The sequence below is a fragment of the Homalodisca vitripennis genome, chromosome 2 (assembly GCF_021130785.1).
Source record: "Homalodisca vitripennis isolate AUS2020 chromosome 2, UT_GWSS_2.1, whole genome shotgun sequence".
NCBI classification, from domain to species: domain Eukaryota; kingdom Metazoa; phylum Arthropoda; class Insecta; order Hemiptera; family Cicadellidae; genus Homalodisca; species Homalodisca vitripennis.
The window spans coordinates 4,768,351-4,874,779 of NC_060208.1; the positions used below are offsets into that span (position 1 = coordinate 4,768,351).

The window sequence follows — 106,429 nt, forward strand, 5'->3', positions numbered from 1 at the left end:
AGCCTGCCCTTCAGGCTAATTTTGTGTAAGTATTAAAACAACAAATCTAAACATTTTGAAATAATAGACAACAGTGGTCATCTGTATTAGGGAATAAGATTGTTCTCACATTATCACGTATTACTACTATATGAACAGTTACTAAAGAACATAACTTGTATTATTTTACTAAACAAGCTATTTGAATTTTACTTGGTCGGTATTATTAGAACATTCGGTTGAAGCTTCCACGGTATTTGAATTTGAGATCATTCCCATTCAAAGATCCCTCATTAGAGCTATATTCTCTTAATATTGGAAGCGTTAATAAATTTAATATTATTTTTAATAGGTTATTAGATTTGATTTATCGTGCTTTTGTGAGATAAATTAATCTTTGTAGGTAAGGGATGTAGGTACTCCAGGCAGTGCAAAATGTTTACCCTATCACTCAATTTCTAAAAAGAGATATATGCATTAACATTGCGTTATGCTTTGTATTGCTAAATCTATAACCAATGATAATGTTTTTACTATCTTTCCGTGTAATAATTTTGTCGGCATTTTCAATGAAAATGATAACTACCACTGCTACTACTCGCATCCATGTTTGTTTCGTATTTGACGACTACATTTACTACTAACAATCAGGGTTAGAGATGGAAAATACAGTTTGTGTCAATAATATTAGCAAAATAACGTGGTTAGTTGGTATTACGTTCCTGTTACCGTGGTAAAATGTTACCAACCGACTCACGCTCTTTGTAAGCATCACATTCTGTTACTGAACTAGCGTTATTGTTTCAAGTAAACTGAGTCAGACTAAATCTACGTATGAAAATTTAACTAAGTCAGTAAAATGTAATTTTATACTACTAAAATATGCTAATTATAAACTGGTTATTTAAAATTTTCACTATACAATACAAATATTGTTTAGTATACAAAAACTTAACTAACTCATAACAATGTAATATTTAGATTAGTAGACGGACTACTTTGAAATAGACTACTTTTAATTAATCATAAATGAGAACGAACAATTAAATGAGAAATGCGTTGGGTTTGTTTTCATCTTTCAGGAACAATTCTCCGTTTCTATTTTGATAAATATATTTTATTTATTATTCTGTATTTCGATCTGATATTTTATTCCCTGCCCCGCCCGCACCATCCAGCTCACTCCTCTACGTTTTTGGTTTCTCAGTAATGTAATACCAGAAATGGTCCGTTCCTAACATCGTTGCCTGCACGATAATAGCTTCGGCTGTTACTCAGTAACTATGTACAATTCGATATTCCAATTCACAAATGGTTTTGAACCTGGTTTCGTCAGTTAGATGAATTTAGATAAGCCAGAAAGACGTTATGAGAACGCCAAATCATTCAGCCCACCCGTTACTAAAATAACAGGGTGTTACTGGTTATCCTGGTAATATGAGTTAAATATTTATATTTTTTATTTTAGTTAAATATTTTTATATTTTTTTCAGTTTTTCATTTACCACTATCAGTCATTAAGGTTAATGTTTTTTTACTCTTGTTATTCATTTAAAGTTTATCTTTCATTGTTGTTAATAATTTTATAGTTTATTTGCACTGTTATTATTTGTCTGTTTGTTTCTCCATATGGTATCACATCTTTTACAGTAGTGTATTTAAGTTAATACTATCAGTAATTTATTATATACTATCACTAATTTTTAATATAATTTATACTTTCATATTACATTAATTATACGTTAATTATGCCTAGATCTGATTTAGAGTCCAGTTGCATGTTTGGTTTGGCCCTTTTCTTTAAGTATGATTTAATCATCTATCATAAGTTAATAAATGTAAATTGGTTCTTGACCGTTGAAAGGAAATAAATAAATATGTTTATCACTGTATAACGATGTTACCGACAATAATATGTAATAATCGCCTATCTCTAATCAGGGTTAGTTATGAGAGTCACTCCGGAAGGACAGATCGGCTTGTGATAAAACTAGTGATCATAAAACTAGTTTCTTAAAAAACGAATGTTTTGGTACCTTTGAGAATCAATCAAGAATCAAGAATCAAGAGATTTATTTGCCATTAAATACAAAAAAACAGTACAATAGGCATCGTCAATCAAGCCCCAATAATGAAATAAAAACTCTTAACTAGTCCCGAATGATAATATCACACATGTCACTACAATTCAAGTACTCTTCAACAGTATAGAAGGCTTTGATCTTAAGCCACTTGCTAACCATAATACTAAATTTCTTAGGTGGTAGAGATTTTACAGAATTTGGCAACTTGTTGAATAATAATAGTTGATGATATTTATAGCTCTTATAATACTTATTGAGTCTAATGCTAGGTTTAAACAAATTTTTCTTTTTGCCTTGTGTTGTAACTATTGAACTAAGGAATTTTCTTTAAAATCATCTATATTATTTTTTACATAGAATAGGTTACAGTAAATATATGCACTAGCTAGAGTCATAATGTTAAGATTTGGGAAAACCTTTCTGCATGACTCCATTGAAAACAATCCAGTAATTGCTTTTATCGCTTTTTTTTGCCATACAAAGGCTTTTTTGGCAGAGGCTGAATTTCCCCAGAGTCTAATTCCATAAATTAGATGAGTATGGAACAATCCAAAATAGCACATAATTAGTACTTCTGAACTTACACAAGTTTTTAATTTTCTCAAGAGATAGGGTCACTCTTGCCAATTTTTTACATAAATTACTGACATGTTCCTCCCAACAGAGCTTACTGTCTAGATATATGCCGAGCAGCTTTACCGGCTTAAACATACATATCATCTAAGTTAATGTGATGTTTCAAAGAGAATATGATGTGTTCTGTTTTATTTTCATTTATAAAACAATTTGTTAGAGAAATACCATGTTTTTGCCTGTATGAGAGCTTCATTCAGTTTTGCTTGTACATTTGGAATATTTACATCATTTTGGATCAACGTGGTGTCATCAGCATACAGTATAGAGAAAGCTGACACATTATAACTAAAGTCATTCACAAAACACCAAAAAAAGAAAAGGACCAAGGACAGAGCCCTGCGGAACACCTGCATTAAACATCAAGATATTCTGAGCACTCATTTTTAACAGCAACCATTTGTTTCCTATTCTTAAGATAAACTTTCTATTACTGACAGTTCTTCATTTACAACACCATTAATGTTTAAGTTTTTGACATAACATAACATGAGAAACATTGTCAAAAGCCTTACTTAGGTCTAATAGGCTGTAGTACCAACCACCAGCTTGTCCTCAAAGCTGTTTAAAATATAGTCTACAATTTTCTCAACTGCATCCACGGTTGTATGTTTAGGCCTAAAGCAAATTGAAAAGGATACAACAAATTTGTTGGTAACAAAGTATTCATACAGCTGTGCCACCAGGCAAGACTCGATTACCTTACTTAAAATTGGGGACAATTGTGATCGGCCGATAATTTTCAGGACAGTTCATATCTCCCTTCTTAAACATAGGTGTAACTTTAGGACATCTTTAGGCAGTCTGGGAAAATTATCCTACAGTAACAACTAAATTTACCAGATAAGTAAGTGGTAAACAAATATAACATTAATTATATTTTTAAGCAAAAAATTGGACAAACCATACACATCCTCACTATGTGAACCACTCATTTTATTGACAACACACTTTACCATTCCTTCATCCACCAACTTCCATTTAAATACATTTATCCGCATTAGGCCTAGTTAGAATTTGATAGCAAGTCAGAGTACACTGAGTACATGAGTCATTTACATCAATGACCTCATCCTGTTTATCATTACTGTCAATAGACAAATTAACAAAGTAAGAGTTCAATTGGCCAGGTGAGATTGGTATACTGCGTTTTGTTGAGCAATTAAGATTTACATTCTCTTTTAGCAACAAAACCATGCAGCTTTTGCATTGGTTATTGGAATTACTGATATATCTATTGTTGGCAGCTACTTTAGCCTTCATGATTTCCTGCTTATAGAGTTTTTTTAAAACTATTGTAAAGTATGTGATCATCTTGGTTCCGTGAGTAATCCTCCATTTATCATATAGAGCAAGAAGTTGCATTCGCCTATCTAGTAATTCTGGCGTAAACCAGTTTATCACATCGCATTTCTTAGATCTAGGTATCACAGATATCTTTGGGCAACTAATATTAAAATGCATGGTTAAAATTATTTAAAAAAACTATTTACAGCAATATTTACATCTTTGTGATACACACAATTCCAGTCAGAATCACTTAAACATTCAAACTAGATTACCTAACCTATATTGTGACATGAGACGTTTTTGGCCAACTTTCATGTCATTGGGCTTAGGTCTAATAGTACTGCCATCCCGACTATGGCTATGTTCATTGGCCAGATATAGGCTAACCCAAATACCTGCTGCGTGATCAGATATTACTCCTTGGTTCAACAAAAACTATATCTAGGTTTTCTGCAGCTAAATTAGTAGCTATATTGTCAAGGCAAGACTTAAACCTTAGTTGGTACATTATTTGTACAGTACAAATTAAAGGACCTTAAAAGATTTTAAAAAATCAAGAGTTTCAGAGTCACTAGCTTTCAATATATCAACATTAATAAAAATCACCAGCCAGTATTACATGTTTAAAATTTTTTGGACCCTTAGTAACATAAGCAAGTAAACATTCTAGGTTAAAAATAAACAGTCCAAAATTTGATTATGTATCAGTTGGTACCTACCAAGATACTCCCTGAATCCATCAAATCACTCTTGCTATGTTTTACACCGAATCCTTGCTTACTAGTTACTACTCTTTAACAGCTGATTGCTCCCTATCCCTACCGCTAGTTGCATCACAATGGAAATGGACTATGGAGTTGGCGCGTATTTGGCGAGGCGACGGTGAAGTGGGTTATGTTTGTTTACTTGAGAGTTGATAATGTTTCTGTTAGCCTAATAATATTGAGATTAGTGATAATTTGAATATAGAGTGATATTATTTTAAAGTTAAAGGATATTTTTTATTGTAACAGTGGTTTTACGTGAAAGTCAAGGCGTCAATTATTGACATTGAGGTTATGTAAGTAAACAAGCACAATGTACTGTATCTAAACCTAATGTAATATTTAGTTTCAGCGTTTTCAAATAATCAGTGGTCTGTATTATGTTAATGAAACTTAAAATACTATTTTACTAGGCTATATTATTAACGCTAGAATAACCTGCTAAAAGGATTTGGATAGACTACCAACCTATTCTTAGCCTACTCAAGTTCTAATTTATCATGTATGTGAAGGTCACTTAACAAAATCATGCTCAACATAGTAGAATGTCAAGAGGTGAAAAACATTTAAGTGGCGAGTTAAAAGTGGTTATAATTCATAAGAAGTATGTTAGGTCTATACTGAAAAATACAGTTAGAGCACGATAAGTAGACCTGGGTTTTTATACAGATATTGATGAAACATATTACTAGGCTTAAATTATAACCATCGGCTGCAGTATACGTGGCCAACAACACAATTGAGTTACAATTGAATCATCCATAGGCTATACATAACCATCTAAAATTATAGAAAACAAAACGTCGGAACAAATTATGTTATTAGGTTTACGTTTACGTAATTAGGTATTTCATATACAATATAACCTAGACGTGCCAAATAGTTTCAGGCATTCCAGACATGTTTAGCGGTACGAATAGGCTGGTAAATGTTTGAGTTCCGCTCTGGATTCCAGGCAACCACAATATTTCCATGTGGCAATCTGTACTTAATTTTTTGTATTGATATATTCAAATCATTACTAATTTATACTAATTAACAACTAATAACTCATATATAGCCTTGAATTGAATTGGCTAAAAACTTAAATAAGTAGACAAGCACTGTTAGAACGGAACACATGGAACTGGGACTAGTTCCAGTCGGAACAGTTCCCGTTCCAGAACGGCCTGGCACACTAGCCTACTTATTACCGGTATCACTAGCCTATTTACTACATAAATGAAATAAGCACAGCTGGCAATGACGCACTAGTCTACTCCGTACTTACAGTAAGTGAAATAAATAGAGCTGGCAATGACGCACTAGTCTACTCCGTACTTAAGTGAAATAAAAATACCTGGCAATGACGCACTTGTCTACTCCATACGTAAATGAAATAAAAACACCTGGAAATGACGCACGTCTACTCTGTATGTAAATGAAATAAAAACAGCTGGCAGTGATTAATTATGAATATCTATAGGGAAAATAGTGTATTCAATAATACAGTAGAGTCCCGTTAATCCGGACTAATTGGGACCGAGCCCTATTCGGATTATGTGATTGTTCGGATTAGCCAGAATTACAGAAAAATACGGTTTTAAACTTGAGAATGGGTCTATTTTGTTATAGAATTATCAACATTGTTTATTAAAACATGTTTTCTGACTGTTGCATTGTATTTCTTGACAAATAAACGTGTTTGCGAATACTAAGCACATTTACCGTATTTACTGTGACAGTTCTATTGTTAAGCAATGTGAGCGTACTGGATATTGTACGGGTCCACGCGTTCAATAGTTGTACGAATCTATGCGTCATCCAATAGACTCTCTTTAATGCGACAGAAGACAATAACTGAATTTATGTCTTTTAACAATTAATATTGTACTCAATAATAATATCAGTACTGTACGTCCAATTTTTGTTTGATTTCACTTCTTAATACAGTAATTTAGCTCATACTTAACCTATAAGTTACAATTTGGTACTGTATTTAACTTCATTATTTATGTACTGTACCGTACACAATTTGTCTTAATAAAATACTGTATGTCTATTTAATTAAAGTTTTCTTTGTTTATGTACGAAATGATGCACCCATTTTTGTTTATGTATGAAATTAGTTCCTATAACTGTTCATTATCGTTATAAATAATTCCTCCTGGACCCGTTCGGATTACACGTGTTCGGATTAGCGGGACTCCACTGTACTGATACTTGTTGATTTGATTGTGTTGGTGGCCACTTATTATACTGCAACCTAACCATGTATATAAGCAACTGGTACTACTTAATTAATTTGGAAAATAAGTAACATAACAATTCAAACACTTTTTAAGATAATAAAAATTATATTTTACTTTTTAATTTAAGTGATTTTGTTGAATTCAAAATAATAGTCAACTTTAGAAAACTTCTTAAAATTACTTTAAAAGATGATAAAACTTGTTTTTCTTGGCTTCAAGATGTTGGTGGTTCTCAAATCCCCATTATGTGAATAACCGTAGTCTCAGACGTATCGAAGACATATTTTGGGTTAAGTGAATGTGGGTTTGTGCATTTGACCATCAACCGTAGTAACAACTTTTATAACTCTGCAACTGTTGTTAATACTCAGATAGTCGAAAGCTTGTGGAGTGCTGTAAAACTAAGTTTAAAAAGTGGCATACCAACCGTCATAGTTGCAGATCATCTCTGTGAGTATTTGTACAGAAGAGAGATATAAGTAGGTTTCTGGAGAGAATGCTTTCAACCAATTCTTGAAAATGGTTAATCATTACTACTCAGAAGAAAACATACAAATAGTTCCATAACTTTCCTATTTCCTGTTCTAAATTTTTGTTTTGTTGTCTTATCATTTCTTTATTATTCATTATATTGTCAACGTGTATGTTAAGCTAATTATTTTAATTTCAAATGCGATTGTTATTATGACTGTAGATTCGTAGATATCGATTGATAATCTCGTATTTATTATGTGTATATTATTCATCGATGATTATAAATACTAATTGATATAAAAAACCTGTCTGCTTATCGTACTTTGCTCAAAAATACTCTAGACTAATGAAGTTGTAGGCCTAAACATAACGTGTACAGGTGGAACATGGTAATTCTCTGCTATTAGCTACCAACATAGCACACTAACTAATATATATTATTTATTTATTTATTATTATTTCAACGGCATCCGCCAATATACAATAATTTCACAACATTTTCATGCAACTTAAATATAACATCAACAAAATAAATAACAACTAATTAAATTACAGAAAGTAGTGATTTATGCAGTGGAATAATAAAATAAGTATTAAGATTTGTGAAATAATGTTATAATAGTGAAAAATCACAAACATCATCTCCAAACTGATATTAAGGGGAAAAAAACTCTATCACTCATTACTGTTGCAGTCTCTTTTTAAGGTGTGCGATGCTGTCATAAAACATATCACCATCGGAAGGAATGCTGTTTCCACGCCTATGAAGTCGAGCAATAGGACCGTGGTAGCTGTAATTGTTTGAGTGGTGGCAGGTTGAAAACATATTCCTGGATCTGGTTCCAGCAGGCACCAAGAGGGATATCCTACTCAGAAGCTCTAGTGAATCGATCGCCCCGTTGATAAGCTTGTGCAGGAAAATAATATCAAACATTCTCCTTCTGCACTCCAGCGTAGGCAGAAGAAATTCCTGCTCAAGTGCGGGGACAGAGACCTCCCGATAGGCTGCACCTCTCCGGACTCCTTGAAGTCTGCAAAATTTGTTTTGAATACTCTGTAGTTTGTGAATATGAGATGCGTAATGAGGGGACCAAACAAGAGTACAATATTCCAGATTAGGGCCGAACTAAAGCCTTGTACAAGAGCAGTAGTGTCTCGTCACCGAACGTCCCCTCTAGACATTCGAAAAATGAATCCTAGCATTTTGTTTGCCTTCAAAGATACCGCATCAATGTGTGCATCGGGTGACAAATTTGTAGTCAAACTTACTCCAAGGTCGTTTATCGAGGTCACTCGCTTGATGTCGCCGGGATACAGTGTAATTGAAAGCAACAGGATTCTTCAGACGACAGAAGGTGATTGTAAGACATTTGGTTGAGTTATTGACCATCTTATTATCATTGCACCACTCAGCAATTAGGTTCAGATCACGTTGAAGATTGAGACAGTCATCACGAGAGTAGATTTCTTTGAATATCTTGAGGTCATCTGCGAAGAGGAGATATTCCGATGATAGGTGGCTGATGATGTCGTTGACAAACAAGTTGAAAAGAATAGGGCCAAGCTTGGACCCTGTGGGACACCTGAGGTGGGAGGAAATTCTTCAGACAAATGGTTTCCAAGTTTGACCCTCAGCGAGCGTCCACTTAAATAGCTCTTGAACCATTCTAGAGAGAGTCCGCAGAAACCATATCCTTCGAGCTTGGAAATCAGAAGTGAGTGACTAATCTTGTCAAATGCCTTGGAAAGGTCTAAATAAATTGCTGTCCACTTGATGTCTTCGATTAAACGCAGAAAGAATATAGTCTGTGTAGATGACAAGGTTGGTCTGGGTGGAACGACCCTTGCAAAAACCCATGTTGTTGGGGGACAATGATACTCTTTATGTCATTAGATATCAATTCCAGCACTAAACCTTCCACAACCTTAGCCAAAGCAGGCTGGATGACGATTGGCCTGAAGCTGGTGACATCAGTAGCATTTGGTGTTTTAGGAATCGGCACAACATAACTGGACTTGAGTGCTGTCGGAAAGATGCCGTCCATAAATAGTCTGTTAAGTAAATTGGTGAGAGGCTTTGAAAGCTGAAACGCTACATTTCTTGAGAACTATAGGTGGGATGAGATCAGGACCACTTACCTTTGTTGACATCAAGTGACTCCAGCTCCTTCCGTACTCTTTCCTCACTTACATGGAAGCGATTTACATTGAAGTTGCTAGCAAAATGAAAGTCTAAAGTTGTGTCATTCCTGGGATTGAAAGTTGAGGCGAAAGAAGCCAGCAAAAAGATTGCACATGACATGAGGGTCATCAGTAACTGTGTGATTAAAAGTCAGACGAGTTGGGATAGACTGCGATTTCTGCATTTGCTTCATATAACTCCAAAAAGATTTTATATTGGAGGGTATAGAATACTCAATATGCCCAATTAATGAGTATTATGATACCCAATCATAATACTCAATATTATGATATATTAATAATATATTAGACCTATTTTTAACCCATTGTGAACCACTAACAAAAAGCTCATCTCGTCATGCAGTAGCTTGGCTTAGCGGTGATGAGCTACCTCCTAACAGCTCTACTATTGTCATGTAGACTGCATGAGCGTCATGCATTACTATTCTGTGTAATGTTTTAACAATGGTTTTTCTCAAACCTATTTATAAAAATTGTACAGATTACAGTAGTATGTAGAGTTTGAAGAATCGGCTGCAGTATAATAAACTTTGGTATATCCAGTGGCCGCTATGTTTTTAACTGTTTTTCTTGCCAGGAACCTGAAAAAACTACATTATTAAGAAGAACCTAAGCTTTATTTAACTTAAAGTGAAAATTACATACATGTCATTATGACAACGGGTTGTGAATTTTAGACACCCGGTATATAGTTTCTAGTAAAGGGATGGAACTTTGAATTTTGTTATTTTTAAATACTTTAGGTCGTTTCAAAATATAAGATCTATATTTAGTAATTAAGTTATTAATTATGAATCGAATAGATAAACATAAATGAATATTTTATTAAGAATTATATTTTTTCTAAAAAGAATAACTGATATTTGGATTTTGCATTTTCTATTAATATAAATTAGGCCTAATGAACATTCATTTAATTAATTACAGATTTTTTGTAAAAATAATTAAATAGGCCTTACTACAAATTAATCTATGTTTGTTCTCAACTGACTTTACAGTACAGAGGCATAAACGAATAAATCATCAACACTTTCATAATATTGAGATATGTAGTTTATTGTAAAATGATTTGATAAATACCACCGTTATGTGTAAGTAAACTTAGTATAATAAGTAAAATATAAATTTTCTAATGCTAAAAATATAAATATACATGATGTAACTTATACAATATACATAAAGTTCGAAAACAGGTTTTGTTCAAAACTACTTTGAAATTACTTTTGGAAAATAATAATTTGGAAAACAAATTCATTCTATTGATCAGTGGTTCTTAACCTGGGTGATGGGCACACCCTGAGGAGGCATAGAATATTTTCAAGGGAGGGACAGTGTATTAGAATAATAGGAAAGTGGTGGGGGAACACGGTTTGTTAGTGATCCTCGTAAAAATCACTTATTAATTTGTTTATTGAGTGATTGTTGATGCTTGTTGGTTTATTAGTCTAGTATATTGCAGTTTGTTGGATCAGCAAACATAAAAGTGGGACAAACAATTTGTGTGTTCTTGTTTGTAATAGGCCTAAAAAATGGCCAGATCTGCAAAAGAAACGACTGTATATTTATGATGGTATTAAATGTGGATTCATATCTATTTACAAAACACTGTTATTATTGACCTCAGTGCGTTCTTTGCAGTGTTGTGAGTTATGATGACACACAGCCTAGACTCTAGTTTGAGACCCTATTGATTGTACAGGAAGTTTTTGAATTTAAAATGAGAAAGCTGTTGAGGATACATCTCCCGATGCAATTTATCAATGAATATAAAGACCTTGTATTACAGCACTTGGTCTAACTTAAAAATTAAATTGGACAATATTTAACAGAGTGCTGGTAATTTAGTTTAACATAAGATCTATTTAAAATCTATGTGGTTGTACTTCCTGACCATATTCAGGAACAGCCAATCAACATAAAATGTAATTCTCAGGCAAAGATGGAATTTAAAAACACAGGTGTTTAATTTTTTGGTAGAGATATCAGAATCAGATTTTATTCACCATTAAATAATATCTCTATTACAATAGGTTTTGTCATTGGTACATAAAGGTACTAAAACTAGGTTAAAATATTTAAACAATCAGAATTTTAAAATTCATCAGTAGAGTAAAAGGCTTTAGAAATAAGCCATTTAGAAATAGCAATTTTAAACTTATTAATAGGCTGATTCCTAACTAACATTGGTAACTTGTTAAACATCTTAAACTGTTGGTAGCTAAAGCTCTTATGGCTTTTATCAAGTCTTATTCTAGGCAAAACAAAGTTAGACTTATACCTAGTGTCATATTCATGTATTGAACTCTGACTGTTAAATTTATTTATATTTTCTCTAGTATGAATTAAATTGTTATAAATATACAGAGAAGCAAGGGTCATAATATTCAAGTTTGTGAAACTGATAAGATAGGAATCACTATAACCAAGTCCAGCTATAATTCTTACTGCTGTTTTCTGCCATAGAAAGACTTTTTGCAGCACTTGAATTACCCCATAGTCTTATTCCATAATTTAAATAAGTATTAAAAAGGCCAAATATGTCATTATCTAGACTTACAGTAGATTTTAATTTATGCAACAGGTAGTTTATTTTTACTAATTTCTTACAAATATTATTAACATGTACATCCCACTTTAATGTGGTGTTAATGTGTATACCTAAAAGTTTGACATGTTTGGAAAAGTCACTATCAACTGACAGGTTATTATTTAAAGAAAAAAAAATGTTTTCTGTTTTGCTTTCATTAATAACTAAACTTAAAGTTTTTGACAGTTCAATTGCATTACATAGACAATTTACGTTACCTTAACGTTATCTGCATTGTTACCCGAACAGAGTAACGTTGTGTTATAATACAGAAAAGATAGGTACATTAAAACTAAAATCATTCACAAAGACTAGAAATAGGAAAGGTCCAAGGCTTTCTTAAATCTAATAAACTAGATCCAACAGTTTTTTTATCTTCTAACTCACTTAAAATATACTCAACAAGTTTCCAGAGCAAGAGAGGTGGAATGCTTAGGCCTAAAACCATACTGTGTCTGTACATTAGATTATTGGTAATAAAATAATCATACAATTGAGTCATTAAACATGATTCTATTATTTTACTAAACACAGGAATAATGGCAATGGGGCAATAATTTTCCACAAGACGGATATCCCCCTTCTTAAAAATAGGTGTTATCTTAGCAAATTTTAAACAAGTTGGAGACTGACCCTGGAATATAACTAGATTAATTAAAAATGCAAGTGGTTCTATAATTGATTCAATGATGTTCTTAACTAAATAATTTGAAAGCCCATAGACATCCTCACTACAAGAATTACAAAGTTTAACAACAATATTTTTAACCGTTTTATTTTTTACCATTTTCCACTTAAAACTATGAGAAACCTTTGCAAATAGACATATTATGCACTAAATCCATAAAATGTACCTTATTATTTACATTAGTTTGATTATAGGAATTCATATTAACAGGTACATTGACAAAATAATTATTTAACTTAGTCGGGGAAATAGGTATTTTACATTTTTCATTGACTAGGTTCCCATTATTTTCTGTGTTGTGAACAATTTTCCTGGCAGCTTTGCATTTATTATGCGAGTTCTTAATAAATATATTGTTTGCAGCTAATTTAGCATCATGTATTGATTGGTAATACAATTTTCTAAACTTCATAAAAACTACTTTGTCCGTGATGGAGGAGGTTGATTTCTACTTATCATACAACACTAACATATAATAACGCATTAATTTTAATTCCTCTGTGTACCAATTAGTCGACATCTTAGATTTAGCATTATTTTTACAAGTAACAATAGGACAATACATATTAAAATAATTAGACAAAACATGAACGAACACTGAAAAGGCAGTATATACATCAGTTAAACTATATATACAGTTCCAATCAATAAAACTAAGGCTTTGGCTTAAATCACTAATACTGTCATTGTTTATCAGACGTTTATCAAGAGAAGACCTATCATTATATTTTTATTTGTAAAAACATTATCCTGGCATGCCTGATAACATGTAGGTTTTGTATTTGCAGGGTACAGACCCAAAAACCTAAGAATATTCAAGAAATAATTAACTTCTGGATTTTTCAATTGAAGTCACCTGAAAGCCCAAAGTATTTAAAAGGCCTAGATAAGAGATGGATAAGTAATTTTTCTAAGCAGTCAATAAAATTATAAAAATCTGTGTTGGGTGTCTGATACACACTTAAGACAATAAAACTATAATCTAATAATATTACTGCTCATGCCTCACAAATATAATCTACACAGTAACTATTAATATTTAATAAATTCAAAAGAAATGCCAGTTCTGACTAAAACTGAAGTATCGCCATGTACCCAAGGAGGCTGTCGGCAGTAGCTGACACCAACGATAAATCCCTCCGGAACATACAATGATACTTCATCAATTGCAAGCCAATGTTCCGTAAGACATATAACATGGGTTTGACTGTCCCAGTAGATCAACTTTATTTCTTAAAGATTGAATATTTATTGAGAAAACTGTAAGTGGGCCTAGGCCTAGTCCTTTATTATGTTCACTATAATTAGGTTTATGGGTAGCTACAGTATCATTTATGAGACTCCTATGAGTTGAGGGTTGGAGTTTAAAACTTCCTTGTGGGAGTTTAAGTTTCTCTTGGTAACAAATTTAGACACAAACACTGTACTGGGCCAAAAGTCAGGTGAAAAAATATCTTTAAAACAACTTGCAGGTACACCTACCTTGAAGCAGGCATGTAGCTCTGGGCACTTTGCATTTAGATTTTCCACTATGTAATTACCATTAATTTTCATGTTTAGGTAAGACTTTAGTTCTTCACAGGTAGTATTAGGACTCAATCGTGATACAAATAAAAATAAAACTTTGTTTTCAGCAATACTAAGGTTATGAGTCTCGGTTGATTTACCAGTAAGGAATTTAGGCCTAAATGTTTTAGATGGATAGGTCTCTTGTTATCATTATTATTATGACTCTTTCAATAAACCATTTCTTCAATTCTGCTGCTTCTCAAGTATAGGGTTTAAGATGTGAATTAATGGTATTAAATTTACATTTTAAAACTGTTTGTGTATAATATACATTTGTTTAAGTATAATAAGCATAATTCATACAATATTTAAAATTAAATGATGATTTAAATATTACAGTTTTATATTAGGCTTAAATTTATATTTATTTTGGTTAATTTGTTAACAACGTAAATAGTTTTGTTTTTAAAAGTACCTACTTGACAAATGTTAAAATCTCTGTTTAAATATCTTAGGTTAAAATTTAAGTTTTAAAAAATTACAAGAAATAGTGACAATCATGTGACTTTATAAGTCTTATTTTTATACAAAATAAATATATAAAGATGGGATGGATAATAAGAGATTTTTAAGTGCAAAAAGAGTGTAAAAAGTAATTTTGAGGCCTTTGTCCCGATTTTTCTAGAGTAAGTTAGCGACACCGGGTGTTGTACTCTCAGTGCAGCTCAGGTTTAATTCTAGTTTTAAAGTAAGCACTTAGACCTGAAAGTAAGAGAAAACAAGGTTCAACATGTGATAGACTGCTCTTTATTCATGATGTTTGATAAAACTATAGCCATCATACAATCATAAGAGGAATTCATTAATTTTGATCTTAAAACTAGCCATCGAACCAAAGGTGGAAGTATTAAGTAGTAAACTTTAGTTCAGCGGTTGTACGTAAACTTATCGATTTGGAACTATTGCTGGTAGTCACGATGATTATGTTACGTTTATAAATGCTAACAATCAACACATTTTCAAACTTAAATTTCAGTGAAGGTTTTCCTGGTAGAAAACAAAACTGCCCAGCTTGGTCTGCTGGTAATGACGTAGTTTACTTACTTTAACAAATAAATTTAAAACGTTCATGTAGGCAACATGACTTAATTATTTTTTGACTGCTATAAGTGAAGTGAAGTAACTGTAATGACAGTTCCCAATTTTTGTTTGACTACATTTCATATAAAAATTAAAATAGCGAACTACTTAACATATTGTCATTAAATTTATTATGTATTAACAGAAATACTAGTATTTAATTAATTTCAGTTACACCTGATGTTTACTAGTCTTCTACGTGTTATAAAATACAAGTAAAGTGAAGTAAGAAATAACTAAATTAGGAGTCACATATTTTAGCTAAGCTATGTTTTAAATAAAACTAGATTAAATTATATTTATACTGACTTTTGTTATTTAAATAAATGTTGGCCAAGTTTATTTTAGGCTTAAAAGACATGAATTGTACAGTAGAATAGCTAAAACATATCAGTACCATAACTAACAAGATGAAATTTCTTTTCTTATTCAGACATTAAAACATTCCTGTAACCACGTAGCTATTCTGAAGAGACATAATAGGCATACTGTACTTGTCAACATCAAATCCATTTCGTTGTATAAATGTTTGTTATAAATTTTAAAAGATTCATTGTCTATAATCAAACAATAAAAATAAAGCAAAGTAGTGTTTTGTCTGTCCTGATCCAAATAGTAAAGATAGTGTTCCCCTAACAGAAATGTCTCCTTTATAGAAAGTACCTATTGTTTGTTGTTTATAGTTTTTTGTGAGTTTATGGTTTGGTATGTTCCTTAGTAAATTTAAAATGTACGAGTACAGGGTGATTGGAAGGCTCTGTGGTGTGTTCAAAGGTGATTTTAGATCTAATTATTTAGAAGAAATCATGCTTAAGATATTGATTTTGTTTCATAACAAAATGTAATGGATTAAATAAAAAATATTAAAATCTTATGTTTGTTTTAATTTATTGACCAACAGTTAAAATATTTATACGTTATAACTTTTTAGGTCTGATGATGTGAATTAATGTTACATAGCCCAGAACTAGACATAACCAGATTATAATATATTGCTATGCTGTCAGACAACTGTGTGTTTTCATGGGCTAAGGAGAACAACATTAATGTTACATAGCCCAGAACTAGACATAACCAGATTATAATATATTGCTATGCTGTCAGACAACAGTGTGTTTTCATGGGCTAAGGAGAACAACATTAATGTTACATAGCCCAGAACTAGACATAACCAGATTATAATATATTGCTATGCTGTCAGACAACAGTGTGTTTTCATGGGCTAAGGAGAACAACATTAATGTTACATAGCCCAGAACTAGACATAACCAGATTATAATATATTGCTATGCTGTCAGACAACAGTGTGTTTTCATGGGCTAATGAGAACAACATTAATGTTACATAGCCCAGAACTAGACATAACCAGATTATAATATATTGCTATGCTGTCAGACAACAGTGTGTTTTCATGGGCTAAGGAGAACAACATTAATGTTACATAGCCCAGAACTAGACATAACCAGATTATAATATATTGCTATGCTGTCAGACAACTGTGTGTTTTCATGGGCTAAGGAGAACAACATTAATGTTACATAGCCCAGAACTAGACATAACCAGATTATAATATATTGCTATGCTGTCAGACAACAGTGTGTTTTCATGGGCTAAGGAGAACAACATTAATGTTACATAGCCCAGAACTAGACATAACCAGATTATAATATATTGCTATGCTGTCAGACAACAGTGTGTTTTCATGGGCTAAGGAGAACAACATTAATGTTACATAGCCCAGAACTAGACATAACCAGATTATAATATATTGCTATGCTGTCAGACAACAGTGTGTTTTCATGGGCTAATGAGAACAACATTAATGTTACATAGCCCAGAACTAGACATAACCAGATTATAATATATTGCTATGCTGTCAGACAACAGTGTGTTTTCATGGGCTAATGAGAACAACATTAATGTTACATAGCCCAGAACTAGACATAACCAGATTATAATATATTGCTATGCTGTCAGACAACAGTGTGTTTTCATGGGCTAAGGAGAACAACATTAATGTTACATAGCCCAGAACTAGACATAACCAGATTATAATATATTGCTATGCTGTCAGACAACAGTGTGTTTTCATGGGCTAAGGAGAACAACATTAATGTTACATAGCCCAGAACTAGACATAACCAGATTATAATATATTGCTATGCTGTCAGACAACTGTGTGTTTTCATGGGCTAAGGAGAACAACATTAATGTTACATAGCCCAGAACTAGACATAACCAGATTATAATATAATTTGCTATGCTGTCAGACAACAGTGTGTTTTTCATGGGCTAAGGAGAACAACATTAATGTTACATAGCCCAGAACTAGACATAACAGATTATAATATATTGCTATGCTGTCAGACAACAGTGTGTTTTCATGGGCTAAGGAGAACAACATTAATGGTTACATAGCCCAGAACTAGACATAACCAGATTATAATATATTGCTATGCTGTCAGACAACAGTGTGTTTTTCATGGGCTAAGGAGAACAACATTAATGTTACATAGCCCAGAACTAGACATAACCAGATTATAATATATTGCTATGCTGTCAGACAACAGTGTGTTTTCATGGGCTAAGGAGAACAACATTAATGTTACATAGCCCAGAACTAGACATAACCAGATTATAATATATTGCTATGCTGTCAGACAACTTGTGTGTTTTCATGGGCTAAGGAGAACAACATTAATGTTACATAGCCCAGAACTAGACATAACCAGATTATAATATATTGCTATGCTGTCAGACAACAGTGTGTTTTTCATGGGCTAAGGAGAACAACATTAATGTTACATAGCCCAGAACTAGACATAACCAGATTATAATATATTGCTATGCTGTCAGACAACAGTGTGTTTTCATGGGCTAATGAGAACAACATTAATGTTTACATAGCCCAGAACTAGACATAAACCAGATTATAATATATTGCTATGCTGTCAGACAACAGTGTGTTTTTCATGGCTAATGAGAACAACATTAATGTTACATAGCCCAGAACTAAACATAACCAGATTATAATATATTGCTATGCTGTCAGACAACTGTGTGTTTTCATGGGCTAATGAGAACAACATTAATGTTACATAGCCCAGACTAGACATAACCAGATTATAATATATTGCTATGCTGTCAGACAACAGTGTGTTTTCATGGGCTAATGAGAACAACATTAATGTTACATAGCCCAGAACTAAACATAACCAGATTATAATATATTGCTATGCTGTCAGACAACTGTGTGTTTTCATGGGCTAAATGAGAACAAACATTAATGTTACATAGCCCAGAACTAGACATAACCAGATTATAATATATTGCTATGCTGTCAGACAACAGTGTGTTTTCATGGGCTAAGGAGAACAACATTAATGTTTACATAGCCCAGAACTAGACATAACCAGATTATAATATATTGCTATGCTGTCAGACAACAGTGTGTTTTTTCATGGGCTAAGGAGAACAACATTAATGTTACATAGCCCAGAACTAGACATAACCAGATTATAATATATTGCTATGCTGTCAGACAACAGTGTGTTTTTAATGGGCTAAGGAGAACAACATTAATGTTACATAGCCCAGAACTAGACATAACCAGATTATAATATATTGCTATGCTGTCAGACAACAGTGTGTTTTCATGGGCTTAAGGAGAACAACATTAATGTTACATAGCCCAGAACTAGACATAACCAGATTATAATATATTGCTATGCTGTCAGACAACTGTGTTTTCATGGGCTAAGGAGAAACAACATTAATGTTACATAGCCCAGGAACTAGACATAACCAGATTATAATATATTGCTATGCTGTCAGACAACAGTGTGTTTTCATGGCTAAGGAGAACAACATTAATGTTACATAGCCCAGAACTAGACATAACCAGATTATAATATATTGCTATGCTGTCAGACAACAGTGTGTTTTCATGGGCTAAGGAGAACAACATTAATGTTACATAGCCCAGAACTAGACATAAACCAGATTATAATATATTGCTATGCTGTCAGACAACAGTGTGTTTTTCATGGGCTAAGGAGAACAAACATTAATGTTACATAGCCCAGAACTAGACATAACCAGATTATAATATATTGCTATGCTGTTCAGACAACAGTGTGTTTTCATGGGCTAAGGAGAACAACATTAATGTTACTGTCAGAACCAGATTATAATATATTGCTATGCTGTCAGACAACAGTGTGATTTTCATGGGCTAAGGAGAACAACATTAATGTTACATAGCCCAGAACTAGACATAACCAGATTATAATATATTGCTATGCTGTCAGACAACAGTGTGTTTTCATGGGCTAAGGAGAACAACCTGTTGTACATTCTGAAGTACTTTACATGCTTCTTATATTTGTTTGACTGTAGAATAAGTTAATTAACCTGAGTATGGTAGTATTTTTATCAAAATATCAGTTTAAATTATTTAATTTGATAAAGGATAACATATTCATAAACATACCTTAAAATAAAATTATAATTTTGACACTAGGCTATAACTGAACTCCTACACTGTGTTTAAAAATTTGCAATCTGATATTTTTCTCAGGTAAATAACTAGCCTATAACTACAATAATTAAGATTAAAATTAAAATAAACAAATCATACTAGAGCGTTGTGTATGAATCAGAAATTTAGTATTACTGATTTCTTGTATAACTGAACAATGGAAAATGTCTCCAAAATCCTGTTCTTTGTTTAAAGTTTGTTATTAATTGTTAGAAAGAACTTGATTACGGACATTTTCTATTGTTATATGTTAACAAAATATGATGAGACAAATGCATTTTTATTTATTTACAATTTATTTTTGTAACATGTAATGCAAATGTGTGCAATCATGGTATCCTGTTACCTTCATTGTCATTCTTGCATCAAAAACAAACTTTAAACCTAGAGCAAATATCAATTTATTGCATAAGTTAATGAATTTAAAATAAATTGGTTTTGCTACTATATTTGAAGAAATCACACATCTATAGTGACACAGAACTGTTAAGAAAATATTTGCCTGAATAGAATTCTCACAGATGTTTTGTCCTCAGCGAATGGTGAGGGGCCTGGACAGTTTGTTTGCAGTTGTGGTCGGACATACAAGTACAAACGGTCGCTGAGTCTGCATCAGAAGACAGATTGTGGAATTGAACCTCAATATGCGTGTTTGTTCTGCACATACAAGGCCAAACAGAAAGTTCACCTGCGCAGACACCTGGTAACCAAACATGCGGAAGCTTGCTTAGTGCAGAATTGACTTGCTGGGTCGTACTATGTACCGTTATTTGAAACTTTGTTTTGTGTTGTATCAAATAAATTCATAATTTGTTTTTTAAGTTTTAAAATAAATAAAATACTATTAATCTGTATTTATGTGTCAAGAGTAAGATTTCCTTTGTTTTCTATCTCACTATCACAAAATAAAACTTTTTTAGGCACATGTACTTGTGTTACATTATTTTTATCTTTCTTGTCCTAATATTCAATATTTTAGTTTTTTTGTGATCCTTATGTAAAAAATATGAAATAACACATAGTATCCAGTAATAGCAACCTTAATGTGCCTGTCATTTTTAAAGGGTTGTCCAAATTTTGTTTCTTATACATGATTGTTCTTGTTTCATGTAGGTCTTTTAGACATATCAACTTAATGTATTATCTTGAGGTATGCGTACATTTAAGATTTCCAATTGACTTTACTAATTACTTCCTACTTGAGGAGATATAAAAGTGTTGTAAGCAGCATAATCCTCCTCTACCACACAATAGATTTTCATTGTTTTCTAATACAAGAAATTGTATTAAATTGTGGTGATAAAAAAGTATATTTAGATACATGTATCAAATGTCTAATAAAGTATTGACAAATAACTAAGATCGGTTAAAGCTAGAGTTGCATTGTATTAGAACTATGAAAATATACGTTTGAACAAGTTGTAAATCTAGATTATAATTTAAATGTAAATAAGATTGAATGCATTGCTATAGACGTTTGTATTTAGCTAAATTCAGTAATGGTAATGTTATTTGGACAGTACAGTTCCTAGTTTGCGGATTTCTATAAAGTGTTTTGTACAATTTATAAACTAAGTTCTTACTCATTAGTTTTCTTTCCATTTCTGTTGTTTAACATTTTCATTACTCTCTAATCTGAAGAGTTCTTATAATCCTCTCATTTTCATCAACCCCAATTTTTCCAATTGACCTGTTAGAGATTAGCTCAGATCAAAGCATTTACAAATATATGTTTATAAGAGAAAGAAATCTTTGATCTGATGAATATATTGTAATCAAGGTCTGGTTAGCCTAAAGACACTAATGACATTGTTCTGTTAGCATTTTGGTCAGGCAGGGAGACGACTCAAGCGGACGCTGAAGTGTTCATGTGCTCTCGGTGTGGAAGACGCTACAAACACAAACGTTCACTGACCTTTCACCAGCGGAATGAGTGTGGACTCGAGCCTCGGCATGGATGTCAATTCTGCAACTATAAAGCAAAGCAAAAGAGTACTTTACAGACACATATTCAATTAAAACATAATGGAATTGTTGACAAGTTTTATTAAAGCATTTTCAAGAAAAGAGTGTTTTATTTTACCCTTACCATATTGTCACTCCACACTTAAACTGCATTCACATTCTTAGTCTTCCTATATTCTTTTATCCACATATCCTTCTTTCCCATAAATTCTCGTTATAAACTCATACATATAAATAATTATTTGTAGGTAATGGGACATCGTTATTTATTACAGACATTGATTATATTTTAATGATTGATGTTTGGTTACAGTATCCATCTGATATATTTTTATTACAAACCTTAGTGCCAATTTTTTTATAAATTATCTATAAGAGAAAAGAAACCATATGATAACTATAGTAAAGCAAATGTGTATAAATAAGTCATTTTGGTAAGGATTACAATATAGCAAATAAGTTGCCTAATCTAAATAAATAATAGGGTGAAGCTTTACTCAGTCTACGGTAAGTGAACATAATTTATGTTCATCGTATAGTTACAGTTATGACTAAGTGTTTTTTTAGTTAATGTTATCACATATGTAAGTTGCAAATGAAAATGTTTTCTGTCATCAGGGAACAAGAACCCGGCTGATGGTGATTTCCATGGTTTCAAGCCTGGCGACACGTTTCGAGTACCATTCGAGTCAGCTTCCTGCACGATCATAGAACCAGATGAATACATTGTGGACAACAGTTATCCGGAGACGAACCCACTCACCATCGAAGATGAAGTTGCGATGCCTTCCCCTGGGGGAAGTTTTTGCCTGGGAGAAGAGGTGTTGGATGGCTCTCTGAATATTGATGTTGTAGAGAGAGGAGAGATTTTGCGTCATGATATAAGGAGTCTAATTCATCCTATAAATGAAATAAAGTGTGCTGCCAAAAGTCCAAAAGGAGAAAGAAGACCTCTTTTACGAAGTGACTTGAAATTAAACAAGTCAGTCAATCGCAAATCTGATGAAAGTTCAGGGTGGATATCTCCTGCAGATTTAGATACGTCAAAGAGCCAGGAGACGGAAGGTAGCCAGGAAGTCCAGTTGGGAGAGAGTGCCAATGGGTCGGAAGAGGGTTGTTCCTTCCTTAAAATTGAATCCACTAAGAGCCTGTGTAAAACCCCATTGAAGCCCCCAATAAAGAAAAAGAAAGCAGAATTGAATGTGGAAAATCCATCGAACATTCTTAATTTCAAAAGAAAGATAAGATGTGATGGCGGTCCTGGAAATTTTAAGTGTAACGTTTGTAATAGATCTTACAAGTATAAACGAGGACTGAGACAGCATCAGAAGTTGGAATGTAATAAACCTCCCCAGTTCCCTTGTCCCTACTGTCCAAGACGATTCCGTTACAGACCGTGTATACGGGACCATGTACTGAATCAGCACATGGAAGCTTTTCCAGTCTGGTATAAAAAAACACTTCTCCATTTCTAAGTAAACTGATCTCACTTAAAATAGAGTTACACAGTACACGTATTAGTGACTTCTACTTATACGTGTTTTGTTGTACAATAATCTATTAACATATTGTTTGAAGTCATCGTAATTTTAAAAACATTAAATTATTACTGTGTACTGTTTTTGTGAAATCTGCAAATAGAACCCTTATGTAATGTTTGTTTTATCGGTTTTGTCCTTTCCTCAAGTATAAAACTAGCGCAGCACATATTTGTGCACCATTTAGAACCGGCTGTTAAATGTCAAAGTGTTACTTTTATTGTATAAATTATTCATCGAAATTGAGGTAAAGTTAAGAAGGTCATCTCTAAGTGTTATCAATTTCAACGTAAATCAGATTAATTTTCTTAAGCTTGACAATTATTGTGCAAATATATACACAGACTCTCCCGATATGTGGTTTTGATGGAATTTCAACAGAAACTGTAAAATTTTGATATTTTATTAAATAGTTGTAATCCACACTCACAGGCATCCTGTACAAGTTGTGTTAACAAATTCAAAGCAAGGGACAAAGGTACAGGGCTACTGTTTGTGCTCTACATTTCTATGAAATGTACTAGTATTTCTTGTGTTGTTCTTGATTGTAGTGAATTAAATTACAGATTAGTGTTTTAACAAATGGCTAGTAATAATCTATTGTTTTTGTAACTTAATTGAATTATGTGCTTTTGAAGCTTCTTTCTATTTTGCAAATAACTTGTTAACATTTATCAATTAATTTAAGTTTATCATCTACAATAGTTAGTTCTCTTTTTAGAAGTGTTAAGAAAATCATTTTATAAGGAATAAATTAGTTAAGTTAATCATTGTATTCATGGTGGGATTCCCCAAACCTTCATATTTTCTATTTTAATTTTGTAATATTATTTGAGATTGGATTCTTGCAATGTTTTTTAATATTTCAATAACTTACTGCTATCAAAAATTGAATTGGGGTTTCCTTCAGATTTTTTGTAGTAAGTAAAAACGTTAGTTTTACTATATTTCTTTTTTTGTGTGTGAGAAATATTTGTACTGCTAGTTCCATTGTTCTATTAATCTTTGAAATAAACTAATAGAGAAAAAAGAACAAAATAAAATAAGTTTCTTCATTTTTTCTTCCTTGTTTTCAAAATAACAGTTTTAGTGGTTCATCCATCAATAATTTATTTAGTTTTATCTATTATTTGGTAAGTGTTAATAATTTTCAAGTAGTCAATGTCAAAGAATGTATTTTTGTACATAGAAAAATTAGTATGTCAACGTTAAACCTAGAGCTAAATATGAGTATTATTGGATTTTTAAATTTAGAAACTAATGAATATGAAAATAAAATTAAGTGTTTGTTTTTATTCAACAGTAGGATTGAACATGATCTTATTTACATTTATTCTTGTATTAAATGCCACAAATAAAACACGAGTTTTACAAACAAAATAACTAAGTTAGAGTGTTCTTACTTTTACCGAATCAAAGGTTAGACCTTTTCACTGTATCTGACATGAAAACACTGGTTTGAAAAATTGGAATATTTTGTGTCCACTGAGCCATTTGTCAATGACATAGAGTGATATATCAGGTACTATCCAGTATAGTGTTTAAAATTGACGTCAGTATAAATACAATCTCATTGTCTGCAATTTGGTAACACAGATTAATTTCAATATTACAAACCCATAATCTCTCTCTACCTTTGATAAATTGCTTATATTATTAGTGGACAAGATATACTGTTTGTATCATACGAAATAGGTCTAACTTTTGAGAAAGGGCCTGGCAAATTAATTGATATCTAAATTAAATGTATTTTACCTAAACAAATATACAGTTGTATTGATAATAAAATGAAAGCAACCACATGACATTGCATTACATTATTATTATTTCAACAAGAAAATAACTATACAAACACATACTGTGATTGAACACTAAGTATACAAATATTACGTAGGTTAAAAGTGTATTGAAATTTATTATTAACATTATCGTTTGAAACTAACAAAACCGATTTAGATTCAGAAATTCTTTATCCACAGAATGTACAATGAATAGAGTCATATAAACAACATTATAGTTAATAGAAAATTATCTAATATTAACTTATAAAATATTCTATATATTGTGGTAATAAATAGTTGTAACATACATGTAGAGATGCACATGCACATAAATATATATGCATATATAATAATATTTAATACTATCTATTTGGTACATAATTCCAATTGTAAATTTGTATTGGTTTATGAAATAATGATGGAAAAACATCTGTCAAAATCATTACTCAAATGTCTAATTTGTGTTACAGGTGCATGTGACGAAGACACCCTTTCTGCTTTCGAAACTGAGGAGAAGTTCAACCCTATGTTCGCCTCTGCGTTTTGTATGGCGCGGGTCAAGTCATCAGATGTTTATTTCTCGGATTTAGGTAATTCTCCAAAGCTGGATGAGGAATGGTCTATTGATCGTGAAGGATCGATCAGAATCTACAATGCTTTTGAGGATCACTCTTACAGCACTAAGGAGTCGTCGGTCAGCCACGTCCAGCAGTCGAGTGTCTTCCATCCATTGGATATTCTCAGCCTGGAAGTCGGTGGTAACGTGTCATCTAGGAGACGTAGAGGGCGCCCTAGAGGTTCCAGAAACAAACGAAGTAGAATCGGAATAACCAGAGAGCATTTTGAGCTCAATACAAAAGGGAAAGAATCCCAAAACCTGGGATATAAATGTATGCGGCTCCCTGAGAACCTCCTGCAAACAAGAGATGTGTTTAGAAGTCCCCAAAAAAGAAGAGGCAGACCTCCACTTTATCGCTCGTCGTTAACCTACCGCAGCTCATTTCAACCCAGGCCTGCGGGTTCCCAGAAAAAAATTGGCTCGATAAACAACCCTATAAAGGTACCATCGTGTGAATCCAGTGACAACTTGATAAAAATTCAGTCCGATCAACTGGAGAGGTTTCAAACTAAAGACGAGTCCGACTCAAATTCCAAGCAGAGTGGCATAGTGATTTCTGCCCAGAAGAATTTGTCCGAGGTGTCCATAAGTAAAACTGTAGAGAATGTTCGAGTTAAAGGTGAACAGATAAAAACCCCTGAACGGATGAGGGTAGGTTCTGTGAAAAGAATACACATGAAAAAGGTGAATTACAAGACGGGTATTCACACACCCGGGAACTTCAAGTGTGATCAGTGTTCCCGGCAGTACAAGTACCTGCGAGGTCTCAGACTACACCAGAGATATTCATGTGGCAAGGAGCCAACATTTCAGTGTCCAACTTGTCATTCTATGTTTCCGTACAAGCAGAATTTAAAGAATCATATTTTAAATATACATCCCGAAATGTATGATGAGTGGTATAGTAAAAACTACAAGCATTAGTTAATCTAAAATATTTTCTTGTTGAGAAATTTTCACTTTCCCACTGACATTTTTTTATTACAATTTAGACAAATACTCTTTGTGAAAATGTTCAATCTACAACTTGATTCCACCACCATTCAATTATCAACAGTATCGAGAGAACTGAAAAAGTTGTAACAAATTCTATTAGATGTCACAATACGTTAGTGTGTGCCAGATACATTGCTGTGCTCCCTCATACGAGATATACTGTGTGCACACATCATTGGTTGTTCTTCGGTGCACTTATTAAACATTTAACAAAGACTAAAATACACTTGGTTTTACATTTACTTGGTGTTTTTAAAATTTTTTTACATAAAAAACAACCAATACCTAATAATTATTACAAATTCAACGTTTTTCACACAGCACAAGTTTTACCGTGTCAGAAGTTAAAAAAAAACTGCTATTCTTATGAGAATAAAATAAGGCTGGTTAGGATATATACATGTGATAATATTTTGCTTATTACAAAAAGGGTTAATAAAATCTGTGAATAGTTTCTCTTGTCAAGTGAATGATATTAGTGTAATTTGAACATTGTATGGTCAACAAATGATTTAAGTATTCATAGGATGAATGTAGATTATAGGTAAAACCTCACATTATTGTAAACTTTTATAGTCTGCACATGTTTAATATGCCTCTACAATATTTGCATATTTTCACTTGTTATATTTTAAATAGATTATTGTTATCTATTGTGAGTTTTATTTTATTTTGTTTACTGTTTTCAAATCATTATTGTAATGTTAAAGTAAATATCATTATTTTATATTTATACTTGTGAATTTTAGAGTATTTAAAAACAAATAAAAGATTTCCTGAATTCAAACCGAGGATATCTTATGCTGCTTTTAATTGTATATAAATATATTTGTGAAAGTAGTCTTTCATATTGTTTATTATTCTCCATAACTATTTCTGATTACGCTGTGTTATAGTTGAGTAAACATTAGATGGTATTTACTAACTCATTAACGGTTTACAGCATACATTCTATGCCATCTACCACTGTGTCACATGTTTTACAAATAAATAACAGTAGCTATAAACACATTTCCAAAGTTTACTATACAGTTGGATCATATTTTGCGGACATTAGAAAATTGTTGTTTTATGATCCATTGTTTTTAATCAATATGGGCTTGTATAAATGTATCGCTACTTCACCGAAAATAGAATCATGACCTAGGTGGATCACATTGTAAAGAAAATGTTAAGATGGAAGCATTTAGAATTTTTTCTCTTAATTAAAAAGACCTCTTGCCTATTAGCCTTTGGTCGTACATTAAGTATTTCACATAAAAACTCTGTATCGTGTCTAAATTTCCAATAGAGTAACAAAATATGTATGTAATGTATCTACCAGGTATATAAAATGTGCTATTTGATATGCCACTAGTACTATTGTGTTGTCTAATAATGGGTTTGCTGTGTTGTACAGGAAGTGAACAGGAAGAGTGTGTACCTGTGTTTGTGTCAGCAGTCTGCTCACTACGACCTACTGATCTGTACTTCTCAGAGCTGGGCAGTGCTACCAGTTTAACAGATACCGGGACAGAGTTGTGTCTCGGAAAGGAAACAGAGCTGTACACAAGAGTTGATCGCTCTCTGTCCAAGCGACATCGTCATAGCAGGTCCGAGCAAAGTCGTTACGGCACGAGAAGGAAACAGGTAAACTTAGGATCATGTCGTAAAAAAAGCTGCAATTCAGAAGAAAAACGTGATTCCAAATTATTGAGTTTGACGTCAGTTATTAATCAGAATGAAAAGAAAAGGAATGCGCTTCAGGGGGTGAATAAAAACACATCACTTTCTACAGAAGAAAAGAATTATCTGAGTTTTCATGGCCGTAGAAGAAAATTGCTACATTGGTCAGGAGACTCTTTCAATGTGAAACAGTTTTGCAAACAAGAGAATGAAAGTTTGAAAGAGTCAACTGGAATCAAAAACAAACTCGATGGAGAGAATAATGTAATAATTAAAGAAAATGTTGAGGAAATTAAATTGAAATATTTACACAGTATTGACGCCAGGAAGCAGTCAGAAAACCATGATAAGATGGTAAAACATACAGGAGAGATTAAAGAAGGTTTTGTTGTTAAAACTGAACCTAAAAGTCCAGAAAATGTAACGTTTTCTAAGCGGGTTCCTACCTGTCACGAACCTGGTTGTTTCAAGTGCAAAAATTGTGGACGTCAGTATAAGTACAATAGAGGACTTAAATTTCATCAAAAATCCTGTCGAACTGGTGTCTAGTGTCCTTGTTGTTCCAAGTGGCTTTCTACTGCATTCTCTCTCAAAAGACATATGCAAGTCTTCCACTAATTATCTGTATGGATCAGCTTCCCCAAAGAAATTAAAGAGAAGTTGATGCTCTAAAATAATACTAATTTTGATATATAAAAGATATTTATATTCATAGGAACCTTGTTAATTTTATTTTACAAGGTCTTCTTTGATTAGAAGTTAAGTAATATTTAGTCTTATAATTTATTATGATGGAAATTAGTTCTCATTATCGAACAGTCCAACAGGTCAAAGTTTTTCCTACTTCCTTTAATCATACAGCTGTGAATGTCTTTAATTTTTTTTTTCAAAGCTGTAACCAAAGGGATGTAACTTGATTATGTTTGGTATCGTTAGACTGTAGTTGAAATTCTCTACATTAATGTTGGGCGTATGTTCTTCACATCCTTGTTTTCCAGAGTATATTGCATTAAATTTTATACTACAATGTTTTTGTACTACACTTGAGGCTTTTGTCAAGAAATTTGAATATCAGTAAATATCATAAGAACCTAAAATTGATGTTTTGGTATGTTTGCATAGATAAACAAGTCCATAGCGATAAATTGATTATATCATTATATTATGTGAGACTGCAGTATTTTGTTACAATTATATATTTTTTTAATATGTAATGTTATTTTATAAATTAATGTAACATTTTTGCGTATTGGATGTTTGCTTTTGTTTGTTTGCAATTATCAGTTGACACCTAGGTGTAAATGTAAGTCTATAATTATTTCAAAATGTATATAAGTGACTGTTGGTGCTAAATGTATTTCTCTGGTATCCTGGTTATTACGATAAAATAGTTCAGATTATTTCTTGTAACAACATATTGTATTTTTAAACTTTAACTTTTTATCTGCCCTAGAAATAAAAATGGTTTTGATATGACATGATATCAAAATTAGTTGAATATTTTATACTATATAATACTATTTTATGTACTGTTTAATTTTAGCTACTAAATTTGTAACCCTGTTATGCATTTTAAATATTCTCAAGAGGGATATAATAAAAATTGTTTGGTCTTTATTATTAACAAACTTTGAAATACAGTTTGTTGCAATGTTTATTGTTATGTTTTAACTACCTTTACAAGTTTGCTTATCATCTAAAGCATTATTATTTATTAAGTAATGTTTTCGATGTCACTGTCATCAGAAAAAAAATTTAATAGATTACTGTAGCTGATAGCTTCCTTCCATGCATCTCGCTGAAACAAATATTTAGAACGTAAAAAACCAGTGAATTATCACATTTTAGACTCTCCCTCGATAAGGTGATTGATTTCTATGATAAATCCAAGATATAGTGCAACATGTTCATGTTTAATATTTTTGGACTTCCTTCTTTCATGTGAAGTAAATGGATCAAGTTATTGTATTTATAAACAAAATTAGAGCAATGTAATGGGTAAAAATGATTGTTATCACACAAACTGACAACTAATTATTTTTAATCTTCAAGTAAGTAAATAATACTGTATTTTCATAACTCAATAATATGTTGAAGTGCGTTCATATCATAAAATGTGTTGATGGGGTTTCTGTGTTCGTACCATTGGTGTACAGCTTTGTCCGTTTCCATGTGCTCAGTTGTACCGAGTAAAGGTGGGAATTGTTTTCAAAGGAAGCATTTCTATTGTTTTGAATGTTAAAAGCAAAAAATGCTGTGATGAAGCAAGTCTAGTCTGTACCCATCCGCTCAGCAACAATAATTATGTACTTTTTGGTTTTCCCCTTTTTTAATTGAGACTACTTTAGGAATTGAATACACTAATGGTCCCAACTTTTCCCCAGGTAACGGTGATCAATTTGGTTAAATTTTTAAAATAAATGTATAGAAAATCAAATCATCAAAATATTTAAAAAAATTAATTTTGAATATTTTGTACCAAAAGAAGAGTATTTTAAATGTTGGTGGAAAGTATAAACAGTTATTTTACCAAACTATCCAAAAGAATTTAAGTGATCGCCTGAAGGTTACAATTTTTACACTATCTTGATACTGCAGTGAATTCCTGTATAGTGAAAATAAGATATCATGGACAGTTTCTGTCATAATCCACTTGAGTATCTTCCACCAGTACTCCTCCGGAGTGCAGTATGAACAACCGTCTCTGTCTGATTCTCTTGTTGTTACAGCAGACCAGCCACAACCTGGGGCTACACCTGCCAGCTTCCCCTGTCCGGACTGTGGGCGCAACTACAAGTACAAGAAGACATTGAGACAGCACAGGTTCTATGAGTGCAACAAAGAGCCTCGTTTCCAGTGTGAATTTTGCGATTACCGGTCCAAGCTCAAGGGAAACCTCAAGATTCACGTGGCGGTTAAACATAAAGCACCACCATCAAATATTTTTTATGATGTTATAGGATGATTTGAATTAGTTGACTTTAACACGTTCATAAATTATCATACTTTTTAAAATTATGATGTAATTTCGACCAAAAATGCTCTTAATTTTAGTTTTTAATAAATATGTTCTAAAAGGATTAATAGTGTCCGTAACCATATTTTCAAGGTCTAAAATGCAGCTGGATAATATTCAGAAAGTATTAACAAAATTGTGTTGCCCACCTGTGGGGCACGATGCTCATTTCTAATAGACAGCATTACCCACCGACGGGTCAATTGTTCAGTTGTTTTCAAATCCATCCATCCATAAAATTTATTCAAAAACAATTGAATGGATTTGAAAACAATTGAAAAACTGACCCATCGGTGGGTAACGCTGTCTATTAGAAATGTGCATCGTGCCCCACAGGGTGCGTACCCCTGTGGTTCATCAAGTGTTTTACTGAGAATTGAACTACTGTACTTCCATGATTAAACGCATTTTATTTGATACAGTTATTAGGTTTTTCTGTTAAGTTAACACTTCATGTACAGTATATATGTAGTTTACTGTTGCAAGGAACATGTTTTTAAATTTCAAAACAAAGTAAATGGAAGTGTTAACAAACAATATTATACAGGCTAAATTCATTTTTGATGCAGCATTAAAATGTGGCTGAACAATGTCATATTTAAATTTAAAACCTCAACCGTGTTATATTTGTAATCAAAAAACATTAATACATAACATTGGCACAACATTGGGGGTATCTTCATTCCCCTGGCCGTCAGGTTCATCATATAAATCATTCTATAAATTAATTAAAACCTCAACCGTGTTATGTTTGTAATCAAAAAACATTAATACATAACATTGGCACAACATTGGGGGTATCTTCATTCCCCTGGCCGTCAGGTTCATCATATAAATCATTCTATAAATTAATTAAAACCTCAACCGTGTTATGTTTGTAATCAAAAAACATTAATACATAACATTGGCACAACATTGGGGGTATCTTCATTCCCCTGGCCGTCAGGTTCATCATATAAATCATTCTATAAATTAATTAAAACCTCAACCGTGTTATGTTTGTAATCAAAAAACATTAATACATAACATTGGCACAACATTGGGGGTATCTTCATTCCCCTGGCCGTCAGGTTCATCATATAAATCATTCTATAAATTAATTAAAACCTCAACCGTGTTATGTTTGTAATCAAAAAACATTAATACATAACATTGGCACAACATTGGGGGTATCTTCATTCCCCTGGCCGTCAGGTTCATCATATAAATCACTCTATAAATTAATTAAAACCTCAACCGTGTTATGTTTGTAATCAAAAAACATTAATACATAACATTGGCACAACATTGGGGGTATCTTCATTCCCCTGGCCGTCAGGTTCATCATATAAATCATTCTATAAATTAATTAAAACCTCAACCGTGTTATGTTTGTAATCAAAAAACATTAATACATAACATTGGCACAACATTGGGGGTATCTTCATTCCCCTGGCCGTCAGGTTCATCATATAAATCATTCTATAAATTAATTAAAACCTCAACCGTGTTATGTTTGTAATCAAAAAACATTAATACATAACATTGGCACAACATTGGGGGTATCTTCATTCCCCTGGCCGTCAGGTTCATCATATAAATCATTCTATAAATTAATTAAAACCTCAACCGTGTTATGTTTGTAATCAAAAAACATTAATACATAACATTGGCACAACATTGGGGGTATCTTCATTCCCCTGGCCGTCAGGTTCATCATATAAATCACTCTATAAATTAATTAAAACCTCAACCGTGTTATGTTTGTAATCAAAAAACATTAATACATAACATTGGCACAACATTGGGGGTATCTTCATTCCCCTGGCCGTCAGGTTCATCATATAAATCATTCTATAAATTAATTAAAACCTCAACCGTGTTATGTTTGTAATCAAAAAACATTAATACATAACATTGGCACAACATTGGGGGTATCTTCATTCCCCTGGCCGTCAGGTTCATCATATAAATCATTCTATAAATTAATTAAAACCTCAACCGTGTTATGTTTGTAATCAAAAAACATTAATACATAACATTGGCACAACATTGGGGGTATCTTCATTCCCCTGGCCGTCAGGTTCATCATATAAATCATTCTATAAATTAATTAAAACCTCAACCGTGTTATGTTTGTAATCAAAAAACATTAATACATAACATTGGCACAACATTGGGGGTATCTTCATTCCCCTGGCCGTCAGGTTCATCATATAAATCATTCTATAAATTAATTAAAACCTCAACCGTGTTATGTTTGTAATCAAAAAACATTAATACATAACATTGGCACAACATTGGGGGTATCTTCATTCCCCTGGCCGTCAGGTTCATCATATAAATCATTCTATAAATTAATTAAAACCTCAACCGTGTTATGTTTGTAATCAAAAAACATTAATACATAACATTGGCACAACATTGGGGGTATCTTCATTCCCCTGGCCGTCAGGTTCATCATATAAATCACTCTATAAATTAATTAAAACCTCAACCGTGTTATGTTTGTAATCAAAAAACATTAATACATAACATTGGCACAACATTGGGGGTATCTTCATTCCCCTGGCCGTCAGGTTCATCATATAAATCATTCTATAAATTAATTAAAACCTCAACCGTGTTATGTTTGTAATCAAAAAACATTAATACATAACATTGGCACAACATTGGGGGTATCTTCATTCCCCTGGCCGTCAGGTTCATCATATAAATCATTCTATAAATTAATTAAAACCTCAACCGTGTTATGTTTGTAATCAAAAAACATTAATACATAACATTGGCACAACATTGGGGGTATCTTCATTCCCCTGGCCGTCAGGTTCATCATATAAATCACTCTATAAATTAATTAAAACCTCAACCGTGTTATGTTTGTAATCAAAAAACATTAATACATAACATTGGCACAACATTGGGGGTATCTTCATTCCCCTGGCCGTCAGGTTCATCATATAAATCATTCTATAAATTAATTAAAACCTCAACCGTGTTATGTTTGTAATCAAAAAACATTAATACATAACATTGGCACAACATTGGGGGTATCTTCATTCCCCTGGCCGTCAGGTTCATCATATAAATCATTCTATAAATTAATTAAAACCTCAACCGTGTTATGTTTGTAATCAAAAAACATTAATACATAACATTGGCACAACATTGGGGGTATCTTCATTCCCCTGGCCGTCAGGTTCATCATATAAATCATTCTATAAATTAATTAAAACCTCAACCGTGTTATGTTTGTAATCAAAAAACATTAATACATAACATTGGCACAACATTGGGGGTATCTTCATTCCCCTGGCCGTCAGGTTCATCATATAAATCACTCTATAAATTAATTAAAACCTCAACCGTGTTATGTTTGTAATCAAAAAACATTAATACATAACATTGGCACAACATTGGGGGTATCTTCATTCCCCTGGCCGTCAGGTTCATCATATAAATCATTCTATAAATTAATTAAAACCTCAACCGTGTTATGTTTGTAATCAAAAAACATTAATACATAACATTGGCACAACATTGGGGGTATCTTCATTCCCCTGGCCGTCAGGTTCATCATATAAATCACTCTATAAATTAATTAAAACCTCAACCGTGTTATGTTTGTAATCAAAAAACATTAATACATAACATTGGCACAACATTGGGGGTATCTTCATTCCCCTGGCCGTCAGGTTCATCATATAAATCATTCTATAAATTAATTAAAACCTCAACCGTGTTATGTTTGTAATCAAAAAACATTAATACATAACATTGGCACAACATTGGGGGTATCTTCATTCCCCTGGCCGTCAGGTTCATCATATAAATCATTCTATAAATTAATTAAAACCTCAACCGTGTTATGTTTGTAATCAAAAAACATTAATACATAACATTGGCACAACATTGGGGGTATCTTCATTCCCCTGGCCGTCAGGTTCATCATATAAATCATTCTATAAATTAACCCAATGATGTTACATCTAATCAATCCCACCACTAATTTCTCAATTTTGTTTTTTACTATGCTGCTAGTATTAAAAAATAATTTTAGTGAATTTCTCAAACATACTTGGATTTTCAGTCCCGAAATAGAATGAATTATTTGTGGAAGGAGCTTATCATAAAGAAATTTGCTTTATTTAGGTATATGAGAAAGCAGAGATAGGTGCTATAATTGCGATGTGTTGGGGCTAGTCAAAATCACTTGCCGAACAATTTTGCATTCTTTATAAATGAAAAATTCAACAACAGTTGTTTTTCTTTATCTATTCCTATGACAAAAGACAATATCTGTATTTTCAGTATTTAAGTTTAGTATTACGTTACAATTTTTACATCAATATGACAACATTTAACATTGTTTTATGCATAGTTTAAAATCCACAAAGAGGTTTATCAAAATAAAATTTGAAACCTTGTATTCTGTTTTAAATGCCAAGCAGTGTATAACAACATGTAAATGCAACCATACATACAGAAATATCTAGCAAAGTATTATTTGTGTAGATAGCTAAATGTTTTCTTAGTTAATATTTCACCATTAAAGACATAGCAATTTTGATGGAATTAATTGACATTTTTGTGGCTTGAAGAGTATTTTTAATGAATGGGAATTATAATTATCTTTGGAAATAACACAAAAAACAGTAATTATTTTATAAACACATATACACAAAGTAACTGACTCTATTATAGTCTTTTAATTAAAATACATATGAATTAAATTCTGTATATTAACACTTGATTAAAATTGTAAATAGAGTATATAATGTTTTAAGACTTGTAATTATACTGTTAATATATTAGGTCTAGTCATTAATATGTATTCTCTTTTATTGTCTTTATTTTATATATTTTCTAAAGCTTGTTATTTAGAATTTAAAAAATACATTTACATTTTAAAAGCTTTCCTGTGTTTTTATTTAATGTTGTGTTGTTTATTTTTATTTATTTTATTGCTTCTTGTTTATCAATTTTGCAGCAGTAATGGAATGGAGCACCGAATAAGTATTTTACACTGGTCATGTGTAACTAACAAATACTATTAATATTTAATTGTATTGTAGATTGTTAAAATAAGGCTTTGCTATGAAATAAATTCAATTAGTCTAAGAATATGTAAGTTATTCTTAAGTTAATTTTCTCAATATTTTCCTAAATTGGTATTTGTCAATCAAGTTACTAACTTGTTCTCCTTTCAGGTCTCACTGACAAAGAGCTGCAGGAGGTATCTGTAGAACTTATTGTAGAGAAGAAGAGGACTCTGTCGTGCTCTCCGGATAACTTTCTTGGATTCGAGCCTGTTGATGTGAAGCCCACAAAGAGATTGACAGAGTTAGCCAGCTCTATTAGAGTTCTGCAGCCCCGCTCAAGCAAGAGCAGGGCCTCCAAGGTGTGGCAGCGACCGGCTCGTTCGTTCGTTGACTGTGCCATCAAGGAAGAACCTGAAGATGATCTTCTAGAGACAAGACGGTCAGGGAGGAAATCCACAGTCGATACATCTCCTACCGAGCAAACAGAGAAGGAAACTCCAAGAAAGGCAAAGGCGCAGGGGCGAAAAACCATAAGATCACTAAGTAATGAAGAACTGGATGAGGAGGTTGTGAACGTTTCTTCTCCAAGCAAGACGAAGCCAAAAAGTATTACAACTTCTAGACGTAAAGGGTTGCAAGGTGAGAAAGACACAATTCATCCGTTGAACAATGCAATAAAAGCTGAAGTAACTGATGAAATTCCGAGGAACGTCAACACGAAAAAAGTAAGGAAATCACTTACAAATGGTAGCGTCAATAGTCGATCTTCTGCTTCTATCTCAGGCAATCGGAAACAAGTGGTTGAAGACATGACCAAAATCAGGAAACGCCGTTTGATAAAAACCAGTAACAAAACTGCCTTTAAATGTGACCAGTGTGGTAAGATTTACAAGTATCTAAGAGGGATGAGGCAACATAAAAAGTTGGAATGTAACATCCCACCTCAATTCCCGTGTCCGTATTGTCCCTCGTCGTTCCGGTATCGTCAGAATATCCGAGAACATGTTCGTAACTTCCACGAACAGGCTTTTCCCAAGTGGTATGCTACTCATTATGTTGCTCCTCTCCTCATGGGCGAGGGATCATCCTAAGTTCATATAAACTTTTCTCATTTGTTATTTTATGTTAATTTAGCTTATGATTTATTTGGAAAAGTTAATCACAATGAGGTTACATTGTGCTTTTAATTACTATTAGTTTGCTTAGCTAATTTGATTTTTACATATGTAAATGCATTGCTTCAATGTTTTTTTAGTTCTTAGTTACTTTTTGTGGTTTTTTTGTTTGAATATATAAAATATTTTTGGTCTAATTTTGACACATTTTTATAAAATGCATAATTACTTGATTTCATTTACTGCGGAACAAAATATTGCAAGTCGCATTACTGTAAAATAATTTTGGTTAATTAATCAGTTTAATTCGTTCGACTATTACAAATTTTCATTATTACTGTTGTATGTAATAATTCCACCGGTGGTACGGTGTTTATGTGATTGTCATAAATATTTCCAACTTTAGTTTTTAGTTATTTTTAATATCTTTTGTAATTTTAATTTTTAATACACACTATTCTATTTTGTAATTGTGTGAAATAAAGTTTAATAAATTATTTATTTTGGTCTGAAGTTTATTGTAATGTTAAAGTTTCTATTTATTAAAAAAAACTAAAGTACTTCAAGTAACTACTAAAGTAATGTGTTTTTACATTTTTTTGTTGCATATTAAAAGACCAACTTTAAATTATCAGTTCGTTATTTTTAACACATGCTTCTTAAATAATTATTTTGATTTGACAAGCTGTGCAAAAAGTTTGTAGTATCTTAGTATCAAAATTCTAAATGAAAGTGCTATAACCGTTTTCCATGACAATTTTTTATCATTCAAAATAGTGCATAAATAATTTAATCATCCAGTTAAGTTAGTGATGTATTTGATTTTTCTATGTTATGCTGAATGGAAGTGGTATGTATTGAACTGTGAAAAACAAATGTGTATTAAGAAATTCAAATGATAAGCATATCTTGTGTTATATTTAGCATTAAGTGATATTGTTTCATCCAGGAGGGACATTTATTACTCAATAAATACATTTGCTTTATTTTATTTACTTTAGGCTGTTTCCCCAGATTCTTTATTTTTACGTACAATTGTTTATTTGCTGATGCGTAAGTTGAACACGGAAATTTTAAATTATACTTTTAGAAATCTTGCATTTTTTGCAATACTAGAAGGATGGTATGCATGGGCATGGTAAATAGAATTATTTTCTATCGGGTAAATTTGGCTATTGTAACAGCCAAATTACTAAGGCCAAGAAAAAAAATAATTGATGCCCTAGAAAGTGTGAATGTCCAGGGTTTTCTTTTTTTAAATAAGGACCTCAAACCCTAAGTTCAAAATGTTCTTTAGTTCATGTAAGTTCCACTAGAGATCGTGTGGAACTCTTTCTTGGTTGTCCAATCTCCCTACTCGATAAAAATCCTGTTTCTTCAATGTGCAATTTTTTCTAAGAAAGTCCCTAAAAGAAGAGGTTTCTGTACTGGCCCAAATTAACACATTTCAAGTACTGGCCCTAATCCTTGATAAGCTATGGAAAACAAGACATAGCAATTCCTTAAGAGATGCAGGACTCCTTATTCAGAACTATTACCTTGTGTTCTAAATAAATGTTTAATTAAAAAATAAATAAATAAAATGTTTGTACAAATAAATAACACAACCAAAAAGAAGATTTCTGATGACTCCATGACTTGAATTCTTGGTGGTATGAACTATAAAAAATGATACTACATATCTGAGTGTTAAAATGATTCTCTACTGACCTAAAAGAAACACTTAAGTTATATCTCATACAAATTATCAACAGGTCTTTTGATAATTAAAATATCTATGTTTTAAAATACACTGCTTTTATTGAATTGTTACGCTTTCTTCTATACATACATTATATATTAAATCGTACTTTGGGTTTCCTCACCAAAAGAAATTTTACAAATGATCTTTATTTTACAAAAACAATCAATTAGGTGTATTGAACATTTAAAGGTGTAAAATAAATCATGCAGAAATGCTTCTAGGTTATTCATAAATTTATATATCCGAAACCATTCTTTAAAATTAGAATCAAACATTACACAACAAGCACTCACTATAGAAACACATTTTCTAGATTGCACTGTATAAAATTATATTAAACCCTTAAGTTATATATGTTTTTTGATAACCTCCTTCAGCCCTGAAGTATTTAGCCCATACAACCAGTTTTAAAACTAAACCTATAAATGGTTGGTCAAATTATGGCTGAGGAGCTGCTGCTGCACCAAGGGTGGTTGTGCTGTCAGACAGCCTAAAGTGATATTATTTTTTATATTTATAACATGTAAATCTTTTATACTTACATTAGTTTGTAAACTTGCATGATGTTTATGTATTAATTCATTTATTAAGATTGTGATGTGACAATCTTTACACCCCGAAATACAGTTTCAGTTAGAGAAAAATAAATAATAATAATTTATTATTCATCTAGGTTCTATTTAAAAAAAATTTGATTTAACGAATTGCAACAGCTATCACAGATTGTACCACTAAATTAAGTAAAATTAAAGAAAGAAAATGTAAAAGTAACTATTTGTTACAAATTAGGCTAAGAATCTGTTTCAGCGTGAGACCTTGTACAGGCTTCTTTACAGAAGAAATACAGGGTTTGGCTTGTAATTAAAAAGAGAATGATTGCTACTCCAATTCCATAATAGCTAATGGACACAATACAATATTAGTACTTCTCTGTAAAACATTGAAAACCAAAGTAACTGAAAATACTAAATAGAAGATTCTAATGTTGAAAATTCAATACTAGTTCATGAGTACAAAAATAATGTCAAGAACCATCTTTTAGGTCAGCTTTTAGTTACATAAGAATGTTGTTAAATCTTAAAGACTTTGGAACTTATTTATAATACATACATCTACACACTTGTTTAAGTTTTTCAAATAATGTAAATAATTATTCAGAAATTATCCTTTATAATTAATGAAAAGAATCCAAATTTTACACTGCACTAACAGTATGTAATTCTTGTTCTCCTTCATCTTTGAATCCCAGATCAAGAACCTTTTAAATCAAATTCTATATACCAGAATCAAATTTTTATTTGTCTTCCAACTCTTAATATGGTGCATTAGATATCATCATGGAGCATTACATAGTTTGCTTAAAACTTGGCATCAAGAACTCGATTACCTGAAATAAATAGTTCAGTCCAGAATTCTTGTTCGGAATTCATATGGAACTGTTTGCCATTAAGCTATCTATCATGGTACTCGCTTAGAAAGTCTATCTTAGCTAGAAACAAGTATTTATCCATTCATCTTAAAATATGAACACTCAATAGTCCAGGAGCTAGAGGCAATTTGCATTGGATAAGTACTCAGTCTGTGAGTTGGATAGAGGAATTTCTCCCTGAAGAAGAGATCAGTCGGCTAGATCAGTTTTGTGGAGGTCGAAATGGAGGGTTACAAAAGAGTTGAAAACATGTAAACGATAATGTTCCCACAATTCATGTAAGGTATGCTGGAGTAAAAGGTTTGTTTAAATTAATCAATAAAAAAATTATAACATAATCAAGAATAGATCACACATTATAATAAATCAGAGGTTAAAAATTATAGACTTGTTCTTGTATATAAAGTATTATACTGAAAATTGAAATATTTAATGCCGAAGTTTAAATAGAATTCTTAAGTTTCACGTTACCATACAGAACAGAACTCATGTGGAGATATGGATAATTTCATATTGAATTGATAACACATTGTAAATTAATTAATTTTCCTTTGTTATAATGTAAGTGTTGTAATGAAGCTAAAAGGTTTTTAGAAACCATAAAGAAATTAATACAACTTCATTAATTAAATGTGGCAGTTATTAAAATGTTAAAAAGAACAACTGTATTGGTGCTATGAAGAATTGCTGAGGTTTTAAAATTCTTAAGTAAAATATATCTTATGTACTTATAAGGTCTTCTGTTTATTGTAAAACTTCAAGTTGGCGGCCGTACAAAGTAACACATCAGTAATATGAGAGAACATTATCATACATTAACATAAGTGACAATACCCAAACTATTCTATATACCCCAAAGAAAGTTCTTAAACCATTTACATGAAATAGTGTGGCTGATGTTTATTTTCATTGTGAAATTAATTTCTTATGTTATTTCACAAAATACGCTATCAAATTAAATAGTTTATAAGAGAATTAAATCATGGCAGACAAGTAGCTCAATGAAGGTATAGCTTTATATAAGATTTTTAATAAACGCTTATGTGTCACTATAGATATCTTGCAGTGTCAAAAAACATGCCAGCCTTTAAAACTCATACAGATAACTTTGTAAAAAATTAGCTTTTGAAACTAATAGTGCATCTTTAATTGTATATTTCAAAATAACATCCCACTTGATATCTATATTTTTACAACTGTGCTATATAGATGTTATCTTTAAAAAGTCATCTGTTATCAGGGGCACACCACGGGGGTGGGGGACAACGGGACCTGTTCCCCACCCCCAAGATCATTTTATTTCAGAAATCTATCACAATTAGTCTATTTTTGAGTAAAAACAACACTTTTTAAACTTTGAAATCAAATATATCAATTCAAACTTTATAACTATTTTAATTTACGAAATACACAACACTATAATTCAATTTACTTAAAACACTAAATATATTACCATCACACACCAAGTAGAAAAGTGAGATTAGGTCTGACTATTTCTTGTTGCTTCTACCTGTACCCGGTACTTTCAGTAACCGAGTGCAAAATTTAGTCGCGAGTCCAGGTACTTAGTACCATAAACGGCGGTAAAGGTGTAAGTATCTGTTGTTGCCAGCTGCGGTAAATTAACAAAACTTGCTTAAATTAATCTGTGCTAAAAATTTTTAATAGTGGTTTCAATATTACATGCTTGACGACGAATACAGAATTTTGAGGACCACTCAGTTAGGAACAAAACTTAAAATGGTATTTTCATAACTTTATTCCCATACTATTCTAAAAACATTACATACTCAATTGCAGTACACTTGCATATATTTTGTGTAAACATTTAATCTTTATCAAATCACAAGTTTCTGAGTTATAAATGTTCCATGTTGCAGATTGGTTGAAGAGTGCCACAAACCGGTATTTTTCTCGTTGCAATCAATTTTGTTATATCCAATGTTAACGTTAGTAAAAAGTTTTATATGTAAAACCGCGGAAATGAACAAGCTGATAATATAACGCCTGTTATTGTAGCTCTATTAGTTTGTGGTCCAAAAATAGACAGACATCAAGATTTGGTTTTAGTCTTGATTTATGATTATAACAAAACTATTATGTTAATGTTATGATTAAATTCTGTTTTATTGCAGGGGAATTTGACATCATAAAAAAAAGATTTTTCATTTTCTATTTTTTCTTTATTATTATTTATGAATATTTTGATATACAAAACATGTATATTTCAATTTTCTAAGCCACTTAAATACATTTTACATCATTATATGGCACAGTGTTGATTTTTCCATCTTTAATTCTTATACTAATATAACTTTTGAATTGTTGATTTTTTTGTTCCATATTTGATAGATATACTGCTCTTTACTCCCTTTTGCAGTTTATGAATGAAACAAAGACTTTTCAAACAAGATTACTCAAGGAATACATGTATGGAAAGATTCCAAATGATTCTTTAAATTATGTTATATGGTCATGAACAAAACTAGTTTTTGTTGCACTTGAAGTACTCAAAATAGAACTTTGAGATTCTATTAGTAACTTTAAATTCTGGTTACTTAGGGAGGGTAAAGGTGTAGCAAGAACCCTTTGGTGAAGCTGGTGCAAACTGTGTACTAATAAAGCTGAGGAGATGACCCAAACTGCCAGAGTAGCAACAAGAACTTAGAAGAGGAAGCTGGAAGACAGGGAAGAATAATAAGGGCTGGAATTGATTATGTTGTCTGATTAAAGGCAATATTTTCTCTTTTTGGTTTGATTTCCTAAAAACTTAAAAATTTTAACTTTAGGTACAGTTTTGTTTTAAAAGTGCCAAATGTTCACTACATAGCTTTCAACCTACTTCATATGGTATACCTGAATTTACTCAATAATAACCATGAAAAAATATTCAAGGTTTTTTAATGTTATTTTTATTCATTATATTATAAAATTCTGAAGGTACGGTATATAAACTTAATTGTAGGTATAACAGTTAGTTAAAGAGGCATAACAACATGTCAAAAAGTTTGTTTTTTCTGGCTATAGTAGTTTTTCAGAACTGGTACTGAAATATGACAAATTTAACATTAAGTTAAATAGACAACAGATTCCCCGCAAACTCCATATAAACTGAATTTATTGCAGAATATTTTAATTATCGCAGTATAAGCTTACTGGTGATTGTTAGCAGAGTGATTTTACTGTAAAATTTATATACTCTGACTCTCCACTTTGGCCTCCATTTATTATTTTAAAAGTACTATAAAATAACTATTTTAAGACTTAATATATCAAAAATGTCCTGAGTCCCCCTCTACTGATCTGAAGGGGGTTTCTATACCACCGACTCAACAGACCATATATCTGTTTCTTAAAATAGAAACTAAAATTCGAATGGCAGTGATGATGCCTAGTCAATCTCACATGACTGGATGATACTCGGCACTAAGTTACAAGCTGTCATCCTCTGTGCTGGATCACTTCACAGCAGGGACCAGAATCAACTACAAGGCATTCTATGGCTATAGCTAAGTGAGAGTGTTACCTCAATTGTATTGATAATTATACCAGTTTGGATTATTGAGATAGAGGTGTACAAACAATGCCAAATGCGATGGAACTCAAACTTATATAAACAGTGTGGGCTTTACTTTCCTCAATTCCATCTTGGCTCAAACATATGTAAACAGTGTGGGCTTACTTTCCTCAATTCCATCTTGGCTCAAACTTATGTAAACAGTGTGGGCTTACTTTCCTCAATTCCATCTTGGCTCAAACTTATGTAAACAGAGTGGGCTTACTTTCCTCAATTCCATCTTGGCTCAAACTTATGTAAACAGTGTGGGCTTACTTTCCTCAATTCCATCTTGGCTCAAACGTATGTAAACAGAGTGGGCTTACTTTCCTCAATTCCATCTTGGCTCAAACTTATGTAAACAGAGTGGGCTTACTTTCCTCAATTCCATCTTGGCTCAAACTTATGTAAACAGTGTGGGCTTACTTTCCTCAATTCCATCTTGGCTCAAACTTATGTAAACAGTGTGGGCTTACTTTCCTCAATTCCATCTTGGCTCAAAACTTATGTAAACAGTGTGGGCTTACTTTCCTCAATTCCATCTTGGCTCAAACTTATGTAAACAGAGTGGGCTTACTTTCCTCAATTCCATCTTGGCTCAAACTTATGTAAACAGTGTGGGCTTACTTTCCTCAATTCCATCTTGGCTCAAACTTATGTAAACAGTGTGGGCTTACTTTCCTCAATTCCATCTTGGCTCAAACGTATGTAAACAGTGTGGGCTTACTTTCCTCAATTCCATCTTGGCTCAAACGTATGTAAACAGTGTGGGCTTACTTTCCTCAATTCCATCTTGGCTCGTGGCAGTGATACAGTCAACGTCCAAAGTAGCAGTTTAAAATTGGGTCCAAAAATTTTGAGTACTGCTTAAAATATTTTATATTCACAAACTCATATTCTGCAAGGCCTTACTGGTAACATTAAATTTATTACATTGTTATGATGAACTAACATGTTGCATTCTTGCTTTTGCCTGAATTCCACTACATAAAAGTATGTAGTTGTCAGTATCTGTTTCAGATCAAAGATTTTAGTTCAAAACCAATTTTTCTAAACACTTGAATGCAGGAGGTTTAGATTAAGATGTTTGCACACGCACAGGGTTGAATAATGTGCTCCTAAAGCTACCGATTAATATTGATAGGTTCGTCCTGACAGCTTGAGGGTGCTCGCCCATTAGTATTTCTGTTATTTATGTAGGTTTATATACAATAAAACAAGTGTATGAGGTCCTTAAGGTCAACAATTTCCTAGTGAACATTTTCCGGACCTTGTATTTAAAAGTATTCTAGACCTCCACACCGTGTCTTCCCCTCTATAGTAATTTTCTATACAGCATGGTGAAAAAAGAAGCTATAAATGCATGTATCTAAACTATTTGTATATTCTTCACAGATGTGTATATGCTATAAAGTATTTCCCCCCAATGTTTGTGCTACATAACCATGTATTACAATAAAAATAATAGGTGAATGAATAAGTTAAAGGGGGTTTGGTACAAAGTTATGAAAATGGTTTTAGGGCATACACACCCTAATTATTAACAATCATTTTTAGTTATTTACTGACACCCAGTACTATCAATAAGATAAAGTAAAAGAGCTCAGATAAAATGGTGAAAATAGTAGGAATTACAAGCTTATCAACTGCTGTAACAACAAACATGTAAAATATTACTGGTGAAGGTTATTATTGGCAATGGATGATTTGTAAGAATAAAAGAATTTTGGGCGTTTACCATTGTTATATGTCATACAATCACCAAGTTCTCTAAGGTAAACCAGCTATTCTAGTAAAAAAATGAAGAAATCATACAAATTGCTTTTGACCCGGGCAGATTTCAACCAATAAAAAAATATATCTAATGATTTTATTCTATTATGTAACAGTTATGGGATTTTAATTCAAATAACAAAAATGTTGACGTCTAAACGCTTAAATCGTAACTAAATTAATGAACAACACAACCAAAACTGAAGACTTGTTTCATGAAACTTATCTGATCAATTTAAACGTACTTTTTCAGCAGCGCTCGATTTCGCTCCATTGGGCATGTTCACTGTTTTTGTTGTACCACTGTTACAAGTAAAGTGATAGCGAAAGTTGACAATGACTTTGACACTGTAATGTGTGAATGTTCGTTAGTGTATAGAATGTAAGTAAGTCACGTGGATCATGAATATCGAACAGTGAAAGCTTAGAATCAGATCAATAATCAGAAGATGGTCGTAACGGGCATAATGTATTGCCGATGCAATAAACAAGATTTGGTCTGGGCAATATAATGTTAACATTAACACAATTCACAGCTAATCATGATTTCTTTCATGCTCGGTGTACTCTAGCCCAGCTATAAGGGCTATCCAGAAAGTAACAGACGTTTTTGAATGGTGCGGCAGTGGGCGAGGCTACAGCCGCCATCTTGGTGTCAAAACACTGGCGTTCAGTACGTAGTCACGCGCGGTCTGTATCTCTTTTACTTTTCTCTCTGCGATTAATTAAAATGTGTGCTGCAATTGAAAATCCCGCCACTTATGAAGTGCGTTCAGTGATAAGGTTGTTGTTGGCAAAAAAACCATAAACCAATTGAAATCTATCGCCAACTTTGTGAAGATTATGGAAATGGAAGATTATGAATACGACAAACATGGTCTCGATCGTATCGTAACTGGTGATGAAACATGGTTGAAGCAAGTTAATTGTAAAAAAATGCAGTTTATGGAATGGAGGCACACACATTCTCCATAAAAAACAAGAAAATGTTTCCAAACTTTGTCAGCGAGAAAGATTATGGCAATTGTTTGTTTGTTTTTTTTTTTTTTTTTTAAGTTTGAGCTCAACAATTTTGTTTTTCTACGGCAATGCACGTTCCAATACAGCTAATCGTACACAATTTTTGGATGATTTTAATTGGGAAGTGTTTGATCATCCGCCTTAGAGCCCAGGGCTGGCAACGAGCGACTACCATCTCTTTCCAGAGACGAATGCCTGGCTCGCAATGTAGCGCTTCGATAGAGACGCTGAACTTCACGCTGGCTTTAATCAGTGGTTAAGTCTCAGGTGGCAGATTTCCACAAAGCTGGAATCGAAATACTTGTATCATGTTATTATAAATGTTTCAATTTGAATGAGGGTTATGTTGAAAAATAGTCTAAGAGTGTAGCTTTTACGTGTAGATATGTAATAAAATGTTCCTATTTCAGTTGGTTAATTTCTTATTTCAAAACGTCTGCTACTTTCTGGATAGCCCTCGTATTTTGAGGTTATACATTTTCAGATACACAAAATGTGTGAATGCTATTCCCGATGACTCTTGACAGCTGTTGCTGGGAACATTTAAGATTCTTGTCACGTGTGCACTTGATTTCAGTCCTGTAAAAATGTGTTGATGGAGAAACTATAAATTTATTCTAGACGCTCAAAATAAATGAAAATTTACAATTATTTAGCAAAACTCACTATTAGACTAATAATTTGGTTATTTTCTCTCTTTACAACTCATTCCTCTTGTTCCCTCCATTACTGCCTTTTAGCATCCCTCAATTTCAGACTCTAGTGATATGTTCATGTCTCAGCTTCCACGACCTACTTAAGTTTGAAACTTAACTGTTCAATGAAGTATATCGTGGATTGTCGAAATACCATATATTATATCACATCTATTCTACTTACTATTTCATTTTGATTGTTTTGTTGATTAAATTTATATGGCTTTAACATTCCTGTACACTTTGTAAATTCCTAGATGTTTGTTTCAAAATAGGTACTCTTATTAATTAATTGCTAGGAAAAATTTGTCTGGGAATGTTTTATTAATAAAGAAAATTATAATTCATAAACTGTACGTTTTCAGATCATTGCATTAAACAGGCCCTTCTAGCATTAGGTATTGATTGGAAGACGCAAATAATAAATATAATAATGGCTTACTTCTGTTAAATAGTGCCATACTCTGGCCTTGAGAGGGATACTCAGGACACGGTGAACCACTAGTGGAGATCTCGTGTGGTAAAATTGATAATCATCAAAGTTGGTCATTATTTTAGATATTGAACCATTAGTAACACTTAATATTTTACCAGTTTGTAATTTTAATTATTTTTAGAACATTTATTATACAATGGACTGACACGACACTGTGACTGATTTCAGAGGACACGCCCAAGGAGGAGGTCGTGCGCAGGAAGAGCAGCAGGTCGCGCACTATGAGCACACACTACGTGAGTGTTGAGTGTCGACATCGCAGCCCGAAGAGTCGTCGGCGGTTGAAGAAACCGACGGAAATCAAACAGGAACCGGCAGAAGAAGTGGTTTTGGGGCCTGTTTCCCCACCAAAGTCAGTAAAACCTCCCCCATCCATTTCGTCCTTCAAAAAGAAATCACCCAAGAATCAGAGCAGACCTAAAATGCGCAAGTCGGTACGGGTCAAGACCGAAAAAGTGGATCCTGTGACTCAATCGTTGTCAGAGCTCCCGTCGATCAGCGATGACCTGGACTATATCCAGCAGAACATCAAGCAAGAAGCGGATGAAGAGGATCGTCCGAGAAAGCGGGGGAAGAAGAGAAACTTCCCGGCTCACGAGGGACACAAGTGTGAGTTCTGCGGAAGGATCTACAAGTACCGCAAGGGGATGTTGCAGCACCAGAGACTCGAGTGTGGTCAGGACCCCCAGTTCCCTTGTCCTTACTGCCCTCTGAAGTTTCCGGTACCGACATCTCATCAGGAACCATGTTTACACAGATCACAACCAGGCATTCAAGCACTGGTACAATGTCTTCTACACCGCCTCTAAACTGCCGAGGTGGCCGGACAAAGATAAACCCAATGTCTGATTACCTTTTGTACAATCTTTGTAAATGGCTGAGTCATTATCAATTTTATTTTGTTATGTCAAATGACAGGTTCATGATGGCATTAGTAACCATTGTGTAATAGTGAACAGCATATGTCTTGGCTTGTATTTAAATTTATACTTGTTTTATTGTAACAAGGTTCATGTATTATTTGTATTTTTGTGAAAATAATATGTAAAAATTGTGGCCATTCCACCAATAAATATAATTTATGAAGCTTAGGCTGTGTTTCAAAGAAACATTTCATAGTTATTCAAGATTGGAATGTATTGTTTAAAGAAAATTATTGACCTCCGAATAATTTTGTAGTCTGTGTAATTCCTCAGTACCGTATAACTTTATTTAATTTATACAAATTCTCACAAGTTCTGAAGTGCTGAATGCAAGAAAATATTCACTGAGTTCTCAGTAGAGTAATGGAATTACGATTTTGTTAAGTAACCATGCTATTGTTTGCCACAGTGAAAATAAAGGTCGTTAAATACCTTCTTTAGCATTAGGGATTCATACAATCTGTTAGGTGTCAGTTTGTTTTACCACTGTGCTGTTAATTGTTGTGTACTAATCAGTTTGGTTGTGTTTTGTAGCTATGCAATATACCTTTTACCATTGTTTTCATGTTATAATTTGTAATATTTATTTTAAATGGCATGTTGGCACATTAATAGTATATAATGCACAGTAATTGTGTGGTATGTTTAATTATCTCAAAGTTTATATTATGATTTGTTTGCACCAATTTAAGCTAGTGAATTCATGGGTGATTTTAAATAAGATAGTATAAAGTTTTTTATCTCTTTGAAGTATTAAGTATGTGCGTTTTCTTTTTCTTTTAGTGTACTTAGATTATCTAACCAGTAAGCAGATAAGTAGCAAATGTTAAATGTATCAATTGGTAGCTGAATGTCCATCAGTAGTAATTCACCCTCAAAATATTATTTTAAATAATATTTTTTTACTATGACATCAATAAATATTGCCCTTAGAACACTGGGTAAATTAGCATAAAGATAATTATAATATTTACATTTAAATTTACAAGCAATGTATAGTGAATATGTTATTATTACTTTACTCCAGTTTGTATTGTATTCTTAATCTCATATATTTTGTTGTTATAAGTATGGGTTTTATCCTTTCCATTGTATGTCTCTTTACCTCAATTTTTGTTTGGTAACTACACTGTCCATACTATACTGAACATTGTATCAATTGTATCTTATAAATTGTTGTGCAATATTGAGTCGATTTTTATTTTCCATTTGGTATGGATTCTGGGTGTTTCAAAGTGCAATGCAAATTTATAAATTGTTGAGATCTGTTTGTATTAAAATGATGTTCAGTCATCAAGATTATCAGCGTGAACCAGGTGAGCAAGAAGCTACCTCTGGATGTTGTGTGTGAGGTTTAGTCGTAGTCAATCAGCTTTTGATTCATTTGTATCACATCAAGTAATTTAATTCTGGATTGACAACATACATCAAATTTGATTGAAGTTTATTGTGGTTAATACAATAGAACATTTTTGAGGAGAGAATAAATTTCATTTTTATTGCGTTCATATTTTTTGAAGGTAATCTCTCAATAGTTGAGTCTCAGAATCCTAATTTCAGAGCTTTAAATAACTCAAATATTAAATTTTGATTGTTGTACACCTAAAAAAGAAAACAAATGTGAAATAAAATTTGATGGAAGGGATATTGTGGTGTGTCACCTTGCTGGCAGTTGGTAGTCAGTTGTTTCTAAAAATAAATTAAATAAAATAAATTGTCGATTTAGGCTCACAACCACATATCAACATCGAATAATGTGAGATTACAGGAAGAAAAATAAAAATGTATTTTACTTCATGCGATGAAGAAAAATAAATTGCAGGATATTCATTGAATGAATAAAAAGGTTTATTCCAACAAGGAAAAGTACTTTCACAGTATTAACAATAAATATTAAAGCACACATTCCTGCAGTGATCTGTTCCATGGAACTGGGCAGCACCTCAGCCAGACTCGCTTTGACTGCGTAGGTGTTAAGATACTGGTCTAGCAACAGTTGGCAGATCGATATCTCGAGCTTTTATCTTTGTTCGTACTTTCCGTAACAAGAGGGTGAAATTGGTGCCGCAAAGTCTTCTAACTTATCCCTCTAACATTTCCAAGCAGGTAAGTACATGTATTTCAATGTGCTTGATTCGGTGATGACCAACTATTACAATTGATAATAAAGTAAATATGTCCCAAACGCGCCTGTCTCTCTTCCTGCTACACCTATTTTTGGAGATCTACAATCCGACTGTTTACCAACTTTTTTGTTGGCACCAGTTTTTCTATCAGCCTTCAATGGCGCGTCATTGTTGGATTCTGGGAAAGGTGCCCGTTTCCCTAGTTAAAACATTTCTCGAAAGTGGGATTTTACCTTAAAGTTCATAACTAATAAACGGGTTATTTAACAATATTACGATTAGGAATTATTATGTTAATACAACTTTTAGTCAAATTTACAAGTTAGCCAACGAGTTTCAACTGGAGATTGTTTTAAAATGTATATCTTTTTTAAGAAACAGAAATGTCAACATTCGTAATACTATCGTAAAGAAGAAAAGGTTTGTTACCTTATGTTACGTTATATATAATCTAATAAAAGTTAACAATTAAACATTTTAGCTGGTCTCATGCGACTCTTAAATAAATAGATTTACAATTTATATTCAGTTGCAGAAAACATGTTAACAAGTGCTCAAAGTCTACTCAAACGAGTCTCACCGCGCGACTGTTTGATCTGATAGTAAATTAATTATGATATTATACAGTTCTCTGAATAGTCCTTGTCATGTATTGTGACATCTAGCGGACTTCACTGGAACTATGTCACGTATCGCGATAGTGTCGCTGTACAGATTCTTAGTTCTCTCTGTATGGTGGTGGTGTCAAGCGGCAGGACGTAGAGTTTACATTAGTGGTGGGAATAACTGAATGAAAATAACTGGTTAGTTCGGTTATTTTATTTTAACCGATTAGTCGGTTATTTTTGCTGCATCCAGTTAAATTAGTCTAGAGACTAATTTTTCTACCGACTAATTTTTCTATAAGTTAACTGATTGTGCAGACTTAGTCTGTACTTGAATTAGTCGGTGATTCTGATCGGTTATTTTAAATTAGTCTTTAGATAAGTTTTTCTACCGACTAATGTTTCTATAAGTTAACTGGTTGTGAAGACTTAGTCTATATTTGAATTAATCGTTGATTCTGATCGGTTATTTTAAATTAGTCTTTAGATAAGTTTTTCTACTGACTAATTTTTCTATAAGTTAACTGGTTGTGAAGACTTAGTATATATTTGAATTAATCGTTGATTCTGATCGGTTATTTTAAATTAGTCTTTAGATTAGTTTTTCTACCGACTAGTTTTTCTATAAGTTAACTGGTTGTAAAGACAGTCTATATTTGAATTAATCGTTGATTCTGATCGGTTATTTTAAATTAGTCTTTAGATTAGTTTTTCTACCGACTAATTTTTCTATAAGTTAACTGGTTGTGAAGACTTAGTCTATATTTGAATTAATCGTTGATTATGATCGGTTATTTTAAATTAGTCTTTAGATTAGTTTTTCTACCGAATAATTTTTCTGTAAGTTAACTGGTTGTGCAGACAGTCTATACTTGAATTGCTCGTTTATTATAATAAGTTATTTTTATTACTGAAATATCGTTCTTTAGCGATTAACTTTCGGTTAACTTTGGTGATTCGTAATTAAAATAAATTATAATTTTGCAATTTGAACGGTAATTATCTTGTAGTGTTATAGATGATATATGATAATATAACATTTTAAAATGTTATGACTATAACGTATGCACAGAAAAAAGTAATAATACAATTACAGAATTTCGTTTTCAATTACGGTTCTGCCAGTGCGGGTTTGCTTGGAATTTTTTGATTGTATATTCAGGTCCGAACTCAGACCGGGTTTTCGTACAATTTCTTCCGGAGCCAGTCACACGTCTATATGAAGGGACTGTGTCTGGTGGGGGGACACGACGGGGCCCGACCGAATATCTTTACCAGGGCTCGCCAAAGCTAAGTACGGCCGTGAGTAAATTGGCCGCGCCGCACCGCTTACCTGTCTCAACAGGAATGGTTCATTCCCCCACCACCCCATCCCTTTGACTCTCCATATCTATCGAAGAATATAAATAATCAGTTCAGTTCGCACCTACTTATCTCCAATAGAAGATCTTCTTTTATCAAACTTTGATGTTTGATTTTTTATAAGACATAAATAAAATAATTGTGTAGGTATTCTGGTTAAGGAGTTTCGTGAATAATAGTGTTTTGTTTAAATACAAAAATGAAATGCGTTATATTGAGAGTAAGTTAAGCAGAGCATTAGGCTAATTGTTTAGGTGTAATTGTTATCTGTAAATAAACTCTGAAATTGTGTACTAAAATGTGGATTGAATTTAAAAGGTAATCGGTTATTCATTCGACTAAAATAACCGATTAACGAGAAAAATAACTGACTGGTTAGTCGGTTATAAAATCCATTCGGTTATCCCATCACTAGTTTACATGTAACAGTGACTCTTGTCATGTATTGTGACATCTAGCGGACTTCACTGGAACTACGTCACGTATCGCGATAGTGTCGCTGTACAGATTCTTAGTTCTCTCTGTATGGTGGTGGTGTCTAGCGGCAGGACCTAGAGTTACATGTAACAGTGACGCGCTTGTACTCCCTACTCCCTAAACAACGATCTGTTTGTATTGTTTGTAGCCCTCCCTCCCTAGTGACGTGACATTCAAATACATTAGTAGGTATTCCAGTGCGCCGCTAACTAGTGAAGGTTACGGTATGCACTGCTATTTCATCGAAAGATTGCATTCATTATTCACAATTAATTTGAATAAGATTCTTAGATTGAACGAGATGCATAACTATTCAGCGATAGTACACTCGTTACACATCTGGACATATTATTTTTTTAAATTAAGAAAGTATTCTTTTTTTACTTGCAGTTATTTTATATGTCAAAGAAACGAGGAAACGGTTTAAATATGTCGATAAAAACTACTTATAAAGGTTATTTGTAGGATAAAATCATTTCTGTTATTACATTAGAATAGCACAATTTATTTATTATAATTCGATAAATTATAGTTAAATTTATTATAGCTCAATAATTTAATTTTTAAATTTAATCAGTAAATCTTTTTTTCACTTTGAAGCATTTATAATGAAAATTCATGTTGACAAATTTATCAGTGAAGTATCCATTAACAGTAAATAGTGAACACTGAACACTGAACGCTGCAACAGATCGTTCTACTACTACCCTCGGGATGAAGGGAACAGGATTTTTCCAGACATACGTCTCGTGATAAATCAAGAATTTATTTTACCAAGATATAAATGAGCCAAATATTCATTAAAGAAGAATACACGGCGTGGCGGCTATTTTTTTAAGATTTTATTTACTAACATACATTCACTCATTTATAGTATTCGGTTAAACACGGGTCAATAAATATTCTGACTTAAAATCGTTAATTAAAGTATTCAATTTATTTCTTCCGAGCAGACGTTTTCAAATTTGTTTATATTATTTCAATTGAATGCCCCATCAGTCTTAGCAAGCTCTTGGTTGCGGCTGTCAAAGTACACTTTGGATGCTCTATGCACTCGTCAACAGTTTAAAAATTAAACCTCTTTGATGGTAATGTAACTATCAATGAAATGTTTCGATTAAGTGGTTTCCAATCCCTGGTGGACCATGTCGTATGTAATATCGAGATAAACACTGGAACAGTTGTGTGAGCTGGACGCTGCGCTAGTGTTGCGCTTGGTAGTTCAGAGATCTGGCCGCAGGATTGCGCTGTGAACAGTGAGACAGGGTTGTTGTTGCTGCTGCTGGTAAGATGCCAGTGCTTGAATTAGTAGCAGCGTCGTTAGTTACTCGCTACACTCAAATAACTGTTTTGGCCAAAATCTTCAAACTGACACAGTTCTCTAATTAGTACCTATATTGAAACGTTTGTTTTTATATGAAATCTGCATGGATCTTTCTCGTTTTTAAATATTATAATATTTAATATTTGCTTAAAAATTTAATTATTTTTCATTACAATATCTAAATACTAGAAAAATGTCATGCATATTTCTTATAAGAAACGTTATATTCATTTTTTTAAGAAGCGTACCAATGTGCTGATGTTCATAAACAATTGGTTGCCTTCCTTATTAAATAAAGTTATTCTTCAAATATATTTAAATAGACAAGATAGTACGTCTTTTAATCTATGTAAATAATAAAATGGAACGAAAGCGTACCCATTTATGTAATCTGTCCCAAGTCATGATACACGAATGTAGTAAGTAGTGTAGTACACTGTTGTCCCAACTAACTGTCTCTCGTGTGTGTGTCTGGCAGGTGAGGAAGACCGAGACCGCAGCGACAACCGGTTGAGCTGTACCAAGTCATGATACACGAATGTACTAAGTAGTGTAGTAAATTGTTGTCCCAACTAACTGTCTCGTGTGTGTGTGTCCAGCAGGTGAGGAAGACCGAGACCGCAGCGAGAACCGGTTGAGCTGTACCAAGTCATGATACACGAATGTAGTAAGTAGTGTAGTACACTGTTGTCCCAACTAACTGTCTCGTGTGTATGTCCGGCAGGTGAGGAAGGCCGAGACCGCAGCGAGAACCGGTTGAGCTGTACCAAGTCATGATACACGAATGTAGTAAGTAGTGTAGTACACTGTTGTCCCAACTAACTGTCTCGTGTGTATGTCCGGCAGGTGAGGAAGACCGAGACCGCAGCGAGAACCGGTTGAGCTGTACCAAGTCATGATACACGAATGTAGTAAGTAGTGTAGTACACTGTTGTCCCAACTAACTGTCTCGTGTGTGTGTCCGGCAGGTGAGGAAGACCGAGACCGCAGCGAGAACCGGTTGAGCTGTACCAAGTCATGATACACGAATGTACTAAGTAGTGTAGTACACTGTTGTCCCAACTAACTGTCTCGTGTGTATGTCCGGCAGGTGAGGAAGACCGAGACCGCAGCGAGAACCGGTTGAGCTGTACCAAGTCATGATACACGAATGTAGTAAGTAGTGTAGTACACTGTTGTCCCAACTAACTGTCTCGTGTGTGTGTCCGGCAGGTGAGGAAGACCGAGACCGCAGCGAGAACCGGTTGAGCTGTACCAAGTCATGATACACGAATGTACTAAGTAGTGTAGTACAATTGTTGTCCCAACTAACTGTCTCGTGTGTGTGTGTCCAGCAGGTGAGGAAGACCGAGACCGCAGCGAGAACCAGTTGAGCTGTACCAAGTCATGATACACGAATGTACTAAGTAGTGTAGTACACTGTTGTCCCAACTAACTGTCTCTCGTGTGTGTGTCCAGCAGGTGAGGAAGACCGAGACCGCAGCGACAACCGGTTGAGCTGTACCAAGTCATGATACACGAATGTACTAAGTAGTGTAGTACACTGTTGTCCCAACTAACTGTCTCTCGTGTGTGTGTCCAGCAGGTGAGGAAGACCGAGACCGCAGCGAGAACCAGTTGAGCTGTACCAAGTCATGATACACGAATGTAGTAAGTAGTGTAGTACACTGTTGTCCCAACTAACTGTCTCGTGTGTTGTGTCCAGCAGGTGAGGAAGACCGAGACCGCAGCGAGAAACCAGTTGAGCTGTACCAAGTCATGATACACGAATGTACTAAGTAGTGTAGTACACTGTTGTCCCAACTAACTGTCTCGTGTGTGTGTCCGGCTGGTGAGGAAGACCGAGACCGCAGCGAGAACCAGTTGAGCTGTACCAAAGTCATGATACACGAATGTAGTAAGTAGTGTAGTAAATTGTTGTCCCAACTAACTGTCTCGTGTGTGTGTGTGTCCAGCAGGTGAGGAAGACCGAGACCGCAGCGAGAACCAGTTGAGCTGTACCAAGTCATGATACACGAATGTACTAAGTAGTGTAGTACACTGTTGTCCCAACTAACTGTCTCGTGTTGTGTCCGGCAGGTGAGGAAGACCGAGACCGCAGCGAGAACCGGTTCAGCTGTACCAAGTGCGGTCGCCGGTACAAGCAGAAAGTGACGTTGGTCCGCCACCTGCGTTACGAGTGCGGTATAACGCCGCAGTTCCCCTGTCCTCTGTGTACGTACAGAGCCAAGCACAGGGCTCACCTGGAGCACCACCTGAGGTACCGACACCCTGCACCTGCACCTGTCTACCGACTGGAACCCAACCTGCAGCACCTGCACATGCTCGCCGACGATGGTTCCAGAGATAAAGCACTCGACACGTGATCGTTAACAGAGACTTGAAAGGTTAACATGTACGCGACTCAGCGTTTCGAGACTGATATCGCTGTCTTCCTCAGGAGTCACATCCTGAAACACGAGTTCTCGTGTGGTTAAATCCTCATACTAAAGGTTAAAGTTGTGCACCCAGTTATTGATTGGAATAAATGTAGTTAATTTTTTAAACAAAGTTCTAGTTTCAACCCTTAGGCATAACGTAGCGATGGTGGGAAGGGTTGATTCTGTGTGGATGTTGAGTTTAACTCCAGTCCTGACCCTGTTACAGACCTGACTCCTGGAACCTGGAGTCATGTTCGTCTGAAGAAACATATAAACTTCGTCTTGTGCTTCTTCGTCGCCTTTTTAGATTTTTTCCGACGATTATGACTCCAAATTCCAGGAGTCACATTTCTGACGCTGCATTAGGTGGGAGGTGAACTGGAACAAAACTTTGAAAAGATATAATATTTCATTCCAGGAGTAGTTTTAAACATTTTAAGTAGGATTTAAAAGAATCTTATACTCAGGCCCAGAGAAACAAAGTTAAAAATGAGGATATTTTTAAAACGATGTTTTCATAGAGGGAATGAATTGTTATTCTTTTTTTATCTTCACGAAGTTACCGTAAAGAGCTACAAATCTAAAGTTAAAAAATTACCCAAACCAAAAAGCTACCACATCGCCTTAAATAACAATAAAATCAAGTGGGTTGTTTAAGAACACCCTGGCAGCTACAATATAGAAAGGTCTCCTACACCGGGTGGGGGAGGAACGAATTTGCCGGAAATTAAAATGACGCGTGGGGCCCAAAGGGTTAAACATTTTGTATTTTATAGTTTCCATTGACAGAATTTGTGTAAAATATTCTTTGTATACTCTAATTTATATGATTGAATTGACGAAATCCTTGGAATACTAATGTACATTAATTATAAATTACATAAGTGTATGCAATTTTCATTTAATTATATTTATATATTAATAGTTAGGAGTAACGTAAGTTTCACATTTGAATGTTCATATTTTAAAACATTATTTACTTTAGGTTTGTATAATGTTAAGAAAGCAATGTACACAAATAAATAATATTTTTGTATACCAATTACTTTGGAGTTTTGCAGTTTGTATTTCCCTAAACAAATTAACACACCTCACTACGGTTTGACTTGATCAAGCTCTACTTTTTATTTAATGATTTAAACAGGGGCAAATTTATACAGTGGTATTTCTGAGATTGTATTACATAGTAAGGCTGTAGAAACAAATTGTAGTGATGGTAACAGATTTTTTATAATAATTATTATTTTATTTCAACCTGTAAATATTTGTTTCCAGAAGTAACATATCTAATGACTGTATATAATGTTTGTTAATTGTTTTACTGCAATAAAGAATTATTATTATTATTATTATTATAAGGACAGATATATGGGGTATTGTAGTGGTAAATATGTTAAATTCCCATACAAACATCAATTTAGAAGTATGCAGATGAATACTGTGAATGCTACAGGCCTGTGTTTGTAGGACGTGTGGTATCAATGTAAGACAAGGGATCGGTACTGTATGTACAGGTATTCCGTATATCTGAACAATCTCATGTACATGTTTATGTACTTGAAGCGTACTGGAATATTTTCCTGTGAAGACACTGTTCAGAAATACGAGTGTTTAGTTACAACGTTAGTTTTTATATATTATTTTTTTAATTTAATTTTCGTACATGATAACTTTTTCATTGTAGTTGAATTGTTTTGGCACGCTTGTTCTTCAAGTTAATAGTCGAACCTGTCAGCTTAGCTGTCTTAAATCAAATTCTCTAAATTTTACTCCTCAAAAGTTCATTATTTAAAAAATAAAATACTGAAGATGGAGAAATATTCTATATTTTATACTTCTCCATTCATTCCAAAATTCCTATAAAAATAATATATCAAAATTAATATCATAACAAGACAATCGTATTTCTGAACAGTATTTCCAGAGGAAAATATTCCGGAGGCATCAAGTACAGAAACATATATATGACATAGATTTGTTCACATATTATAATTTATCATCACTCTTTTTTCTTGAAATATTATGTCCAGAGTGAATGGAAAGAGCATCGCAAATGTAAGTTTAATACATTAGATGCCCTTAAGACAGGTTGCGCGGTACACACGACAAGTACGAGTGCGGCCAGAAGGCTCTGTTCCCGTGTCCGTACATAGGCTGGACGGAGGACACGATAGTGACACGAGATCTGTTGCAGGATCCAGGTTCCTGTGTGCACTCTGCGGGCGGGTCTACAAACACCAGCGTAACCTGCACAGACACGTCAAGTACGAGTGCGGCCAGAAGGCTCTGTTCCCGTGTCCGTACATAGGCTGGACGGAGGACACGATAGTGACACGAGATCTGTTGCAGGATCCAGGTTCCTGTGTGCACTCTGCGGGCGGGTCTACAAACACCAGCGTAACCTGCACAGACACGTCAAGTACGAGTGCGGCAAGAAGGCTCTGTTCCCGTGTCCGTACATAGGCTGGACGGAGGACACGATAGTGACACGAGATCTGTTGCAGGATCCAGGTTCCTGTGTGCACTCTGCGGGCGGGTCTACAAACACCAGCGTAACCTGCACAGACACGTCAAGTACGAGTGCGGCCAGAAGGCTCTGTTCCCGTGTCCGTACATAGGCTGGACGGAGGACACGATAGTGACACGAGATCTGTTGCAGGATCCAGGTTCCTGTGTGCACTCTGCGGGCGGGTCTACAAACACCAGCGTAACCTGCACAGACACGTCAAGTACGAGTGCGGCAAGAAGTCTCTGTTCCCGTGTCCGTACATAGGCTGGACGGAGGACACGATAGTGACACGAGATCTGTTGCAGGATCCAGGTTCCTGTGTGCACTCTGCGGGCGGGTCTACAAACACCAGCGTAACCTGCACAGACACGTCAAGTACGAGTGCGGCAAGAAGGCTCTGTTCCCGTGTCCGTACTGCCCCCACAGAGCCAAACAGAAGGCGCATCTCAATGCTCACATACTGTTCAGACACACTGTCGTTGAGACGGTTTCGACCCCTGTTTCTGTCGGACAGATTTTAGATTATTTTCTCATCTATATATCTCATTATATAACACAATAAAGAATGGCTTTATTTATTTTATCGTGTGGTTATTTTACTTTCAGATTTTGTAGTTCTCCTTTCTTTGTTCAATATAATGTACGTGCCGCAGCCGCACTGTGTTGGCCGAGCGAGTTTAGGAAGAGTTGTTCCGAGTACAAACTACTACGATTTCTATAAATATCTACCTAAGCATTATAAATCTTACTTAAGTTTTAATAATGTCACTTTGGTATTTATGGAGTTAACGAATTAACGGCGCACACAGAAAGTTCTCAGTAACACATTACGAGTTCTGTTGTTCGCGTTCAGATACTATGAATTAAATTATAATAGAAACTTCTTTTCTACATAAAAATGTAGTGTATGTTTTAGAAGTTAAGGTACAGATTAAAACTGCTAATGCATTAGTAATTCTGGTAATATTATACACAGAAGCTGGCGGTTCAGCTCTGCTTGTTTTAACATACCCTAATGTTTTGTGATGAGATTATAAAACAAAACATGGAACAAAGTAAAACACTAGATAACCGATTCTATTGTTTTAGTGTAAAATCCTTGTATAATATCGTATTTTAATTATTCATTTCTAATTAAATGTTTAATTTGATGTAACCAGAGGTAAAATAAATTACTAGAAGTAAATTCTGGGTTTTATACCGCCAATACTTTCATTGGTATGTAGTAATATAATTTGTCCATTTAATTACGGTAAATGAGACAAAAAATTTATAAAGTTTAACCTTAGTTAGAATTCTTTTATCTAGTTGGTCGGGTGAAACTAAAATATATGTATGGTTCAAGACATTGCAATATAAAGAAAGTAATGTTCTAGTAATAGTTGGTGTACCTCAAGGATAGGTTCCTCCTCCACTGATATTTCTACACACCTTTATGTGTGTTGCGCGTAATCGCAATGATTAATCGTTACGATTCCTTCAACTATGTTCCAGGATCCGTCGGAAGGTCGAGACCTTCCCGAGAGACTAACGGGTCTCTGCCCTTCCGCTGTGACAAGTGCGGATGGACGTACATGTACAAGGGCACATTGTCCAGACACCAGCGGTTCGAGTGTGGCAAGTCCGCCCAGTTCTGTTGTCCACACTGCCCTTACAGGGCCAAGCAGAAGACCAACCTCGTGGTCCATCTCAAGCTGAGGCATAAGGAGCTATTAGACCAGTAGATATAGGTACAGTATGCGTTTCATCTTACTTTACTCGTATCACCAGTGAGTTTAAGTATAATTTTCATCTACCTAGTAATCAACCTGTGAATGCTGCAAGAAAATCGACAATACAATAATTTATAGTACTTATTACTTATCTTAATCACATTTGAATTGTTGGTTCTTTGAAACATTTTTCAAATAAAGATTCTATTTACACTCGTTTAGTTCATAAAAAACACTACAGAGCTCTGCCTTATCTTTTGTTCAAATAAATGTAACTTTAACAATCTTAAGTCCTACTGTTAAGTTCTCTGCTCTGGCTTAATATTAAATCACTTAAAATATTAAATCGGCTTAAAAATTGGCAACAACCAAGCCGTGTCCAGTGTAACTAATCGTTACTATATTTGGTTGTTGTAATACTCGTAGCTAACTGATTGTGATTGTGTGACCAGGAGTTGTGATACACCACGGCGGGCTGCGGGCCTCCACGAAGGAAGACTCCGACTTGTGCCTGGAGCGGCGGCTGCGGGCCGGGAGATACACGTGTTCCACGTGCGGGCGGGAGTACAAGTACCGCGACACTCTCGGGAGACATCAACGCATGGAGTGCGGGAAGAGTGCGCAGTTCTCCTGTCACTTCTGTCCTTACATGAGCAAACACAAGGCGAACCTCACTGTCCACGTGTTCAGGAAACACCGCCAACAATGAGATAGTGTATAAAAGGAAAAATGTAGTGCCTACCTAATTGCAAATAAACTTTGTTATAATCTGTTGAATTACATTGAACTTGATGGGATACTCGTACAAAAGTTATATAAAATAAGTTATTGCGTTTTCTTAGCGATGATAAGAGGCTAACAAGATAATAACATACAGGGTGTCAATTAAGTCTGGAACCTCTTTTTTAATTTTTGAACCATAATAAAAAGAAATACCAAAGTTCACACGTGCTTACTGGTGATAGTAACGCACACACATCTGCCCAATTACCGACCGGATAATCCCTTTGGGGGATGGTCCACAAGGAGTCGGAACAAAATTCTTAAATAGCAGCATAGGTCAAATTTGGTATCAAATTAAAGGTCTTACTTAGCAGAGTACAATGCCGCAAACCGGACTTGAAAAGGTGGATTCATTCATTAGTTATAGCTATTTGAATTTTAAAACAATTGAACAATGTAAATTATTAAGTATTACAAGTAAACACCAATTTTTAAGTACCTGTGATCAAAGTAAGTGTTCAAAATGTTCTCCTCCCATCATCTGACAATGTAGTAATCGAAGCCAGGAATCAATAATTATTACCAATAACACAACTACTGTTAGAATGTGAAAGTGGCAGATTGAGTCATACACAGCATCCACAGAAACTTAACGTTTGGGCAGGTATTATAGGAAATCAAATTATGGGCCCATTATTTATCAATGGTATTTTAAATGGTGACTCGTATCTAGCAATGCTCCAAAATGAGATAATTCCTGCAATACAAGCTGCTCTTGGTCGACAATTTCAAAGAATTTATTTCCAACAAGATGGCGCGCCACCACACTTTGCTCTCCTTGTTAGAGAATACTTGGATACAATATTCCTTCACAGATGGATTGGAAGACGTGGTGCAGTAGAGTGGCCTGCTCGTTCCCCTGATTTATCTCCGCTGGATTTTTTTCTTTGGGGATACCTCAAAGATAAAGTTTATCGTACTAAGCCTCGAGATTTGGCGCACCTAAGAAATCTCATAGTCCAAGAAGCTCAAGATATTCCTCGTGACTACCTTCAAAATGCAGTGGATGGCTTTTACAACCGCCTAGGACATTGCCAGACGATGGTAGGGGAACATTTTGAACACTTACTTTGATCACAGGTACTTAAAAATTGGTGTTTACTTGTAATACTTAATAATTTACGTTGTACAATTGTTTTAAAATTCAAATAGCTATAACTACTGAATGAATCCACCTTTTGAAGTCCGGTTTGCGGCATTGTACTCTGCTAAGTAAGACCTTTAATTTGATACCAAACTTGACCTATGCTGCTATTTAAGAATTTTGTCCGACTCCTTGTGGACCGTTCCCCAAAGGGATTATCTGGTCGGTAATTGGGCAGATATGTGCGTTACTATCACCAGTAAGCACGTGTGAACTTTGGTATTTTTTTATATTGTGGTTTAAAAATTAAAAAAGAGGTTCCAGACTTAATTGACACCCTGTATAACATATTCACTGGATAGTATTAATCCAAAATAATCCATTAACCACATTTGAATACACTTTTAAGCAGTTGTCGTGTAATAAATGCAACTTTATCTTATCAACTAAGAGTTTTAATTAAGTGATACATTTACGAAGACTGTAACCTCATTTTACACCATGGCTCTTAGAAAAAGAATTTTCCGTGTAAAACATGTTTTGAAAAATTGAAATTTTAATCGTAATAATATTATAAATGTATTAACTCAGTCATACATATTAATTTATTTTATTAAAATGTTAAAATCCTATTATTATAACTGTTATTACGTACACAGTCAAATAAACGTACATGAAGCACAACAAAATGATATTTTGAATTAACTATGGTTATAGCAATGTTAATTAGTGGACAAGAATTTGTGATACAATATGATGTACGAGTATATTGTATAGGTCTTGTATACCTAAGGTGCTGTACAGTAAATAATAAAAGCTATATTTTGTGTACTTGATACCGATAATAAACATTTGTTTGTACATACGAGTATTTATTTTCACCCTGGTTTTACTCATCGTGTGAATAGTTTGGAACAGTCCGGTACTTGTGAGGACTGATGTAGGGAACTGACACGAGGACTGATGTAGGGAACTGACACGAGGACTGATGTAGGGAACTGACACGAGGACTGATGTAGGGAACTGACACGAGGACTGATGTAGGGAACTGACACGAGGACTGATGTAGGGAACTGACACGAGGACTGATGTAGGGAACTGACACGAGGACTGATGTAGGGAACTGACACGAGGACTGATGTAGGGAACTGACACGAGGACTGATGTAGGGAACTGACACGAGGACTGATGTAGGGAACTGACACGAGGACTGATGTAGGGAACTGACACGAGGACTGATGTAGGGAACTGACACGAGGACTGATGTAGGGAACTGACACGAGGACTGATGTAGGGAACTGACACGAGGACTGATGTAGGGAACTGACACGAGGACTGATGATAACAATAACGGGTCCTCGTGATGATGGTCAATGATTTATTTACGTTCTCTTAAATACTCTGATAATCACTTGTCAGTCTTAAAAGTGTTTGACATGCAATTTATTGTGAATGTTGTGTTTGGCTCAAATTCCCCTTCCTGTTAGTGTAACCAAGGACTGCTGTCACAGACTTGACTCCTAGAATCTGGAGTCATGTTCGTCTGAAGAGATCCAAAAAATGTGTAGGTGTCTCTGATGTCCAAACAATGTAAAGGGTTCGTTTTGAGCTTCTTCTTCGCATACTTTGATCGGATCTCTTCAGATGACAGGACTCCAGATTCCATGAGTCAAGTCTGTGACAGCGTAAGATTCCAGACGCTGCACTAAGAAGAAGTGAACTGGAACTAAACTCAACATTCACATTAAATAAACCCTTCCCACTATAGCTAAGTTGTATTCAAGTCATTTCAATAAACTCTCCATTAAAGATGAATTCGAATGAACTATAAAAAGTACCTACTTATCCAACAATTTTATTGGTGTTATGATCGCGAGGACTGTCGCTCTCGCAGAAAACACCATCAGGCACACACAAATGAATACAACGCGGATGATTTAAAATGAATGAATAAGTGTATCCTATAAGCAATGAACATCTATAATGTATCCGCTTATTGTGTTAAATTATTAATATTCAACAGATGCTGCACAATGAACAATTTGTTAAATATTTATTTCTCGACGTTTCATCTGGTCCATTATTTTATCGATTCTGACTAGAAAAAGTTAGTCTGACTCTAGGACATTTGAAAATCAAGCGATTGCTTCCACATTTATTTCTATAAGCTAGTAGAATAATCGTGGACTCTTTAATTAATTGGTCTGATATAACTGGCATGTTACTTTATTTCTTAACAACGCATAAATTAGTTTATACATTATTAATCATATCACCTTATTATGTAATGTAGTTTAATATTTTGTTGTTTCATATAACTGATAGTCCTGATTCATCGAATTTGATATCATTCCTACATTTAGTAGAACGCTTAGATACCTCCAAATTCTATAACTACTATAAATGCCCACATTTAACAATTGATATTTCATGTTTCCAGAGAAAACACCTTAAAGGATTGTGACTATGAAATTTAAAAGCATTTACCCAATCAGAAAGTCGGCTTATGGGAATGAAGGATGAACGTGATTAGCAGCCTTGTTACTAGTTGAGATCTGAACAAAGGTGAATAGCAGCCTTGTTACTGGCTGAGATCTGAACAAAGGTGATTAGCAGCCTCGTTACTAATTGAGATCTGAACAAACGTGATCAGCAGCCTTGTTACTAGCTGATATCTGAACAAACGTCATTAACAGCCTTGTTACTGGCTGAGATCTGAACAAAGGTAATTAGTAGTCTAGTTACTAACTTAGATCTGAACAAAGGTGATTAGCAGCCTCGTTACTAATTGAGATCTGAACAAACGTGATCAGCAGCCTTGTTACTAGCTGATATCTGAACAAACGTCATTAGCAGCCTTGTTACTAGTTGAGATCTGAACAAACGTCATTAGCAGCCTTGTTACTAATTGAGATCTGAATAAACGTGATTAGCAGCCTCGTTACTAATTGAGGTCTGAACAAACGTGATTAACAGCCTTGTTACTAGCTGAGATCTGAACAAACGTCATTAGCAGCCTTGTTACTAGCTGAGATCTGAACAAACGTGATTAGCAGCCTTGTTACTAGCTGAGATCTGAACAAACGTGATTAGCAGCCTTGTTACTAGCTGAGATCTGAACAAACGTGATTAACAGCCTTGTTACTAGTTGAGATCTGAACAAAGGTGATTAGTAGTCTTGTTACTAGCTGAGATCTGAACAAACGTGATTAGCAGCCTTGTTACTAGCTGAGATCTGAACAAACGTGATTAGCAGCCTTGTTACTAGTTGAGATCTGAACAAACGTGATTAGCAACCTTGTTACTAGTTGAGATCTGAACAAACGTGATTAGCAGCCTTGTTACTAGCTGTGATCAGCACAAACGTGATTAGCAGCTTTGTTACTAGTTGAGATTTGAACAAACGTGATTAGCAGCCGTGTTACTAGTTGAGATCTGAACAAAAGGGATTAATTAATTATCCAATAATATAATGTATCTTGTCCATGTACAAATAAAAAATAACAGAATTATCGTTGTTATGTTTACTAATATTTTTATAGAAAAGGAAATACGAATGTGTATGTATCTATATGTTTATGTGTATGTATCTCTATGTATATGTAAATGTAATAAATAAAAATGTTGTTCCTGATGTCCTTTTTTCAAATGCCATGTTTCACTTGTATTATTTAAATATTACGGAAGTTAGTCTTAATATAGAACACTTTGGGTCAATTTCTATATCACCTATGTAGGAGTATGGAGCAAAGCCTAAAGCTTTGTAAATAAACCAGTTTATTAATCTGAAACGTATACTATTAATACTAAGACAAAAAAACTCTGTTGTTTGTTTCTCCTGGCTAGTTCAAGCGTGCCTACAAATCTATTATGTATTAATAGATTTCGTTGCAATAAATACGTTGGAATTTTAATAAAATTGTTCAAATAGTTGAACATCTATTAACCTTTTTATAACTATACTGGTTTTGTTTGTTATTTGACTTTTAAAATTTTCAGAATTGTTAATATTAGAGATAATAACATTTTTTTACTGTCTCGTATTTATTGTGACCTATGTACCGAACTTGGTTTCTTTAGCTTGACTATCTTTATAATAATTTAACTTGAAATAATAATTTTTTTATAAAAATAGCGGCTAGCTGCTAAACGAGGTATGTCTCTTGACCTATGTTTAAAAGACAATTTTTGTTTGAAATGATGAGTAATTGAATTACAATTGTATTTGGTGTGTACTGAAAATATCGTTCATAACTGGTACCTATAGTGAGTGATTTTGCGGTCCTTGGTCAAGTTTGCGGGCTCGCGTCCTGGAACAGGCCACTTTCGGAACTAGTTTTGATATACTATAATCCTGCAATCCAGAAGGAATACCAATTTTATTTGCGATTATTGTCATTTTTAATTTTGGTTTGATGTACAAAAACTTAAAAATTTATAGATCTAATTTTGTTACGCGTAACATAAATCACTTAGTATATAATCACGCAAATAAAATCGGTATTCCTTCTGCAGGATTTTAGTATACTCGTAACTAGTTCAGAAATTGGCCTGTTCCAGGACGCGAGCCCGCAAACGTGACCAAGGACCGCAAAATCACTCACTATATGTACCAGTTATGAACGATATTTTTCAGTCCACACCAAATATATTCGTAATGCAATTAATCCACAAGTATTACTTTTACAATCAACGCAAGTTTTCTTTTCCACATTTATGACAATTCATTATTTGTTGACAGATAATTACCGTTATAAATAAAAATATATAACTACAGTGATATTAATGTTGATACAATGTGATAATACATGTTATTAACATTGCGCAATAACATTTCTCTTATAATAATAACAATATTGTATAGATCGTGTCTATATTTATACTGCTCACAGAAGTAATAAGAACAGCTGATTCCAAACCCATAACTGCACACTATCCGGGAAACATTGCGAGCTACTTTCGTTTCACGCAACACGTACCAGTATTTTCTATGGCGTGCGATTACAATTTCGTTCAAGCTAATGAAAGCAATGTTGTGTATAATCTCGAACCTACCCATTGTGATACTCAAACACGACATTCTCTTGCAGAAGATCGGTCGCCGATGGCCCAGTTCAGTCCGTGTGACCAGGCGTCCTCGAGGCTACTTTCATTGCGAGCTACATTGCGAGCTACTTTCGTTTCACGCAACACGTACCAGTATTTTCTATGGCGTGCGATTACAATTTCGTTCAAGCTAATGAAAGCAATGTTGTGTATAATCTCGAACCTACCCATTGTGATACTCTAACACGACATTCTCTTGCAGAAGATCGGTCGCCGATGGCCCAGTTCAGTCCGTGTGACCAGGCGTCCTCGAGGCGCCAGCGCGCCGGACTGTACAGCTGCCCCAAGTGTTCTCGCACCTACAAGTACTCGGACAGCGTGGCGCGGCACCTCAAGTTCGAGTGCGGGAAGGAAGCCCAGTTCTACTGTGACCGGTGTCCGTTCAAGACCAAGCGGAAGAGCAACCTGAAGGCTCACACGACCATCAAGCACTTCTTCAATGACTTAGCGGATCCTCTCTGCGTCACCACTTCGCACTCGTGACCTCCACGTGTCGGTCGCTTGTGATCCGTTCAGGTGTTTGCGAATATTAATATTTATGAAATAGGTTGACTGATGATGAGAGGGACTCCCGAACATCTCTTGTGTTCTCTTCTTGTTTGGGTAATGTAATTATACCCACGAAAGTCGTTGACTCGTACTTTCACAGTTTACATTCAGTCTTAGCCTGATTAGGCCAAACGAGATGACACGAAATCCTTTGTTAAACTTTACAATTCACTCACAGTCTTGTTTAACTAAAATAAATGAGTGCTTGAGGTGAGTTTTGATTGAGAGAAATTAAAATATAAATTTTTTATTGTATATTTATATATCGTCCCAGATGGAAGAATAAATGGAAATTCAATCATCATTTAAAATACTTTAGAAACTAGATCTTTTAGGTGTATTATATTCTTGGCCGTTGAGAATGCCTGGATGTATTTTCGGATCAGATATTTGTATTTACACGCGGACTCTACGTGAAGTCACATTGTAGTTATAACCAAACAATAATTCAGCTGTGTCTGTATGCAGGGTCGGTCGCCGGGAGACGATCTACGGCTGCTGGATGTTTCCCCTGTCCCGCCTGCGGCAAGGTGTACAAGTACCGAGACAGCCTGACGCGCCACCAACGTCTGGAGTGCGGCAAGTTGCCGCAGTACCCCTGTCCCTACTGTCCCTACAAGGCGAAGCAGAAGAACAACGTCAAACTACACATCAGATATCAGCACAAAGACGTCATCATTTGAGAATAAACCATTTACATTTGTATTGTCACTGAATCTTATCTGCACCCTTGTCCATCGCGCTTCAACATAGACCAAGGGCTCTTGTGGTGGAACGAAACGCAAACTATAAGTCATATGATGTTAAATCTTGGATGCAGTGTTGTAATAAAGACTATTGTAGATTACGTTAGGTTAGATTAGTGGGTCCAATGGATCACTACCATTGTCTCTGAATCACGATAGTGGCCGGTTAGGTAAATGGTCGCACATGTTATAACCACATTCATCGTTAAAAACATGGTAATCACATTAGCGTCATTACATGCCGTTGATGGCGGTGATGTAGGTTTAGTTGGAGGGTAGACAAACCTGAAGTTTTAGTCGTGGAGGTACAACCACACAACTGTTGTACTAATCGGTATTTGCCGTGGTGTTGTAGAAATGTTTCACCGACTAATCTTTAATTCTTCTTGTAACCTTCTATTGTTCACATGAAGTGTATAATCAGACATATAACAGTTTTACTAGTCTCGTGTTACTGTTGCAGGAGTCTCCTCTGTCCAGGCGGCCCCAACATTCAGGTGCGACGGGTGCTCCCGGTCCTACAACCATCGCAAGTCCCTGAGTCGCCACCAGCGACTGGAATGCGGCAAGGAGGCTCAGTTCTCCTGTCCCTTCTGTCCGTACCGAGCCAAGCAGCCCAACAATGTTAAACTACACATGTACAACCAGCATTCCGACAAAGTGTTGCTGGATCGTTTGGATTAAAACATTCGATGTATTTTATACAACGCTAATCTTTATCGACTGCGCCATTTAAAAATTGTTCTAGTTCTTATATTTCAGGATGACCAAATACTCAAGTATACATTTTGCGAATAATTGGATACAGACATCACATTCGTGCCTTAAGATATTAAGATACACTATTTATGTTGTTAATTCAGATGTAAAAAGTCTTTTATACGTCATTCATCGTTAGTTAATGAGGAATGTACTACGGTCAACTTAATGAAATATACCGACTGAGCGGTTGAATACACCGTTAATTTGTGTTTAAATCACCACAACCATATCAAACACCTCAGTTGTAGAGAGATTAAAGACAATTTTAACGACCTAAATAATATGTAAGCGCTTCTGAATATCAAGTTTAGGACCTGTTTATCATTTATAGTTTATTAAATTCATTGTCAATAATTGACTTCTTAAAACATGATGTTGTTACGTTATCTGGGGATCTGACAGCACAATATTGAGGGAGATAATATAACTAAACTTTCAATTTCTAGAACGTTGTGTACAGGCGATGTGATGAGAATAACTAGACCTCGTGATTATCGTATATTGAGACTTGTTAATCACCAAAGACGTTTCACCACAGGACAGCTGCTGCCCAACAGTTTGACCTGGTACAAGTGTGGGGGATGTACTCGCAGCTACCGTTACCGCAAGACTCTGAACCGTCACATCCGTCTGGAGTGTGGCCAGTTAGGCCAGTTCCACTGTCCCTACTGTCCGTATCGGGGGAAGCAGAAAGTCCATCTGGTCAATCATCTGACCAGCAAGCACAGGCATGTCCCTCAGACCAGCGCCAGCAGCTCGGTAATCGCCAGCAACTGTAGATCATGACATGTGCAATTCATTTTACATTAAATGTTGTACAAACAAATCGATGATGGTCTGTATTTGCAGTTATTGTCCTAGACATTCGTACAAGTCGCATGTAATAATATCATCTGATACTCTCTGCTATAAGCCATATCACAACTTCCTTTCCGTCTGAGATCTTGTAACGCCGTGTGTGCTGTTAGTTACAGGCCAAGTGATGTTCCCCTGTGCCCTGTGCGGGCGCCAATACAAGTACAAGGACTCGCTCCGCCGCCACCTGAGACTGGAGTGTGGCAAAGACCCGCAGTTCCAGTGCAGCGTCTGCGATTATCGAGCCAAACAGAAGTCCACTCTTGTCAGTCACATGGCCACCAAACACTCCAAGGTCTCGTTTCCTGCAGACATCGTCGCCAGACAGACCTGGAAGATCTGAGTACCTGTAACCGACAAAGAGTAAACTATTTATTTTCAGATTTTTGAATTTAACCACCTCTCATCTTAAACTGTTGGCCAGTTAATCGGTTCAGTTGTTATATAGGCATATCGTAAGAAGGCCCTATCAATTTTACCGAGTTCTCTGTTTAATTGAGTGATAGTTATAGCAAGCATGTAAAATTAATTTGTAAGTTTCGTAGTATTTCGTATACAAGGACAGGAATGTGCGTGTGTCACTGTCACACTGTTCAAGCTATTGTATCCAACATGTTTCTTATTTCAGCCATCGGCCAGTTGCTGGCTGCTCACAGTTCTTGGCTGCAGCTTCACAAGTGTCCGACTTGCAGCAGGACGTACAAGTACAAGGAGAATCTGTACCGCCACCTGCGGCAAGAGTGCGGCAAGGAGCCGATGTTCCCCTGCGCCCACTGTCCCTATCGCGCCAAGCAGAAGAGTACTCTCACCAATCACGTACGCAAAATACACACGCGCCGAGAGGAACTTGCACACCAATACACTTGAAATTTAACTTGTATTTTGGTATTGTTCAATTATATTTTCATGTTTTATTACAAGTTTGACTGAATCACTTTCACCTTTGGGTAATTTGTTTTGAACTCAATTAAAAAAGAATGTTACACTGGTAATTTATGGTTCTTACATTATATAGACGTACAGTTAGTTCTGGATCAATTCCTTGTTAAATCTTTTAACCTTGTAAGAAGGCCATTCGTTTTGGTCTCCAAGAGCACTCGTTTGAGGGCTTTCAAAATATTCGTTGTAATTTGGTTTCGATTCGGTTTACATCACGGATCAAAGCCCTTCAATTATTAGTCGGTAAATCATTTTAAAATTTCCTTTCGTACGAATAGTTGACCTTCATTTTTAAATATCTATTTTTTACGCCTCTCAACAGTTTCACTTATTATAATTGTCATTCCATTATTGACTCGAGGATTAATGTAATAGAACCTATGCTAGGACTCGCACAGTAACGGTTTAATTTTGTAACGTAGATTGCTTATATTTGCAGATTTGATACTGGAGTTGGCTGAACACCTGATGGTACCTGTAGGTAAGAGCCACGTGCAGTACTACGAGCAGGATCTGACAAGTGAGGACACGCACGGGCTACCGGTCGACTGCGTGCTCTACACGCTCTCGCAGCGGCAGAAGCCTAAGCTGATGATGAACGGATACCTCTACAGTCAGCACAGTGTAGAGAACGGAGTGATCAGATGGCGCTGTGACGATAGACTCAAATGCTCTTCCTTAATTCACACGAAACTGGACTCGGACGATGTTGTCAAACGTGCCAGACACACTCATCCTCCTAATTGGGCAAAATGTAGCGGTCTTCAGTATGTCCCCAGAAGTAGACTTTTGTTCCAACAGTCTACTGGGCATGGGCGATGAGGTCAAACATGCCAGACACACTCACCTTCCTCTACTGGGCATGGGCGATGAGATCAAACATGCCAGACACACTCCCCTTCCTCTACCGGGCATGGGCGATGAGGTCAAACATGCCAGACACACTCACCTTCCTCTATTGGGCATGGGCGATGAGCTCAAACATGCCAGACACACTCCCCTTCCTCTACTGGGCATGGGCGATGAGCTCAAACATGCCAGACACACTCACCTTCCTCTACTGGGCATGGGCGATGAGGTCAAACATGCCAGACACACTCACCTTCCTCTACTGGGCATGGGCGATGAGGTCAAACATGCCAGACACACTCACCTTCCTCTACTGGGCATGGGCGATGAGGTCAAACATGCCAGACACACTCACCTTCCTCTACTGGGCATGGGCGATGAGCTCAAACATGCCAGACACACTCACCTTCCTCTACTGGGCATGGGCGATGAGGTCAAACATGCCAGACACACTCACCTTCCTCTACTGGGCATGGGCGATGAGATCAAACATGCCAGACACACTCACCTTCCTCTACCGGGCATGGGCGATGAGGTCAAACATGCCAGACACACTCACCTTCCTCTACTGGGCATGGGCGATGAGATCAAACATGCCAGACACACTCCCCTTCCTCTACCGGGCATGGGCGATGAGCTCAAACATGCCAGACACACTCACCTTCCTCTACTGGGCATGGGCGATGAGGTCAAACATGCCAGACACACTCACCTTCCTCTACTGGGCATGGGCGATGAGATCAAACATGCCAGACACACTCCCCTTCCTCTACTGGGCATGGGCGATGAGATCAAACATGCCAGACACACTCCCCTTCCTCTACCGGGCATGGGCGATGAGCTCAAACATGCCAGACACACTCACCTTCCTCTACTGGGCATGGGCGATGAGATCAAACATGCCAGACACACTCCCCTTCCTCTACCGGGCATGGGCGATGAGCTCAAACATGCCAGACACACTCACCTTCCTCTACTGGGCATGGGCGATGGCGATGAGGTCAAACATGCCAGACAAACCACCTTCCTAATTGGGCCAAGTGTATTTGGTAATTAAATTAAACACCCCCATAGCTATTTCGTTACCAATGGTTTGTTTGAATTGCACTACCTCTGTATTTTGTTATTATTTTTAAATACTGCTACATTTGTATGTCAATAAATATGTATTTAAAAATCAAGTGCGTTATTAGTTCACTGTTTACTTGATGTAACTAGCTTTAGTCAATACAGCCTTGATATCCAAAATATAACACATACTATAGAGTTTACATACGTTCTGGTATAACCAATATAACATACTTGCGTTCTAAATTAGATTTAAAATTAACACATTATATAGTGTTCCGAAAATATTGCCATTTGATGCTGACATCAACATATATGTGTTGTTAAAATTAATAAATACTTTAGGAAATTATTTCAAAAAATAAAACAATTTGCTACTAATCACAATTCTAAATATATTGATGCCAAAATGTACAAAACTGTAGAAACTAAGTTCATGTACTCGTATATAGAAAATATAGATTGGTACATGCTCTGAAGTGGAACGCAGTAGACACTCATCCAAAGTATTTTGTTAATGTTTAGTTTATTCTACAATAACTTATTATGAGTCGAATACATAGTAAACGCCCTTTTCTTTCGTAACTTTTGTGTTCTAGTCTTAACTCATATTTTCAAAATTTAATGTAAAATATATAACATAACTACAGCAATTTGGTAAAAAGTAGAATGGGACCGCTATATAATAATAATTCATGTGTCTACAATTTGTATGATTTTTTTACAAAAAGAAAGACTCAAAATTACTTTTCCAAATCTTCCGATATATCTCGATAATTCTGCCTATTTTTGTCTTAAAATATGAGACAGCTTTTTTGCCATTACATTATGGCACTTTTTGTTTCGAAAAACCAATTTCACCAGTGGAAAATTATATTACCCAAACAGATACACGCGAAAGTTTCACGTTTTATATAAGGAGATATGTAGCTTATAACTGTTTTCCCAAAATTCTACCATTTTTGTAAAACTGTAACGTGCGGCAATTATTAATTTCTTACTAACTACGCTTCTACCACCTAAAATGTTCAAATCTATTCTGTTTACAATGTATGTTCATTGTAAAAATTAAAGCGGGGACTTCAAATTTGTGTTTTCCCCTTGCGTTTATATATTTATTCAAACAAATCAAGTTAAATATCGTAGTTATTAGTGCCAATTAATAACTGCCAACAAAATTGTGGCAGATAAAGTCAACGATTAACTCAGATGTATAAAACAAGTCTGCTTAGGATATATAACTGTACAATGAACATTGAAAAAGTAATGTTACAATATTCACGTGCACCTTCCCCTTAGTCTGGCAAGATCAACATTAATGTTTGAAACAATAACAAAATGCTCCATGTGCTAGATGAACGCACGCACCATTGTCTACTGTTTCTCTGCCCAGGCGGTGGCCCAGGTATGCAGGTGATAGAGAACGATGACGGAGGACCCCCGACGTACAAGTGTGTACAGTGCAGCAGAACCTACAAGTACAAGGACAACCTACTGAGCCACCAGCGGTACGAGTGTGGGCAACAACCCCAGTTCCCCTGCAGCCAGTGCCCCTACAAGGCCAAGAGGAAGGCACATCTGAAGGCACACCTGAGGTGTAAACATTCAATGTTGTAGCCTAAAGGTGAACCACACCTTGTTTGGTTTTATTTGTGTTGTGGTTAAATAAAATTAGCTGGCGGAAAAGACGAGTTCGTTTTTATCTTTAACCGTAAGAATGTTCCATTAAATTTTTATTTAAAGAAATCGGTTGGAAATTAACCACCAAAATCCTTCTTTGTGAATGTCAATATGAATTGGTTGGGGAGGGGGGGATGAATGTCCTGCGCACGTATTCCCATCTGCACGGCAAACATACACTTTACATTAAATTTAATTACTTATTTTACATAAGTAATATGTAAGGAAAACTTACAAAATGTTATAGTTAAGTAAAACTTGTCCATGGAACGTAGTGCTTTCTCTACTTGTGTTCCTTAACACATTTTCGTGTTTCCGTTCCTTTTGATGTGTCTTAATTAGCTTATTTATCAGGTATTCTCGGATATACTTATACATATTGAGTGGTGCCATTACATTACATTTACCTGGAGAAGATATCAGATTGCAGATCTCGAAACGTAGTGTTGCTTATTTTTTGTATCACTGAACGATGGCAAATTTCCGGGAGCCTTCACAATCCCTCCATCGACAATAATAAACTTCAAACAAAGTATTACTTTAACTTCCATGATATTCTTAGGGAAGTTTGTGGATACCTCAAAATGAGAAGGGACAGTGCGCTAGGAGATGTGCACACGAGGTGACCGCGTGAACAGCAAACGCCACACGTACGAGTAAATCTGTTCATGAGGTTATGATCGTGTTACTAGAGTGGCAGGATACCTCTGTGTAAGTGTGTTCACTAACGCTCTGACTTGTGTTCCCAGGCGTGGATCAGAGGTTCGGCTGTGACCGGTGTGGCCGCTCCTACAAGCACAAGACTCACCTGCTGACTCACCAGCGGTACGAGTGCGGTGAGGCTCCTCAGTTTCCTTGCCCTCGCTGTCCTTACAGAGCCAAGCGAAAGTCCCATCTGAAGGCGCACCTCGCCTGCAAGCACTTGGACACCGAGTCTATGATCTTTCTCAAACTAAAGTGAATTTACAGTTCTCGACTTTAAAGTGCGACCGTTGAAGCGAGGATTGTGCTGCCGTCCATCAGGAGCGTGGGCTGCTGCAGCTCTGTGCTGAGTGTTATACACAGATATGCATTTAGTAACACAGGTACTACTTGCTCGACTCTTTTTTATCTTCTGTTAGACCTTTACAACTGAAACAGCCATTATATTTTGAGGTCCATCTAAAATTAAAGGTTAATAGTAATTTTCAATAAAACGCTTATTCTATTATTCCTTCTTATCAAATGGTAGCTCATTCCATTTCAGTTGTTATGCAGCCGTTTTACTTCCTCTTAAGCCTCGTCTGCAGCTAACCCACACTGACCAGGGGAACATAAAAGTGATTACGGTTACAACGGATTCGCAATTAATTTAAATTAGGACAGAACTATCGGATGTATAAAACTAATTTGGTTGATGCCTTATACACCCACATTTTTGTGTATTGTGATGATGGTCTGTACTCATCGTTTTGATGTAACTAATCTAAATAGTTTAATTTCATTCCAATAAAACATTGTTACGGTTGAATTGTATTTCTCGTAACTGATCTCTCGGCCATCACAAACAATAACAAACCCAGTGCCCGTACAACAAGAACCTGCTTTCCTCTTACTTTCCGTGGACAGTGTGAAGTAGATCTCGTGTTTGTGGCAACTTATGGCTTCTAGGCACGATGATACTAATACAAGCCTAAGACATTTGAACCTGGGCTTCCTAATACTGTAAAACGTATAAGCTCTTATTCACATGATCTATAGCAACTCTATGGCCAACATTCGTAGTTTAGGTATTTGTGGTCACACAGTAGAAATCTTCATAGCTGTATTGTTTAGTTCCTTTAAAACGATGTTGATATTTATATAAGAATACAAACTTAATGTGTCCTAAATGTGTGTGTGTGTACTATATTCAATGTGAATGTTGAGTTATTACCAGTTCACCTTCCTCTCAGTGTAGTCTCTGAAATATGACGCCGTCAGACTTGACTCCGGGAATCTGGAGTCATGTTCGTCTATGAAACCTCATGTGCCTCACCGTGCTTAGGTGTGGTGTCTAAAAATCGTAGTGCACCCTATCGTGCATCTGAGCAGACAATGAAAATACTTCTTCACCTGTATCACACAATATCTTGTGGTATGGGTGTCTCTGATGTCGAAACCATGTAAGGAGTTACCTTTGAGCTTCTTCATCGCCGACCTTCTTTAGGGTCTCTTCAGACGAACATGACTCCAGATCCCAGACGGTGCACTGAGGGGAAGGTGAAATAGAGCTGAACTCAAGTTTCTAACATGTCGTATTTCACAAACACAATGCAATTGTTATTCCCCATTATTCTCTCTGAAATGTCAAGGCAGTCAATCGCTATCACATGTATTTGTACCAATAATGTATGAGACAGAATATCGGCACACTGATTGACAGGAATCGTGCCTACTTGCAGGAGACCCCGACAAGAGGTTTGTGTGCGGTGACTGCGGCAGGAACTACAAGCGCAAAGATCACCTGGTGCGGCACCAGCGCTACGAGTGCGGCAAGGAGCCTCAGTTCCCCTGCAAGTACTGCGAGTATAGAGCCAAGCGCGCTTCACACTTGCAGCGGCACATGGTTAACAGACACGTGGGGTACATGCTATCAGTCTAGGATAGATAAATATAAATACAAGAAATACTTATATAAACACAAATGTACATAAAACTTTGTTTATCAATTACTGCAGTCTATGTTATTTATGTAAATCTTCCGTCTCATAAAAAATCATATAGTTTCATAATAATAATGAAATATTCAGTGCTCGTAATAAATGTACTATTTGTTTTTTAGAATGATCATTTCTAATTTGTGAAAAGTAAGTTTATAATTAACACGAACACTAACATCAATTCTTGAAAAAATCATATTTTACTTTACACACACGCGCGCGCGCGCGCTGTATACTTTGTATTTCGGATTTGAAACCCCTTTTAATACAGAAGTGAGATTGATATTTGATGTTACGCTTCAATAAATACTTGTATCATAAAATATATATTTTTACAATAAGATCACATTGTATATTAATCTTATAGTTTGTACAGTCATTTGAATTTTTTAGTACTTATACGGTTATATAGAAAATAATCCAGGTATAATATCACGTTGTGAAGCTTTTTTAGTTGGTATTGTCTTTGTTTAAGATTTTAAATTAATGTTTTGTATGCAATTTTAGTAAGAATGTTTTATTTTAAGGCGAGAAGGTTACCCTATGTTACCATTGTCCTAAGACGTCTAAATGGCTTGGTATGATATCAATAAAAAAATATTTCTATTTTGAGATTTGCAAGTTTTGATTATTTTTTTACGTATCACCTTAGTTCAACACTATGTATTAAAACGGTTTATATCCTAACTTTATTAATCGATTGCTAAGATTGGAGAGTAAAAACTTGTTTAAGTCACTTTTACGAATTAAATATAATAATATCGCTTCAGACAGTCGAAATAAAGGTATATTATATATGGGCTGTCATCTGGAAATGTTTAATTTGCACAAGTTTGACAAAACTGTAACTTTCATGTTCCTCCACGTAACTCTTTCACATATTTAGAAACCCTGTCATCTTGAAATCGTCAAAAATCGGTTCAATTTCCAAAACGTTTGAGCGGACGCTATCTTGAAACTTCAAGAGTAATCGATAACTTTTGCTTGGTGCTTGAAATTGTATGAAAATTGTATTCATTTTGTGTCAATATTTCAGTATGCTGTAAAATATCCAAGAGAAAAATATTTTGTACAAATGCGAATGTTTGCCATCTAGGAATCTTTTGTTGTTGAGACTAACTGACAAACATGTTGAAGCAGTGTATAAGTACTGTGTTTGTACCAAGTTCGGTGTAGTGTTCATCACTACTTGTACAAATGCGAATGTTTGCCATCTAGGAATCTTTTGTTGTTGAGACTAACTGACAAACATGTTGAAGCAGTGTATAAGTACTGTGTTTGTACCAAGTTCGGTGTAGTGTTCATCACTACTTGTACAAATGCGAATGTTTGCCATCTAGGAATCTTTTGTTGTTGAGACTAACTGACAAACATGTTGAAGCAGTGTATAAGTACTGTGTTTGTACCAAGTTCGGTGTAGTGTTCATCACTACTTGTACAAATGCGAATGTTTGCCATCTAGGAATCTTTTATTGTTGAGACTAACTCACAAACATGTTGAAGCAGTGTATAAGTACTGTGTTTGTACCAAGTTCGGTGTAGTGTTCATCACTACTTGTACAAATGCGAATGTTTGCCATCTAGGAATCTTTTGTTGTTGAGACTAACTGACAAACATGTTGAAGCAGTGTATAAGTACTGTGTTTGTACCAAGTTCGGTGTAGTGTTCATCACTACTTGTACAAATGCGAATGTTTGCCATCTAGGAATCTTTTGTTGTTGAGACTAACTGACAAACATGTTGAAGCAGTGTATAAGTACTGTGTTTGTACCAAGTTCGGTGTAGTGTTCATCACTACTTGTACAAATGCGAATGTTTGCCATCTAGGAATCTTTTGTTGTTGAGACTAACTGACAAACATGTTGAAGCAGTGTATAAGTACTGTGTTTGTACCAAGTTCGGTGTAGTGTTCATCACTACTTGTACAAATGCGAATGTTTGCCATCTAGGAATCTTTTGTTGTTGAGACTAACTCACAAACATGTTGAAGCAGTGTATAAGTACTGTGTTTGTACCAAGTTCGGTGTAGTGTTCATCACTACTTGTACAAATGCGAATGTTTGCCATCTAGGAATCTTTTGTTGTTGAGACTAACTGACAAACATGTTGAAGCAGTGTATAAGTACTGTGTTTGTACCAAGTTCGGTGTAGTGTTCATCACTACTTGTACAAATGCGAATGTTTGCCATCTAGGAATCTTTTGTTGTTGAGACTAACTCACAAACATGTTGAAGCAGTGTATAAGTACTGTGTTTGTACCAAGTTCGGTGTAGTGTTCATCACTACTTGTACAAATGCGAATGTTTGCCATCTAGGAATCTTTTGTTGTTGAGACTAACTGACAAACATGTTGAAGCAGTGTATAAGTACTGTGTTTGTACCAAGTTCGGTGTAGTGTTCATCACTACTTGTACAAATGCGAATGTTTGCCATCTAGGAATCTTTTGTTGTTGAGACTAACTCACAAACATGTTGAAGCAGTGTATAAGTACTGTGTTTGTACCAAGTTCGGTGTAGTGTTCATCACTACTTGTACAAATGCGAATGTTTGCCATCTAGGAATCTTTTGTTGTTGAGACTAACTCACAAACATGTTGAAGCAGTGTATAAGTACTGTGTTTGTACCAAGTTCGGTGTAGTGTTCATCACTACTTGTACAAATGCGAATGTTTGCCATCTAGGAATCTTTTGTTGTTGAGACTAACTGACAAACATGTTGAAGCAGTGTATAAGTACTGTGTTTGTACCAAGTTCGGTGTAGTGTTCATCACTACTTGTACAAATGCGAATGTTTGCCATCTAGGAATCTTTTGTTGTTGAGACTAACTGACAAACATGTTGAAGCAGTGTATAAGTACTGTGTTTGTACCAAGTTCGGTGTAGTGTTCATCACTACTTGTACAAATGCGAATGTTTGCCATCTAGGAATCTTTTGTTGTTGAGACTAACTGACAAACATGTTGAAGCAGTGTATAAGTACTGTGTTTGTACCAAGTTCGGTGTAGTGTTCATCACTACTTGTACAAATGCGAATGTTTGCCATCTAGGAATCTTTTGTTGTTGAGACTAACTCACAAACATGTTGAAGCAGTGTATAAGTACTGTGTTTGTACCAAGTTCGGTGTAGTGTTCATCACTACTTGTACAAATGCGAATGTTTGCCATCTAGGAATCTTTTGTTGTTGAGACTAACTCACAAACATGTTGAAGCAGTGTATAAGTACTGTGTTTGTACCAAGTTCGGTGTAGTGTTCATCACTACTTGTACAAATGCGAATGTTTGCCATCTAGGAATCTTTTGTTGTTGAGACTAACTCACAAACATGTTGAAGCAGTGTATAAGTACTGTGTTTGTACCAGTTCGGTGTAGTGTTCATCACTACTTGTACAAATGCGAATGTTTGCCATCTAGGAATCTTTTGTTGTTGAGTACATGTTGAAGCAGTGTATAAGTACTGTGTTTGTACCAAGTTCGGTGTAGTGTTCATCACTACTTGTACAAATGCGAATGTTTGTTCATCACTACTTGTACAAATGCGAATGTTTGCCATCTATGAATCGTACTGTGTGTAGTGAGACTAATGACAAACATGTTGAAGCAGTGTATAAGACGTTGGTATGTAGTTCACAGTGTTTGTATCGGTGTAGTGTTCATCACTACTTGTACAAATGCGAATGTTTGCCATCTAGGAATCTTTTGTTGTTGAGACTAACTCACAAACATGTTGAAGCAGTGTATAAGTACTGTGTTTGTACCAAGTTCGGTGTAGTGTTCATCACTACTTGTACAAATGCGAATGTTTGCCATCTAGGAATCTTTTATTGTTGAGACTAACTCACAAACATGTTGAAGCAGTATAAGTGTGTGTATAAGTACTGTGTTTGTACCAAGTTCGGTGTAGTGTTCATCACTACTTGTACAAATGCGAATGTTTGCCATCTAGGAATCTTTTGTTGTTGAGACTAACTCACAAACATGTTGAAGCAGTGTATAAGTACTGTGTTTGTACCAAGTTCGGTGTAGTGTTCATCACTACTTGTACAAATGCGAATGTTTGCCATCTAGGAATCTTTTGTTGTTGAGACTAACTCACAAACATGTTGAAGCAGTGTATAAGTACTGTGTTTGTACCAAGTTCGGTGTAGTGTTCATCACTACTTGTACAAATGCGAATGTTTGCCATCTAGGAATCTTTTGTTGTTGAGACTAACTCACAAACATGTTGAAGCAGTATAAGTGTGTATAAGTACTGTGTTTGTACCAAGTTCGGTGTAGTGTTCATCACTACTTGTACAAATGCGAATGTTTGCCATCTAGGAATCTTTTGTTGTTGAGACTAACTCACAAACATGTTGAAGCAGTGTATAAGTACTGTGTTTGTACCAAGTTCGGTGTAGTGTTCATCACTACTTGTACAAATGCGAATGTTTGCCATCTAGGAATCTTTTGTTGCTGAGACTAACTCACAAACATGTTGAAGCAGTATAAGTGTGTATAAGTACTGTGTTTGTTTGTACCAAGTTCGGTGTAGTGTTCATCACTACTTGTACAAATGCGAATGTTTGCCATCTAGGAATCTTTTGTTGTTGAGACTAACTGACAAACATGTTGAAGCAGTGTATAAGTACTGTGTTTGTACCAAGTTCGGTGTAGTGTTCATCACTACTTGTACAAATGCGAATGTTTGCCATCTAGGAATCTTTTGTTGTTGAGACTAACTGACAAACATGTTGAAGCAGTGTATAAGTACTGTGTTTGTACCAAGTTCGGTGTAGTGTTCATCACTACTTGTACAAATGCGAATGTTTGCCATCTAGGAATCTTTTGTTGTTGAGACTAACTCACAAACATGTTGAAGCAGTATAAGTGTGTATAAGTACTGTGTTTGTACCAAGTTCGGTGTAGTGTTCATCACTACTTGTACAATGTTACTATACGATCACTATCTGAAAATCTTAAGAGATAGCTAAATCCACGTAACAACTAACATTATTGTAATGACTTAATAATTCCAAAAACCTGTTTGTTTTATTCTAAGATACATAATAACTTACATATAATCATTTCGTTTGCAAACTTTAAACGGCAGTTATCTTGAAACCTTCTGAATAGAAAAAGGTGTAAAAATAAAATTTGCTTACAATTACTTAGTAGACTATTTTAAAATCCTTTGTCATTTTGGGTCTATGTAGAGAAATAGTCCAGTTAGAATTTCTGCAATTGCCATATTTAAACCGTTTAGGTTAAGACTGGCTAATGAACCCATCCAACCTATGTGCAAATATTGCTTCTGTGCCATGTTCAGTCCGGATTTATTAAAAACTACGCCAGTTATCCCGTTCACATTGTACTCAAAACTTTGTACAGCTGCTACCTGGAAATCCTACAAACATGTAAGAACAAAATTATATTAAATAAATTTAGGATTAAAATACTCGTTTCCATGCATAATAACCTTTCCTTTGGATGACTGCCATTAAGAGAAACCAAAAAATATTCAGGAATAAAAGTTGTTTATATTGTTTAAAACTGTGTTATTTTTTGTCTATATTTGGTATTAATCTAGTTAACAATTGTCATAAAGCGTTTGGGCGACATCTTCAAACGTTGTATTGGTAAAGTCCGGATAGCGAATTCGTCCAAGATCTGTACAAATACTGCCTCTGTAGACAAGTTTAGCTTGGATCTATGTAAAGCCGTATTTACAAGCTCGCGTTACATTGTATGACGCCATACATACATACATGCATACATACATACATGTATGTAGATGTGTAATAAGCAGATTTGTGTTTATCTAAAAGTGGTATATAATCTCTATAATATATACTGTACAGTATTTGCAGGGCCTGGTGCTGGTGGTGAGTATAGTACCTACGGCGTGGACACTGTGGTTGGTGTGAATAGTGTACTATGTACTAGTATTAGCCACAGTACACCAGAGTTACCACAGTAGTAACGCTTGTAATACCACAGGTGGCGTGCACAGCTGTGACGACTGCGGTCGAGTGTACAAGTACAAGGGGACCCTCACGTTCCACAAGCGGTACGAGTGCGGTAAAGATCCGCAGTTCCAGTGTTTCGTCTGTCCATTCCGCAGCAAACGCAGGAGTAATCTCCACGCCCACATCGCGTGTCGGCATGCAAAGATGTACATGAGTGAATAAATCATTTAGCCTTCTTGTACCAACTGATTGATCCATTTCCGTCATATTGTTTAAAGGTAAATTTGGGATGAGGTGCAGGAAATTGTTGTGCAATGAGGCGTCTTTTAGGTCTCTGATGTGGAATTTCACCCAGGGATCAGCGTTCGATCTCGGTGTGTGCTTGGTCTTTTGCACTCTAGTTAATAATTATCTAAACCTAATAACAGTGTGATAAACTGTTCCTTATTCCATCAAAAAAGAAACTCAATTAAGAGGGTCATTTAAAATGTTATTTTCCAACGTTATTAACCTCTTGTACATTAAAATCATGCATTATAAAGTGTGAACTCCGAAGAAATAAGTTGGTTGTGTGTATAATAGTATCAAATTTCGCTTAGTAATAACACGAAAAATGAGGTCTCTCTTTAGATTCAAAAACGTTTATTTACATAAGTATGTGCGAAATTGATACAGAAGAATATGTGAGAATGAGTAGTAGGATTATTGACATTTGCCACGGTTATATGATATAAACTAGAGCATTACATTTCAAGGATTGGTATCTATTAAAACCCTTTCATTAATTTTAGATTTTTTAATTTGCATATTACCAGTGGATCAGAGTGCTGATAAGGATTAGATAATAGTTTTAATTATTGGGTGAAAAGAATGGATTTTGGTTATGAGAACCGTGAAATAAGATTTTAGAGGCTCGATTAAGAAGGACCACTTCACACTAGGCAGTGAAGACGCCGAACACACTGATTTTAACAAGAGTTCACCAGGTTACACATAATGAGTTTATGAACAGTGCATATTCAAATAAAGTGCAGAAAATAAACAGTTACCTTTGTTTTCACGAGAGGTACCTAACCGTAGTCTGCTGTTGTTGAGGGCCAGGTTGTGATCAGGAAGTGTGGAAATAGGCTGCTGTCTTGTAGGCAGGCGTGAAGACGGAAGATGTCCTTCACGGATTCACTCACGCACAATACGACCGCAAACGAATAGTTCATAACACTGTGGCCAGTCCTGTAGAGCACGGCAGACGCGGGTGTCCGGGAACAGAGACGTTCTGGTAGAGATTGCCAATCCAGAGCACTGACTTTAATGTTAATGTAAATGTACAACAAATAGAGATAAACTAATATTTAAGTGAGAGAGTAACACATGGGGCATAAAGTCACGTGTTGAGTAAGTATGGTCATCAGTGGCTAGAGTGCTATATAAGTGCCCCAGGCGGGACTGAGCGTACACTGAGCAAGCGTGCAGTCGCTTGCAAGGTGGGCAATTGATAAGTCAACCGTTGTGATTGGTTGGTGAGTGTACAGTAAACAGCTGATTCGTGAAACAATGGTTCATTGGTCTGTCACTGTACGTGAATATTTTAATCCAGTAAGTAATGGTATTGTAGGCATTAGGCCGCAGAAAGAGATATAGAATTAATGCAGTATATACAGTTTAGTAAAATAAAGGCAAATATAGAGTATAAATTGCCCAAAAAATATATACATAATTATTGTTCAATAAAAGTAGCCTTTTCATATCAGGCAATAAAAAACAAGTTATTTCACGCTGTAATACTTAACATTGGGCATTATGTGGAAACAAAGAAGTAGTGAAAGTTCCTTCTTCATGCCACCGTTTCCTCTACTTATAATCTCGCGTTCTTAACACTAACAGTTGGATATTGTTAATAGAATTTTCCGCTGTGTCCTTTTTAATCAAAATGCATTTCTTGGTGAATACTATAATTTTTAGTACAATTTCAAACGCAAATGTTAATATTACAACATTCAGAAGATTTTCTGAAGAAGAGCATTGAAAGTCTCCACAAGGGTATATCACATAGAATTGTGGATAATATTCCTTGTCCTAATGCTGAACTTAACCTTTGAGACGTGGCTAAATAATAGACTTAATTTATAAATGTCCAAGAAACGCTGAAGTATCTGTAAGGACTGCTATCAGAGTTTTATTTCCGCTAATGGAATCAGGAATAGCTTCCAATATGATAATAAAGAGGAGGGGGGCTAAACGCTGAAGTAACTGTAAGGACTGCTATCAGAGTTTTATTTCCGCTAATGGAATCAGGAATAGCTTCCAATATGATAATAAAGAGGAGGGGGGGGCTAAACGCTGAAGTAACTGTAAGGACTGCTATCAGAGTTTTATTTCCGCTAATGGAATCAGGAATAGCTTCCAATATGATAATAAAGAGGAGGGGGGCTAAACGCTGAAGTAACTGTAAGGACTGCTATCAGAGTTTTATTTCCGCTAATGGAATCAGGAATAACTTCCAATATGATAATTTAGGGAAGGGGGGAGGCTAAACGCTGAAGTAACTGTAAGGACTGCTATCAGAGTTTTATTTCCGCTAATGGAATCAGGAATAGCTTCCAATATGATAATATGGAATCAGGGGGGAAGGGGGGAGGCTTAAACGCTGAAGTAACTGTAAGGACTGCTATCAGAGTTTTATTTCCGCTAATGGAATCAGGAATAGCTTCCAATATGATAATTTAGGGAAGGGGGGAGGCTAAACGCTGAAGTAACTGTAAGGACCACTATCAGAGTTTTATTTCCGCTAATGGAATCAGGAATAGCTTCCAATATAATAATTTAGGGAGGGGGGGGCTGATATGGAACTTTTGTACTGCGAAATGTCTCAAGAACACAAATGTAGGATGCTCATAATTATTGACCACAGGTTGAACCTTAACCAGTTCGGTCAATTCTCCCAAGACCTTGATAAAACAACTAGCATATAAACACCTGTATTGCAAAATATTGTTTCCGGTGTATTAAGATAACAAATCAAATTGTTTTTCTTTTCTCACGTGTATACTCTTATCGATTGTGCTACAATAGCATTGTATCATATTGTTCAGATATATATTACTCATATTATATTATATTATATATTATAATTTTTAAGCCTCAGTGTATGAATAAAAATATTTCAAGGTAAACTCGCGAACACATTATATCTAACTTTCTAAATAATTTCTTTTACCGGTACAAAAATATGGGATCGTATTCCGATTATTAGGTCTAATAGTGTCACAATCGATTGTATACTGTAAACCCATCGATATGTGTAACAATCGATACTTGTAACAGTCGATCGGTCGGTTATCTTATGTTTGGTGCTCTGTGCAGGTTCTAGGCACTGTGGAGGTGATTACGCTTGTGACGGCTGTGACCGAACGTACAAGAGACTCGACTCGCTCACCCGCCACAAGCGCAACGAGTGCGGCAAAGAGCCTCGATACCACTGTCTCGCCTGTTCCTACAAGACGAAGCACAACTTCAACCTGAGGGCGCACATGGCGCTCAAGCACAGCCAGATCATTTGACTTTGCTTCTCCGTCGGAGTGTGTTAAACGGATCTCTTCACTTTCTTCAAATGTACTTTAGAAAATTGACCATCTCGTTTTCCGCGTTGTTATAGTCAACACTATATTTTCATAATGTTACCAATGTTGTTTTCGATACCAACAAGTGCACTAGATGGTTATGGATAAATAAAGTCTAAGATTTTTAAGTAGTAATTTACTTTAACCCCCCCCCCTCCTCCGCAATTCACTATGTTGTGAGTATAAAAACTTAACATTTGAATACCTCATTAGTCATGTGTTAATGATTGTGGTTCTCTAATTAAGAACCCTCAAGTCGGTACCTTAGCGTCACAAAAAGTAAAGCTCAAGTAAAATCAAATAAGTGGTGGAAAGCTAATGCTCAAGAGAGAGAAACCAACCTTGTAGCTTCCAAAAATATCCTAGTAATTTATAGCAGTCTAGTATACGAGAAGATGGACATCTATGACCAGTGTGATGCGCCTGGCCCTGGCCGCGTCATTCATATCACTAAACTTAAAATTTATAAGCAGTGAATAAACTGTATGTCCTCGTTAAAATAATACGAGATGTTAAAATTTAAACAAAACAGATTGTTTCTCTTAATTAATAATGTTTTACTTAGATTTTAGTATTTCATAGGATTAGGAAATGTACATATAATGTATTATGGTAGAAAGCAGCTGGTGGTAAGAACTCTGTCTGTAACCCCTGTTTATAAATGCTATCATGTGTCAGTTAATCTATTCACTAACCGATCTCTGCTCACGGTCTCACTAGTTGATCATTTCCAGAAGAGCAATTCTCTTGTGACAAGTGCGGTCGGTCTTATAACCGCAAGGACAACCTCTACCGTCACAGGCGCTTCGAGTGTGGCGTGGAACCCTGCTTCCCCTGCGTCCTTTGTCCCTACAAGGGTCGCTACAAGGGTCATCTGCAGCGTCACATGGTCAGCCGCCATCTTGCCGAGCTTCCCGCCAACATCGGCTGTGACGTCATCCGTAGTCACGTGACCGCCCCTGTCACGGACCTCAAGAACTTTGTCGTGTAGTCTCGGTGTGACAACTACTGTGATGTGATGTGATGTACATTCCTGTGGCAAGTCGATCGTCACTCATTATTTTTATATTATATCGAATTTGAGGAAAGGATAAAAGAGTTGAGTTCAAACGTTTGATATTTTATTTTTAATATATGATAGTATTATGTACATACACCCATAATGTAATTTGTATCATTACAAACGGGTTGGTTCTACCAATCTTCTATAAATTAAAGCATTGTATTAATTGATTTCGTTTTGGAAAAATAACATTCATGACAGTTAGCTTGTTAAGTTGGAACTTACTGTAATTTATTGTTGGATACATGGGTAATTAAACTAATTAATTCATCCAACAGACGACTCCTTTTTGATAAGATAGTGCTTTACGTGCTACCCTAATGTATATATAAGTCGAAGTGTTTCTTCCAAGATAAAACAAATGTAAAGTTTAATTTTTGTTTTCTTTTTGTGCCCTTTAATTTTATTTCAGAGGAACTACTACTTAGAAAACATTGTGTTTTTATGCAATCATTGTAGGAAGTGATTAAGAGTAAATCAGTAAACCATTTTGTCATAGAAACAAATAATCTCAGGAACCAGGATTAGACTATTACATTGGAGCCTAAACCTCAGCCGTGAGTATTAATGTGATATACATGACAGTCAAACATTTGAAATTTATATTAGCTTAATGCTTGTAATTTATTTTACGCCCTCCACTAATTTTAAACAGGTTGTAATTCAGTATTATATTTGTATACAATTTAATGTAATTAAAATAATAAATAATAATTATGATGTTTTACACTGGTGTGAAATTATTCCTGTATTGTTCGCATGTATTCATTTGGTGATGGTGACAGTTGATTTTTAAGTAACTCGCCAAACATTAATAACTCAATCTGAACAAATTAACATATTACACTGTGTGCAATCGAAAATGTAAAGGATTTGTTACTGAAGCTGTCAGAAATATTTTATTTGTGATGTAATAAAAAAAGTATAACAATAATCGTAATTATGATTGCTCATTGATTTTGTACAATATTACTATCACGCCATTATATGTGGTCAACATTAGGCAACTACCGTTTATGGAAATACATTCGAGAAATTATATCCTTGTTTTAAAATAAGCGTTTGATTTCAGTAATACTTCATTGGTATATTAGTTTTTGATTTCCTTGAAAGTTATCAACAGTATTTGTATCCCAACAATTTCCAGGGTTCTAGTTATTCCATATTATCTGTCCATTTTTATCGTTGAAATATATTATAACATTTACTAACACATCCGATTTCCTTTATTTCTTTCTCACCTTCGTAATATATTTTAAATCACGTAATCACGGAAAAGGTATTTGTTTCGTACAAGCTTAGATTAGGATGAAACCTGTATATACACCCAGTGGTGCTGGACTTTGGAAGTCTTGTAAATGCAAATAACTAAACTACATATTTTTTACAGATTTTCATTTAAGCCTCTCATCACCATATTAGGTAATGTATTTTTAAAACATATGCAATTCAAATGAATTGACTCAAAATTAAAACTAATAAGAACCTTTAATCTATTCAAAAATACTTTCATGTAACATATCATTGATGCGAAGTTTTTAATTTTCACACAACCCTCAGAGTGTAAGCTTCTGCAGCTAGAATATATCCTAAAATAAAACATGATAATATCCGATGAGAACACACAATGTCCAAAATTTGAACAACGCTAGTCTTGTTGCAGATGAAGGCGAGGAGCAGACAGCCTACAAGTGCGACGCTTGTAACCGCCATTACAAGTACAAGCACAACCTGGTGATGCACAAGCGCCGGGAGTGCGGTAAGGAACCGCAGCACCAGTGCGTGTATTGTCCCTACAAAGCGAAACAAAAGAGCAACCTCAAGTCTCACTATGGGAACAGACACAGGGACCAGATATTTCCATTTTAAAACACTTTCACAAATAATCTGTATGTTAGTAAACATTATTATGATGTATATACTTACACAGTTTACTGTAAGTTCGGTGATGGGAACAAACAATATTTTTTAAACCGACACTTAAGTCACGTTTTTATATTTTTTGGTCCCTTTTTTCCTGTATTATCCTTAAATGAAATGTTAATAGTAGTATAAGACCTTCATAAATCTCAAACATTGTCAACGATATTTTAGAACGTAGTGTGTATGTGAATTAAAACTGAGTAACTTATTGAATATTTCTTTTATTATAATCCTATTTTCTGTCATTAGCAGTTATGAATAATATCAATTTGATCTCACACTTGTCTTCAACAAACAGAAAATATCAGAGAAATATTAGACAAGACCCATAAGTTATGGAATGAACCGCTTCCTAATAAATTATAATCTTCATTTTATTTATGTTCAAGTATTTGTATTTTATTTATAACAATCTGCAGTGATCCCTCCCTGTTTAATGTAAGCGAATGTTTACATTAGAGTTGTAACATTTTGAAAAACCCATGTTGTCGACTCTCTGACTGGCAATAATGTTGATGTTTTGTTTAAACAAATTGTCTGTGAAGATCAAACACGTACAATGAGTCGTGTGTATATTAGGTCATTGCCTAATACACATCTTCCCCACCGTATACGTGCTCTTAGGGGTTAGTCACATTTTATTGTGGCCATGTGAAAATTGTAGTAAAGTATATTCTTCTGATGAGGACACGCTCTCTTGTAATTTGTATCATTTGTGACAATGGTATGCCCTATCACTGTTAGCTACAGTTTATATCCGGTCAGTCTCAGGGAGAAGTTGACAACAAGTCTCGAAGTCTTCTCTCTAGAACACAGGATACTCCTCGTTAGTTTACTTCTTCAAATAAACAGATGAGTGAATTTTTGACAACAAAGTATGAATAATAATGTAAAATTATATGTTATTGTCACATTTTATGTCACCTTTTTGTGGATACATTTGGTAGAATAAAAGTTTTACGAAATTTGGTGTAAACGCAGCTTTGGTCATCCCTTCCTAACCGTTAACTAATACATAACAAAACTATGCAGGCAATACGCTCATTTGACCCGTAATGTGTTTGTTACAAAACCAATATTTTCTGTAATTTCTGATAATATTTTTGAAATTAAACTTATAACTAAGTAGAATCATTGTGAGCGCTTATACTAAGTATGTAGATAATATTTGGGTTCTGCCACTCTTCCTTCACGTTCGTTGACACTTTTATAATGTTAAACCGTGATGAATTTTTCTGAACTTTGACTTTTATGAACCAGGCTTTATTATCACCTTATCCCTATTACCTCACCTTGGGAATTACAGTACAAAACATGCATTGAAGTACGCGTTACATTTAGATTAGTTACACTCCTACAATTTAAATGATGAATTGAAACCCACGTTTATGTCTTATCAGGTGTCTGTTACGGTGGAATGAAACCGTTCACCTGCGACGCTTGCGGTAGAAGCTACAAGTACAAGCGCAACCTCGGCCAGCACAAGCGCCTCGAGTGCGGCAAGGATCCTCAGCTCAGCTGTCAACTGTGCGCTTACAAGACCAAGCACAAAAGCAATCTCAAGGCGCACTTTGCCACCAAACACTCTGCGAACTTGGATGAATGGGCCATTCTCAACTAGTTAACTGCGTTTTAATATTGTGTTTTGTGTCTTGTTTACTTTCAAATGTTGTTTTCCTTCAAAATAAAATCCGTCAAGTGCTGAAAATCCGCGGAATCTCTAATTGAGGAATATTTTGTGTGGAATGCTTGTTCGTTTCTATGGTTTTAGATATAATTAAAGATGATCTTGTTTGGACAAAGCTTTTAACTAGAGATAAAGCCGTGAAAGCAGTTTTCCAACTTTCCAAATAAAGCACTGTTCATTCAATTAAATGTTTTATAATTCGTTACCTAACTATGTTTATTTATTCAACAAATCAACGTATTGTGTGTATGTGTTTTTAATTGAACGTTAATAATTTGTGTGAGCTTGTGTCTAATGAATTGTAAATTTAACGTATTGAGAGCAATGTTACTATTTGTTGTCATTCGTCAGTCTGCTGACAGTAAATTGCATCATAGGAAAAGATTATCAAATTCTCTCGTGATTTTTAATTGATACGGATAGGAACGTTAATAGTTTGTGCGAGCTTGTGTCTAATTAATTGTAAATTTAACGTATTGAGAGCAATGTTACTATTTGTTATCATTCGTCAGTCTGCTGACAGTAAATTGCATCGTAGGAAAAGATTATCAAATTCCCTCGTGATTTTATCGCGTTCTCGTAAATTTATATTACACCGCCACATATAATCTTTAAATATGAAACTTCAACTACTCTTATCGTTTAAGTTACATTACTAGAATAGTTTTCCCAATAATTTACTCTAGTCCTGTCTTATTCAAGCCACCAAAACTAAGTCCTGATCTGGACCTCCCATCGCAGAACATTGTAAATAGTGGACAACAACATAATTCAAACCTTGTTCTTATTTCAATCACTATACTGAAAGATCACAATAATTAATATTGAATATTGCATAAATTTTTTTGAGGCCTCTCTATAACAGGTCTGTTTTAGTCAGACACATCAAAAAAGAGTGCCTTGAAAATTATTAATAGACAACAATTAAAAAACCATAACAACTATATGGATCCCTGGACTCCTCCCTCCCGACGCCACTGAAGTTCTGTCAAATGATTAGTCCACTCCAGCTGACTTAATCCGCTTCATGTTGCAGGTTGCCAGTTCCAGTGTGCAGATTGCGGCAAACAGTACAAATACAAACACAATTTGAGCGGCCACAGAAGACTCGAGTGTGGGAAGGAACCAATGTTCCCTTGTCCCCTCTGTCCGTATAAGGCGAAACAGAAGGGAACTTTTAAGCGGCACTTCGGCGTCCGCCATGGCGATCATCCATTTCCATTTTAAAACTATTGCATTCACTGTTACAACGTGTATAACGGGTTGCAGATATTCATCTGCATGGAAAATAAATATTTATTTGTATACTCATAAGAGTGTTGTATTTTTTCCTGAAGTACTGATCAAATTAATGTATGATAATATTTAAAGAGTGATTCTTTCTTTCTCTATTGGAAAGAATACTGAAAGAAAAGAAAATAAGCAAATATATGTAATTTTAAATAAGCTAAAATTCTGAATAGCTAAATAATCATTTCCATTCTTGAATTAATGATGAAATATCGAAAAAAGTAACCTATTATTTATTGAATGTGTTTAGCTTCATTAAAAGAGTATCCTATTTTATCTGTGAAATAAAATTGTTATCTGTAACATATTAAAAAAATAAGAGGTCAATTTTTACGATATTTCATATTTAATTTCATTATAATTGCTTCATTTGCTCTAAATTTTATTTTTAGTTGTATCATTGGCAAGCAGCATTATAAATGGTGAAAAGGTTTAGATGGGTAAAGAATAAACAGTATATTATATAGTAAAACTATTATTATTAAACATTTACATTTGATAAGCGTGAGCCTTAATTTGTCTTTCCTTAAATTGTTATTCATTAATTTATATTTTAATGTAATAGAAATTTGGGATTAATTTTTCTCAATGATTTAGCACGATTAGCACGGTAATCTAGTAATATAGTCGTTCCTTTATTTTATATTTCAATATTAATTTCATTTCTCTGATATTTCCTATGTTATTTAAAGGTGGTTAGTTTGTAAGTCATAAACTACTCCTAAATTTACCAATAAACCCTCTTTAAAATTAAAACAAAATTTACTTAAAGTTACAAGCAGAAGTAAACGTGTAACACTAAACCCGTGTAATAGTATGTAACAAATTAATTACCATTTATCAATTATGTAGTTTATATCAATTTATGTTTCAGTAATATATACATTATGTAGTTTTATGTATTTATTTCTAGGAAATAACCACACCACTACAATTGCTGCTATTTCACATATAATTCGAAATCTTTCAATAATTATGATTTGTACGATATTGTTTTCAAAAAAATAACTTTCACAAGTTTATCGTTGTCCAGGTAGCGAGTTTCCGTGCGAGAACTGCGGCAAACGCTACAAGTACAAGTACAACCTCAATCAGCACAAGCGCCTCGAGTGCGGCAAAGCGCCTCAGTTCGCCTGTCACTTGTGCGACTATACGGCTCGCTGGAAGGGTAACCTTAAGAGCCATTATGTCCACCGCCACAGTGGCCAACCGTTCCCGTACAACGACAAACGTCGTTCTATCGTACAGTGACCTGCTCTGCTTGTGACGTTAACAGTTTTACATTTATGTACATACATATTCAATATATTTTTATCAAGTTATTTTTGTATTGGTATTTTAGATGAGTAGTGTGATCAAAAATAGAATATTTTTACTCTGGACGAATACAATAAGTTCATAAACATACTTCACACGTGTAGTCTATCACTTAAAAATAAATACATTACTACAAATTCATGTTATGAGAAATTATTAAAAGTTTTTAATAAACATTTGTATTTCTTGCAAGTTGTTTCTTTCTGTTCTTACTGTAAAGCTTTTACAATAAAATGTTTGCTATACTATAGGTGTATTTACTCACCAAAATGTAATATTTAGAATAATCTTATGTATATTTTATGTTTATTATGTTAATAAGGCTTGGTGTCAGAAGACTCAATTGGCTCCCTTACAGCGCAACTGTAATATTACACTAGCTTATATATACTTATATTATACGTATATCATACTAGCGCATGTAATAAGTCAAACGCAAGTAAAAAGTCTGATTAGTATCTCAGGAGTTTTACTATTTGAAAGAGTTTATGTTACGCCGCTGGTACCACCTAATCATCGCTAAAGGAAACTAACTCTGAAGTCATGAATGCATAGAATGTGCAATTGTAATTTAACGCACATAAGCGTTCTATACTGTATAGACTATGAGCTATGTGTTGTGGACAGGGATACAAGTCGTATACTAGAATGATACAAAATTATGTATCGAATGAAAGTTGTAATGTTTAAAAGGATAAAAATATAATTTTTTATTATTATTACAAGGTTCCTTAAATGTTAAGCTTAATTTGAAACTTTGAGGCCATTCGTAGTTTTAATATTATTTGCAATGTATTGACATATTACTGTGGAACTCAATAACTAATGGAAATCAATCGATTTGAAAACATAGGTTCATATTTTGGAGCATTATTTGTTGATGTAAGGTTGTAAGTCATGTACATGAAACCTTTCTACTATTAAAAAATAAAAAAGAGTGTTAAAATCACATTTTATGTAAAAAATATATGTATTAAAATACTATTCTAATATTTAACAAGTTTATTGTGCATGTTTATTAGATGTAGTCTATATTACTTATGTCGGTAACCGTGTCTTGCAGGTGGGCCCCAAGTTCACATCTGTGACGATTGCGGACGCAGGTACAAGTACCGGTACAATCTGAACCAGCACAAGAGAGCCGAGTGTGGTAAAGAGCCACAGTTCTCCTGCATATATTGCCCCTTCCGCACCAAGCAAAAGAGTAACCTTAAGAGCCATTACGGGAACCGACACCGGGACAAACCGTTCCCGTTCTGACTGCAGTGATTCGTTCGTAAATGATGAATAGTTCAACAGGAAACACTCGATTTCCGTACAGTTACAAACTGTTGCAATTCATTTATGTACGGTATAGTGAATACATGATTTACAAATGACTTCTATTCTATTAAACACTTTGTATTAAATGTGGAATTCGTACTTTTATTACCCTATAAACAAAACAACACGACATACTTTTGTGTACGGTACCTAGTTTAAGAAAAATGGTCATAGCTGCATTGTATTTTGTTTTATATGAAGACATTTATCAAAGTTATTTTAACCTTGTCAGTATCGCGTAATAGCTTATATATTTTCACCTTATTGCTAATACAGTGCAAGCTTATTGTATTATATTATAAAAATAAATTCTTAATTGACAATATAAACGTTCGATATAAACTTTCGGAAAGTTTTTATCTTAAACATATTTACCTCTCGTATTTAACTTGTACCTTATATTATTTTCAAATACATTCAATAAAATGCAATAATATTCTGTACAAATATTACGTTTGTAATGTATGAAATGTTAACGAATGTTTTATATCACATATCGCAGGTAATTACTTCCGTTTCAAAATGAGTTTGTCGAAAGAAAATTAGATAAAAACTTAAATTTACTTTTGTTAATCTTGAATATCTTAATTGAGAATAACAGAGAAAATATTTAAGTGCCAAACGAAAGATGACTTTCTTATATAATAATTTAATGCTTACTATTGTCCACGTTTAGTATTCAAACTGTGTTACTAAATGGTTAGTTAAACAAAGTATTTAAATGTAGAACAGATCTGTTGCACTCTTTGTAATTGTTTACGTTTTGAAAATCCGGCTTGTCCAACATCCGGATAAGCCAATGTACTGCAGGTATTTGCCTGGTTCAGCGAGTCTGTATTGGATTAACAAGCTTAAGACTAACAATCCGTTATAATTTTATTATTTTTAATTTTCTCACTTTTTACAAACTTGTTGTTTTTGATTTGCCAGCACTTCTGGAAACGGCCAGAGCCACCACGATTGTCGGAGGACCTCGCTTTGTATGTGACTGCGGCAGAAGCTACAAGTACCGCAGTAACCTCAACCAGCACAAGCGCCTCGAGTGCGGCAAAGCTCCGCAGTTCTCCTGTCCCGTGTGTCCGTATAAAGCAAAACAGAAGAGCAGCCTCAAGAGTCATTTTGTCAATAAGCATTCCGACCTTCCGTTCCCGTTCTAGTAGAATGTGGATTTCGAGAGTAAAACCTGCCAGAACGTGATTGGTCGGATACGTGTGTTTTTGAGTGACGATACTTTATGGTGGTACAATGGACTTTTGTTTGGGATATTTTTTCAAAGTCAAGCCTTTAAGATAAATTCCCTGATTACTCAATTATCAAAATGCAGGCAATGAAATAAAGAAATTCAAGCAGGCTCAAACAAAAATGGCTGAAGATAAAGCCGTGACTTTGTAACGTACATAATTGATCGTAATTAAGATCCTTTTGTTTTTAATGAGTTATGTATATATACTCATATATACATATATTATATATATATATATATACATGTATTATATATATATATATATATACATATATATATATATATATATAAACAACATTTCCTTCAGTTAGCTTTCATACATACTGTAAACAATCACATCTTTATCCGTTTTTTGTTTGGCCGTGAATTTTGCTCCGAATGCCAACCACTCATCGTGGAATGATACACAACTTCTATTTTTACTGTTTCCAAAACATGTGTTTTAATCGACTCTGACTAAAATTGTGGTTAAAAAAGTTTAAAAAAAGTATTCCAACCGAAAACCGATGGCATTAACTTAAGTCCACAATGTAGACATAAAACACTTCCTCCGGTTATTTTTAAGAGAAACTTGTGTGTTTTTATAAATAAATACTAGTTATAAGTGTACTTAACTACATTTTTTTAAATGAATGTTATTTTTCTTACAAAAGCAACTTTAAACTTAAGTTGGATTTGTATTTTGTGAAATTTATCATGAAAGCATTCAAAACCACTGTAACATTTAGGATTTGTTTTAATGCAAATCCTTGCATTTATATTTTAAAACGTCACGTACTTTTAAGTTGGTTATATCAGTGAATATTTAGTTATATTATTCAATAAAAATGTTTATTCTTTTCCCCGATGTCTTCATTCCAGAACCTTCGAGAATAGAACTGTTCTAGTTCACTGTAGTAGACTTTAATCATAAATCACATATTTATAGTCGATATCCCATTTTTACTTAAATACCATGGCAATGTATTCCATTGTTTTGAATGTAGTCATCTCGTAAACTGTTTACCGTACTCCTATTCTAGAGCTAATTTACGTTGTTTAAGCAGATAACCTGAACTTGGCTGGAACTGGTGACAAAATATTAAGTTACAGCTACGTGGAGAACAAATTATGAGGTTAATTTCTGAAACACTAGAGAATGGTGGGATCGTGTTTTACCTTTGTTAACGCGGACACTTGGAAAGCTGGAGTCCAGCAGCCTACCGATATAGCCAAGCTTGGTAAGCTGTGATGTGGACACCACTTGAAACTGTGAAACTCCCTCCACGTCATTATTAATGACGTTTGCAACGAAATTGTCGGTTTAAAGTATGAATTACTCCTTTCAATTCGCCCATTACACTTATCCTCCATTTCATATTCGCCTTAAAATATGTACGTAGTTAGGCAGTGTCGGCGTCTGGAATTGATCAAGACCACATTCCTTGAACAACTTAGGTCCAAAGATTAATTTTTGTGTCCAATTCAACTGAATTGAACTTTTTTTGTTTCTTTTTAAAGCCTCAGCTCTCGGCTATGCTGGCTTGATTAATTCACTGTGGCTGCTTTCCTATATGATAGGACCTGGGATTTGAACTCGTGATCTCTCAGTTTAGAGAGCCGTGACTATATCCACTAGTCACTAGTCACTAGTCTACGGAGGAGACTACTCGAACGTTACAGCATCGAAATCAGCTAAGGACAATCATTATTTCCCAGTGGGCTTTCATCTTTAAAAAGCCAATTCAGTCTGTATTTATCTACAAATGTGTAATGAAGGAACAATGATTTACAGTAGGAAGTGTTGTTTTAAGATTGTTATTTTTTAGGTTAATGATGTTGTAAAGCTGTGTGGTTGAGAATACAGCCAATTAATATAAACTACCTCTCCTCTCGTGTTTTTATTCAGTCTCTTCACTCAACCTCATGGTATTTTTAGACTAAGTTTTGAGATTATGTTACCCAAGAGTAGTGACTCTCATTAATGACTGACGTGGCAGTGACAGGTCCTGCGCTCTACAGTTGTCTGCTGTGCGGACGTTCCTACAAGAGACGTGACAACCTCACGCGACACCAGCGCTACGAGTGTATCACCACCGAACCTCAGTTCCAGTGTCACTTGTGCTCCTACAGGGCGCGCCAGAAGGTACATCTCAAGTCGCACGTCGCCATCAGGCACCGATCTACCATACTGGACAGCCTCAAATAAACTCTTGCAAATCTTGGAAGTTGTCAGTCATTTCAAAACCATATTGATTTTGTTTATTCTACAAGTGTTTGACCCATAATAAAGTGTAGTAGTACCCCTCTGTGTTGTGTTGTATCGAAAATGTTGGAAAATTAATTTTCAATCAGAAGGGCCTCTACCAGCAATTTTGTCAAGCCAAGCAGACATGGAAGATTATTAAACTCGTTTTTGTATATCCTAAATTATTTAAAGTTATCCGAACTAATCTGAATTGATTAAATTATGAAATTCTTGAGAATTCTGCTCTTCAATATTAGTATTGTTATAATGTGATCACCAAGAAAACATTTTGAAATAGTTCGATTATTCTCTGAGTTCTTCCGCAATGTGGACGGATGAAATAAATCTCAACTTGTTGTGAGACTCAGCTTAATAAGTTTTCAAGTGCGTTAGTACACCTTTTGATCTTTGCAAATTACAGTATTTTTACTATTCCAAAGGCTACTATTCCAACATGTACAGTACCGGTATTATAAGTTCACTCGCAGCCTTTACATTCGCTCTTTTAAATCTCCAGAAGAAAAGTGTTCTGTAGCACCATGTAACGAATCGTCAACACGCTCTCCACTACTGGCACTACTCTTGTCTTCCTGTAAGGTGTGAATTCTGTCCACAGGAGCTCTGTTGAGGCCGTTCTGCTGCCCCGACTGCGGACGCTCGTATTCCCGCAAGGATAACCTCACAAGACACAAGAAGCTCGAGTGTGGGAACGATCCTCAGTACCCTTGTCGCCACTGTCCCTACAGGGCGAAGCGGAAGAACCATTTGTTGAATCACATGGTTCTAAGACACCCTGCGACTATCCCTGATCAACAACCACTTCTCTAGTCAGTTTTAGCCGTAAATTTCAAATTATATTTTTTTAATAAACGTTGTTTTTAACACGTCTGTAAATTATTTTCCCTTATTGTATGAGTTTAACCTATTCGATACTTCCCTAGAACAAAAACTTTATAAAATAATTTAAACGTAACCGGTTATAATATGTGTATGTATTTTGAAACGGAAATATGTTTTTGAGGTTTGACAGTCACGATTGGAGAAGGCAAACCCATTTTTCCAGGAGGTTCTAAACTCAATTGGATGGTAATTGGCACATTTACTTATAATCATCTTAAAATACGTGCAACGCACTTCCTAACCGCTTAAAAAGAGAGAAAAACAAGAACATAACTATTATTCTTCTAAACTATTGCCTAATTTAGACAATGTTGTAGGCTTTGAATCTGTATAAGCCAATATTGAGGTTGCCTTGTTGTCACGTTCAGGAAAATCTGTCAAAAAATGTATATTATTGCTATTTTATTTCTTCCATATTTTTAATATTTTTGTTTCATAGTAGATTTTATCTTATTTCCCGATCAAGATTAACACATTAAGGTAGTGTAATTCATGTAATTCTACATTTCCGAAAACTTTACATTCTGTTCACTCAGTGTCATTATTGTTCCCAGTCAATGTTTGATTGTTTATGAACAAAAAATGGAATGACCGCGTTCGAGTTACTCAATATCAGTACTGTTCCCAGGTCTCAAGAGCAACGAGAAAGGCCAGTTTCAATATTTGATGGTGTAGGAACAAATGAAGGACCTAGTTCGTGTTACTCAATATTAGTAATGTTCCCAGGTCTCAAGAGAAAAAGAAAGGCCAGTTTCAATATTTGATGGTGTAGGAACAACTGAAGGACCGCGTTCGAGTTATTCAATATCAGTACTGTTCCCAGGTATCAAGAGCAACGAGAAAGGCCAGTTTCAATATTTGATGGTGTAGGAACAACTGAAGGACCTAGTTCGAGTTACTCAATATCAGTACTGTTCCCAGGTCTCAAGAGCAACGAGAAAGGCCAGTTTCAATATTTGATGGTGTAGGAACAACTGAAGGACCTAGTTCGTGTTACTCAATATTAGTACTGTTCCCAGGTATCAAGAGCAACGAGAAAGGCCAGTTTCAATATTTGATGGTGTAGGAACAACTGAAGGACCTAGTTCGAGTTACTCAATATTGGTACTGTTCCCAGGTATCAAGAGTAATGAGAAAGGCCAGTTTCAATATTTGATGGTGTAGGAACAACTGAAGGACCTAGTTCGTGTTACTTAATATCAGTACTGTTCCCAGGTATCAAGAGTAATGAGAAAGGCCAGTTTCAATATTTTATGGTGTAGGAACAACTGAAGGACCTAGTTCGTGTTACTCAATATTAGTACTGTTCCCAGGTATCAAGAGTAATGAGAAAGACCAGTTTCAATATTTGATGGTGTAGGAACAACTGAAGGACCTAGTTCGTGTTACTCAATATTAGTACTGTTCCCAGGTATCAAGAGCAATGAGAAAGACCAGTTTCAATATTTGATGGTGTAGGAACAACTGAAGGACCTAGTTCGTGTTACTCAATATTAGTACTGTTCCCAGGTATCAAGAGTAATGAGAAAGACCAGTTTCAATATTTGATGGTGTAGGAACAACTGAAGGACCTAGTTCGTGTTACTTAATATCAGTACTGTTCCCAGGTAATCAAGAGTAATGAGAAAGGCCAGTTTCAATATTTGATGGTGTAGGAACAACTGAAGGACCTAGTTCGTGTTACTTAATATCAGTACTCTTCCCAGGTATCAAGAGTAATGAGAAAGACCAGTTTCAATATTTGATGGTGTAGGAAACAACTGAAGGACCTAGTTCGTGTTACTCAATATTAGTACTGTTCCCAGGTCTCAAGAGCAACGAGAAAGGCCAGTTTCAATATTTGATGGTGTAGGAACAACTGAAGGACCTAGTTCGTGTTACTCAATATCAGTACTGTTCCCAGGTATCAAGAGTAATTATAAAGGCCATTTTCAATATTTGCTTGTGTAGGAACAAATGAAAGATCGAGATCTAGTTACTCAATATCAGTACTGTTTCCAGATCTCAAAAAAAGGCCAGTTTCAATATTTGATTTGTGTAGGAAACAACTGAAGGACCTAGCTCGTGTACTCAATCTTAGTACTGTTCCCAGGTATCAAGAGTAATGAGAAAGACCAGTTTCAATATTTTGATTGCTTAGGGAAAAAACTGAAGGACCTAGTTCGTGTTACTCAATGTCAGTACTGTTCCCAGGTATCAAGAGTAATGAGAAAGGCCAGTTTCAATATTTGATGGTTTAGGAACAACTGAAGGACCTAGTTCGTGTTACTTAATATCAGTACTGTTCCCAGGTATCAAGAGTAATGAGAAAGGCCCAGTTTCAATATTCGATGGTGTAGGAACAACTGAAGGAACCTAGTTCGTGTTACTTAATATCAGTACTGTTCCCAGGTATCAAAGAGTAATGAGAAAGACCAGTTTCAATATTTGATGGTGTAGGAACAACTGAAGGACCTAGTTCGCTGTTACTCAATATCAGTACTGTTCCCAGGTATCAAGGAGTAATGAGAAAGACCAGTTTCAATATTTGATGGTGTAGGAACAACTGAAGGACCTAGTTCGTGTTACTCAATATTAGTACTGTTCCCAGGTATCAAGAGTAATGAGAAAGACCAGTTTCAATATTTGATGGTGTAGGAAACAACTGAAGGACCTAGTTCGTGTTACTCAATTATTAGTACTGTTCCCAGGTATCAAGAGTAATGAGAAAGACCATGTTTCAATATTTGATGGTGTAGGAACAACTGAAAGGACCTAGTTCGTGTTACTCAATATTAGTACTGTTCCCAGGTATCAAGAGTAATGGCGAAAGACCAGTTTCAATATTTGGTGGTGTAAGAACAACTGAAGGACCTAGTTCGTGTTACTCAATATTAGTACTGTTCCAGGTATCAAGAGTAATGAGAAAGACCAGTTTCAATATTTGATGGTGTAGGAAACAACTGAAGGACCTAGTTCGTGTTACTCAATATTAGTACTGTTCCCAGGTATCAAGAGTAATGAGAAAGACCAGTTTCAATATTTGATGGTGTAGGAACAACTGAAGGACCTAGTTCGTGTTACTCAATATTAGTACTGTTCCAGGTATCAAGAGTAATGCGAAAGACCAGTTTCAATATTTGGTGGTGTAAGAACAAACTGAAGTACCTAGTTCGTGATACTCAATATTAGTTACTGTTCCCTGGTATCAAGGAGTAATGAGAAAGACCAGTTTCAATATTTGATGGTGTGTAGGAACAACTGAAGGACCTAGTTCGTGTTACTTAATATCAGTACTGTTCCCAGGTATCAAGAGTATAATGAGAAAGGCCAGTTTCAATATTTGATGGTGTAGGAACAACGGAATGGACCTAGTTCGTGTTACTTAATATCAGTACTGTTCCCAGGTATCAAGAGTAATGATGAGAAAAACCAGTTTTCAATATTTGATGGTGTAGGAACAACTGAAGGAGCCTAGTTCGTGTTACTCAATATTAGTACTGTTCCCAGGTCTCAAGAGCAACGAGAAAGGCCAGTTTCAATATTTGATGGTGTAGGAACAACTGAAGGACCTAGTTCGTGTTACTCAATATCAGTACTGTTCCAGGTATCAAGAGTAATTATAAAGGCCATTTTCAATATTTGATTGTGTAGGAACAAATGAAAGATTCGAGATCTAGTTACTCAATATCAGTACTGTTTTCCAGATCTCAAAAAAGGCCAGTTTTCAATATTTGATTGTGTAGGAACAACTGAAGGACCTAGCTCGTGTACTCAATCTTAGTACTGTTCCAGGTCTCAAGAGCAACGAGAAAGGCCAGTTTCAATATTTGATGGTGTAGGAACAACTGAAGGACCTAGTTCGTGTTACTCAATATACAGTACTGTTCCCAGGTATCAAGAGTAATGAGAAAGACCAGTTTCAATATTTTGATTGCTTAGGAAAAAACTGAAGGACCTAGTTCGTGTTACTCAATGTCAGTACTGTTCCCAGGTATCAAGAGTAATGAGAAAGGCCAGTTTCAATATTTGATGGTTTAGGAACAACTGAAGGACCTAGTTCGTGTTACTTAATATCAGTACTGTTACCCAGGTATCAAGAGTAATGAGAAAGGCCAGTTTCAATATTCGATGGTGTAGGAACAACTGAAGGACCTAGTTCGTGTTACTTAATATCAGTACTGTTCCCAGGTATCAAGAGTAATGAGAAAGACCAGTTTCAATATTTGATGGTGTAGGAACAAACTGAAGGACCTAGTTCGTGTTACTCAATATCAGTACTGTTCCCAGGTATCAAGAGTAATGAGAAAGACCAGTTTCAATATTTGATGGTGTAGGAACAACTGAAGGACCTAGTTCGTGTTACTCAATATTAGTACTGTTCCCAGGTATCAAGAGTAATGAGAAGAAGACCAGTTTCAATATTTGATGGTGTAGGAACAACTGAAGGACCTAGTTCGTGTTACTCAATATTAGTACTGTTCCCAGGTATCAAGAGTAATGAGAAAGGACCAGTTTCAATATTTGATGGTGTAGGAACAACTGAAGGACCTAGTTCGTAGTTACTAAATATTAGTACTGTTCCCAGGTATCAAGAGTAATGCGAAAGGACCAGTTTCAATATTTGAGTGGTGTAAGAACAACTGAAGGACCTAGTTCGTGTTACTCAATATTAGTACTGTTCCCAGGTATCAAGAGTAATGAGAAAGACCAGTTTCAATATTTGATGGTGTAGGAACAACTGAAGGACCTAGTTCGTGTTACTTCAATATTAGTACTGTTCCCAGGTATCAAGAGTAATGA

General features: G+C 35.0%; 10 protein-coding genes and 1 long non-coding RNA gene across 11 annotated transcripts; all 11 read left to right on the plus strand.

The window, feature by feature from the left end:
- Window positions 1-4,610: 4,610 nt before the first annotated feature.
- Window positions 4,611-21,050, plus strand: LOC124356112. The gene is made up of 2 exons (XR_006921806.1): window positions 4,611-5,046; window positions 20,658-21,050. It is a non-coding gene; the product is annotated as an uncharacterized LOC124356112 (long non-coding RNA).
- Window positions 21,051-22,050: 1,000 nt separating this feature from the next.
- On the plus strand, window positions 22,051-24,667 carry LOC124353430 (zinc finger protein 425-like). The gene is made up of 2 exons (XM_046803269.1): window positions 22,051-22,105; window positions 22,705-24,667. The coding sequence occupies exons 1-2, from the start codon at window positions 22,051-22,053 to the stop codon at window positions 23,559-23,561; spliced, it is 912 nt and encodes a 303-aa protein (XP_046659225.1). The 3' UTR covers window positions 23,562-24,667.
- Window positions 24,668-25,580: 913 nt separating this feature from the next.
- LOC124356110 lies at window positions 25,581-30,342 on the plus strand. Its single transcript, XM_046807266.1, has 2 exons — window positions 25,581-25,995; window positions 28,420-30,342. The coding sequence occupies exons 1-2, from the start codon at window positions 25,722-25,724 to the stop codon at window positions 29,232-29,234; spliced, it is 1,089 nt and encodes a 362-aa protein (XP_046663222.1). The 5' UTR covers window positions 25,581-25,721; the 3' UTR covers window positions 29,235-30,342.
- A 337-nt stretch (window positions 30,343-30,679) lies between these two features.
- On the plus strand, window positions 30,680-37,813 carry LOC124353431. The gene is made up of 3 exons (XM_046803270.1): window positions 30,680-30,683; window positions 31,322-31,543; window positions 36,891-37,813. The coding sequence occupies exons 1-3, from the start codon at window positions 30,680-30,682 to the stop codon at window positions 37,811-37,813; spliced, it is 1,149 nt and encodes a 382-aa protein (XP_046659226.1).
- On the plus strand, window positions 37,234-50,659 carry LOC124356111. Its single transcript, XM_046807267.1, has 2 exons — window positions 37,234-37,361; window positions 48,719-50,659. The coding sequence occupies exon 2, from the start codon at window positions 48,772-48,774 to the stop codon at window positions 49,357-49,359; it is 588 nt and encodes a 195-aa protein (XP_046663223.1). The 5' UTR covers window positions 37,234-37,361; window positions 48,719-48,771; the 3' UTR covers window positions 49,360-50,659.
- Window positions 50,660-50,752: 93 nt separating this feature from the next.
- LOC124353432 (zinc finger protein 467-like) lies at window positions 50,753-62,722 on the plus strand. The gene is made up of 8 exons (XM_046803271.1): window positions 50,753-50,789; window positions 57,073-57,138; window positions 57,447-57,729; window positions 59,876-60,051; window positions 60,137-60,361; window positions 60,447-60,671; window positions 61,791-62,016; window positions 62,461-62,722. Exons 1-8 carry the CDS (start codon window positions 50,753-50,755, stop codon window positions 62,720-62,722), a joined length of 1,500 nt encoding a protein of 499 aa, XP_046659227.1.
- Window positions 62,723-68,503: 5,781 nt separating this feature from the next.
- LOC124353434 (zinc finger Y-chromosomal protein-like) lies at window positions 68,504-72,813 on the plus strand. Its single transcript, XM_046803273.1, has 4 exons — window positions 68,504-69,497; window positions 69,999-71,822; window positions 72,007-72,233; window positions 72,389-72,813. The coding sequence occupies exons 2-4, from the start codon at window positions 71,507-71,509 to the stop codon at window positions 72,758-72,760; spliced, it is 915 nt and encodes a 304-aa protein (XP_046659229.1). The 5' UTR covers window positions 68,504-69,497; window positions 69,999-71,506; the 3' UTR covers window positions 72,761-72,813.
- On the plus strand, window positions 69,198-70,960 carry LOC124353433 (zinc finger protein 775-like). The gene is made up of 3 exons (XM_046803272.1): window positions 69,198-69,460; window positions 69,999-70,168; window positions 70,740-70,960. Exons 1-3 carry the CDS (start codon window positions 69,198-69,200, stop codon window positions 70,958-70,960), a joined length of 654 nt encoding a protein of 217 aa, XP_046659228.1.
- A 1,962-nt stretch (window positions 72,814-74,775) lies between the features above and the next one.
- Window positions 74,776-93,530, plus strand: LOC124353435 (zinc finger protein 184-like). Its single transcript, XM_046803274.1, has 10 exons — window positions 74,776-76,362; window positions 76,992-77,026; window positions 77,179-77,362; window positions 77,414-77,514; window positions 78,853-79,033; window positions 85,102-85,271; window positions 88,418-88,600; window positions 89,409-89,615; window positions 91,401-91,496; window positions 93,031-93,530. The coding sequence occupies exons 1-10, from the start codon at window positions 76,088-76,090 to the stop codon at window positions 93,279-93,281; spliced, it is 1,683 nt and encodes a 560-aa protein (XP_046659230.1). The 5' UTR covers window positions 74,776-76,087; the 3' UTR covers window positions 93,282-93,530.
- A 141-nt stretch (window positions 93,531-93,671) lies between these two features.
- LOC124353436 (putative zinc finger protein 66) lies at window positions 93,672-98,434 on the plus strand. Its single transcript, XM_046803275.1, has 5 exons — window positions 93,672-93,708; window positions 94,384-94,494; window positions 95,671-95,805; window positions 97,018-97,158; window positions 98,208-98,434. Exons 1-5 carry the CDS (start codon window positions 93,672-93,674, stop codon window positions 98,432-98,434), a joined length of 651 nt encoding a protein of 216 aa, XP_046659231.1.
- Window positions 98,435-101,350: 2,916 nt separating this feature from the next.
- Window positions 101,351-101,641, plus strand: LOC124353437 (zinc finger protein 775-like; the record flags this gene model as incomplete). The annotated part of the gene is made up of 1 exon (XM_046803276.1): window positions 101,351-101,641. A coding segment is annotated over one exon (225 nt), but the record flags the coding sequence as incomplete, so codon positions are not given.
- Between the last annotated feature and the right edge of the window lie 4,788 nt (window positions 101,642-106,429).

Coding starts and splice junctions, on each gene's coding strand:
- LOC124353430 (XM_046803269.1), top strand. CDS start 22,051: ATGAGTGTGGACTCGAGCCTCGGCATGGATGTCAATTCTGCAACTATA. Junction 22,106..22,704: donor TTCTGCAACTATAAAGCAAA/GCAAAAGAGTAC, acceptor TTCTGTCATCAG/GGAACAAGAACCCGGCTGAT.
- LOC124353431 (XM_046803270.1), top strand. Junction 31,544..36,890: donor CAAAGAGCCTCGTTTCCAGT/GTGAATTTTGCG, acceptor TTCTCCTTTCAG/GTCTCACTGACAAAGAGCTG.
- LOC124353436 (XM_046803275.1), top strand. CDS start 93,672: ATGTTACTATTTGTTGTCATTCGTCAGTCTGCTGACA. Junction 94,495..95,670: donor AATGTTCCCTTGTCCCCTCT/GTCCGTATAAGG, acceptor ATCGTTGTCCAG/GTAGCGAGTTTCCGTGCGAG. Junction 97,159..98,207: donor CTTCCGCACCAAGCAAAAGA/GTAACCTTAAGA, acceptor TTGATTTGCCAG/CACTTCTGGAAACGGCCAGA.
- LOC124356110 (XM_046807266.1), top strand. CDS start 25,722: ATGCACATGCACATAAATATATATGCATATATAATAATATTTAATACT. Junction 25,996..28,419: donor TGTTTATTTCTCGGATTTAG/GTAATTCTCCAA, acceptor TGTGTTGTACAG/GAAGTGAACAGGAAGAGTGT.
- LOC124353433 (XM_046803272.1), top strand. CDS start 69,198: ATGGCCCAGTTCAGTCCGTGTGACCAGGCGTCCTCGAGGCGCCAGCGC. Junction 69,461..69,998: donor TGCGTCACCACTTCGCACTC/GTGACCTCCACG, acceptor GTCTGTATGCAG/GGTCGGTCGCCGGGAGACGA. Junction 70,169..70,739: donor AGGCGAAGCAGAAGAACAAC/GTCAAACTACAC, acceptor TTACTGTTGCAG/GAGTCTCCTCTGTCCAGGCG.
- LOC124356111 (XM_046807267.1), top strand. CDS start 48,772: ATGAGCACACACTACGTGAGTGTTGAGTGTCGACATCGCAGCCCGAAG.
- LOC124353432 (XM_046803271.1), top strand. CDS start 50,753: ATGATGTTCAGTCATCAAGATTATCAGCGTGAACCAG. Junction 50,790..57,072: donor AGATTATCAGCGTGAACCAG/GTGAGCAAGAAG, acceptor TGTTGTGTCCAG/CAGGTGAGGAAGACCGAGAC. Junction 57,139..57,446: donor CCAAGTCATGATACACGAAT/GTACTAAGTAGT, acceptor TGTGTCCGGCAG/GTGAGGAAGACCGAGACCGC.
- LOC124353435 (XM_046803274.1), top strand. CDS start 76,088: ATGCTCCATGTGCTAGATGAACGCACGCACCATTGTCTACTGTTTCTC. Junction 77,515..78,852: donor ATATGCATTTAGTAACACAG/GTACTACTTGCT, acceptor GCCTACTTGCAG/GAGACCCCGACAAGAGGTTT. Junction 79,034..85,101: donor ATGGTTAACAGACACGTGGG/GTACATGCTATC, acceptor TGGCGTGCACAG/CTGTGACGACTGCGGTCGAG.
- LOC124353434 (XM_046803273.1), top strand. CDS start 71,507: ATGAGAATAACTAGACCTCGTGATTATCGTATATTGAGACTTGTTAAT. Junction 71,823..72,006: donor CGCCAGCAACTGTAGATCAT/GACATGTGCAAT, acceptor GTGTGCTGTTAG/TTACAGGCCAAGTGATGTTC. Junction 72,234..72,388: donor CCAGACAGACCTGGAAGATC/TGAGTACCTGTA, acceptor TTCTCTGTTTAA/TTGAGTGATAGTTATAGCAA.